This window comes from Cynocephalus volans, chromosome 10, assembly GCF_027409185.1.
Source record: "Cynocephalus volans isolate mCynVol1 chromosome 10, mCynVol1.pri, whole genome shotgun sequence".
In the NCBI taxonomy this organism is placed as follows: domain Eukaryota; kingdom Metazoa; phylum Chordata; class Mammalia; order Dermoptera; family Cynocephalidae; genus Cynocephalus; species Cynocephalus volans.
The window spans coordinates 93,211,576-93,323,910 of NC_084469.1; the positions used below are offsets into that span (position 1 = coordinate 93,211,576).

The 112,335-nt window shown below is 60.2% G+C and overlaps 5 protein-coding genes across 10 annotated transcripts; 2 read left to right on the forward strand and 3 right to left on the reverse strand.

Annotated features, from left to right (window-relative positions):
• Nucleotides 1-2,463: 2,463 nt before the first annotated feature.
• SBNO2 (strawberry notch homolog 2) lies at nt 2,464-59,407 on the forward strand. Of its 3 annotated transcripts, none has more exons than XM_063110488.1 (31): nt 2,464-2,531; nt 23,131-23,304; nt 27,523-27,596; nt 29,022-29,133; nt 43,106-43,267; nt 45,685-45,768; nt 46,024-46,129; nt 46,493-46,647; nt 46,751-46,884; nt 46,962-47,052; nt 47,181-47,324; nt 49,573-49,690; nt 49,920-50,025; nt 50,354-50,507; nt 51,360-51,536; nt 51,815-51,912; nt 52,781-52,863; nt 53,755-53,946; nt 54,102-54,271; nt 54,579-54,710; nt 55,011-55,146; nt 55,243-55,355; nt 55,462-55,533; nt 55,622-55,730; nt 56,058-56,132; nt 56,245-56,388; nt 57,086-57,180; nt 57,264-57,356; nt 57,512-57,643; nt 57,895-57,971; nt 58,083-59,407. In XM_063110488.1, the coding sequence occupies exons 2-31, from the start codon at nt 23,212-23,214 to the stop codon at nt 58,762-58,764; spliced, it is 4,113 nt and encodes a 1,370-aa protein (XP_062966558.1). In that variant the 5' UTR covers nt 2,464-2,531; nt 23,131-23,211; the 3' UTR covers nt 58,765-59,407. The 3 variants fall into 3 exon arrangements, with proteins under 3 accessions (XP_062966558.1, XP_062966557.1, XP_062966559.1); XM_063110487.1 differs by lacking the exon at nt 2,464-2,531 and adding an exon at nt 6,239-6,331; XM_063110489.1 differs by lacking the exon at nt 2,464-2,531 and adding an exon at nt 6,239-6,331 and having other exon boundaries at nt 55,670-55,730.
• A 1,164-nt stretch (nt 59,408-60,571) lies between these two features.
• On the reverse strand, nt 60,572-62,940 carry GPX4 (glutathione peroxidase 4). 2 transcript variants are annotated; one of them, XM_063110839.1, is made up of 7 exons: nt 62,809-62,940; nt 61,753-61,847; nt 61,519-61,663; nt 61,217-61,368; nt 61,084-61,108; nt 60,911-60,970; nt 60,572-60,836 (listed from the first exon to the last, which is right to left on the reverse strand). In XM_063110839.1, the coding sequence occupies exons 1-7, from the start codon at nt 62,899-62,901 to the stop codon at nt 60,804-60,806; spliced, it is 603 nt and encodes a 200-aa protein (XP_062966909.1). In that variant the 5' UTR covers nt 62,902-62,940; the 3' UTR covers nt 60,572-60,803. The 2 variants fall into 2 exon arrangements, with proteins under 2 accessions (XP_062966909.1, XP_062966910.1); XM_063110840.1 differs by lacking the exon at nt 62,809-62,940 and adding an exon at nt 62,100-62,318.
• A 5,203-nt stretch (nt 62,941-68,143) lies between these two features.
• Nucleotides 68,144-74,284, forward strand: POLR2E (RNA polymerase II, I and III subunit E). Its single transcript, XM_063110275.1, has 8 exons — nt 68,144-68,250; nt 69,208-69,382; nt 71,300-71,415; nt 72,030-72,110; nt 72,717-72,775; nt 72,890-72,968; nt 73,192-73,272; nt 73,747-74,284. Exons 1-7 carry the CDS (start codon nt 68,194-68,196, stop codon nt 73,255-73,257), a joined length of 633 nt encoding a protein of 210 aa, XP_062966345.1. The 5' UTR covers nt 68,144-68,193; the 3' UTR covers nt 73,258-73,272; nt 73,747-74,284.
• A 4,643-nt stretch (nt 74,285-78,927) lies between these two features.
• Nucleotides 78,928-91,976, reverse strand: ARHGAP45 (Rho GTPase activating protein 45). 3 transcript variants are annotated; one of them, XM_063111436.1, is made up of 23 exons: nt 91,887-91,976; nt 90,594-90,924; nt 87,688-87,831; nt 87,388-87,472; nt 87,234-87,306; nt 86,974-87,040; nt 86,715-86,852; nt 86,551-86,615; nt 86,227-86,337; nt 86,072-86,152; nt 84,116-84,304; nt 83,753-83,890; nt 83,474-83,664; nt 83,253-83,377; nt 83,085-83,168; nt 82,826-82,930; nt 82,545-82,717; nt 81,910-82,098; nt 81,684-81,821; nt 80,968-81,194; nt 80,678-80,888; nt 79,822-79,930; nt 78,928-79,425 (listed from the first exon to the last, which is right to left on the reverse strand). In XM_063111436.1, the coding sequence occupies exons 1-23, from the start codon at nt 91,974-91,976 to the stop codon at nt 79,067-79,069; spliced, it is 3,423 nt and encodes a 1,140-aa protein (XP_062967506.1). In that variant the 3' UTR covers nt 78,928-79,066. The 3 variants fall into 3 exon arrangements, with proteins under 3 accessions (XP_062967506.1, XP_062967505.1, XP_062967507.1); XM_063111435.1 differs by lacking the exon at nt 91,887-91,976 and adding an exon at nt 91,667-91,768; XM_063111437.1 differs by lacking the exons at nt 90,594-90,924; nt 91,887-91,976 and adding an exon at nt 89,001-89,070.
• A 1,531-nt stretch (nt 91,977-93,507) lies between these two features.
• On the reverse strand, nt 93,508-110,445 carry ABCA7 (ATP binding cassette subfamily A member 7). The gene is made up of 46 exons (XM_063111228.1): nt 110,380-110,445; nt 110,202-110,295; nt 109,836-109,977; nt 109,629-109,741; nt 109,416-109,492; nt 108,954-109,034; nt 108,515-108,725; nt 108,293-108,432; nt 107,972-108,088; nt 107,649-107,816; nt 107,084-107,313; nt 106,667-106,843; nt 106,065-106,287; nt 105,715-105,936; nt 105,437-105,638; nt 105,073-105,183; nt 104,711-104,882; nt 104,301-104,432; nt 104,058-104,197; nt 103,722-103,859; nt 103,375-103,559; nt 103,216-103,288; nt 102,634-102,836; nt 102,328-102,376; nt 102,012-102,116; nt 101,784-101,938; nt 101,423-101,547; nt 101,240-101,338; nt 100,794-101,048; nt 100,543-100,575; nt 100,232-100,409; nt 99,975-100,144; nt 99,422-99,599; nt 99,075-99,190; nt 98,643-98,787; nt 98,434-98,557; nt 97,750-97,879; nt 97,557-97,677; nt 97,407-97,469; nt 96,389-96,495; nt 96,005-96,146; nt 95,015-95,149; nt 94,834-94,937; nt 94,426-94,518; nt 93,757-93,997; nt 93,508-93,657 (listed from the first exon to the last, which is right to left on the reverse strand). The coding sequence occupies exons 1-46, from the start codon at nt 110,443-110,445 to the stop codon at nt 93,511-93,513; spliced, it is 6,432 nt and encodes a 2,143-aa protein (XP_062967298.1). The 3' UTR covers nt 93,508-93,510.
• Nucleotides 110,446-112,335: the final 1,890 nt, after the last annotated feature.

Consider the following 112,335-nt stretch of genomic DNA (forward strand, 5'->3'; position numbering starts at 1 on the left):
TGCTGTCCCCACATGGCACAGAGCGGTGCATCTGTCCCATCTCATGAGTCAATATTGATACGTTGTTATTAGCCAAAGTCTGTACTTCATTCAGGCTTCTTCGGATTTCTCCTAACGCCCCTTTTCTGCCCCGGGATCTCACAGGACACTTAGTCATCACGTCTCCTCAGTCTCCTCGCAGCTGTGACCGTTTCTTGGACTTTCCTTCATTTTGAAGCCCGGACAGTTTTTTGTCTGTCTGCTTGTATTTTGGGCAGCTGGTCTGTACCCAGTAAGGGGATCAGAACCCATGACCTTGGCGTTACAAGGCTGTGTTCTCACCCACTGAGCTAACCGGCCAGGCCTGGGCAGCTGCGAGGAGGACTGGGCAGGTGTTTCGTAGACGGCTCCTCAGTTGGGACTTGCCTGGTGTTTTTCTCACGGTGGTGGGTTTTGGGAGGAGGATCTCAGAGGTGCAGAGCCCTCCCACTGCGTGCTGTCAGGTGTCTGTGTGCGCCACGTGACTATCACGGGCGGTGGCCGTGGAACGACCCCAGCGAGGAGCTTTTCCATTAGGGCCGGACTCCAACCTGACCTCAGCAGCGTGCTGGCCGCTTGAGTCTGGAACCGTCACCCTGTGACCACCAGGCTGCATTCTCTTTCTGTCCTTTTTTTACTGAGGTGAAATTCACTTCACAATTAACCCTTTCAAAGTGTACAATTCAGAGGTATTTAGTACATGCACAGTGTACAACCACCACTCTACCTAATTCCAGGACATTCCATCACCCCAAAAGGAGCCCCGAACCCCATTCACCGTCACTCCCCCACCCTCTCCCCCAGCCCCCGGCCGCCACGACTCCACTTTCTGTCTCTGTGGATTGGCCTGTTCTGGACATTTCATATAAATGGAGTCATACTCTACTGGTCATCCTTGCAGCCCTGGGGACATGGGATGACCAGCAGGCGATGAAAAACACACCAGAGCAGCTCAAATCCCCCTCCCCTGGATTTTCACCTGTTGAACCAAGATTCCCACCCTGCTTTGTAGATTCTGATGGGGGTGCCCCACCTGGGGCTGGGGCTGGGGAGTCCGGGTTCTTCCCAAGCCCCTGTGGGATACAGCAGGACCAGGGCTGAGAGCAGGGTAGTTGAGTTTCCATAAAGTTCTCCAAATGACCTCAATGCCCCTCGGGAGCCCCAAAATGAGTCAGCCATGACCAGCCCCTGTCTGCTCTGGAATTTCCCTTGGGGCTGGGCATTGGATCCAAGGTAAAGGTTCAGAAAGTCCCAGAACAGGTGACATCAGCACTCTGGGTTGGCTGCTGCACCCACACCTAGGAGGACAGCTGGGCGTGGGGCCCCTTGCAGGGACAGCCCCTGAAGGTCCAATGCATCGGTGCCATGTGTGGCACAATGACCTGCTTCTTTGCAACCTGGGAGCATCCTTGGGGCATGCTCTGTTCTCTGTCGTGGCCTTGACACCTGCAAACAGCATGGAGGGCATTTAATAAATGCTTCTTGAATAAATATGTGGCCCCAAACCTATGGCTGGCCTAGTCCCTCCTCTCCCCTCCCTTTCTGCAGCCCTCCCCACGTACTCTCCCCTGGCCTCTGCATCCCCCTCACTTTGCCCCGCCTTAGCTGTGTCTCCTCTGGTGTTCTAAATCCTCCCATGGCTCCCCATGGCTCCAGGGACAAAGCCAAACTACCTGGCTTGGCCTTTGAGGTTTCTCCAGCCAGTAACCTTGCGATGTGGGGCTGGGTGCAGAGTATGGGGTGAGGGGGCCTCCTGAGGGTCCTCACTTCCTCCCCCAACTCTTCACCAGCTCCAGCATGGCTCACAGTCAGCCTTTGATAGAAAGAAAGTTCAAAGTTTGGCTCCTTTTGCCATCTTTGGGGCAGCAGCTCAGCCTCCAGCCTCGGTCTCACCACCAGATGAGCCTTCTGATCCCAAATGTGGCCCCTCTGCCCCACCCTGTCCAATAAATGATAGCAGATAGTGATCTCTAGCCCACCCTGACTGTACCTCTCCATTGCTCTATAACTTTCAATGGCTCCCTACTATCCCTGGGATAAAGGCCTCCACTGTCCCGCCCCGCTTTCCCAGTCCATCGGCCCCCACATCCCCAGCCCCTGCACACGGTCCCTCGATGTTCTCCCCCCTCTGTGCCTGTGCACATGTCCTGCCTTCTCCTTGATAATCCTTCCCCTCAGGGTGACAGCTGAACTGCTGATCTCTCTTCACCATCCAGTCTGCCCTGGATCCCTGACTTCAGGATGCAGCCCTGACCTGGACTGGGCTGCTGGGCCAGGTGTGTCTTTGGCTCCTTCAGCCCAGGTGCCCCAGTCTCAGTGCAGAGGCGGGAAGGCCCGTCCCGGGCAGATCGCAAACCCGTTGGACAGGTTTGCTGTTCCCTGAAGTTGTCCTGACACAGAGGCAGTCCCAGCCGGGCCTGGCAGGATCTTGCTCTGGGCCCAGGGTGGGCCGAGGAGGGCCCTGGAACACGCCGGCCAGCGCCCGCCTGAGGACACCTCAGAACAGGTGGCAGGTAGGTCTGGCCGCAGGGAGGGGCCTGTTGGCTGGAAGGGGCGGGGTCGGCTCACGGGAGGGCTGGTGGGAAAGGAGGGAGAGAGACAGAGACACAGAGTCAGAAAGAGGGAGACAGGGAGTCGGAAAGAGAGACAGAGAGGTCCAGGAGGGACAGACGTAGCCTGCTTTGGCCTGGGCAGACCCTGCAGCTTCTGCCTCAGTTTCCCCTCCTGCACATGGGGAGGGACCTGATTGGGGCTTGAGAGGAAGAAAGGAGGGAAAGGGCAGGAGGGAGGGAAGGAGGTGGGTCCTCGGGCTGGGGGGTTGAGGGGAAGTGGGTGTGGAAAGGGGAAGTGGTAGGGACCCGGACCCAGTGGGCTGGGAGGGAGGGGTGCTCCCACTGCCCGGGAATGCCGGGACTTTCCAGAATGCCGAGAAACAGGAAGTGGCTCTGTCCCCATCCCCACGCACCCCCAATCGGGCTGGGCCAGGCCAGGCCCACCTGCCCAGGTCTGAGACTCTGTTCCAGGAACCCCCCAAACGTCCCCTCCCTGGCACAGCCTTCTCCTGCCTCAGTCTCCTGGACTGCAAAATGGACATAGCCCCAGAGTCCTTCCTGCTGCCCAGGAGGGAAACTGAGGCTGGGCAGGGACACTCCAGCATGGCACCTCCCAGGCAGAGAAACAGTGTGGTACCCAAGGATGTCCTTAGGGGCAACCTTCAGGCTCATGTGAAGTCTTCTGCTGTTTGAAATAATTAAGATATGATCTGTACTGTGGCCTCACTCCGGCACATCCCCAAGACCAGGCCCCCTGAGCAGGCAAGGACACTGAGGGTCAGGAGAGGGGTTGCTCAGCCCAGGCCTCCTCCTGCTGGCCGGGGAGGATCTGTGGCCCGGCTCTGGGACCCTGTTTCTCTCTGTGGCCTTCCCATATTGGCTTGTCCGATTTTGCTGATAAAAGTACAGGACTCCTGTTTAAATCTGAATTTCAGATACATGGAAGAGACCTCTTAGTTTACGTCAAATATTGCCTTAGATATACTTACACTTAAAAAAGATTCGTCATGTAGCTGAAATTAAACTTTAACAGCGTGTCCTGTATTTTACCTGTCAAGCCTACTTCCACAAGCCTGTCATAGGACCTGGGGATGGGGGACGTTTGGGAGGACACTGCATGAGATGGAGACAGAAGAAGGGCTTGGGGAATGAGGGCCTTGTCCTTGGACACAAAAGACATCTGGCTTGACACAACTTCTTTTGCCAGGAGCCCTCTCCATCCTTTGCAGTGCACCGAGGACTTGGGCCTGGGCCAGAGCTAGGAGGCTGGGAGCCCTAGAGGGTGGTGGGTCTGCTGGAAGAGGGGGCCATGAGCACATCTGACCAGGTGGGTGTCCCCTTGCGGGGTTCCTTCTGCAGCCTGAGACAGGAGAGCTAGGGCCACCCAGGACCCCCGGCCTAGCCCTGCGCATTTGCATTGCCCCAAACCTCTCCTCTCTAGACGTCCAACCTCAGCCTTCATTTGCTTAATGACCCCGTGGACTTGGCTGAGGAAAGATTTGGAATTTCACCTGGAAATATTCATATAAATAGTAGACACTATCCATCCAGTTGTCTGAACAACCTAGGAGGTTAGCTGCTATTATATCATCATCCCCGTTTTACAGGTGGGGAAATGGAGGCACAGAGGGGTTAAGTACCTATCCTGTGCTCACACGGCAAGCTGTGCCACGAGCTCCAGAGCTGTTACTCTACTGCTATCCAAGTCCGCCTCTTGTGATTCCCTGGAAATCCCCGAATCTGACTAATTCCCTAGACATCCCCCAACTTGGCAGATTCCTGTATGCTGAGATGGCTGGACCCACCCCAGCCTGGGCAAACCGCCCCTGTTTCAGGCAAAATTACCCGTAGAGACCTTGTGGTTTCCCAAGGTGGATGTGGCAGAGGTCGAGTCCACACCTTTCCCCAGCTCGCTCAGTGACCTCGGGCCAGCTACCGAACAGTTCTGAACCTCGGTTTCCTCACCCGTGAAATGCAGGTAATACTAGTCCCTACCTCTTAGAGCCATTGTGGGAACAGAACTGGCTTTGTGCATGTGTGACTCTCATTCAGAGGGTCCCTGCACTTGGTTTACCGCTTTGCTGTTGCCCTCCTGAATCCTTAATAGTTTGTGTGTGAGGGTCCCCACGTTTTTGTTTTTCATTGGGCCTTGAAAACTGTGTGGCTGATCCTGTGTGGGAGGAAATGGACAAACACAACTGGACACCGTCCATCTCCCAAATTGGGTCATTCACCCTTCAGAATCTTGAATGCTTGTTGCTCAATTTAATTGCTTTTCATTAGCTACAGAAAATAGTTTCAAAGTCAAAAGCACAACCCACATTGCCAAAAAACTAAGCTTACCAAACTGAAGCTCACTCTGGATAAATTACTTCTCCTCTCTTGCATCTCAGTTTCCCCATCTACTCCTTTGTACTTTTGGGTTTGGTTACAGGGGTAACCATGGCCTGAATTTTGTAGGGAAAACAGGTTTTAAACATACTCTCTCTCTTACCAGACTAAGCCTTTGACCAGCTTTTACTTTGCCTAGACTGCCCTTCCTTCTCTTGTCCGTCTGTCAGACTCCTATTTGAACTTCAAAACCCCAGCTCCAACATCCCCTCCACCCCTCCATGATGCCCTAGGAAAAGACTCCACCCCTCCCTGGGCCTCAGGTCCGATCACGCATGTGGAAGCGTGTGGTCCTGGCTCTCTGTCCGCTAGACTAGGGGCTGCCTGTGGGCAGGGCAGAGAACTGAGTCCTCTCTGGGGCCCCAGCTTTGCCCAGCTCATGGCCAGGCACAGAGCAGCATCCATAAGAGTTCGTCGAAGGAATAAACAACCTCATGGACAAGTAAGCTCACATTTCAGGCAGTTGGAATGGGTACAGGACGCTTGTGGCTGCTGACGAGTTGGGTCCAGAGAGCTGCTGCAAACATTGTCATATCCACACTCGATCTGCCTGAACTGGCCTGGCCCACCCCAGGGTGGGTCCAAGTTACAGGGAAACTGCCCCTGGGCTCCAAGCCACCTGTGTCAGGGCTGAGTCCCATTCCTCCTTGCAATAAGGCAAATCCCCACAGTTTGCATCAGGCCCCTGGAAGCCTTTGTGGGGAGAAGCCCCCCAGACCCCTGTGGCCCTGCCGCAAAGGTTCCTGCTCTCTTGGGGTGACCCCTGGGACTTACCGGACCCCCCACCCGGTGTGCCAGTCTTCCTGTTGTGGCGGGGGTGGGGTCCCAGAACAGTTATTTGGGTGGGGAGACAGAATGAGTAGAGGATTGGTGGGAGGCGGTAAAGGGACGGACACAACAGGGGGCCAGGGTCCATTTTAGACGGCTGGGTGTCAGAGAAGGGGGCTTTAGAGCCGAGGTCGGAGCCGTGCAAGGGTGCCTGCAGTGGGACGGTCTGGAGGGAGGGCTGCGGATAGCACAGCAGGCTCGACTGCATCCGCACGTTACACAGGGGGAAACTGAGGCTCAGGGTGAGTAAGCCGCGTGCCAACATCTCACCAGTACGCTGCAGGGCTGGATTCGAACCCAGAGCCCTGAGAGTCCGGCCTCGGGGACCGGGCCTCCTGGGATCTGCCTCGGAGGCGGACCCGCCCCCGCGCCCAGGACCCGCCCACAAACACGCCCCTCGGAGGCCCCGCCCCCACGGCGTGACCGGAAGTGCGCGGGGCCCCAAGATGGCGCCCGAAACCCGGAAGTGAGCGGCGGCCGCCGAGACGCTCGGGGAAACTGAGGCGCCGCGGGCTCCGCGCCCGGCCAGACCAGGGTCCGAGGTGAGCGCGCCCGGCTGCGAGTCCCGCCCGACTCCGCCGCGACCCCCGCCCGGGCCGACCCCGCTCCAGGCCCCGCGCGGCCCGTCGCCCCCAACGGCCTCCCGCGCCCCGGGCCGGCCGTTCCGGGGGTCTCGGCAACCCCCGCGCGACCCGCTCTGCGCATGGGCCTTGACCGCGCGCCGCTCGCCGACACCCGCCGTGACCCTTGGCTCCGCCCTTCTGGGCGACCCTCGCCCTCCGCCGTGAACCTTGACCCCATTCTCCACGGCGACCCCCCAACCTTTCCTTCTCGCTGTCTTCGGTGACTTACTGTTCCGCGCTCCTTGGTGAACCCTGACTTTTCCTTTTCTAGTGACCCTTGACCTCACACTCCTCGGTGACCCCGGAGCCCCATTGGTGACCCCCGAACCCTCTCTTCCCTGATATCCAGACCCCTTCATATTTGTGACCCTCAGCCCTGTGCATCTCCTGACCCCAGCTACTTCCTCTGGGTGACCTCTGACCCCAGGGCCCTTGGGCATTCGTGCTCCTTCCTCCTCAGTGTGCCCCTTTTTGGAACCCCTCTTCTGGCTCCTCAGCTTTGGGGATCCCTCCAGGAGGAGCTGACAGGCCTGTCCCCAGGTTTCTGCGGTGGGTCCCCCGGTTTGGGGTGGGGATTAGCTCACCCCAGGCCCATCAGCACCGGGTCTGCAGAGCGTGTTGGGGCGGGAGTGTGGTGTCTGAGCTGGCGTTCGAACCCCAGGGACGGGCGGGAGGCAGGATAGTGGACAGAGGTGACCCGTGGCTGATGGCGGGGGGGGGGGGGGGGGGAGCCTGCTAGGTGGGCCCTGCCCACAAGGGGCTTTCTTCCTGGTGGGGCCTGGAGGGACCAGCTGAGACTGGCCTGGAGGTGGGGGGAGCAGAGGAGGCGGAGAGCCCACCAAGCCCCTCAGGGACGCTGGGGCAGGGGGGTGGGGCTGTGTCCGTGGATGGACTGATTAACACCCTGAAAAGTTTTAAAAAATCAAGTCTATAAAGTCTGTAGCTGGGGCATCCCCTGGTCTCTGATTCCCGGAATGCCTGTTGGTCCCGCCTGCTCTAGAACGTCCTTCCTGCCTGTGGGCCGCCTGGACAGGCTGGGTTTAGTGCCACCAGTTTGCTCCCTGTTAACTGGGGAGCCGGGCTGCCTTGATGCCTGCTGGCAGTCTGGGGGGTGGGTGTTTTCCAGCATGGCAAGGGGAGGCCGTGTTGGGCTGACCTAACTGGGAGCCTGCTTTACCTGGCACCTGCCAGCTCACTGTGGGTGCTTCTTAGAAGCTCAAGGCAAGAGCAGGTGAGGAACAGAGGGCCTAGGAAGCCTGCCTGTTACAGCCATTGAAACTCGGGAGAAATTCCTAGGGGACAGCACCTTCTGGTTGGGAAAGCAGATGTGAGCTTTACTCCAGGCCCAGCCCCTTCCTCCAGGCCAGGGCAGCTGAGACCCCACAGTGGCTCTTCCCTGCCCCTTGCTTGTCAGCCTGACAGAGAGGGGTACCGTGCTGCCATGGACACCGTCCCCGGCTGGCTTCCCTGACATGACCCTGGGAACAGAGTGGCAGGACCTAGAGGATGGTTCAGAGAAAGGCTCGCACTGTCCACACCCTTTCTTCCCAAGCACCCTCTTGCTCACAGCCTTCCTGGTTGCCCTTGACCTGGATTTTCCCACGGGAGGCCCCCCGAGGTGGGGTGGTGGCTTCTGAGAGTCGTCTGCTCTGGGCTGCCTTTTCAGTCCTTGCGGAGAATGCCCAAATGAGAGATCTGGGCCTCTCGGTGGTGGGGTGGTCCCAAGCAGGGAGTCTCATTGCAGGGAAATGCAGGCAGACTCTTGTGCCTGTCAGGTGCTTGCCAGGCCCCCAGGATGCGATTCCAGACGACAGGGAGGGCACTTTTGTTTAACTGTGAGGATCTCAGTGGGATGGGATGTTTGCTCACACCTGCCCCAGGAGGACCCCAGCTGGGGAGAGGGGCTTTGCAGACAGAGGGATGTGGAGAGCCCCGGGGCCCAGACAAGGGGCCGGATTTCCAGGGAGTCTGTAGTCAGGGCACAGAAAGGCAGCATTCCTTGTTCATTCATTCGCAGTTGGCTTTGAAGTCAGGCGGGGCCCCAGGTGTGCAGGTGAGGAGGGGAGGGCCCTGTGCTCTTCAGCACTGTGATCATGGGCCAGTTGCTGCCCTCGAGCCTGGCAGGGAAACCAAGGCCCAGAGAGACTGCGCTGGGCTGGGGTCAGCAGCCAGAGCCGTCCCAAACTTTCCCACAGCCCACAGGTCCCCACCCCTGCCCGGAGGTGTGACCAGCTCAGTTCTAGCAAAGTCCCAGACGCCCCTCCAGCCGGGCCTGGACCGGAAACGCTGACACAGCGGGAGTGAGCTTGGCCAGAATAAAGAGGCAACTGTGTCAGCCCAGAGTCCAGTCCCTGGAGGCGGAGGCCACCTCCCTGCCAGGGGGGCCCCCCATGAAGGGGTGGGGCGGGATCAGCTTGTTCCCCGCCTAGCCTAGCACAGTCTGAAAGTGTAAACACACCAGAAGGTTGACACTGGGGAGTGTTTGGAGGCCCCCATGGTCCCAGGGTCTGTGCGTCTGTGTGTGCATATGTATGTGTGTGCACATGTGTGTTATATGTTTTGTATGTGTGTGTTTCATGTGTGGGCATGTGTGTACATGAGTGTGTACGTGTGCCTGCGTTGTGTGTGTGTGGGCGTGTGATTTGTCGTGGGCAGGCTTGGAGTGTCTCCAGTCACTTTTTCCACAGCCAAGGGCTGTGTGGCCAGACAGCACACAGAGAGGGCTGGGTGTAGCCTGACAGCGAGGTCACCCAGACCAGGTTCCCGTCCTGGCTTGCCCCCTCCTCGCCTGTGCACCCTCCCGCCTGCCCAGCAGTGTGGGTGGACCCTCCCAGCCCTGTTCTCGGACCTGCTCCCTCCACACCCCCACCTACTGCATGGAGGTTGATCCCAGATTTGCAACCTGACGGGGCTGGGACCAAGAGCAGACCTCAGGGACACTGCCTGGGTCACTTTTTTCCCTGGCTGGGAGGTGTGGGCACCTATCACAGGGGCTGTGACTCAGGTGAGGGCCCAGCCCAGCTCCAGGTGATAAAGGCAGAGCTGGGGTTCTGGTTGAGGCAGGGCTTCGGATGCTGGAGCTCCAGCACCTGCTCCCTCTGGGCTTGCTGGGCCCTCTGAGGAGACGAGACCAGACTTGCCATCCACACATTATGTATCACAGTGTGCGTGGACCTTGACAACACGCTCAGTGACAGACGCCAGACACAAAAGACCACACAGTGTGTGATTCCATTTATATGAAATGTCCAGAACAGGCTAATCCACAGAGACAGAAAATGGATTTGTGGTTGCCGGGGGAGGAAATGGGGACTGACTGCTGATGGGGATGGGCTTCTTTTTGGGGTCATGGAATGTTCTGGAACTAGATAGAGGTGGTGGTTGCACAACTCTGTGAAGAGGTTAAAAACCACTGAGTTGCATACTCTTTAAGTGGGTGAATTTCACGGTATGTGAGTTGTATCTCCAAAAAAAGAGTGTTTAAAGAAAAGCAAGGCCTGTGCTCACCCTTCAGAAGCCTGTATGCTGTGACCTCAAGACTGAGCCTGGACCCCTAGTGCAGGGTGTGCCTTGGGCCATGTTCTGATGGTGAGCAGGGGCTGGGTGGTCCTGGGGTGGGAGGTCCACATGAGAGCTTAGCAGGGCAACTTCTCCCTGAAGCTTGGTCCCTGCAGGAGGCAGCAGCCTGTGGGTTGGGCATGCACCCTGGCTCTCCCACAATTACCCTGGGCTTCTTGCTCCCTGATGGCACCATGTGAGGCCAGGCCCTCAACTCCAGTGACAGCAGGGAGAGAAGTGACCTGTCAGCACTGAGTCAGTGCAGCTGGCCCGCCCCTGGCGCTGCTGCTGTCATAGGTGGCTTTCATTAGGACCCTGCCATGTCCTATGTAGGGGATGGGACAGCGGATCTGACCAGCTCTGCCCAAGGCTGGCAGGGGTATTTCTGATGCCTCCTCTGTGCCAAACGCCTCGCTGCCTCATGTTTCCCAGACCCAGACCCTGCACTGAGAAACCCGGTGCCCTAGTGAGGAGAGGGCCTGGCCAGGGCCTGGGGCAGCGCCTGGCAGAACGCATTTGTGTCTGTGTGGAGGGCAGCCATCTGAGGGAAGATGGCAGGGTTCCTCCCTGAAGTTGGCCTGCATCCCCAAGCAGGAGCAGGTCCGCAAGTGAAACTGAAAAAGGTGGCTTTGGCCTTCGCTCCAAGACCTGTGGCATTTCGAAAGTGATAGTGCCACTCCCACTGGGGTCAAAGGCCATGGATGCAGGTCACATGAGCATCCAGGAGGGAGGAGTGGTGGCCATGGGTCTGCAGTGGGCAATAAGCTTTTGTGGAACTGACTCACAGTTGCTGGGGTGCGGCCTCCAGGGGAGGCGATAGTCAGAAGGTCCCTGCCCTGTGGGACGCCCTGGGTGCTGCCCACCATGCCTGCAATGAGAAGTAATCTTCCTCTGCACGTCGGATAAACTAAGGAAAGGCTCGCCTCCCTGGGTAGCCACACTCACTGCCTGGCCTTGGGCACGTGGCCTGACCCCAGGCCCTAGTGACCATGATAGCTCTGGGGTCCAGGTGGGAGTGCTCAGCACACAATCTTTCCAGTCTGTCTGTCACTTAAGGACCAGCTGGTGGGAACAGTCATCCGTCAAGTTGTCAGACTAGCTGGGTGTGAACTGGATTCTGTCACATCACAGCTCGGCAGGGCATCAGGAGAGCAGAGGCATACTCTTCGGGGCTGCTTCAGATTTGCTGGAATGTTCTTGGCAGGCCTGGGGAGAGGCTTGCCCTGAAGCTGTGGAGTGGGGGGTACGACCCCTTCCCAGCCTGGCCTGGGGTAGGTCTTAGCTTAGCACAGGTGGCATGGGGTGGGGGACTTCTTTTGCTGTTGCCTGGGTGTAGGCAAACTGGCCGAGGCATTTCTGGGGGTTTCGCAAGATTCTAGAATTACTCGGGCCCACTGCTCTGGTGGTGGGGCTCAGGGAAGGTGTGAGTCCCCAGGTGGATGTTGGGGGCTCTCAGGGATGGAGTCAAGGGATATCCTGGTTCATAACGGGGAACCAGGGGCCCCACCCTGGCATGGTGGGAACCTGGAGGAACCTGAACCACCAACTTTGAAAAACCAGGGACTGCCACCCCAAATCCAGACATGTGGCTTCTCTTGACAAATCAGATGATCCAGAAACCCTAGGCCACGCTCCTGTGCTGTGGAGGCTCTCCAGCCCCTTCCTGTGGGTGTGGGCTTGCCCCAGCTCAGCCCCTATGCACCTGGCCCAGGCCAGCTCAGGCCCCTCGGGAGGATGGTGGCCAGGTGGGGATGGTTACCCTGAGAAGAGGATACTGGGGGCTTTGCTGCCTCCAGGTGTCTAGGAGAGCAGGAACACACCCCCCAGAGCCTGTTATGTACCCACAGGGCCAGGCCAGCCTTGCCGTGGGGGTGGTGGGACTGTGAGGCTGTGCAGCATAATGCTGTGTCCGTGCTTGGGTTCAGGGTTGGTCTGAGAGACATCCCTGTCCTCATCCCAGTGCAGAGGGGCTCTGCAGATGGGACTGGGTGGAGGGTCCTCAGGTGGGAGGCTCCCCTGGAATATCTGGGTGGGCCTGCCTTGTCACAGGGTCCCTACAACAGAGAACATTCTCCGGCTGGAGACAGAAGAGACTTGACAGAGGGGTGATCAGAGGTTTGAGGCACGGGAGGGATGCATGGCCCTGCCAGCCTGACAATGGAGGGGCAGCGTGGCCTGGAGTACACGGCCCTTGGAGGCCAAGCACCACCCCGGCTGCCAGCCAGTGTGGACGTGGGGCTGCAGTCCCGTAGCTGCAAGGACTGGGATTCTGCTGACTGGCTGAGCTCAGAAGCACATTCTTTCCCAGAGTCCAGACAGGAGCTCTGGGCAGCCGGCACCCTCATTTCCACCTCACGAAGCCCATGGCCAAGGAGGCAGCAAGCTCAGCCAGACTTGGGTGACCTGCAGAACTGGGAGAGGGCACATGTGTGTCATTTTAAAGTTCCTGGTCAGGCCGGCTCATGGCTCACTTGGTAGGGTGCGGTGCTGATAACACCAAGGCCACAGGTTCGGACCCTATATAGGGATGGCCGGTTTGCTCACTGGCTGAGCGTGGTGCTGACAACACCAAGCCAAGGGTTGAGATCCCCTTACCGGTCATCTTTTTTATTAAAAAATAAAAAAAAATAAAAATAAAAATAAAGTTCCTGGTCACTCATCATGGCAGAAAGAGAAAATGGATCCAGGCTCCGGTGGCCAGTCCCGGGGTTCCTGCTGCCCTCTACCCTCTTCCCCAGAGAGGGGCCCATGGTCCATTTCAGAGGGTGTTTGCTGGGACAAAGCAAGTGAGTCTCCTGAGCGGACAGCACAGGCAGGTCTTGGTACTGCCCATCCCACAAGCCCGGCCTGAAGTTTCCTCCTCCCAGACCTGATGCCCTTCAGCCTTGGGCGAAGGTCACTTGAGATGTTTGTGGCACCAAGGCTGGACTGAAGAGCCTGAGGACAGTGGTGAGGTCGGGCCACTCATCTAGGGCCTGCATAACCCGGCTGTGGACAGCACCAGCCAATGTTCCAATTAGGGCTCCCCAGGGGGCTGGCTGGCCTGAGACGCACCCAGCATCTAGCAGGGACAGCCCCAAGCATGGGGCGGGCAGACCCCTCTCCGCCCGGACCTCAGACACACAAGGGCCCGCCAGTTTCAAAGGACCAGGAAATCAAGGGTGAATGGGATTTGGCCTAACGTCTGCTCAGAAGAAGACCTGCAGGTCAGAGGAGACCACAAGCTCAGTGTGTCAGAAGCCTCTTAAAGACCATGAATAAACACAAGCCCTGAGCAGGCACTTCACAGAAGAGGTGGCCTGTGAGGATGGTACTGGAATGCTGTGGGAAGCTATAACATGGTGCAAGTGGGCAGAGGCTTAAAAATCAGGTAACAGCGGGAGTTGCTGAGCAGATGCATTAGCCGGGCAGGTGGACAGGGGCCATCACCTCGAGATACCTTTCAGCTCTCTCCTGGGAAGGCCGAAGCATACCTGGGAGTAGACAGGTCAGGGGGCTGGAGCCCCTGAGACCCAGGCTCTGTGTCCCCAGCCATGTCCTGGGAGTCTCTCACTCCCCACTGGGCCTTTAGGGCAGGTGAGTGGGTCGGGGGATGCTGACTGGCCTCCTGAGGGCTACACCACTCACTGGCCTGTCTTTACTAAGTGCCTGCCTCAACCTGCGTCTGTGAGAGAGTGCTGTTCTGCCAGGACTGGTCTGTCCTGGATGAGCGCAAGGGTCTAGAGTCCGTGGCTGGCTGGTGCATTGAGCAGAGAGCCAGTGGCAGGGTCCACCAAGTCATTGCCTCTGGAAGCCATCTTGGAGGCTTTCCTTTCCTGCATAAATGTGTGTTTCACCAAATGTTGCCCCCCAGCCTCCATGACATCCATTTGGGGTCTGGGTCTGGTTCTTACTCCCCAGGTGCAGTTTTCTTCTCATGGGGTGAGCCTCTCTCTCCATGCGAGGTGTGTGGGCCAGGTGCCGGTGCACAGGGTCTTCATCCTCGGCGGCCTGCTGGCTCTGCTCCTTGTGCTCCTGAGAATCAGGTGATGGGCCATGAGGTCCCCCCACCAAGGGCACCTCCATTCACTGTCCACTTCCTGGGCCGTCATTCAGCCCCATGATGACTGTGCCAGGCCTGGGCCTTGGAGCCAGCTGAGCAGCCCTGACCTGGTCCCTGCCCATGGAGCCCCCAGGCAGCGTTGGTCAGACACTGGGGCCTGGGGCATCGACTCCCACAGCCTGGTGCAGCAGCCTCAGGGACACTGGGCCCCGCCCACAGAGGCTCCTGGCTCCATCTCCAGCTTGGGTGCCCTGGTTTGCTTCAGGGCAATATAGGGTCTCGTTGAGGTGCCGGCAGCCCTGCTGAAGAGCTGAGGGTCTCTACTCTGCAAGCCAACCCCACCCCTCCTGGAGTGTCTGAGATGATCTCCTGCATCTTGGTGGACCACTCAGGTTCCTCCCTGTCCTCAGCCATCTTTCTGCTTGGGAACGTTCCCTCCTGCCCTCCCCGGCCCCTTTGTCCCTGCAGAAGGCTCCAGAAGCCACAGGTAGGGGATGCTGCTGGAAATCAGGGGTGTGGTGTGGAGCCCCACAATTGTGACCCCCTGAGTCCTCCCCAGGAAAGGGACTGTGATGGCCATATGGCCGTCATTCCCAAGGGCCCACCAGAATGAGGCCCAATGGTGCAGTGGGGAGGGCAGGGGTCTTCCTGGGGAGCTGGGATTCAGAACCCTTTCCATAGGCCCGAGTGCAGACCATGTGCCTTTCCTTTTCTGAGAAGTATGTGAGCTTGGCCAGGTGCAGGGCACATGGGGCTCTGGGGTCCTACAGACCAGTGCACCACCTTCCACTATAGAGGTGGGACCAGCTGCTGAATTTCCTCCAGCTGCCGAGCAGAACTGGACATTCAAGGAACAAGCACACGCCTGGACCCCAGCCTCCTGCGCTTCCGGGTAGCCCACCTTGTCCTTGCCCTAGACGAAGGGGCCCTTCCTGCCCAACCCACATGTGACATCGCAGGCCATGCTGGCTGAGGGCACTGGCTCTGGAGGCTTTCCCAGCCCCGCTGCTCAGCATGTGCATGCACAGAGGGCCTGGGGCTCAGGAGCAGCAGCCTCTGCCTGCTGTTGGCATCCCTGAGCTGCTGTGGTCCAGATGCCTCCTGGGGACTCTGTAGAAATCCAAGGTTGCAGCACTTGGCGCTAGTGTCACCCCAGAGTCGGGCCAAGGGTCTGGGCTGTAGCCTGCCTTATTCCCTCCCTCTTTGTGAGCTTCCCGGGACAACCGCAGCAGAGCACCACAAACCAGGCTGCCCAAAACAGCAGGTCTGTCCTCTCCCAGTCCTGGAGCCTGGACCTCTGAGATCCAGGTGTGATAGGGCCGCGCTCTCACCAGAGGCTCCAGGGGCTCTGGGGTAGGGTCCTCCCTGCCCCTTTTAGCTTCTGGAGCTCCAGGCGTCCCTTGGCGTGGCCACATCCCTCCAGTCCCTGCCTCTGTCACCACACAGCTATCTCCCAAAGGTCAAATTTCCAAATATGGAAATTTGTGTCCTAATTTCCCTTTTCATAGGACACCAGTCATTAGATTTAGGGCCCACCCTTATTACCTCATCTTAACTAATTCCATCTGCAAAGACCCTGTTTCTGAATACTGTCACATTCACAGGTACTGGGTGGATATGAGTTTTGGGGCCACTGGTCACCCCAGCACTACTCTCTGTCCCCTGCATTCCCTCCTACACATGGGCAGCCCCCAGATCCTCCCTCACTCGTCAGTCTCCTGCTACGGCCTGGCCAAACCCTTGGCGCTGGGGGGTCTGATCCTGGCCTTGTGCGCCCTTGGGGCTGGGACACCCTGAGGATTGGCTCTGTGCCCTGTCCACATAGTGACCCTCAGCCCAAGCATCCCCTCCCTGGACCTCACACCCTGGCCAGGCGCCCAGTGTGTCTGTTAGTATGTGTTTGCAGATGGCGTCTTGTCCCCTTTCAGGACCTGCTGCTGTTTTGATTCTAGAACAGGGTGGACAGTGGTGGCCGCTCTTGCCACACCGAGCACTGCAGGGCACATGGCCCAGGAGTGTGCCTGAGGTCAGCTGGTCTGTGGGGTACAAGGGTTGGAAGAAACCATTGTCGGGTTCTGGGCCTCAGTTTTCCTGCATGTTGCGTGAAGGGTTGGCCTAGCTGTGGGGAGCTGGGGTGGGGTCAAGGGTCAGAGTGGCTGCTCTTTCTTGTCCTCCTGGTTGGGTAATGGGGTTCCAGGTCTGGAGAAGTTTGGCCCCTCAGGACAGGCAGGGCCGTGGGGCTCCCTGGGGGCTCCAGGGTCTGAGATGGGGCTCCATTCTCAGTTGGCATGGGGTGCCTGGGTTTCCCTGTCTGTGAAGTGGGAAGAAAAACCAGGTGGGGGCTCCTCAACACCTCCATGGGGCACCCCGGCTCTGCCCAAGGAGAGCAGAGGTCTCCACAGCTTTGCTTGTGGGTGGGCAACTAGGCGGCAGGGAGGCCCAGCGGGATCTGGAGGCAGGAATGTACACACAGCTCTCAGGCTCCTGGGGCAGGCGTCAGGCATGTCCGTCAGTGTGTGCCGGCCTGGGGTGCCCTTGGGACCGCCTGGCCTAGGCCTCTTGGTTCATGGGGCCCGTGTTCCCTGGGCACCAAGCCTGGGCCATGTCCCTGAGGATGCAGTTCTTTCTGGTGCATGCTAGGCCTCTGGGAGCCCAAGGAGGTCGAGAATGAAGGACTTGGTGCCCAGTTGTGCGGGGGGGGTTGGCGGTCCCCGGGCCTCACTGGTGATGGGTTTCAGGCCACACCTGGGCTGGAGGGTCAGAGACACCCACGTGCATGGCCTTCCTTGCCAGGGTAAAGGTTTCCGTGGTTGAGGGGGCAGCGTCTCCCACAGCCAACAGAGGGGCGAGAGGCACGTGTGTCCCCTGAATCCTGCCTGGCAGGCAACAGTGCTAACACATTTGCCTGAGTTCACTCCATGAATTAAACTGCTTATTTTTGAGACAGTCATGGGTTCACGTGCTGTCTTAAGAAATAATTCAGAGAGATTCCACATACCCATTTCCCCAAATGGTAACATCTTGTAAAACGATGGAACCGATTCACCAACAGGACGTCGACGCTGATGTGGTGCCTTCGCCAGTGTTTCCTTTGCGCCTGTGTATCTGTGCATGTGTACATGTGTGTATCTGTGGTTATGTTTTGGTTAAACCCGTGATTGGTGTTTGTGTCATCAGGATCATGGCCTTTCCCAGCCTAGCCACTTAGTGTACTATAATTCTGTGTTTCTGGGTTTTTTAAGTTTTTATCATGTGTATCTGCTGATTTTGTTATTTTAAAAAGAAAACGTAACTAAAAAAGTGCTATCTCTCTCATATCTGGGATGTGGGGTGGTCTGTGATCACTGTGTCCTGGGAAAGACCCCTCGGTCTCAGGGCCCAGGGGCTGGTGACATGGCAATGGGGAGGCTGCACGGCTCGTCTGGGTGGGGACAGTGCCCTGGCCAGCTGCTGGCAAGGCCATGAGTCCAGCCTCGACCCACCGCTCCGGTGGTCCTGTGGTTGACAACCTTGGCAGCAAACTTGAGAACTTAAAAAAAAAAATTCCACATAGGGAAGTACAGAGGGCAATGTGACAATGCCATTCTTAAAGTGAAGCCCTGGGACCTTGAGGGTCCTGAGACCCTCTGGGGGGTCCAAGAGTTCGAACCACTTTTATAATACAAGGGTGTCCTTCTGCTCGCAGTGGTCAGGTCCTTGCTGCCCGGCCATCCTGGCCTTGTGGGTGGGGCCCAGGTGGATCGGCAGGTGAGGACCGTGCTCCTGAGCTTTCTGGGAGGACCCTTGGCACAGGCTGCTTTTTCCTTTCCATCCTTGGGGCCTGCCCACCCGTGCAGGGGCTGTCCAGGGTCACGTGCCCTGTGGGGGTCCTGGGAGCACTCCTCCAGGCTCTGCTGGCTGGCCCAGTGTGTTGCAATACATATTATTATAAAAGTGGTTTCAGTCACTCAAGCCCTTGGAAGGATCTCAGGGACAGAGTCCTGGTGGGTCTAGCCACCCATCCCCGCCCTGCAGCGGGGCCATGTAGCCCCCAGGTCTCCCTCTTGCCCTTGGGGGTTGTTTGTCAGCTGCAGGCCAGACAGCTGCCCTGGAGAGCCTGCCCCTGGGGAGGCGGGCAGGCCCCTAGCAGGCCCCAGAGGCCTGGATAGGGGCAGAGGCGGACGGGGGTCTCCGCACATAATGTTGGGTGTGGCCAGTGGATGGGGAAGGGACTGCCAGCATGGGGGCTACACTGTGAGTTTGGGGACTATGAGCAGCCTGGTGGGGCCCAGGGGATTTGCAGGTACACAGGTGAGTAGCTGGCCATGCTGGGGCTCAGCCCTTCTTCCCTGATCCACTATGGGTCTTGGCTGGCTGCATGGCCTCCCTGCTGGGGTTGTCTTTCATAGCCACCAACATATGCCTGGCGTGGCTGGCTGTGGGTATTAAGGGCAGAAAAGGTGGACAAGGCCCCTTGGGGCAGACCCTCCAGGATGGGGATCCTGGGGTCAATCAGGAGGCAGGGCGGTCTGAAGGCTGAAGGCTGCAGGGGACACAGTGCCCAGCTCAGGACGATTGAGTGCTGAGGGCACTTATGTATCCTGGATGCCCCGTCCCTTCCTCTGCTCTGCCAGCTTCAGCCCTTCCCCTCCCACCTGCATGGGGTTGAGGCTGTCTTGGCTGGGACACCTTGGTCTGGCAGCAAAGGAGCCTCTTGGGGATGTCCCTGGCTTGAGTCTCCTCCTGAGCCAGTCCCCAGCTGGGATTAGACCTCTGCGGTTGGTTCCGACCCTTGAGCCCTCCCCAAAGCCCTCCACCCTACAGAGGAGGGGGCTTCCCCACCCTGGCTCTGTGTGTAGGACAACAACATCCTGTGTCCATGGTCAGGATCCTGAGGCCCTGAGAGGAACTGAGACATCCAGACAGCACTGGCTGGCTGAGCTAGGGCCTGGCCAGGCGGGCAGATGCCATGGGGTTCTCTGCCCTACATCAGGTGAGACTTGTGAAATCGCCAGCCCCTCGCACTCCACTGGTGCTGGGGTCCCAGGCTGCTGCTCGGTGGCTTCTGTAACCCAAGAACCCGGTGGAGGGTTGCCTCCCATTATGAGCTCCATGGCTGCAAGGTAGGTCACCGGGGGCCTTGCACAGCTGGATTTGTCTCTTGACTCACTCCTCGGACTGCTGTGGGTGTCACATCTGTGACCCCAGGATGCCCTCAGGCCTGTTCCTCGGGCAGCAGATCCCGGGAAGCAGGGGCCATAGACAGGGTCACACAGCGTCCGCGAGGACTGGATGGTGGCCTCCACATGCACTGGCAACTGTGGCTGTGACTGCTCGCCTGGGGCAGGCAGCCCCTACCTGGGCCTCAGTTTCCTTATGTGCTGGCACAAGCCTCGAGGCACTGTGTCCTCATCAGAAAGCATGTGTGGTGACAAGACTGCTAAGCACATGGGCACTGGTCTCTGCCTCCCCGTCTGCAAAAGGGCCCCGGCTCATGATGATGGCAGCCCCCCCCAGCACTGTGGCTACTGCCTGTTGGAGCCTCAGCCGGGCTGGGGGTCCAGGGGGCCAGTGGGGTCCAGGCAGTGCTGGTCAGTGGATCTGGGTGGCATTGGCAGAGGTTCTGGTGGTGGCCAGTTGAGAGTGTTTGGGAGGGTGAGCCGATAGCACCGGGTGGGGGTGAGGCCCCACGGCCTGTCAGGGGTGTCCAGCTTGTGCTGCAGACCCAGCAGGGCAGGGCTCGGAAGAGAGAGGTGGGGGGTTGGGATGGCTGCAGTTACCTGCCAGCCATGGCATGTTCTGGGACAGATTCTCCCAGACCTTAGTCTCTTCTGGCTTTCCACCTTCCCAGTTATTGTCCCATCTGGGGCACTAATTCCTTAATCTTTCCCATTCACAATGACTCATTTGAGAACTGGATTTCAGAAGGAAGCCACAGCAGTCCTTCAGAGTGAGCCGTGACAGTGAAGGCCCCTCCCCTACATGGGAGCTGAGGGACCAGCTGCCCACCTCCTGCCTGAGACACACACAGGTCACTTTGCCAGCACAAGGCTCTGAGGCCGAGGCCGGGTCCTTGTTACCAAAGCCACTGGCTGAGGAGGCAGTCCCTGAGAACCATCCCCTGGTGCCCCACTGGGGTCTATTCTGGGAGTCTGGGGGTAGCTGGATACCTAGGGTGGTGGTGTGTTCACAGGCTGCCACAGGAAGAGGTGACCGAAGGGCTTTGGAGCAGGGTCCAGAGGGCACAGGACCCCGGGTCAAGAGCAGAGAGATCAGGGATGTGGAGGGCATTTGGATGGGTCTGAGCCTGTCTGGGTGGGGTGGGGGGTCAGGACAGCGGGGGTTGCAAGCAATGACTGGGACTCAGTGTGGGTGACAGAGGCGTGGTCAGCTGGGCAGGGGCCAGGGGGGTCCTGAGGGTCCAGGATTATCCTGAGTGTGCAGAGGACGGCTGTGTTTGGGGGCCCTGACCAGCGCCTCCAGAGGGAACAAGGAGAGGGGTGAGGTGGGATCTAAGGGAAGGAGGGGCATTCCTAGGGGGTGGGGGGGGCAGACATAGTGTCACCCCAGCCCCCAGCAACCACTAATCCACTTTCTGTCTCTGTGGATCAGCCTGTTCTGGACATTTCATGTAAATGGGGTCACACAGTTTGTGGACTTTTGTGTCTGGTGTCTTTAACTGAATGTGATGTGTTCAAGGTCCATCCACGTGATAGTGTGTGTCAGAGCCTCGTTCCTTTTTTGTAACATTCCCGTGTGTGGAGGACTACACTGTGTTTGTCCATTCATCTGTTCATGGGCACTGGCTGTGTCCACCTTCTGGCTGCTGTGTGTGGTGCTGTTGTGGACATGTGTGCACTGATTTTGTGTGGCCACATTTCTCTTGGGTACATACCTTGGGGCGGAATTGCCAGCTCCTGGGGTCACTGTAGATTTAAGCTTTTGAGCAGCCACCAGACCATTTCCCCGCAGCTGCCCTATTTCACATCCCATCTGCCGTGTGTGAGGGTCCAGCTTCCGACTCTTGGTGTGTGGCTCTAATCCGTGCCTACCTTGCCACGTGGCCACGTGGCTCCCCCCCCCTTCCATGGGTCCAGGTATGGACACCCTGCTTCGTCAGCGAAGCCTGCTGGTGTCCCCAAGGCATGGCCAGGCTCTCTGCTCCCATGTCTGTGGAGGGAGAAGATGCACAGACCCCAGGTCACAATCCTCCATCCCACAGCCGCGTCTGGAGCACCCCCTGCAGGCGACTCTTTCTCTTAGAGATCCTGATCCCCCAGACCTCAGCTGAGGATGTGGTGCCTGAGCCTTCCTTGTCTGCCGCTTGGAATGGGTCCACCGGGGGCTTGGTGGATGGGGGCCTGGGCTCAGAGACCCAGGGAGGGAGGAGCCAGGCACTGGGGAGAACCCTTCCAGCCAGAGGGGCTGGGCGAGGTGAGTGTGGGTCAGGCCTGCTGCTGGTGGAGTCTCTCAGCACAGTGTACCCCGAGGATGGCCCAGTGTCGCTCAGGAGCTGCCCCAGACCCTGCGGCTGCAGGAGATGCACCCAGGCGTGGGAAGGGCCAGTTTGCTCTGGCAATGTGGCAGCGCAAGGCCCAGGCTGTGGCAGTGACTGAGGGGCATCTCTGCAATTGTCTCTGCAGGGAAAGGGCCGTGGTCAAATCCTGGGGGAGGGAGTCAGAGCCAGCACTGCCACGTCAGCTCTGGAAACATTTCTCCACCGCTACCTACCAGCAGGGGCTGTCCCAATCCCAGGTGCTGGGCAAGCCCCTTCAAGGGGGGTCCCAGCATCTCAGTCGAGGAACGCGTCACTGTTCTCAGTCGCCAGTGTGCAGGGGGTCCCGGCCTCTGCTGAGCACCTGGCCTGCCCTGTTCACTTTGTCTCCACATAGCCTATTTCCCTGATGAATAGACTAAGGCTCAGAGGAACATAGGTTATCCAGCTATTAGAAGGCGAAGCCGGCCTTTGGTCCTGGCCTTCCTGACCCCCAGGTCTTTATGAGGAATGTCCAAGACCCCAAATCACAAAGCGTCTGCATGTTCACGTGGGAGGCCCTGTCTCCCATTCGGTTCTGACGAGGTTGTCCCCAGGTCCCGCACCCACCAGAGACTGGAAGGGGCAGGAAAGGAGGAGACTGGGGGCTCCAAGGGGGCCAGGCCTTTGGGGGCAAGGGAGGGGAGGTGACGTCCTGAGGATAGAGAGGCAGGTGGGGAGCCTGCATCTGAGCCAGGGCCACACCTGCTGTTGTGACAGCTGCCCTCCCTGTTGCAGCCCTGGGGCAGGAGCCCCGGCCCCTGTGGGCCCCTTTTCCTCCAGCCACTGTCCTGGAGCACAAGGCAAGGGCAGTACCCCCCACCCCCACCCACAGTATTGCACAAGCTGCCTGCCTGCGTGTGGCTGGACGGCAATTACTGGAAGTCCCTGGGATTTCTTCACTCCAGGGCTTGGCGGGGAGTGGTGACTGCTGCCTTCCCTTCCTGCCTCCGTCAGTGATTAACATTCTGGGCTGCCTGCCCACAGAACACGCCCACCACCACCCTGGGCCAGCCTGGGGTCCCTGCTCTCGCTGGAGGGACCTCGGTGGGCTCCTGGCCATGTGCCAGAGGCTACGGGCAGCAGGAAGTTGTTCTCGGGCTCGGGATTGGCCTTGCCTCCAGACAGGGACATGCTCATGTGGGCATTGGTGTGTCCTTACCCCTGAGCAAGGTGTGGGACTACCTGGCTCTGCCTGGCCCCTGACTGCCCCTGGAGACGCTCTTGCCCAGCCTCGTGTGGCTACTGGGGGACAGGGCTGGTGGATACCCCCAGCTCAGGGTGCCAGGCCCAGGTTGGATTCTTCCCTCTACAGCCTCACATGGGCTGGTCACAGAGCCAGCTTGTGGCTCTGATGCTCAGGGCCAGGGTCCCTGGACACAGGGCTCATTTCTGTGGGTGGTGGGAACAGCCCCATGGGACCCACATGATGTAGTCAGGACCTGGGGACAAGGGTGGATGGGGGGAAGGTGTCGTGCTGGGGCAGCGGCTCCTGCAACCCCACAGCCAGAACCAAAATAGGCTTCCTGGCTGCGGCCCCAGGAGGGAGAGAAGGTGACAGTCACGGTCAGAGAACAACCTCAGGATGTGCACATCTCTCCACAGGTCATGACGCCACCACCACCACCACGGAGCAAGAAGCCCAGATAGACAGCCCCGGGTCGTGGAGCCCCTGCCTGCCACCTGATGCTTGCAGTGGGGCCCGCCATGGACGGGGAGTACCCTCAGCATGAACCCCCACCGGCAGGCAGCGTCCTGTACAGCCCACCGCCCCTGCAGGTGAGTCCCAGCCCAGCCCCAGTGGGGTCTGTTGAGCAGGACCGGGTGGGTGCTCTGACATGGATTCACACAGTGGCCTTTATGTGGGATGCTGCCCTCCAGACCATGGCCATGACCTTGACCTTGACCTTTGTTCAGCCAGCTCCCCCTGTGGCACCTGGAGAGGGTGAATAGAGGGTTAATCGAAGGCCCTGGTTTTTCCGGGAAGAATCCTCGAGGGAGTTCCCACCTCCCCCGAGCTTCCAGTTACTTAAACATTAACCGTTGAGTTTCTTTCAAAAAAGTTACTGTCCCTTAGGGAGAGACACTGTGCTGTCCCTCCTGTGGGGGCTTGAGTTTGCCTGTAGGAGCCAGGCAAGGAATGGATTGTTTTTTAAACATTTTTTTCTATGTAATTTAATAGATGTTATTTTTTAAGCAGTTTTTGGTTTATAAGAAAATCACTCAGAAAGCAGAGAGTTCCCATATAACTCTGTCCGCTGTTTTCCTCTTGTTGACATCTTGCATCAGCGTAGTGCCTTTTACGATTGATGAACTGGTACTGACACATTATCATTACCTAAAGTCCAAAGTTCTCATTAAGGTTCACACTTCGTGTTGAATATTCTGTGGACACCGTCAGAATGTCCTACAGAGTAGTTTCATGGCCCTAAAAATTCTCTGTGCTCCGCCTATTCATCCCTCCCTCCCCCCAACCCCTGGCAATCACTGAACTTTTTGCCTCTATAGTTTTGCGTTTTCCAGAATGCCATATACAGTCTTGAGCCACAGAACGATGTGTCGGCCCCATAAGATTATAATGGCTGTACCATACAGCCTAGGTATGTCATAGGCTGTACCATCTAGCTTTGTATGAGTGTACTCTGTGATGTCCGCATGACAAAGTCACCTAATGATGTGTTTCTCAGAATGTGTCCCGTCGTTAAGCAGCGTATGACTACAGTTGGAATCATACAGCGTTTGGCCTTTTCAGACTGGCTTCTTTCACTTAGCAATGTGCATTTAAGACACCGCCATGTCTTTTCATGGCCTGACAGCTGCTTTCCTCTCCGCGTTGGACAGCACCCCATTGCGTGGAGGACCACAGTTTCTTTGTCCATTCACCTACTGAAAGGCGTCTTGGTTGCTTCCAAGTTTTCCCTCCTGTGCTCAGAGTATCACAAGGGACACAGCAGCCATCAGTAACGGCTGATCTCCTCCTATCGCAGATGGTGAAGAGAAGGGTCCAGAATCCTCCTGCGAGTCAGGCCTTCCTTTCCCGGGTGAAATTGGGGCTCTTGACACTTCAGGAAAGACAACAAACCGCGTTACCGGTGGGGAGACTTGAGCTGCCTGAGGCCAGGACGGGAGCAGGGGAGTGCCGGCGTCAGTGGCTGCTTGGGCTGACAGTGCAGACTGTGGGACCCACTCCTTACCACAGCTGCTGTTGCCGCCACTGGCCTGGGGCAGGTTTTGCCTGTTGATCCAGAGCGAGTATATGACACAGAAGGGGACCCTGGACACAGTCATGGTGGGGGAGATTGTGGGAGGTGGGGAGATGGAGCAGGAACAAGCTTGGGTTTCAGAGAGCTGGGAAATAGGCCACCTGAGTCACACAGAATCATTGGAAGCGCCTTAGACCCATCATCCCAGGGCTGGGAAGGACGTGTGCTGGTCCAGAGTTCACCCTTGGCCCACAGGTGCCCACATCCCAGGCTGATGTGATAGAACACGGAGTATGAAGTCACGGAAGCGAGCCTCACAAACTGTGGGGCATGGGAGCAAACACTAGTTAGGACTGAAGGTGTCACCTGCAGCTCAGAAACCTTGGCTGACGTCCAGCAGCTCAGGCCAGGGCTCAGCCTCCTCTCACGCTACCATGTGCAGCCTCCACCCTGTCCTCCCCTCCTGTTGAAGTTGTGTCCAGTGTCCCCCGCCACCCTCCTCGTCCCCCTCGCCTCCCTCCGAGCTTCTACCCACCAGCTGTCTCTGCCAACACCTCCCTGTTCCTCCTCTGATCTTCAAGAGTGGTTCCTTCGTCTCCACCCCCCATAATTTGCTTAATTGTTTCCCTGTCATTGGGCCTTTGGGGAGAGTCCAATTTTCTTCTGCTATAAATAGTGCTTCTGTGTCTTCATCCCCCCTTGTGGATTAAGTCCCCTGCAGCGTGTTTCTGAAATAGAATTCCTGGGTCAGAATGAGCTCAGGTTTGCAGAGGATGGAGCTGTTCCCACAGGAACGTGCCCCCACCTCGTCCCCTTTACAATGACCAGGAAGCCTACCAGTGGCCAGGGCCCTGCCTGCACAGCTGAGGACTTGTACTGAGGGGCTCACAAACTAGAGTCTGGGGGAACATTCGGTCCGCAGTAGGGACCTGCTGCAAGAGAGGTGCTGGGTGAATCCTGACTTTGGCTCCGAGGCCCCATCTTGGCAGTCAGAGCATGTGGAGAAGTCCCCCCCTCTGGTGCTCCCTGAGGTTGGGCTGCCTCACGGTGTCAGTGATGGTTGCCTCACAGGCCACACCTGGAACTGGGCTGCTTGACAGGAGAGGGCAGCCCCTCTGTCTCCAAGTAGAAAATCCTCAGGCAGGCTCTGATTGGCTGGCTGGGGTTAGGTGCCCATCTCTGGACCAGTCATGTACTAGGACCTGCCCTCTAAAGATGGAGCCACCCCCTCTGGCTGCCAGTGGAAAATCCTGAGGAAGCCTCTGATTGGCCTGCCATGCTGTGCCACCCCTGTGGGGCAGGTTTAGGGTGTCCCTGATTGGCAGCCCCCTGCAGAGCCACAATCTGGGGGAGGATGGGGTCCTGGGTAGATCAAAAGCCATGACTGTCCCCCACTGTCACACCACCCAGCCTGAGGCCTCCAGCCTGCACTGCCTGGGGGTCCCTTGCTGGGCACAGGTAGAATGTGTTGGATGACCAAGATTCCCTTGGTCCTACCATCCTGGTCCCACTCTGGAGCCACAGTTCACTGACCCAAGGCGCCGCCTGTGCACCCTGAGGCAGTTCACTGTAGTTCATTTAGGGAGGCTGCATGGCGTCTGGAGTCAGAGTTCTGCTCTGGAATGTTCCAGATGTGCCACATGGTCTTGGGAAGTTCATGTTCCTCTCTAGGGCTGGATTTCTCTCCCCGACAAGTGCTCAGGGTGGGGGTGTGTGTGGAACATGAGACCAGGGCTCTGGGGAGACGTGGGGTTGCCAGGAGACCCTACCCAGGCTATGGTGGCCCTAATTCCTTCCAGAGGCTTCCCCAGAGCATTTCTCGTGAGTGTGTTGGAGCACAGGAGGCCTGGAAGCCCCTGGCCTTTGTGCTGGGGAGAGGCCCTGTGGCTCCCCCAGCCTCCCCAGCACTTTATTTTGATAAACTTCTTTTGTAACTTATGCCAGAACTGGAAGGGCAGGGCGGCGACCCCTCAGGCTTCTCCTTCCTCTCGGCTGGCAAGCCCCTCCAGAGGTCAGTGATGAGTGGCCAGGCTGATTCCTCCCCATGCGGTTCCGGCCATCTGGGCTGGGTCCGGGCCAGCTCTCAGTTAATGAGTCTAGGGGAGGGCGGAAGTGGCTGAGCCTTGGGGAGTTGCATTGTGGCTTCACAGAAGAGCAGGACTTGCATGGGCCTGGGGGCCTGGGGGAGGTTGTCCAGGGGCCTCAAGGGGCAGTGAGCGGCCCCCTCCACTCCAGAAGCCGGCGTGACTCCCGAAGCTGACCGAGATGAGCAGCACAGTGCCCCTAGCCGGCAGCTGCTCCTCAGTGATGGCGGTGGCAGGGGGTGGGGAGAGCCTTCCCTGATGGCAAGTCTGGAGGAGAAGCGGGGGTCCCAGGTGGCCCCACTGTGGGTGGGCTGGCTCCGGGACAGGGAGGGGTCCTTATTCCACAGGGGGTATGAGGTTTCCATGGCCCACACCCTGAAGTCCAAGGCCTTGACCCTAGACCCAGGCTCACACCTCCACTCCACCTGTCCCTCAGTCCTCAGGTTTTTGGGGCCCATTGTGTGCCAGCACTGTTCCAGTTCGGGGGGACCAGGGAGCTTTTCCCCAGAAAATTAGTGGGTGGGGGATATCTGGTGCAGGCGAGGTTGTTCTCGGTGGGAGGTGGTCAGCTGGGAAGCCCCAGGGCAGGGGCCAGACTCTCAGCAGAGCCCTCGCCCCCTCTAACACTGGCCCTGCACGAGAGGGGCTTGGCGGGGCTGGGGGTCCCAGGTCCCCTCCCGCGAGCCTGACACCTGCTCTCTGTGTTTCAGAACGCCATGCTGCATTACCCCTGGTGGAACACCTTCTCTCCGGTGCCCTACCCAGCCTTCTCCAGCGAGAGCCAGTAAGTGTCTTGGACGGGTCCTGCCTCCAGCAGAGTGAGCTCCATCTCAGCCTGCCTCCCCCTGGGGGCTTCACCTAGCTCTGAAGTCACAGTTACAGACAGAGCTCGCCTCTGTGAGGGCTCGAGAGGCCTGCCAGGGGCTATGGGCTCAGTGGGAGGTCCTGGCTTGGTTCCATGCCCCCAACCCCATGGGACGGGCCCTGGTCCTGGTCCCACCCCCACCCTCATGGCTCGGCTTTGGGTACACAGAGGCTGCTGAGACTGTTGTGGACCCTGCCTTGTGACCAGCTGGGATCTGTCTTAGCCAGAAGCCAGCAAAGGAATGGGCAGAGTAGTGGGGGTGAGGGAGCTGGAGAGGGCTCCCCTGCAGAGGTGACAGTGGGTGGGAGAGGGTTAGAAACTTCCTGGGGCAAAAGAAGCCAAGAGGGCTTCTCACAGAGGACAATGACTGAGCTGGGTTTTGAAGGGTCAGTAGGAGTTTGCCAGGGGGAGCAGGCCTGGCAGGGACCAGGGACATTCCAGGCCGAAGAAGTAGCCTGTGGGAAGGGCTGTGTTGTGGGAGCCTCAAGAGGAGCCTAGAAGATTCTGGAGTGGCTGTTCAGGGGCCAGCGGCAGGGGTAGGTTAGGAAGCTTGGGGATTTATTCACAAGCCATAATAAGGGTGGATGCCTCCCCATCCCCTCCTGCTCCCAGGCTCGCACAGGCCACCCTGGGCACAACCCTCTGCAGATGGCAGGATTCTACTCCTAGGGTCTGGAGAGAGGTGGCCACCGATGGGATGGCCATGTTGGCCCTGTCCCTGCCACATACCTCTCCTCAGTATGTCCTCGGTTGTCCTCTGGGTGACAGAGGGCCGGGCACAGGTAGACTGTGACATAGTCCCTTCCTGGGTTTCTGAGGGTGGTGCTGTCGTCTACCCCATCCTGGCCATGATGGGTGTGGAGGCTGAGGGGCTTGTGTGTGGGCAGGGACTGCCCAAGTGGGGTGGTAGTCAGCTCCCAGGGTGTGTGCCCTGGACCGTTGGCACTATGGGGCCCTTCTCTGAGCTGAGTTTCGGAGACACCAGAGTTCTTCCTGTGAGCAGGTGAACCCCCACCCCTGTCCTGTTGAGGGATTAGGGAGGACAGGGTGCAGCTCTGATGCCCTCTGCAGCACGGTGGCCGTTTCCAAGGAGCAAGCGGGCTCTGTGTCCAGTGGGGTGGGGATGGCAGCCTGGGACTTGGCCATTGGACACTGGAGGCCCTCTCTGTTTATGGGGACAGGCCTGAGACCATGCAGCGGCTGCCCCTCCTGATCCTAACAGGGCTGGCTGGGCTCCACCATACTGGTTAGAGCCAGAACACGGGGAGGGAAGGAGAGCCCCATCAGAGGGTCTGGCATCCCCTGCCACACCCGACGGTCACTTTACTTCTTCTCTCCTCCCAGCCCGTTCCTGAGCTCTGCCTCCTTCCTCGGCGGCCAGCCCTGCCCAGACACCAGCTACGCCCCTGTGGCCACTGCCTCCAGCTTCCCGCCAAAGAGCTACGACTTTCCTCAGGTAGGAGACCCGCAAGCTTGCTGAGCTGTCATGGGAGCCTGGGTGGTGTCCGAGTGCCCCTCCTGCCTGCCCCCATGGCCATGCGCCACCCAGGGGGCCCGATAACCTCGGCTGAGCCCTGGCCCCAGGGGTCCGTCAAGGGTGCTGTTTGGAGCTGGAAATCATGGATCGTCCTTTGGGAGCAGCTGATGACCAGGCCACCTTGGCCTGCAGGCCTCGGGAAATGAGCCTGCCGCACAGCCTGCGGGGCTCCTGGGAAAATCTGTCCAGAGGCGGCTTCTGCATATTGGTAGAGCAGAGGTCACATAAGGAAAGTTGGGGGTGGGCGTGGAGAGTCAGCCCACGGCAGCCTTCTCAGAGCACCCAACCCTCTTCCCCAAATGGCCGCATCTCCCACCTGGCAGCTACAACACCATGACTGTTTACTTCCTGATAATGCCGCGGCCCTCTGAAAAAAATGGCCCACACCTTGAAGGAGGAGTGAGCATTTGATCTTTCTCTCATAGGGGATGCTGGGAGCCGCCCAGCGTCCCCACTATGGAACCAGGTGGGCCCCACCTTGCCCTGGTGGCCTCACGTGGGATTTGCTCGGTACCTAAATTTCCCCATGGAGGCCCTGGAGAGCCCAGCGCAGCACGGATTGGATCCACTGGAAGGGATAAAGTGCCTTTGGATATTGTAACTGTGAATGGCCTGGGGCTGGCAGACAGTGGGGGGCCAGCAGGCGTTTCCCTCAGAAACTTAAATGCTCAGCGCAGGCTCCAGGGCTGACTTGGCACAGAGTTTGGGAACCAAAGCTACTGTTGGCGGCCAGAGCTGACCAGCTTGAGTCGGATGACACTCAGGGCCAGCCAGGGATGAAGTAGCTCAGAATCCAGTGACAAGTGTCCTAAGAAGAGAGGAGACACAGGGAGACACTGTGTGGTGACAGAGGCAGAGATTGGAGTGATGCAGCCACAGGCCAAGGGACGCCTGAGGCCCCAGCAGCTGGGAGAGGCAGGAAGGATCCTCCTGTGGGGCTTCTGGAGGGAGCACGGCCCTGCCACAGCTGGCTCTCAGCCCCTGGCCTCCAGAACCAGGAGAGGATAAACTCGGCTGTTGGTGGTGCTCTGTCTCGACCACCCCAGGAAATGAACGCACTGAGTGTCCGAGCCGGACGAGAGCTTCCCCGCAGGGACTCAAGCAGAGGGCGCTCGCCTGGTCTCCTTCCTTTTCCAGGGCTTGTCCCAGTCTCCTCCTTTTTGGGGCCTGAGTCCCCCTTCCAGAAGCCACAGGGTGAGGACGGACATCCTGGACAAGAGACAGGGCTGCCCCGTGGACACTGCCTTGCGGCACTGCTGTCCTCCGTGGCCTCAGATGCCCAGGACTCTGGCATCCATTGCCCTGGGCCCAGGAGGCATCTGTGTGCTTTGAATGAGGGGGCCAGCAGGAGTCCACACCAGGCTCCAGGCTCCTCCAGCCCACATTCAATCCCGTTCCACCCGCTCGCCTCCCTGGAGCCGGCCAGACCCGACTCCCACATCACATCAGACCAAGGACTAGCGTTTTACTGTCCCAGGAAACTGCTTTCTCCTGGGTAGACCTGTCACAGCCTAGAGAAGATGCTGCACTTGCCTCCTAGAGGTGTCTGTGCAGGGGGCTGGCCCCTCCCTGCCCGCGGCTGGGTTCTTCCCAGCAGAAGCATATGCTGTGGCTTTGACCAGAAGTGAAGAACCCAAGGCCTATGGTGGCTACTTGGCCCAGGACTCTGAGGACGTGCCCATGACACTGTGGCTGTGCGAGTGGGGACATGGCGGCAGTGGCAGTGGCGGTGCACATGTGTGCCCTGGCCATGGCCTGGCCGGTGTCTCTGGATACCACCCGAGTGTTCCAGTTCAGGCCGAGGCGTGCTGAGCTGGCGCATGTCCCTGCTGGACACGTGAGGAAACCGAGGCATGGGAGCTGCTACGCCCAAGGCCAGTGTCTGCACTGCGACCTTCACAGGGACAGAGGGAAGCCTGGGGCAGGCTTCCCCACAACCCCCACCCTCGCCTTAGGTAGGGTTGACATTTGTCACGGCTCATTCCTCACAGCCACTGCCACCCACCAGCCATGCCCCTTGGCTTCCCTCACTCGCTGCCCATCTCTCTGCCTCGGTCCCTCTGTACCTCTGTTCCTCTGTTTCTCAGTTTCTCTTTGTCTCTATCTCTCTTTCTGTCTCTCTGTCTTTGTCTCTCCATCTCTGTCTTCCTCCATCTGTCTCTCTGTTTGTCTCTGTCTGTCTCTCTCTGTCTCTATCTCCCTCTCTCTGTCTCTGTCTCCCTGTCCCTTTCTGTTTCTGTCTCTCTCTATCTCTGTCTCTTTCTTTGTCTTTGTCTCTGTCTCTCTGTTTCTTTCTCTCTTTGTCTGTTTCTCTGTCTCTCTTTGTCTCTGTCTGTCACTCTCTGTCTCTGTCTCTCTGTTTCTGTCTCTGTCTCTCTAATTTATTCAACCAACATCCGCCTCCCTCCAGGCCCTGCCAAGAATTTACGGGGCTTCTAAGCCAAGAGCCCCTCTGGGGCTGCCACGCTCTTAATCTGCTCCGTGTCTAAACCTCACTTGTCCCTACATGTTTGGCGATGCACAGGCCAGTCATTATGCCTCATTAGAGGTGGCCACATCCATCCAACAGATACTTATTGAGCGCCTGCCAAACACGTGACCAAGAGCACCGCCCCCAAGGCTGCCCTCCCTGGGCTCACCTCCTCACCCCACACTTCAGCCGCCCCAGGTCAGGGTCTGCCTTTTAAAGCAGCAGAACCTTCTTCAGACGGAACCCTAGCCCAGTGCCGAGTGTGGGATAGGACAGGTGCAAGTGGGGTCAAGCCAGGGCAAGAGGTCCTCAGCCCTTCTCTCAGCCACCTCCCTCTGTCCTGTAAGCCCCAGACCTATGGGCCCAGCCTCATCGTTCTGCAGAGCCAGGAAAGAGCCCAGACCAAGCCTGGCACTTGAAGCCCGTCACAGCAGTGCCACGTCTGGCCAGACCCACCACAGAAGCCCCGCAGACAGCGTGGTGTCCACACAGTAACATCCCTGTCCCAGTCCCGGGACCTGTGGATACGTCATCTTCCATGGCAGGAAAGACTGCATGTGGGATGGAGTTAAGGATCTTGAGATGGAACATCATCCTGGGTTACCTGGGGTCCCAGTGTCCTCACAGTGTTCTCATAAGAGGCGGCAGGAGGGTCAGAGGCAGAGAGAGGCTGGAAGACGCTGCGCAGCTGGCTTTGCAGATGGAGGAAGGGGCCACGCGCTGAGGGCTACAGGCGCCTCTAGAAGCTGGGAAAGGAGGACATGGGTCCTCCCCTGGTGAGAACCGTGTCAGACTCTGACCTCTAGAGTGTGAGAGGTCAAACGTGTGGCATTAAGCCATGACGTTTGGTAGTTCTTGCAGCAGCAAGAAAAAACTGATGCGCTGCTGAAAGCCTTCATGTGGCCCATGGTGTATTGTACTGTCTCTAGAAATGTTGCCTACTGTCATATCAGTCAGAAGGAACTGGAATGGGAAATCCAGAGCTGGTTGTGGGTGAGTAGTGAGTGTGAACCTGCAGGCCTGAACGTGCCTGCTGGTAACTAAACTTGAGCCCTGAGTTTCCTGGCAGCCAAAGCAAAAAGAGAAAGGAGGTGAGCTGTGTGGCACTTGCTGCCTCTTTGTTGTGGCCAACTCTTCCCATTTCTCTTTGGAGCGGTTCCCTGGGGCCAGCATGCCTCTCTCGTGACCTCCAGGACTGCACATGGACAGAGGTGCCCAGGCCTGTGGCTGGTCATGGCTTCAGCCCCCTCTCTCGTCACCTGACTGAATCATGGAGCTGTTGGCCTCACATCCTGGGTCCCTCCCCTTGATTCTGCACATGAGCCCACTGAGGCCCAGGGACCAGGGAGGGCAGGATGGTCACCCTTCCATTCGGGTGTCCTCATTTCACAGATAGCATGGGGGACTCTGTGCTCTTAGGAATGCAGGCGGTCAAATTAGCAGCTTTACTGGGTGTGGCCTCAGGCAGCTCCCGCCCCTGTGGCCCTCCAGCCATCATCCTCCCCTGCTCATGTTCAGACCAGGTGCCCACTGCCCAGAGTCTGGAGACACAGGTTCAGCACAAAGGGATTATCCGCACAAAAGGGCTCTCTGAAGAATGAGGCTGACACTCATCGAGCTGTCCCGTGTGCTTGAGAGTTTTCATGAGGTCACGTATCTTAAAACATTTTAGAGAGCTTCCTGGTGAGCTCAGTTTCTTAGAGCGTGGTGTTACAACACCAGGTTGCAGGGTTTAGACCCCCATACCAACCAACTGCCAAAAAAATAATGATAATAATAAAATATTTTAGATTTACAGAAAAGTTGCTTTGTACAGGACAATTGCAAAAACTGAGTTCCCAGGCCTCCCCCACCAGCCTCCCCAAGCGTTACCAAGTTGTGGAAGCACGGCCATGGTGCGGGTGTTACCCTGTGTATTAGTCCGTTTTTGTTGCTTATACCAAAGTACACTGAACTGGGTGATTTATAAGAAAATGAAATTTATTGCTTACAGTTTCTGAGGCTGGAAAGTCCAAAGTTCATCTGGTGGTGGTGACAGTGACCCAGGGGTCTCACATTGCAAGATGGTGGAAGCAGAGCAGAGACAGCAAAAGGCAGACTCTCCTCTCCTTTTAAAGCCCTCAGAACCACGCCCCTTGACCACCATTTTTAATCCATTCGCTACTGCAGGTCCTACAATCCAATCACCTCTTCAAGGCTCCAGCTTTCAATGACCATAATAGGATTTCCCACCCTCTTAACAGTCACAGTGGGGGCTAAGTTTCTAATACATAAAACTTGAGGGACACAATTCAAGCTTCAGTAAATCTGGGGGGACATAATTCAATCCACTACACCCTGGTATTGTGCTGGCAACTGGGGTAGGCCCAGGTGGACGCCACCTGCCCCCCACAGCGCCCTCTGCAGAGAGTGGCTCAGCCATCCTGCAGCGTGGCCCTCGGTCTTTGTGGCATTGTCTCAGGACTGGACTGAGGAACACCATAGCTGCCGCGTGCATCTTCCGCGGGGCCATATCAGGAGACCCGTGATGTCCACATGTCTCACTCGATGCTTCCGCAGCGTCGAGTGGCCGTTCTCCCTCTTAGCGCAGGAGAGGTGCGCTGAGCTGTGCAGATGCCCTCACCCTCCAGGTTGGAGACAGGCATGGACTGTGGCATCCCTCGGGGGTCTTGCCACTGCCGAATCAGTCCGCTTTCCTCATGCCTTCCCCAGCGATCACTTGGGATTCTTCTGCAGGGAGAGCCATCCCTTCTCCCCACTCACTCGGTCACTCAGCATCGTCTGTGTCAGTGGAGCCACAGTGCTGACTTTGCCGTGTGGATGGCAGTCAGGCGCAGTCTGCGTTTACTGTGTTGCGGTCCCTGCCTTGGCTGTGGGGCCTCCTTCTGGGCATCTCCCGTGTGCCCTGATGCCTCTGTTTGGAGCCTGCCTTCCTCTCCCACCTGTCAGTTTGGTCCCAGCTCTCTGTTCTCCCAGTCCCGGCCCTCGAATCGCCCACTTCCTCAAGAAAGGGCCTCTTCTCGTTCCTGTCTCCAGGTTGGCTTGAAGACCCTTGGGCTCAAGGTCCCTGTGGGTGACCTGGAACAACTCCACAGGCCCAGGAGGGGTCAGTCCCCCCGCGGCAGCTTGTGGGCGTGTGGCTCAGCTCTCGCTCTTCATTGTTCACCAGAACAGTCACCATCTCAGCACGCACAGCTCTGTGGTTCTTAATAGATTCGTGTGTAGTTCCAGAACATTCTCATCACATCAGAAAGAAGCCCCAATAAAGTTAAGAACAAAAGAAAGAAAAACAAAAAGCCCGGTCCCGTCAGCAGTGACGCCCATCCCCCCCCAGTCCCTGGCACCCACCGTTCCACCTTCTGTCTCTGTGGACCAGCCTGTTCTGGACATTTCATGTAAATGGAGTCACACGCTGTATGGCCTTTTGTGTCTGGCGTCTGTCACTGAGCATGATGTGTTCAAGGCCCATCCACATGGCAGCGTGTGTCAGAGCCTCATTCCTTTTCGTGGCTGAGGAATGTTCCAGTGTGTGGATGGACCATGCTGTGTGTGTCCATTCATCCTTGGATGGACACGTGGGTCGCTTCCACCTTTGGCTGTTGAGAATCGTGTACAAGTGTCCATGTGGATTCATTTTTTGCTTATCATGGGCACAGACCCAGGAGTGGAGTGGGGGTGTGGGACCCTGTTGTGCACGGTGCCGTTAGTGACATTCGTGTGCAGGATTTTGTGGGAGCGTGTGTTCCAGACGTGGCTGACTGCAAGGGGCACGGTGGGGATATGGTGAAGTCAGGGTCGGGGCGAGGATCTCTCTCAAGTCAGATGCAGATGGCATAGCCCCTGCCCTCTTCCACCCAGTGTGCTCCGCCTGTCCCTGCCCTGTGGTCAAGGGGCTCCGTCCAAGGGCAGCCCTGGGTGCCTCCTCTGGGTTGTCCCCATTCTGTGTCCCCACCCCTGGGCATAGGACATCTCTGAGGGTCCAGGCTACAGGACCTGTCCGACGCCTCACCGCCTGTTCCCAGGACTGGGTGCTGCCTTGATCCCTGCTCTAAAGTCACCCAGGTCCCTTGTGTCTCAGCCCAGCTCTTGGGGGAGTGTCCCCCTCCTTCCCATGCACTGCACCCTTGCCCCGCCCATCCCACGACAGCTGCCCGTGAGCCGTCAGCAGGGCCGGGCATCCAGCAGGTCCACTCCAGGGCCGCAGGGCCATCGGGGAGGGCGTCTGTCCGGTAAGAGCGCTCTCTGCCCGCCAGCCCAGGGGCTTCTGAGAAGCCCAGATGAGCTCACAGCTCAGAAAAGTGCTTTGCAAACTATCTGGCTGCTCCCGCATAGTGAGGGGCGGGCGGCATTGACTGTCTGCAAATGCATTTCAGCGGGATCAGAGGTCTCAGCCCACCCCGCACCACTGTACTCCCCAGTTACTGGCACTGCACAAAAAAAGAGAGAGAGAGAATTTCTTCTTACAGGAAGCCCTTTGGTTAACACCGACCAAGGCTGAGAAAAACCACTTCTACCCCTTGGAGGGAGCAGGGGCCCCTCGGGAAGTCAGGGCACCTGGGCAGCAAGGGGATGGGGTCAGTGAGGACTGGGGAGGGGCTGCCCCAACAGGGAATTCTTAGCGGGATTCTGCAGAAAGCTGTGGGTTAGAAAGTGCCAGGCAAAGGGGTGGCCCTCACTGGGCACAAGGCCATGACCCTGAGCAGGCAGAGCAGGTTTCTGGGGAGCCGTATGGGCTTCCCAGGGCTGCCTTACTGAGTGCCACCATGCTGCTTCTCTCCATGATTCCTGCCAACTGTCCCGGCTCCCCCCTGAGCCCCTTCTCCCCAACATCCAGAGCCACCCTAGTGCCAGCCAGGCCCTGTTCCAGGTGCTAAGGGCCAGCGGGTCCCAAAACAAAACAGCAGGATAGACCTTGTCCATGTGCCTCATGGTGGGAGGGCCTGGGGCGGCTCTGATGGCTGAGGGTGGGTGAGGTGACCGGGTGTCACATGGTTGACACTTCCCCAGGCAGGGGGACTCCTCCAGCTGTCTGCCCCAGGCAGAGGCCCCCAGCACACCCGAGCATTCCTGTCTCCCCAGGACCCCCCTCACTCTGGTTCTGGGCAAGTCATCTGACGACAGGGTGGCTGGGGGGGGGACTAAGGGTCAGAGTTCAGGCACTTTGCTGGCAACTCAGCTGAAAGTCTGTGCCGGTTAAATCTAATTTTAGGCTGGTCAGTTAGCTCACTCAGTTAGAGTGAGTTGACAACACCAAGGTCCGGGGTTCGATCCTGTGCCGGCTGCCGCCAAACAAAGTCTGTGCTTGCATGTGGCATGTTTTCTTTCCATTGCAGCCGAGCACTGGTTTTCTCAAAATTGACACAGAATTTACATCCCATAAAATCCACTCTTCTAAAGTATATTCATAGATTTCTGCAACCATATCCCTATCTAGTTCCAGAACATTCTCTGCAAAACAACCCCATTCCCATCAGCTGTCACCCCCCATCCCTTCCCCCCGGCAACCACAAATCCACTTTCTGTCTCTATGGATGGGCCTGTTCTGGACATTTCATGTAAATGGAGTCACACACTGTGTGGCCTTTTGTGTCTTTCTGTCGCTGAGCGTGATGTGTTCAGGGTCCATCACGTGGTAGCGAGTGTCAGTTCTGTTCACGGCTGAGTGATGTTCCACCGTGTGGAAGGGGCCACACTGTGTGTCCATTCATCCGTAGATAGGCACTGGGCTGTGTGCACATTTTGGCTGTCAGGCACCATGCTGCTGTGCATGTGCATGCACAGGTTTCTGTGTGGACGTGTGTTTTCAGTTCTCTTGGGTGTGTACCTAGGAGTGGAACTGCTGGGTTGAATGTGAATCCTACGTTTAGCCTTTTGAGGAACCACTGGCTGTTCCCCTGGCTCCAGCAGTTCTGCGTTCCTGGCCACCTGTGCGAGGCTCGCCATCCCCACGTACTCACCAGCACTTGTTGACTTTCTGCATCTGGCTGTCCCAGTGGGTGTGAAGTGGCATCTCTTTCGTGGTTTCGATTTGCATATCTCTGAGTTGAGTGTCTGTCCATCTCCCACCCCCTGTGGCTGTGGCCCAGGGGGTGCTTAGCAGGCGACTTGCCCCTGTTAGGGCTCCTATTGCCCCCTCTGGCTTCCATCTGGTGGCCAAGTGGTGGGGACAGCAGCCTGGGCCGTGCCTGCCACTGCCTGTGGCTCATTGTGGGGCCCTGGCAGGGATGGCAAAGGGCGTTAGAGTCCAGGACAGCGAGAGCCCGAAGGGGGCTGGGTGTGCAAGCAGCATGGGACCCTCCCATCCCACCTGCCCAACCTCAGGCTCCCCAGGCATCTGTGGTGTAGTTTCCTTTCCCCATCTGTCCTTAACGCTGCCAGGCCCCCCTCGGCCTCCCCTTGGCAGGACAGTGCCCACTCGCGCTCTCAGAGAGGAGCTGCCACAGCCCCCCAGGTGCAGTCTTGGCACAGCCACAGGGAAATGCAGTCTGCTACTTTAGTGGTAGATGGGGGAAGGTTCCCTCTTGTCTACAGGCTGGGCCATTCTCCCATCCCCTCTGGCCCTGGGCTCTCCCTGGCACCCCCAGCTCAGGGGGGCGTTGTGGGTATGACCACCTGTGGCCTTGAGGGCAGCGTCCCAGCAGATTTTCTGCTGATCACTCCAGCAAGCGTGTCCTTTCACATCGGTTTTCTACCAAAGCAAAAAACTCTTTCCCAGGACTCTGCCATGGTTCCTATGCTATGTACTGAGGGCCTGGGGGCCTGCCCTGCCTGTGCCCACCCTGTCTGTGCCGGGCCAAGGGGTGTGGGGAAACAACGCAGACTTCGGGGACAGCCAGAGCCCCCTCTGAAGGAGGGGAAGGAGCTGGGTGGCCTGTGGGGGCACCTTGGCTGGGCAGAGGGTTCCCCTGGAAGGAGGTGCCCCAAGTGGGGGCACAGCACAAAGGCCCAGAGATGAGCTCAGGAGGGCTGGAGGGGACGCTACTAGGGAGCATTTGGTGAAGGGCTGGGGAGCTTCAGGCCTGGCCTAAGGGGCCGGGGGGGGGGGTATGGAGATCCGGCCCTCAGTTTCCCTGCCTGTGCTCAGGCCATGCCTCTCCTAGTCACTGCCCTGGGGACACCGAGAGCAGCAGCTGGTCCCTGGCAGGGCCCGGGGAGGGCGGGGGAACAGAACTCAGCGCCTTAGTAGTCTGGGGAAATGGAGGCATATGCCCACTATGGAGGGCAGAGGTCCTGGCCCTGCCAGGGTGGTGCTCGGAGCGGCCGGGTGCATTGTTGACAGCCATCTGCGGCCAGATTCCGCCCCGTGCGGTAATTCTCCTCGCTCTGCCGGTAATCGCCCTGACTTACCAGGCAGGCATCATTTCCTGAAAGTCAGCCCAGCCCGAGAGGAAGTCAGCGTGCGCGGCCGGTGACTAAACTGACATGCAAATGCCGCCTGGCTCTGCCCCGACGGACCCCATGCCAGGGCTGCCGCCGCGGTCATGAGCAACCCGCTCCCAGGCAGCTCTTCCAGGGGCACCCGTGCGGCAGCCCCCGCAAGCTGCCACCATGTCCCAGCTGCGGTTCTGGCTGCAGTTTGCAGCTCTCAACAAGGTAACACCCCACTCCTGGGGGGCCAGGGGGCCGGGCTGGCCGGGGCTGGGAAGGCAAGACCCCCACCCCCACCCCCACAAGAGTGGCAGGACAGGGAGGACAGGTCGGGCCACCTGTGGGACCAGGCAGGAGCTCCCGCTGTGCTCTCTCACTTCCTCACTCTCTCTTGGACCCCAGCCTACTCTGTCCGTTTTTGGCAGCGAGAGTGAATCTGCCGGAATTTTCTGAGGCAGAGATTTGAGGACTTGGGGTGGTGGGCAGGACGGGAGTGGAGTGTGAGAGGGGGCTCAGACCCAGTCATGCCGGGGAGGGGGCCTCAAAGTGAAAGTAGATATGGGGGTGGGAGGGGCTGGGCTCCTCTCTGCCGCCTGCTGCCCATGACTTTCACCTGGAGAAGCTCCGGGAGCCAACCCTGGGGGTCTGGTGAGGTTCCTTGTGGGCCAGGGTGGGGCACGGTTTGAGGTGGGCTCTGACTGGACAGATAGGGCCGGGACCCCTGTTCCCAAGCCCTGGAAAGAACATGGCAGGGGGGCACAGCTCCAAACGTCCCTACTGCAGCCCAGGGTACTCAGAGCCAGGTTCTGCCAGCTCCCTGCCCCTGTCCAGGGCTCCCTGAATTGCTGTAGAGATAAGAACCATGCCGGGTAGCCCTGGGCCCCCACTGTCCCCCAGAACTGAGTGTGGCTGGCTCTGCCCGGTCCCTCCTTTATTGGGGGCTGGAGAGGTGGGTGCCTTGGGGGTCCTTGCTTCAGCCTACAGAGGAGGCCCAGGGTTCCTGGGGAGGAGGTGCCTGGGGGGGGGGCACAGTGCAGGCAAAGGCTCAGGAGCTCGGGAGAGCTGGAATGGTGCTCTTGGAGGTCGGCTGGTGGCCGCTGGAGTCCAGTCCTGACACTGGCTGGGGCTTGGGGCCCTCTGGGGAGTGCTCTGCTCTCACCCCCAAGTCATCCACCCACATGGAGCAGGGCCAGATGGGCTGGAGCCTGGGGGCCTGGAGCCCACTGCCCTCTGCCTTGAGAATCGAGGGCTCTGCCTAGGTCACATGGCAGTCAGAGGATCCGTGGCCTCAAGCACCTGCTGGGTCTCCAGGGGGTGGGTCAGGCAGGTGAGGGGTGCGTCATGTGGGGCTTCATATGAACACCCGCTTGTTTATGATAGACTACTTTTCAGAACAGTCTTAGATTCACAGAAAAGTTTCAAAGATGGTGCAGAGAGAGCTCCCCCATACCCCATACCTGGCAACCACGCCGTTCACACCTTATAGCAAGTCGTGCCTTTGGCACAGCTGATGAACAAGGGTTACTATGTTGTTATTAACTAAAGCCCATATTTTGTTCAGACCTTCTCAGTCTCCCCTAGTATCCTTTACTGGCCCAGTCCAGGATCCCGAGGAGCCCTGGGCTGGGTTGTGAGGGGGCTGGGTGGGGGCTGTGTAGGATGCCCTGCAGCTGGGCTGCCTAGCATCTTCCTCACCACGGAAAGGCAGGCATTGCTCCTCACCTCCGTCACCGTGACATGTCCCTGCCAACACTGGCCTTGGTCACCTGGCCAGACATGCTGGCCGGGGGTCTCCACCCTTCCCACACTGTGCTCTTGGTGGGGGGGGGGTCACCTGCGGGGCCCATGCTGGGGCTGGGTGCTCTGCCCTGGACTGTGGCTGCCACCTGCCCTTGTGGTGCTGGCAGTGCCTTGTGAGCACCCCCTGCCTGGCTCCCTGCCCTCGTTGTGCCAGCCGGACCCCAGCTCTGGGAGCAGAGCCTCCGGTGGTGGCTCTCAGGCCCAGCCCATGGTCTAGGACCTGGGGGACAAGAGCTGTTGTCTCTCCAACCCCGACCCCGCTCATGCCGGCTCTTCGTGGTGAGGTGAGGTCTCTGCTCTGTGTCTTCCCACCACATTTGTTCCTTGGCACAGCCCTCCCTGGCACCATCCCCCGATGTGGGCTGAGGCCATGGTGCAAGCCAGGGAGGCCTTGTCCACAGCCCCGGTCCCGCCTTTGACCTCAGCTGCCTGTCCTTCAAGGCCCAGGGCAGGGGCTTGGGAAGCTGGCTCACGCACAGCCCTCCTGCTGGCAGCTGCCTGCCCTCTTGCTAGGGTCCAGGTCTCCTCGAGGAACTTTCCTGCCAGTGGCTGGAGCGGCCGCAAGTCTCAGTTCTCCCCCACTCCGTGAGCGTTCTGACTGGCTTTAGGGACAGGGTGGGCCAAGGCATGTGGCTGCACAATGGTGCTGTCCTATTGTTCAGCACAGGGGCCCCCCAGGGTGGGCAGGAGGCATCCAGTCAAGCCCCCGAGCCTCATGCCAGCTGAACCAGCCCCTCTGTGACCTCCAAGGAGGGCCTGGCACACTTAGGATAACCTCATCCCTTGGAGAAATGAGAATGGGCCCAGCCTGCCTCGTCCTGGGGCTTGTGCGGGGGTGGGGGCAATGGCGGTGGCTGTCCTCCACTGACTGCCCCCATCCCCTGGCTCACCCCAGGGAGCAGGAAGCCGATTTCAATGCAATCGCTGGGAGGCAAGCTCAGAAACACAGCCTCGGTGCAGGTCTGGAGAGATCGAGAATCTCCTGCTCCCAAAGACCTCAGGGCTGCATGGACGCTGTCCCAGCCGAGGAGCTGGCCAGCTGTTCCCTCTCAGCCCACAGTGTCCTGTGTCAGGCTCGTAGCAGCCAGTGCTCCCACAGCTGAGATGCGGGGTGAGTGCATGCATCCTGGGCAGCCATGACACCAGCCAGACCCCAGGAGCAATTCCCGGAGAACCGTGGCCAACCTTCCCCAGTAACAGGGCGTGATTCTCTGTGCCTACAAGAGTACAAGCCCTGCCTCGCACACCCAGGTGTCTGGGGCTCCTGGACAGCAGTTCAGCCTTGCTCCTGGTTGCAGCCTCAGATGGCCTGTGGGGGGCTTGACTGGGGGCTGCTAAGGGGGGTGAGCTGCCCCGGCCCTGCCAGGGTGGGGGCCGCACCTTCCCAGCTCCAGACCCTTGGGGACGAGGCTCTGGTCCCTTGTCTGTAAAACAGGCAGGCAGCGTGGGCCCCAGCCTGTGGCAGCTGAGGGGGTCTCTGGAAGCAGGCAGGTCCCACGTATCCTGGGGGTGGGTGGCAGGAGTGCAGATGGCAGAAAAGAAGAGTCTCAGTCCCCGTCAGTCTTGATAGAGAGATGCAGCAACACCCCCCCCATCACTGTGCCTCATTTTTTAAAATTTAGATTTATAATGATAGAGAATGAGAAAGAGCCTCCATACCAGACTCCAACCTTTCAGGTGCAGGAAGGGTAGAGCTGAGCTGAGCTGAGCTTCTCAGTGTCTCTGTGGCTTCTCTGCTCCAGGGTGTCGCCGAAGAGGGACATCCAGCACGGAGCCTTGGGGTCTGGCGTCTCACTCGTCCACTTGTCTCCTTTCTTTTTTTTTAAACACATAATCGAGATGTAATCCACGTGTTGTACAGTTCACTCATCAAAGTGTGCAGTTCAGTGGTTTTACTGTATTTAGTTGTGCATCCATCAGTTCTAGAACATTCTGTCACCCCAAAAGGAAACTCCATTCCCATGAGCAGTCATCCCATCCCCCTCCCCCAGCCCAGTAACCAGGAATCCACTTTCTGTCTCTGTGAATCAGCCTGTTCTGGACATTTCATGTAAATGGAGTCATACACTGTGTGGCCTTTTGTGTCTGGCGTCTGTCACTGAGCGTGATGCGTTCAAAATCCATCCACGTGGTAGCGTGTGTCAGAGCCTCGTTCCTGTTCATGGCTGAGGAATGTTCAAGCGTGTGCATGGGCTACACTGTTTAGTGTCTGTCCTGCTGTGGACACCTGCCTCACCTGGGCCTGTCTTCCAGGACTCCTCATACCTCGAGGACCTCTCCAACACCTCCATCTTCTCTTCATCCGTGGACTCCCTGTCGGACATCGCAGACACACCCGACTTCCTGTCGGCTGACAGCCTCAGCCAGGTGCCCACCATCTGGGATGTGAACACCCCCTCCTCTGCCCACGACAAGGTTAGTGCGCCCAGCTTCTCAGCTTCTCCAGCTCCGCATGCTAATGGGGGCAGGGGGCTGGGGTTTAGGCCAGTTATTGCCAGGGCTGCTCACCTTATGGATGACATTGTGGGTCTAGGGTCCTCACATGTCCTGTACAGCCCTCGAGGGCTGCGGTCCGCTGGTCATACCCCTTCTGCACTACCGCCCCCCCTTTTGTTTTGGTTTTATTTTTTATTTTTTTGAGTATTCTATGATGTTGTTGGGGGGGGGGGGTTGGCCCACGGCTGGCTCCGTCGCTGGACTGGTCGTGGTCAGTGGTGGGCGGGGCCAAGGCCATGGACCCTAGGGGCTCCTCCTACTGCCCCTTTTGACAAGGATCTGGTGGCACCTTCTCCTCGCCTGCCCTGTGCCAGGTCACAGCAGTCCCTGACCCTGGTGGAGACAGGTTTCACACAGGAGATGTGAAAAGCCATTTGGGACACCAGTTCTCACCCCAGGCAACTCTGCCCCTGGATGACACTGGACAATGTTGGGACATTTGTGGTTGTCATGACTGGGGCGGGGGGCACTCCTGACATGGAGTGGTGGAGGCCAGGGACACTGCTCAGCACCTGCAGTGCCCAGGACGGCCCACCACAGAGAAGGATCTGGGCCCAGTGTCCACAGTGCCGAGGGGAGACCCTGCTGTAGAGAAACATACAGGCACATATGGGATAGGGGGAAGGTGCAGGGAGGGTCACTCTGGGGAGGCAGTACTGGGGCCAAGAGCTGGAGGAGATGCCAGCCCAGTGGACTCCTGAGTCAGTGTGGCCATTGACTGGCCAGGTGGGAGCCAGCAGGGTGAGGTGAGCAGAATCCTGTTCAGGGATGGGGTGGAATGGTTCAGACATTACCCTTAGTTCTCCTGGCTGGCTTTCCTAGGGGGCTGGGTTTGTCTCTGTGTACTCCCCCATGCAGGACACGGACGAGCAAGACCGGCCCTGGAGGGAGGGGTCATGGAGGGCAGGATCCCAAGTGCTCCAGGCACTACCTCCAGCCCATTCCCAGGACTGGGCAGTGGGGGCGTCCTCCCAGTGTCCACCTGCCCTCCCCAGTGGACCAGTGGATGCTGGTGGGTACAGGCCTGCTGGCAGCTCTCAGGCCCCATGCCCTCAGCAGGGGTCTGACCTGGATGGCAGAGCAGACAGGCCTGTGGTGTGTGGCCAACGGGGACAGAATGCCCAGAGCACACAGCACCGGCCTGCCGTGGGCGACTCAGCCTGTTCCTGTTAGGCACTGGGGCCCACCCCTCCTGCAGAGCCTGCGGCCTCCTGGCCTGCCCACAAGTCCTCAGCTGGACACGAGGGAGGAGGCCTGGGGCCCGGTGGCCTGCAGCGGACGGCATGAGGGCATCTGACACCCAGTGCCCCCCAGTTCCCCAGCCCTGCGGGAACCATGACTCAGCCTTCCAGGAACCCACGTGCCTGTTTATTTGTGTTTTTGTAAATTTAAAAAAAGGAGTGGGGGATTGAGTATAGGTTTCTAACCTTACTATACATCGCGTCTGTTTTCATTTTTAAAAAGCTTCAGCCGTGTTCCTAATCCTTGGAAAAACAATTGTCCTGAGCGTCAAGTTAATCACCCCTTGACCGACTCCCAGGGAGATGTTGCAAAGGGGTCTCCGTGCCCTGAAGCGCATGTGCTCTGGGCAGTCTCGGGAATGAACAACCCACACTGTCCAGGGATGTTGGGGGTCCAAGTGGGGGATGTGGTCTGGAAGTGGTCTTCCCCTTTCTGGTTTTTTCTGCTTTTATGATGGGCTGACATGACTGTTAGGATTTTTTTTTTTATGAGTGAGTATGTTTTGTCTTTTTTTTTTTTTTTTTGATGACCGGTAAGGGGATCTTAACCCTTGACTTGGTGTTGTCAGCACCACGCTCACCCAGTGAGCTAACCGGCCATCCCTATATAGGGATCCGAACCCGTGGCCTTGGTGTTATCAGCACCGCACTCTCCCAAGTGAGCCACAGGCCGGCCCCCAGTGAGTGTGTTTTGAAATCACACAGACCATGGTCTGGACCCTGCCCTCTCCTGGGTGTGTGTCCTGGCCCAGCCCGGCTCAGTGTATGATCTGGACAGTGGGCGTGACCAGCCACACTGCTCCCTGGGGGTGGGCAGAGTGAAGGCAGGGCCCTGACTTGGCCCCAGTGGGTTTGGGTCTCCTGTCCTGACCCATCTGCAGGCTCTGGCCACCCAGTCAGTTCTGAAACCCCAGGGTGGGCCAGGTCCCCCCGATGGCCACAGACTCATCCCAGAGGCCTGGCCATGCCTGGTCCCTCTGGAAACAGCGGGAGTGCAGGGCCCTGGGGTGCGGAGAGTGAGGACGATGGGGTCTCCTGTGGTGGCTGGGCCTATGGGCTCTCCAGCCTGTGGTCTGAGGTTCTGCTCTCCCTCAGCTGTTCCTGCCCAGCGGGTCATTCCCAGGCCTCGAGGACCCTCTGTCTTCCCTCTCTAGCACTCCGCTTCTTGGCAGCTACCAGGTGAGCCACCTGCCCAGGGGCTCCCTCCCTCCCTAGCCCGTCTCCTGGTCCCTGGGGAGGGTCACACACACAGGCACCCTCCTGGCTGGCCCAGATGCAGGGAGTACCCTGTTTTACAAAGGAGGAAACAAACGTCCTGGGGAGGCACTGTGCTGGGTGGACTCTGGGTCACTGGCAGCCATGGTCAACCAAGCCCCTATCCCCCATGGGAGGCTGGGCCATGTGGGACAGGACCTGCCCCTGCCCCTCACCCAGGACATTCAGGCACAGACTCAGCCTGAGGAGGAGGAGGAGGCAGAGGAGGAGGAGGCGGAGGAGCTGGGCCACACGGAGACCTATGCCGACTACGTGCCATCCAAGTGTGAGTGCCACCAGGACCCTCAGACACGGCCCCCTCCTGCAGGACCTAGACCCCAGCGGGTGACCACTGCTTGGCTAGCCCCTTCAAGGACGGTGGGAGGACCCTCGGGGCCGGTTCTAGAGTCCACACCTGTGCAAACCTGGAGGCTCACAGAGGCAATGAAATGGGAACGGAGCCTGGCTTCCCACCCTGCTCCTCCCCAGTGCCCAAAAACATCCCTGCTTCCGGACCTGACCCACCCAGTGATCCTGGCCACGCCCCAGCCCGCCCAGTGACCCTGACCATGCCCCAGGCCCTCCCAGTGATCCTGGCCACGCCCCAGGCCCGCTCTCACAGCGCTTCCAACCACGCCCCCTGCTCCAGCCAAGATCGGGAAGCAGCACCCGGACCGCGTGGTGGAGACCAGCACCCTGTCCAGTGTCCCACCGCCAGACATCACCTATACCCTCGCCCTGCCTGCCTCGGACAACGGGGCCCTGTCTGCCCTGCAGCTGGAGGCCATCACCTATGCCTGCCAGGTGACCCGAGCCCCCGCCCCGGCCCACCCTCGTGGCACCCCTGAGGAGGGGGCGCAGGGCCAGGCAGCCCCACCTGGCCCTGACTGCCGCCCTCTGGCCGCAGCAACACGAGGTCCTGCTCCCCAGTGGGCAACGGGCGGGCTTCCTCATCGGTGATGGGGCCGGTGTGGGCAAGGGCCGCACCGTGGCCGGAATCATCCTGGAGAACCACGTGCGCGGCAGGAAGAAGGCTCTGTGGTGAGCGCCTGCCTGGACCCTGGCGGGGCGGGGGGACCAGGAGCGCCTGACCTGACACCCACCGTCCCGGGCCCCAGGTTCAGCGTCTCCAATGACCTCAAGTACGACGCAGAGCGTGACCTGCGGGACATCGACGCCCCTGGCATCGCGGTGCACGCACTGAGCAAGGTGGGGGGGATGGGGTCGCCCCTGGAGCAGAGGGCTCAGCCCACCTCCTTCACAAATGGGGAAACTGAGGCCCAGGGAGGGGCGGGGCCTGGCCTGCACTTGTCCCCACATTGCTCCCGTGTCCCCAGATCAAGTATGGAGACAGCACTACCTCAGAGGGTGTCCTCTTCGCCACCTACTCCGCCCTGATCGGGGAGAGCCAGGCGGGCGGGCAGCACCGCACACGCCTCCGGCAGATCCTCGAGTGGTGCGGTGAGGCCTTCGATGGTGTTGTATCCTGCTGGGGATGGATGGGAGGGGCAGGAGGCCACTGCTAACCACTCTGGGGGTGTCCCTGCCGAGTCCCTCGATTTCACCTGGTGCAGGAGTCCAGTTGACGCCCGTGGGGGTTCCAGGAGACTGCGCAATGTGTCATCCACCCCTCGTGGTTGGGCTCAGCCTCCTGGCTCTGGTGATCCTGCCCGTGATGCCCGGGGGAGGCAGTGGTGGCCGCTGTGCCCCCAGAGGTGGAAGGTGCTGACCTACCTAACGTGGGGCACAGAGTACTCCCCCCACTTCCCAGGGCTCCATGATGTGGGCAGGCCGAGGCCCGGAGGGGCCTCCACCCAACCCAGGAGGTAATGGGGCCAGTCAGCACCAACATCAGGGAGCCCCAGTGGCCAGGCCCAGCACGGGCCCCAGCCCTGCTCTGCGGGAGGCTCCCCTACAGCTTTGGGGTGTCAGGGACACAAGATCTCCCCACTGGCAGAAAGCTCCCAAACAGAGGGCTTTTCCTACCTTCCCATCGCTGTTTCTTAAAACCTTTCGATAATCTTGTGCCCTGTGGGGAGCGCAGTGAGGTGTAAGCAGTAGCAGGACTGTCACCTCTCGGGGTGGACCCTGCCAGCTCAGACAGCTGGACGCACCTTCCCACCGCCACCCCGTCCCCAACTTGGGCTCTCTTCTTGCTTCATTGCTCACATACTGCAGAGTATGTTCTTCCTGCCAGCAGTACCCAAAAGCAGACCCGCCTTGGTCTCCCCCAAGCCTCTCCCCCCGAGAGCAGCCACCACAAGGGAGTGGCCAGAGCTTGTCCTGGGGTCCCCACACAGGTACCTGTAGAGGGCTGCATGCAGGGTACCGTCCTGGGTACTCTGAGTTGCTCACTCTCCACCGGCAGCAGGGTCTGGGGTCTCTGCCCCTTGGAGCTTGCAGGCCCCCTGGAGCTCCCCGGGATGGGGTGTGGGGCCAGCCCGGCTAGCAGTGGGGGAGCAGGGCCTCTGCAGCTTGCTCTTCAATGCCTGTCCCCCTGAGGCCGTCCTGAGCACCCAACCCTACGTCCTCTTTTCTTCCTGTCCCTGCGTGTCATGCCCGATTCAGCGGTTTCCCTATTGTGGGGACATTCCGATGGTTTCCAGCCTCTCAGTGATATAAACAGCCCTGTCGTCAGCGCTTGCTGTTCTCTTGGGGCTGTGCTCCGAAGTGGGGTGACCGACCCCTGAGGCTGGATCCAAGCTGGATGTCTGGTCCTGGCACTGTCCCAGAAATTTCCTCACACCCTGTCCGCGGAACAGATGAGGGCCACTGGCCTGCTGTGTCTGTGCACATGAGGACGTGGTCATGGCTTGGCTTGTTCAGTGAAACACTTAAGTACAGGACAATCCAGGCCTGCCAGAGGAAGAAACCGCAGGATACAGGTGCACCCAGGGTGCCCAGATGGCACCTCCCTATGTCCACCTCGTGCAGGAAGTAATGTCAGTGTCATACTCTCGACAAGCTGTGTGCTGGGCACCTAACACAGGGGCTTACCTTGTGTGTGCCTGTTTTTCCTCTGTCGACCCTTTATCTGGTATTCTTTTCTGTTTTCTTTTTTGGCAGCTGGCAGTACAGGGATCTGAAACCCATGACCTTGGTTTTATGACATCTCACTCCTACCAGCTGAGCCAACCGGCCAGCCCTGCTTTTCTTTAACTTGCTTTTTTCTCCTTAATGTTTTTCTTTTGGTGGCTGGCTGGTATGGGGATCCGAACCCATGACCTTGGTGTTGTAAGGCTGTGCTCTAACCAGCTAACTGGCCAGTCCTCTCCTTAACATATTGAAAGCATCTTCACATCTTTTCTTCAGTATTATTTTCTACACAGGATCACTGTACACTCACATGTAACTTGTACGAAACAGAAGAGAGGCGCCCAGTACCCTTGACCCACCTCCCCGATGGCAACGTCCTGCAAACTCTAGGGCAGTCAGAGCACCCCTGAGTGGATGCAGCCCACCCCCCATGAATGGCCCCCTTTTCTCTGTATACTCTTGCACCTGTGTATTGACACAGTCTATATGAGCTGTCCTGGGCATAGTACATCCAGCCATAGTATGGGGATCTCATACCCTGAGTGCACCACCCCCATGGCTTTTGGAGTTTGAGTACTTAAATTAAGGGCATTTGCCCTGAGCCAGGTAAGTGTGGATTTGGGAGGTCAGGGCCTGGGACCCTGGGGTTGCCTGCCATCCTTCCAGAACACTCCTTAATCCTGGCTGCCCCAGATCGTGTTTGACGAGTGCCACAAAGCCAAGAACGCCAGCTCCACCAAGATGGGCAAGGCCGTGCTGGACCTGCAGAACAAGCTGCCCCGAGCCCGGGTGGTCTACGCCAGCGCCACAGGTGGGGGCTGCGGCCGGGGGCAGGGGCTTAATGGTGCCTGCTCTAGTCTCTTGCAGCCCAGCCCAGGGGTGGAGCTCACCTCTGCCATCTGGCCTGGGGACATTGCAGAGTTTCAGGCCCTCTTACCTGGCCCTTGGCCCATTCCTGGGGCCCCACCTGGCCTCACAGGCACAGCTGCCGCCTCCTGGCTGGCCAGGGGAGTTGACGATGCCTCCCACACCTGCCCCAGGTGCCTCTGAGCCTCGGAACATGATCTACATGAGCCGTCTGGGCATCTGGGGCGAGGGCACGCCCTTCCGGACCTTCGATGAGTTCCTGCACGCCATTGAGAAGAGGTGAGCGCCCTTCCCTGCCCGCTGCACCCAAGGCCTGGCATCAGGTGTGACCGCTCCACCTGCACCCATAGGGATCTTAAAACACAGATCACATCCTTTCCTTGCCTATCACTTTCTGTGGTTCTTAAGGGAACAAGCTCCCTCCCCACCAGGCCCCCAGGCTCTGGGCGACCATTCCTGCCTCCCGCTCAAGCCTGCCTGCAGTTTGTTCCTTGTGGGTGGCCACGGAGCATTTGCACATGCCGTCTTTGCAGTCCACGTGCCTGGCTCTGACTCACCTTCCGGGGTCAGCCCCTCGGTGGTGTTCAGGTGGCCTGTGTCCTTGCAGGGGAGTGGGTGCCATGGAGATTGTAGCCATGGACATGAAGGTCAGTGGTATGTACATTGCACGCCAGCTCAGCTTTTCTGGTGTCACCTTCCGCATCGAGGAGATCCCGCTGACCCCGGCCTTTGAGTGTGTCTACAACCGTGCAGCCCTGCTGGTGAGCAGGGGCGTCTGGGGGCGGGAATGGCAGGGACAGAGTGGCCAGGAGCTCCAACTGCGTGAACCCCTTGTACATGCCCCCCACAATTGTGCCACTGTTGCCAGCCAGTGTTCTGTCCTTAAAGACACCACAGGCATGTGTCAAATTACAGAATGCTCCCTCCCCTGTGATTTTAGGCAGGGGCCCAGCATCTTGATTCTGTCCTAATTGGGGGGTTTTACGTGACTGTGATAACATGGGCCCATGGCCAGAGCCCTGCCTGCCCTCCCCTGGGTTCCTGGAGCTCATGGCCATGTTCAGCGTCCATATGGCTGTGTGTGTCCCTTCCATGTGTGGACAGGTTCCTGTGTTCTCACCTTGCACCTGACAAGCCCTTGAGCACCAGCCTGGCTTGCATGCCAGATGGTCTCTTTAGGTTAAACTAAACCAGGTTCTTCTCTCGGCACTGTGGACACTGGGGCTGGATCCTTCTCTGTGGTGGGGCCGTCTTGGGCACTGCAGGTGCTGAGTAGTATCCCTGGCCTCCACCCACTCCTTGTCAGGAGCACCCCCAGTCATGCCGAGTGTCCCCTGGGCGTGAGACCCTGGTCTAAAGCGTTGAGAGTGGATGGCCATTCATGCAGGGCTCACGCTGCACCCAGGTGTCGCCTGAGCCACCGTCACCCCAGCTTTGCCACCACTGCCTGTTTCGGCTTTTTAGCATTTTTACCATTTAGGTGCAGCCAGTGACTCTTACCACCCTGCCCCCAATTCCACCTGGCTTAGGGAAGCTCTTTGGCTGGGAGGTAGCTGGGCCAGCCAGGCCAGCCTCGCGAGCCTCGCGCTCACCACCAGGGCTATGTCTTGCAGTGGGCCGAGGCCCTGGGCGTGTTCCAGCAGGCAGCCGACTGGATTGGCCTGGAGTCACGCAAGTCCCTGTGGGGCCAGTTCTGGTCGGCTCACCAGCGCTTCTTCAAGTACCTGTGCATTGCTGCCAAGGTACACCGGCTGGTGGAGCTGGCCCGCGAGGAGCTGGCCCGTGGCAAGGTGAGGCCTGGGTGGGGGCAACCACTGTCTTTCCTGGTCACCCCGCCATGGAGGCACCATTCTGCCCACATCTTCCTGGGACCCAGCACCCCTGGGATGCTGCCTGGTCAGGTCAGACCCCACTGGGCTGAGGATCCTTCTTGGGGAGATGAGAACAGAGGTTGGGGAACAGCCATCACCCCCGTGGCCCAGAAGGTTCATTTCCCCGGGGCCCTGGTGCAGGGCTGGTGGGTGGGGGGTCCCAGAGCCGCTTACAGCCCCCTGCCCCATCCCCGCAGTGCGTGGTCATCGGGCTGCAGTCCACAGGTGAGGCACGGACACGGGAGGTGCTGGGCGAGAACGACGGGCACCTGGACTGCTTTGTCTCGGCCGCTGAGTGAGTTGGGGGCAGCAGTGGCTCCCTGTGGCCTGGCCCTGCCCCTGGGTCCCCAGCACATGGGGCGGGACGAGCTGGGCAGGCTTGGCTCACACCCCAACCCCAGGCCTGGCCTGGTCTAGTGAAGAGAAGCCAGTGGGTGGTTTCCCAGGGTCTCAGAGAGAAGCTTTGTCCGCCTGTCCCCGCGTGGTGCCACGCCCTTTCTACGAGGACTTTGCAGATTTTAGAGACTGGCCCTCGTGGTTACCTGGTGGCCCTGGTCTCTTCCTATGGTTGAGAGTGCCCCCAGCCCACCCTGGGGAGGGTCCCAGAAGCCCTCCTGCCTCTGGCTTCACAGCCCCTTCCTGGTTCCTCCTCACATTCCAGGGGACAGGTCTCCCCCAGTGTTGGGCATCTGATGTGTCCCTTGCTTTTGCCAGGAAGCCCCCCAGCACCTCCTTCACCCCATTTCACCCACCCCAATCCTGGGAGCGTCTGGCCACCGTCATCCCTTAGAGGCAGTCAGCATGCAGGCAGACCCACCCACGGCCCTTTGACAGCGGGACCCCTCCCCTGTCCCCTGCTCCCCTCTGCCCACTGCATCAAAGCTGCATGCCCCATGGGCCACAAGCTACCTCCTGCCGGGCAGGACCAGCCCTCTGTCCTGGCTCTCACCACCCCCCTTGGGATCTGCCTCCCTGAGTCCCCGACACAAGGCCCAGCCCTGTCCTGGAGAAGCCGAGGGGTCCCTCAGACCCACGCAAGGCCCCAGTGCTGTGGTTCCTGCTTCCCCTGAGAGCAAACCTGCACACAGGCCGCCCCCACAAGTCCCAACCGGCCAGTGGCACAGCCTTCCTCGCAGGAGAATGAACTCTGCTCTTACTTTCAGAGGCGTCTTTCTGTCACTAATTCAGAAGCACTTTCCTTCAACCAAAAGGAAGCGGGACAGAGGAGTGAGCAGTAAGAGAAAACGTAAGCGCCCCCGCTCACTGCTGCCGCCGCCTGCTCCCACTCCTGCTGCCCCCCCAGCTCCTCCCTCCAGAGCCAGGCCCCCGGCTCCGCTGCCAGTGGGAGGTTCTACACACGGACTCTACCCCACCCCACCCAGGATCCACCTGCAGAGGAGCGGGTGCTCAGGGAGAGTAGCACCCCAGACAGCCTGCAGGCAGGGGCACCTGCAGGACCACAGGCGCGTCTGGCACAGGCTCCCAAGCAGGCAGGGAGACATCCCACCAGGCAGGGCCCAGAAACCCCTCCTCAGCTGCTGAAAAAAGCAAAAAAAGCCTGGTGTTGCCAGGTTGTTGAGGCTCAGAGAGGCCAAGTACCTCAATCAAAGTCACACAGTCAGATGTGAGGGGCAGAGCCAGGACCCACCCTCCTTCAGGGTGGCCTGGACAGCAGCAGTGTCATGTGGCCCCTGGACCACTGGCTCCTATAGGGGGCCTGGGCACATCCTCAGGCCGAGCCAGCCATCAGCATCCCCCCTAGGCCAATGGTGTCAGGAAGGCCCCTAGTGCAGTCTCCCAGGAGACCCCCCAGCGTATACTGCCCCATTAGGCATGGGAGGATGTCAGGTGTAGGTGTTAGAACCGGCCTGTACACCTACCTCGCCCTCGTGCGCAGTGGGAGCATAGGGATTCCAAGAGGAAAACCCAGATCACAGCCAAAAGCTGCTGGCCCAGAGGCACCCGCCACACAAGCAGAGGGCGCCAGGTGAGGGACAGGGTCTCCCCAGAGACTCTTTCTCAGTCAGGGAGTTGTCATGAGCTTAGGGCCCATCGGCTTCTCTCTCTGTCCAAGCACCTCAGCTTGGCCTGCTCCTCCCGTGGTCCGGCCTGTGGTGACCCCTGACCCCCCCAACAGGGCGGCCACGGGGCCGCGGGGGCAAAGTCCCCAGGCTGGTGTGCGAGGCAGCAGGTGTGATCCGCATCAGTGACGACAGCAGCACTGAGTCAGATGCTGGTCTGGACAGTGACTTCAACTCCTCTCCTGAGTCCCTGGTGGACGATGACGTGGTTATTGTGGACACCATCGGGCTCCCCCCAGATGACCGAGGTGAGGGTGTGCCTGGGTGACCCTGAAGTGTAGATGCTGCCGTTACACCCACTTTACAAGTGGGGAGACTGAGGCTGGGAAAAGGGAGGTCAGAGTTACACCACTGGTCAGAGACAGAGCTAGACAGTCCCAGCCTGACCTTCCACCCCCCGCAGGTCCCCTGTTCCCCCCGCAGAGGGACCTGCAGGGTCCCGGTGTCCTGGAGCGGGTTGAGCGACTGAAGCAGGACTTGCTGACCAAGGTGCGGGCACTGGGCCAGGAACTGCCAGTCAACACCCTGGATGAGCTCATTGACCAGCTTGGGGGTCCTGAGCGGGTGGCCGAGGTGAGCACACCCCTGCCAGTCACCTGTGTACATGCTTGGGGTGTCCAGGGCATGGCCCACCCAGCCACCCCCTCCCCGCCCCTTTGGATCCATTTTGGCACCAAAAGTATTAAAAGACCATGAAGGTAACACAGATCCCTGTGGGGCAGCCCAAGACTGAGCCAGAGTTGAGTCCTGGCCCCGGGTTTCGCAAGCTCCCTGTCCTTCCCCTACTCATGGGGAGATGGGGAAACTGAGGCCCACAGGCCAGGCCCCTAGGCAGCTGCTCCACTGACATATGTACCCTGGTTCTCTGCTCTGGCCACAGATGACTGGCAGGAAAGGCCGGGTTGTGTCCAGGCCTGATGGGACGGTGGCCTTTGAGTCACGGGCGGAGCAGGGCCTGTCCATCGACAACGTGAACCTCAGGGAGAAGCAGCGCTTCATGAGCGGCGAGAAGGTGGGGAGCGGCAGGCACGTGCTGTACGTGTGCAGGGGGAGAAGACCCCAGGCCCCCGCTTGTCTGTGTGCCTGTGTGTACAGGCGTGTGTGTGCGTAGACACGTATGTGCACAAGTGCATCACATCTGCGTGTTGTGCAGTCACGTGCACATGCGTGGCTGCCACTGTGGGGCTCTCAGGCCTCTCTGGCCTCCTCGTCGCCCCTGGAAGTCCTTGGGTGGAAGTGGTCCTGCTGACTGGAGCTTGGGGCTGGGCCGGGTGAGTGGTGGGCAGCACAACAACCTGCCCGCATCCCCCAGCTCGTAGCCATCATCTCGGAGGCCTCCAGCTCGGGCGTCTCCCTCCAAGCTGACCGACGGGTGCAGAACCAGCGGCGCCGCGTGCACATGACGCTGGAGCTGCCCTGGAGTGCCGACCGCGCCATCCAGCAGTTCGGTGAGAGCCGCCCCCGCCCCACCCCGGCCACGCCCCCGCGGTCGCCCCAGCCACGTCCCGCAGCCGTCCCTGAGAGCAGCTTCTGCCTTCGTCCAGGACGCACTCACCGCTCCAACCAGGTATCGGCACCCGAGTATGTCTTCCTTATCTCGGAGCTGGCCGGGGAGCGGCGCTTCGCCTCCATCGTGGCCAAGCGCCTGGAGAGCCTGGTGAGCGGCCGGGGCCGGGGCCGGGGCCGGGGCCGGGGCCGGGGCTGGGGCTGGGAAGGCTCCCCACCCGGGGCCCACGCGCTGACAGCCTGCTCCGCCCCGGCAGGGCGCCCTGACCCATGGAGACCGCCGCGCCACTGAATCCCGTGACCTGAGCAAGTACAACTTCGAGAACAAGGTACCGTGGGGAGGCCAGGGACGGGGGAGGCCGGCCTCCTCCCCACACCTCCTCCACCCTCACCCCCGTCGCTCGCCTCGCCCCCCAGTACGGCATCCGGGCCCTGCACTGCGTCCTCACCACCATCCTGAGCCAGACGGAGAACAAGATGCCCCCGCCGCAGGGCTACCCAGGAGGGGTCACCGCCTTCTTCCGGGGTGAGCTGGGGTTCCCGTGGGGGTCTTTCTGGGAGGGCAGGGTGGCAGATCAGCAGGTTCCAGAGCAGTTTGGGGGCCCAGGATTTGTAGACTGGTTTGTGTGGAAAGACCCCTCTCCACATGCTCACAGATGAGGCCTTGAGGGCACAGGGAAGTGGAGAGAGCCCCCCAAAGACAGAAGAAAGGAGAAAAAGGAAGAGTGAGCCCCACATGTGGAGGTTCCTGCTACCGGGCAGTCAGGGCTGCTGGGGCAGGAGCCAGGGGCCCGGTGGAAGGGGTGGGGAGTCTGAGGAACCACCTGCGAGGCCCCCACTTCCCCCACTTCAGACATGAAGCACGGCCTGCTGTCGGTCGGCATCGGCGGGCGGGAGTCCCGGTCTGGCTGCCTGGACGTGGACAAGGGTGAGTCCTCCGTGCAGTGCTTGGCACAGATCCCTCTGGCGGGGCCATGCAGGCCCTGGGCAGGGGCGGCTTGGGGCTCCCACACAGCCTGAGCACCACCCCATCCACACAGACTGCTCCATCAGCAAGTTCCTGAACCGCATCCTGGGGCTGGAGGTGCAGAAGCAGAACGCGCTGTTCCAGTACTTCTCGGACACCTTCGACCACCTCATTGAGGTGGACAAAAAGGAGGGGAAATACGACATGGGCATCCTGGGTGAGCCCGCAGGCCACTTACAGGGAGGGGCCTGGGGCTGTGGATCAGATGGAAGCGCTTAGGCAGTGCCCGCAGATACACATTGAGCCCAGCGTGATCTCGATGTTCATCCTAAAGGAACCCAGTGAATGATGTCCCCCCACGCACCCAGGCCCTCATGAAGTACATGTTACATTGTCAACCAGTGGTGGGCAGGCCTTTCTGACAAGGGCCAGAGTGTCTTTCTCGTGACCACTGCACAAAGGCACCAAGATCAAGGTCCAGGGTTTGGATCCCTGTACCGTCAACTGGCCCCCCTAAAAAAACAGAGTACAAACAAGCAGTCTGTATGTCAACAAAACTTTATTTATAAAAACAGGGGCGCTGGTGGGTGTAGTTTGCCAATCCCCTGCTTGCATGATCCCCATAACAGCCATTCAGGGCACTGAGGTGCACATTGTCTGTGACTCACTCAGGGTCACTCATGACATGAGCAGCTCCCAGACTAAAGGGGTCACTCTCTGTCCTCGGTGCTGGGTCCGGTCAAGCTTGGGCCATGCCACCATGGGATCAGCAGCCCCCAAAGCTCAGAAATGGAACTGGCCAAGCTATATCCAGGCCAGCAGGCCTCTGGTGCCTCTGTTAGACTCATGGGGCAAGGAGCCAGCTCCTCGAGGTTCCCAGACCCGACACTGCTCACCACTCCGCATCTCCCCAGACCTGGCTCCAGGAATTGACGAGATCTATGAGGAGAGCCAGCAGGTGTTCCTGGCCCCCGGACACCCACAGGATGGGCAGGTGATCTTCTACAAGGTAAGCAAGAAGGCCCCCAGCCACTGCCCCTGGCCCACAACCCACCCCACCCCACCCTGCTAATGCCCCCCATGCCCTGGCAGATCAGTGTGGATCGTGGCCTGAAGTGGGAGAAGGCGTTTGCCAAGTCACTGGAGCTGACAGGCCCCTACGATGGCTTCTACTTGTCCTACAAGGTGGGCAGCTGCCTGCACCCCATACCTGCCCAGCTCCCAGGACCAGAGGGAGTGGGGAAGGCGCTGGTTACCATTGGCTTGTCCTGTCCCTGGGTCACCCACTCTCCACGAGGGGCCCATGGTGGGTGCCTGGCCTCACTCTCTCCCATCCCCAGGTACGGGGCAACAAGCCAAGCTGCCTTTTGGCGGAACAGAACCGTGGCAAGCACTTCACTGTGTGCAAGCCCAACATTGGCCGGCAGAGCCAACTGGAGACCTTGGACACTCTACGCCGCAAGTTCCACCGGGTAGGGACAGGGATGGGGCTGGTCTCCCAGGACGGGAGGCCCCAGGTTCTGTGCCTCAGCCTCCCCTCCCTGTGGGACTCCTGCAGTCCCCAGTCCTGTCCTTAGTGCCTAGGTCACCTGGCAGGGGCGAGGGGCGACGGGCCTCAGGCCTTGGGGTGCTCCTGCCTTGGTTTCTCGCCTGTGCACTGTCCAGGCTGGATGGCAGCTGCAGGCTCTGGTGCCCCGGCTGAGGCTCACATGCATGTCCTCAGGTCACTGCAGAGGAGGCCAAGGAGCACTGGGAGAGCAGCTACGCCTTCTCACTGACACATTGCAGCCACACGGCGTGGTGAGGGCAGGTGGAGGGCGGGTCCCCTTGGGCATCCGGGACCGGGAGCATGGGGGCGGCAGCCAGCGAGGCGCTTCCTGAGCCACCCGTCTGGTGCCTGTTGTCCCACAGGAACCGGCACTGCCGGCTGGTGCAGGAGGGCAAAGACTGCGTGCAGGGCCTGCGGCTGCGGCACCACTACGTGCTGTGCGGTGCACTGCTGCGCGTGTGGGGCCGCGTAGCCGCTGTCGTGGCCGACGTCAGCAGCAGCAGCTACCTGCAGATCGTGCGCCTCAAGACCAAGGACCAGAAGAAGCAAGTGGGCATCAAGATTCCCGAGGGCTGCGTGCGGCGTGTGCTGCAGGAGCTGCAGCTCATGGATGCGGACGTCAAGCGGAGGAAGGCACTTGGCTCGAGCTGCGGCCCGGGCTGCCCTGCGCCCACCCCGCGTGCGCTCGCGCTGCCTTGCGGCCCCAGCGAGGTCCTGGACCTCACCTACAGCCCACCCGCTGAGGCCTTCCCGCTGCCCATGCGCTTTACCTTCCCCCCGCCGCCGCCCCCGCCCCTGGACCCTGTCCCCGGTGGGCTGCTGCTGGGCGCCCCGGACGCCCCCACCGACCCCGTGGCACTCGCGCATCAGGGCTGCGACATCAACTTCAAGGAGGTGCTGGAGGACATGCTGCGCTCGCTGCACGCAGGGTCCGCCGAGCCCACCCTGGGGGGCGTCGCGGGGGCAGGGGCCGGTGCAGCGGGAGGCGGGGGTCCTGAGCGGCAGAGCGTCATCCAGTTCAGCCCACCCTTCCCCAACTCCTAGGTCCCCTGCACCCGGGTGCCGGCCATGCGCCCTTGGTACAGTTTCTCTCCTAGGAAGTGGGTGGCGAACAGGGCGAGGTCCCCTGCCGACTACTGAGAGGCGCCCCCAGGCCTCGACTGCAGTGCCTTGCCCAAGCCACCTCGTGGCTGCTGTTGGCCCGGGGGGCCTCAACGATACCCGGCCTGGGGGAGCAGTGCCGCGTGCAGGCTCTGCTCAGGAGAACTCGGGGCCAGGGGGCTGGGGTGGGCCTCCTCTGGCCTCTCTCCTCTTCCTCCCCCTCCAGGCATGGACAGGGGCTCTGGGCTGAGGGGTCCCCAGCTCTACCCCACCCACCTCACAAGGGCTTCCCAGGCCCCAACCCCTGAAATCCGTGAAACTGGGTGGTCCCAAGAGCTGGAAACTCAGGAAACCCCAGGTGCTCAGGGCCCCCCCACACCTTCTCGGGGGCTCTGTGGGGCAAACCCCCCGTTAATATATGCAATTTTTCCTCCCCTGCTCCCTCCCTAAATTATTGCCTCCCCCCCCACCAGTCTTGCTGCTGAGCTGGCAGCCTCCTGGTTTCTATGTATTTATAATGAGTTTTAATGTATATATGTAAAGAGATCTTTTTTAAAATATATGTGCCTTTTGCCTACTTCCCAAACTGTCTGCTCTTGTGACCTGTGGGGACGGGGGAAGAAGGGCAGGGCTGCATGCTGTGACCCTTCAGGAGGGGCATTTAGGGGGCAGCTGCCCAAGGCCACATGGGGTACGTGAGGGTAGTAGAGGTGGTGGCTGCCACCTGTTGAGCAGCTGGGGGCAGAAAGCTGCACACTCCAGTGTCCATTCCCACTCCTGTGCTGGTGACTGCCCACCCCAGCATCTAGGGACAGCTGCCTCTGGATGGTCTGTGCCAGGACCTAGGACCCAGAACCAGGACTTTCATGGTGGCACTCTGGAACCCGATCTGTGGAGCCTCTGCTTCAGGACCGGGCCTCTGTGCCTCAGTTTCCTCCCAGGGTTTCCTGAGGGGTGTTGGTTCCTGCAGGAGGGACAGCCCAGGACCTCGAGGGCTAGGTCTGGAAGGCCAAGGCCAGCCACTTTCTCCCGGAAGCAGTGGGGAGCACCAGGCCTCAGGCAGAACTTGCGGGGGACACTTCAGTCCAAGGCCACAAGGTGGGAAGCCTGGGAGGGGGAAAGTGGGCAGGAATCCCCAGCAAAGCAGCTGAAGGCCACTGGGGTGGGCTCTCAGGACCCATTACCTGGATGTTGCCAGTTGGGGAGGGCCATAGGCCTCCCAAGCCCCTTCCCTCTACCCTGCAGTACCCCCACCTCCAGCTTCTGGAACACCCTGGGGGTACTGGCAATCTGAGGGGGGCCTCTGCCATATGGGCACCCTGATCTGTGTCCACCCCGCCAGACCAGACTGGCTGGTGAGCCCGCCCCAGCCCCTCCCACTCATGTGCCTCTGCAGGCTTGCAAGAGCTGCTTGCTCAGTTATGGCCCTGGGCCAGGAAGAACACTGACTTAGGAGAATTATCTTCTCTAGGAAAAGCCCTGCCCATGGCCAGGCTCTGTCCAAACCCAGCAGGCGGGGATGAGAGGGTAGGAGCTAGGCCCCGTGCCCAGCTGACCCAGATTGGAGCTGCAGCCCAGCACACAGGGGCAGGCACAGTTCTCTGAACCCCAAGTGGAGTGAGTTCCACCCCCCCATCCTACCCCAGCCTGGGTAGCTAACACCACACATGTACGGGCCCTGAACCAGCAGTGACCAGGACAAACAGCCCCCAGCCCGCCTCGCCACCCCTGCAGGCAGGCGAACGCAGCAGACCAATCTGTATGTTTTATTCCCACAAGGTAGCCAGGGGTTGGGGGAGCACCGAGCCCCAGTGAGCTGGGCCGCGGGACCTTCCTCCGGCAGGGGGTGCACGCCAGGTTCTCGGGTCTGCCCCACCAGCAGGCTGGTTTGCAGACAGACTGTCATTGTGCCGGGTGGAAGGTTCCAGGGGGAGAGGGGGCCACAGACGGGAAGCTCGGGCAGGGGGCACACGCTTGTGGAGCTAGAAATAGCAGGGCAGGTCCTTCTCTATTACCTGTGGGGCAAGAGGTGGGTCAGGAGTGGCCTCTTCCCCTGTCCCCACCCCACCCCCACCCAAGAGGTACCTACCAGGGGCTCCTCCATGGGGCCGTACCGCTTCACCACGCAGCCGTTCTTGTCAATGAGGAACTGCCAGGGAGAGAAGAGCAGGCCACCATGAGGAACGGGGGGCAGCAGGAGGGGCGCTGCCCTGGACGTGGCCCTGGCCCCAGCTCTTCTCCCACCTCCCCACGGCCCCTTACCTTGGTGAAGTTCCACTTGATGGCACTGTAAAACAAGCACAAGGGCATGAGGAAACCCGCGGCAGCCCCCCCCCCCCCCCCCCGGGCCCGGAGACCCCCCGGCCGGCGACCCCCCGCCCCCAGGGCCACGCACTTTCCCAGCATGCCCTTCCCCTTGGGCTGGATCTTCATCCACTTCCACAGTGGGTGCGCGTCATCCCCGTTCACGCAGATCTTGCTGTACATATCGAACTTGACATTGTAGCCGGCGGCGAAGTCTTTGATCTCAGCGTTACTCCCTGGCTCCTGCGGCAACCCGAAGCGTCCTGGTGAGCGGGCAGGGGGCCTGGACACCGCCCAGTCCCGGTGCCCCCCCCAACACGCTGTCTCCCCTTGCCTCGTCTCCATCCCAGCCTCTGCGGGGTCGGGGCCCGGGGACACGGGGCGGCCACGCACCTGCTTCCCGAACTGGTTGCAGGGGAAGGCCAGGATCCGTAAACCGCACTCAGCGTATCGGGCGTGCAGGTCGACAAGCTGAGTATAGTTTACATCGGTTTTGCCTCATTGTGAGGCTACGTTGGTGACGATGCACACGAAACCCCTGGAAAGGGGTCGGCGGTGGTCAGGCAGGCCAGGGCCTCCCCTCCCATGGCTCAGACCCCGCACCGGGCAGGCCGGGCAGGTACCCACCGGTACTTGTCCAGGGAAACCATGTGCCCGTCGATGTCCTTGGCTGAGAACTCGTGCATGGAGCGCGCACAGCGCCAGTCATCGCGGGCCGCGCACTGCAAGGCAACGGGGGCTGAGCGCGGCGGAGCTGGAACGCAGCCCGCCGCCACCCGGCCCCCTCGACAGCCCGGGGTCCGCAGGGGAGAAAGAAGTCCCAGGCGGACCGGGGCGAGGAAACCACGGCCCTGGGGCCCGGAAAACCATGCAAGGTGACGGCTCCTCCTCAAATGCGCACACCTCCCTGCGCCGCTGGGCCATTTTAGGGGACCCCGCAAAGTCCCATGGGGGGAGGGGAGCCCCGCGCGCACCGGGTCCTTCCATTCAGGGAATCCGACTGTCTCCGGCGCCGCCTGCCCCCGGGTGTCGCAACAAGGCGCCTTCCGACGGGGGCGCGCCTTCCTGCGCGGGCACGCTCGAGTCTTGCGCGGCCGGGGAGCTCGGCGCCGCTGCCCGCCCAGGTTCCGGTACCGCGGCCGGCGACGCCGCGGGGAGCCAGCGCCTGCGCGGCCCATGCCCGCCCGTCCTCGGCCGCGTCCGTGCCCTCCAGGAGGCGCGACCGGGAACAAAGGGCCCGTAGCCAGAGCGCCCGGGCCGCCGGACTGTGACGCACCGCGCGCGCAGGGGGGGGGGCGCAGCGCGGGTCGCGTGACCCGGGATTTCCAGCCCTCGGCCGCCCCCGCTCAGCCGGCCACGCCAGGGCGCCAGCGCGCGACGTCCCCACCCCCTAGGCGCCCACCGGCTGACCCGGCGCAGCAGTCCCTGCCCGGCCGGAGGTCGCGACCCCAACGGCCCAGCCCTGCCCCACTCGTCCCGGACACCGCCCCCCGACCCAGGTCCCGGCTCGCGCGCGCAGTAACCCAGCGCGGTCACCCGCGTCCGGGCCCCTTCCCGGGGGAGATGTTGGGGGAGGGGTCGACGCCGACCGGACGCCCCCCGCCCAAGCTCGCCGCGCCCTGAGGGTCCCGCGCGCCTGCCCCAACGGTCCCCGGCCTGGCGCCAAGCGCGGCGCCCGCTCACCATGGTGCCGGCCAGGCCAGGCGCGGCCAGGGCCCCGCAGAGAAGCGCCGGCTTCAGCAGGCGGCTCAGGCGGCTCAGGCGGCCGAAGCTCATCTCGGCGGCGGCAGCGGCGCGGGCTGGAGCCTACGGCTCCTCCCCTCGTTGAGCCGACCAATGGCCGCGCGCGAGCCCGCCTCTCCTCCCCGCCCTCGGCCACGCCCATCCTTGCCCTCATTGGTTGACCTCGTCGGCGCTGCGGGCGCGTGGCCGCTCTAGCCAATGGGAGGCCGGGGGGAGGGGCGGGCTGGGCTGGGCTTGCGGGTTTGTTGCCGTCGGTGACTGCGCATGCTCGCCGACGGGCGGGCGGGGGCCGTGTCCACGCGGGCGGCGTGTTGCGAGGCTGCGCGCAGTTTATCCCGGCGGCTGACCCCTGGAGAAAACTGTCTCAAACCCGTCTTCGCCGCGATCCTTGCAGAGGATCGGCCGCAGCTGCTTGTACGAGGAGCACGTGGCACTGGACGGGGTGGGGAGGGGGTTAACTCGGCCCCGGGGTCGCACCTCCCGGGGACAGCGCGACGCCGGCGGGCGCGCAGGTGTGTGCCTGAAAGATAAACGCCTGGAGGGTGTTCCTCCCACTTCTCACGCTGCAACAGTGTCTTTCAGTTTTGGCAGAAACCTCTTGGGAACTGAGTCAGGACGTTCCACAGCCCCCCTCCCCCTCCCCGTCCCCAAGCAGAATCGGGTGTTGACCTTTGCATGGGCGGGACCTTTGACTTTGGGCGTCGCTGTCAACCTCTGGCCACGTCTCTGACCCTCCAAGGAGCATTTCTGCAGAGGCAGGCGGGGGCCAGGACTCTTGGGGCTGGAGTCATACTGGGGAACCCACGAGCCCCAGACCCAGACCTGCTGCAGTCCCTGTCTTGCATGAGCGTGTTCACGCGGCTTTGCTCCAGGCCGGACACCAGAGGCGAGTCCTCAGCGTCCCCTCCCCCACCCCCATTTTCTCCCGCCCTGGCAGTGCTGGGTGACACAGTCACACACTGGCGGCTCTGTTCATGCCCTTGGGAAGGCTCACCTGATTCCACTTTTTCTTGAGTTGTTTTCCATAATGTCGTTAACATGTGACTGAAAGTGATTTATTTCAGGGTTGCCAAAAAACAGCTAAGGGCGCCACCCTGCTGGGGCACACCTGGGGGAGAGATGACCTCGCTCCTGACTTCGTGCCAGTGGTGATCAGAGCAGAATGGGGCTGGAGCTGCCGGTCGCAGGACTGGGGAATGGTGTCCCAGGCTCTGGGAGGGATTTGTGCTTGGGGTTTCACAGCTTTTCCCAGAGTGATCCCATTTTACAAATGGTGAAATGGAGTCCTGGGGTACTCCTAAAGCTCCAGAGAGGATACCCTGTCTGTCCCCCGGCAAAGGAGCAGTGTTGCCAGAGGCCTTTCCTAAGCGGCCACTGCCTCCAGGAAGGAGTAGGACAGGGCCTAATTTCTTGTTTAAAAAGTTTTGGGGGAGGCCGGCCCGTGGCTCACTCAGTAGAGTGCGGTGCTGCTAACACCAAGGCCACGGGTTCGGATCCTATATAGGGATGGCCGGTTTGCTCACTGGCTGAGCGTGGTGCTGACAACACCAAGCCAAGGGTTGAGATCCCCTTACCGGTCATCTTTAAAAAAAAAAAAAAAGTTTTGGGGGGCTGACTAGTGGCTCACTTGGAAGAATGTCGTGCTGACAACACCACCCCTCGTACAAACAAGCTGCCAAAAAAAAGAAAAAAGTGTTTCAAATTGAGATAAAATACACTTTGTAGCGTGTGTCAAAGCCTCATTCCTTTTGTGGGTTTTTTTGGTTGTTTTTTTTTTTTAAAGATGACCAGTAAGGGGATCTTAACCCTTGACTTGGTGTTGTCAGCACCACGCTCAGCCAGTGAGCGAACCGGCCATCCCTATATGGGATCCGAACCCGTGGCCTTGGTGTTGTCAGCACCACACTCTCCTGAGTGAGCCACGGGCTGGCCCTCTCACTCCTTGTGAATATGTAAAGAATATTCCAGTACGTGGAGGGACCACACTGTGTTTATCCGTCAGTAGCTGGATGCTTGGCTTGTTTGCACATTTTGGCTTTGCAGTGCTGTACAAGTTTTCACGTGGGCGTGTGTTTTTATTTCTCTGTGTGTATACCCAGGAGTGGAATTGCTGGGTCCCAGGACAATACTTTGTTTTTTTTTGGCGGCTGGCCGGGACTGGATCTGGATTATTTGTCACTGAGCAACCACCCGCCTGTTTTCCATGGCGGCTGCCCCGTCGTACCTTCCCACCCGCCCTGGGTGTGGATCGTGGCTTGATTTCTGGGCCTCGGGCTCTGCCGGGCAATGCAGCATAGTGGGGTTGTGAGCAGCAGGTGCCACTCCTGTGTCCTGGCGCTGAGGGCTGCTGGCGAGGAAACCCTGAGGCCACACAGTCACTGGCAGGACTCCCCAGAGCCCACACACCCCCAGGAGTGCTCGTCCTTCCCCTTTCCCACACCCCCTTTCCTGCCTCCTACTGCCCAGAGCAAGATAACCCCAACATCCACCCACAACCACTGCTGTGTCCACCTGCCGCACACCCCTGGGACACACCTGGGCTCTCCTGCCTGTTACCAGCCCAGCCTGTCTCCATGTGCCCCCTCCCCTCCGTGGTCATTACTCCAGCAACACAGATGCCCTTTCTCCCATCTGAAAACCCACTCCTGGCCCCTGTCCCTCCCCAACATCGGCCTCTGCTCCCCTTGGCATCTGTACCACATATCCAATTCCTGTCCTCCCGTGAAACTGCCCCAGCCAGGCACTGGCCCCTGCCCTGAATGTGCCCTCTTCTTGGCCACAAGCAACTCCACTTGGCTAACCCCCACTCAATCCTCAGGCCTTGTCCCACTTGGCAGTTTGGTGACATTGGACAGTCGCACCCTCCCTTGGCCTCGAGACACCTTGTTCCCAGGACTCCTGGCAACCTCCCTCCTGTTTTGCTGCTTCAGGAACACTTATGTCACGCTGCCAGTGCCAGGTGCCACTCTAAACACCTGTTGTTATTATCCAGTTTCACTAGAAAGTGGCTGCTCTTTTTGTCTCTGTTTTACCAGGCAGTGGGGGGGAGGGGACCCTGAAGCACAGAGAGGTTAAGCAATGTGACTGAGGTCACACAGCCAGGATTGGAGCCCGGGCGGGCAGCCGCTCCAGGGTCTGTGCTGAGCCTTCCATCCTTTTGCTGCCTTCTCCCTTTTCCCAGCCTCTGACTCCACTGTGCTCCGGGGACTTTGTTCAGGCTCCCGGCTGTAATCTCCATCATGTGCCTGCAATACCTGCACGTCCATCTCCACCTGCACCTCACCCCGAACTCAAGACTCACATCCCACTGCCACCTCCGCGTCTCCCCTTGGGGTCCCACGGGAATTCCACACTCCATGCCAAGACCCCACTCCCGATCTGACCCCTACATCTGTCCCCCTGGGTCTGTCCCACCCCACTCAGGGGCAGCCCTGTCCCTCTTCTGCCTCTCTCCTCTGTTTCATCTCCCCCATCCTCAGATCTGCAAATCCTGTGGGCTTGGCCTTCAGAGCCACCGCCACGACGGGCAGGACATCTCCCCAGCCCCCTCTTGGTCTCTGTTTCTGCTCTGGCTCCCAGCAGTCTGTTTCCAGCACAGCCGCCCCAAACATTGCGACGGCTGCAAAGAAAACCCAAACTTTTTATCCCAATCAACCTCCAGCCCCATCTCACCCTCTGACCTCCATCCCCCAAACAGCCTGGGTGCTGCCAGCACATGAGGCAGGTGCAGCTGTTGGAGTGAGCAGGACTGAAGCCATGTTGGGACCTAAAGCTGCCTGGGCTGCAGGGGGGGTAGGATTTTTAAAAGGACAGTTTTCTTCTCTCCCTTCTTGCTTCCGATCCCCTGACTTTCTTATCTCACTTGCTAAATAGGAAAACAAGGCCAAGAAGCTAATTAGTACTTTGCAAAGCTAACAGTTCTTTCTTTGAGACTTGTAGAGTTTTGAGAAATGATCAAGCCCAAAGGACTGGAAGCTGACCTTGGGCATTAGTCAAGTGTACTGGCGCAAATCAAAATCTTGCAGGGTCCTGAGATGACAGCGAAGATGAGAACAGAAACCAGCCGAGGCCTTGGCAAGACCTTGTACCTGACCCACTGACACGAACCCCTCGAGGTTCACATCTCCTGCTCTCCTGCTTTTCACCTCCCACATTCCATTCCCTCAAGCCTTCCTTTAAAAACCCCTCAGTAAGTGTAAATCTTTGAGATGGGACAGCCTGCCGTCTCCTTCAGCTGAAAACGTCTGCTTTTCTAACACCAACCATTTGACATCTGAGTTTTTTTTCTTTCCTTTTCAAAGGGGCGGGCAGCTGGACCTGGGTCCGGTAACAGCCTCAGGAGCTCTCCCAACAGACCTCCCAGGCCCTCCCACCCGCCTGGGGGTTTCTGCTTGAATCTGTCCTAGTGGTGTCCCCTGACCTTATTTGACAGTGCACCCCCCCTCAGCCTGCTCTATATTTCTTTCTCCAAAGCGTTGTCCCCTCTGACATACTTCGTCATGTATTTCCTACATTCACTGTTTTTTATCCCGTCTCTTCCTGGAATGAAAGGGGCGCCTGCCCTGAGGTTGCACAGTAAGTGTCGAATTCACTGAGTGAATGTACCATTGAATGAGAAGTTACTGATCGCCTCCCAGGCACTGGGCGCTGGGCTGGGCGACCCTCCTTCCCGGATTAGGGGAGAAAGTGCCAGGTTTGGAAAGACATGGAGAGCCCAGGGGAGGCGGGGGAACCCAGGCCAGACAGGGCTGGGGCTCAGGGCGCCTGGAGCTGTGCCAATCCCTTCCAAAGAGTCTCACTCAGCCCTCTAAAATAGAAACACTTTATTCTTTCCATTGCACAGACGGGGAAACTGAGGCTCAGCGGCGATAACTTGGACGTGGCCAAGAGCCAACTGCGAAAACCTACAGTTCGATGCACACATGTTTATAGAGTGCCCTAACCCTAACCCCTACCGTCTCTAGAAGCCGATCCCACCCTTGATCCCGCCCGGGCCTCAGTTTCCCCGCCCACACCTCGCCTTTGCCTCGTGGGATTCTAAACCGCCACCAGAAGGTAGGAGTGGAGCGGAAACTACAAGTCCCGAGAGTCTGTGCGGCGAAAGCCTCGCGAGAGCCGTGGAGTGGAGGTCCTCGCACAGCCAACGGCCGTTCTCGGAAATGCCGAGCTGTCCGTGGCGCTGCCGGTGCCGGACGTTGCTGCATTCAGGCGTTCGCCGATGACAGCCATGCGTGGGCGAGATGAGTCCTGAGCGGGATTCTGCGCAGGCGTTATCCGCGCGGATCCTCACGGGCGCATGCGTCGTGGGTGCGAGCGGCGGCGGCCATGGACGACGAGGAGGAGACCTACCGGCTCTGGAAGATTCGCAAGACCATAATGCAGGTGAGGAGCGCGGGGCGCCCCTGTGTAGCGGCCGCGCCGTACGGGAGCGTCGAGCCCGGCCTCTCCCCCGACCGCCGCCTGTGCGGCCTCCCGAGGCCTCGGTGTTGGGTCCGCCCAGGCCTGCCCTGCGCGGCGTCGGGAGGGCGCTCGGTGGCCGAGCCGAGGGTCCGAGGGTTCCGGGTGCGACGGCCGATGTTGGCGGGGGGCTGGGCCCGGTGCGGAGGCCAGAGGAGAAGGACGGGGGCGCGCTCGGGGACAGCCTCTGCTCCGCCCTGCCGTCCCGCCGCGCCTTCTGTCGCTGCCTGGACCTGGGGCGTCCGGTGCCATCCCTGGGGCTGGAGATGGGGACTTTGAGCTCCGAGCCGGTGCCCGGGGGTCTGCGGCAGGTGGAGCCTGTGGTTTTGGAAGCGTGGCAAACGCCTGCGTGAGGACCGGTAGCGCTGGGCTGGGAAAGGACTCCGTGGAGAAGGGCGGGTCAGAGCCTGTCGTCCAGCCGCTCTCCTCCGCGGAGAAGAGGCCGCAGCCTGAGTCCCCCTCCTGAGGGACTGTCAGCCCGAGGTCACAGCTCTTCCTCTCTGTCTTTGGGGTAGCTTTGCAGAGCGGTCAGGGGAGCTGCGTGCGGCTGCTGGGCTGTACTTGCATCCAGATTCCTGCGAGGCTGGGTGGCCGCAGTCACGGGTGGACACCCCTGAGCCTCTGAGTATCACCGTGGTCCCATCCTGTGGGGTGGCTGTGCTGACTTGAGGGTGACAGGAGCCTAGTCACGTGGCCCATGGCAGTGTTCGGCCACCGCGCTGTAATTACTCCCCCATCCTGTCGCCCCGAGCAGCCTCAGTAAATCCAGCTCGCATCCCCCCTAAGGCAGCCACTGCTGGGCTGCAGGGTTTGAACGCTGAGTGGTGAGCTCTTGCCGCATTCCCTTCTGCCCTGGGATGCACTGGCTCTTTGTCTCCGCAGCTGTGCCACGACCGTGGCTATCTGGTGACTCAGGACGAGCTGGACCAGACGCTGGAGGAGTTCAAAGCCCAGTTTGGGGACAAGCCGAGTGAAGGGCGGCCACGGCGCACAGATCTCACTGTGCTGGTAGCCCACAACGACGACCCCACTGACCAGATGTTCGTCTTCTTCCCAGGTGAGAGCCCTTGGGGTCACGGTTCTGATAGGGTCACCTGAGCGTCCACTCCAGTGCCAGCTGTAGCACCCCCCTTCTTCTGTCCAGCCCAGGAGGAAAGCTCCCCTCCCCCTCCTCGCTGTGGTCGGTGCTGTTGATCTCCCAGCCCTCCGCTGGCTGGCGTCTTTTCCAGTTTCCTTCTCCTTGGTCTCCTTCTCTCTTCATTGGCCGTGTTGTCTGACCTGGAGGAAGATGCGTAGCTTCCCACTAGACCCCCAGCCCCTCAGGGCCTCAGTTCTACCGATGTTTTCCTCGCTCCCCCAGCTTGGCCCGCGGGTGCAGGTCCAGTTTCTGGGCCCTGGCCATCAGCCCAGCTTCACCACTCTCCTTCCCCGTGACTCCCTCCTCAGCTGGACCACGGCCCCTGCCCTGTTCCTGCGATCCCACACCACACCTCCCACCTCATCATTCCTCGAGACCCAGCAGGGCTGCCTCCCCAGCCACACTCTCTCAAGTCCTTCAAAGTGGGGGGCTGTGTCGGGAGCACTGTAGGGACCCCACCCAGGGCCTAGAATCAAGGGCTGGGCAGGAAAGTTTGCTGGGCGGACCCAAGTAGGACTTTGTAAAGAAAGCGTCTCCTGTGTATGGAGAGTTTGGTGCCTAATCATCCACCACCCCATGGAACCATCTCGTGACCCCCCCCCCCCAGGACCTGCCTGGGGGTCGAAGGTTGGGTACCTCCCCAGAGTTCTAGGTCTCGGCTTCACTTCCTGGGCTCTGGATGACTAGGTGTGTCACTCCTCTGGGATGTGACACAGGACAGGATTGAGGTTTCTGTCTGTATTTATCAGTTCAAGCTGCTATAAGAATGGGCAGCTTAAACAGCAGATTTATTTCTTAGTTGTGGAAGTCTGACATCGAGGTGCCGGCACAGCTGGTTCCTCCTGAGTCCTCTCATTGGCATGTAGACACTGTCTTCTCTCTTTATTCTCACGTGGCCATTCTTGTATGTGTGTGTTTCTGTCCTAATTTTCTTTTTTTATGGTGACACCAGTCCTATGGGCTAGGGTCCAACCTAGTGAGTTTATTTTATCTGAATTACCTTTAAGACTGCACAGTCACATTCTTTTTTTTTTTTTTTAAAGATGACTGGTAAGGGGATCTTAACCCTTGACTTGGTGTTGTCAGCACCACGCTCAGCCAGTGAGCAAACCGTTCGTCCCTATATGGGATCCGAACCCGGGGCCTTGGTGTTATCAGCACCACACTCTCCCGAGTGAGCCACGGGCCGGCCCTGCACAGTCACATTCTGACGTGGTGACAGTTATGACTTTAGCATGTATGGGGTATGGGGACAACATCCAGCCCAGACCCTGCCCATGGGTGGGCAGAGGCTCTGAGGGGAGCGTGGTCACTGAGCAGATGTGCTGCGTACACAGCGCAGCCTGGAGTCTCGCGGCAGTGCCTGGTTCCTCACCTCCTAGGTTGCTGGGTCTAGGCCCCCTGCCCTGTGTGCTGCCCAATATGTGAGGATTCTCAGCCCCAGCAGTGTAGGAGGGGGTAGGCTATCTCCCTGGTGGGATGGTATTTCCCCGGGTCCACCACTTTCATCTCGCCATGTTGAGCACCTCGGCCTCTCAAGACTAAATGTACCAATTGATCTGGTGTCTCCCAGACCTCAGAACTGCCTGGGGCCCCCGGCCATACCCAGATTCCCAGACCCACTTCCAGAAGCGACACACTAAGCCAGGTGGGCTTAGGGTGCCCTTCAGCTCCCCAATCCTGGGAAGCCCCTTCTCAGGTCCTGTTCTGCAGATAGGGAAACTGAGGCCCCAGAGAGGGAAGCGGCCAGGATCCAGGTGCCCGGGGGAGGGGCGTGGCATGTGTGGGGACAAGCAGGGCCCCAGGCACACAGGCCACCGTTTGCTCTGTCTGCAGAGGAGCCCAAGGTGGGCATCAAGACCATCAAGGTGTACTGCCAGCGGATGCAGGAGGAGAACATCACGCGGGCGCTTATCGTGGTGCAGCAGGGCATGACGCCTTCCGCCAAGCAGGTAGTGCCCAGCCCGGCACCTGGCCCGGGCCCAGCTCCCATGCAGGAAGCGGCGTGATCTGCAGCGAGCCTGACCGCTTCCCATCCTGCCTCTGCCTGCACACCCCACTTCCCCCTGCTGCCGCCTCCCCTGCGGCCCCAGCCAGGTGGTTTTCACCTGGGCAACCCTAGTCCCCAGTGGGCACTGCACCCCTCAGCTCTGAGGTGGCTTCGGGGACTTGGAGGCTCTGAGGAGGTGCCTGCTGGCCCCTGAGCTGTCATCCTGCCTGGACAGGGATGTGCATGTCACTCCTTGTGCTTGGTGGGGGGGACGAGCTGTGATATGGGGACCCCTTGGGGACCTGTTGTACAGAACCAAGCCCAGGGTTGCCGGTTGGGAGGGAGAGCAGGTAAGTACTTTCCCCTGCCCACCTGGGTTGGGGACCTGGCCAGCTCTGGCTTAGTCTCTGGGAGCAGGCTGGCAGATCAGAACATGCTGGGCCCTTAGTGGAGCAGACCTTTCAATGTGGAGAAACATGGCAGGCAGGGGTAAGGTTTTCTCTGGTTTATGACATAGGATTCTAACTGGGGCACAAGAATAGAGTACATTTAGCATCAGCCTGGCTTTTCTTCCAGTCTCTGATTGACATGGCTCCCAAGTACATCCTGGAGCAGTTTCTGCAGCAGGAGCTGCTCATCAACATCACTGAGCACGAGGTGGGTGCCTGGGCTGTGGGGGCCATGCACAGGGGCACTGGGCTGGGCCAGTGAGAGTCATGGGAGTACCTGCCTGTTTGGGGCCCCAGAGGTGCAGGGTTTGCAGGTCCTGAGGCTGGTGCTCCCATCCCTGCGGTGGGGAGCTTTGGTGAGGAAAGTGGAGTGGGGGTTCTCAAAGTGGGGCCCCCAGGCCTGTAGCAGCAGCAGCGTCACCCAGGAACTTGCTAGCAGTGCAGATTTCCAGGTTCCATCCTGGCCTGCAGACTAAGGGAGGGGGAGGGACCTGTGTTTTCCGACAGCCCCAGTACTGCCAACGGGGCAGAAAACGCTGATGAGGCATGTCTGGTTTGTGTCTCCAGGCTGGTGACTGTGGGCACCAGGCTCCCCACCCAAGGTGGAGTCAGGGTGGGGTGGGTTCAACCAAGGAGTTGTGCAAACACTCTCTAGCACCTGGGTTGATGCTTCACGCTGCAGCCACCCTGTTCTGCCAGCCCGCTCTTTCTCCATCTTGAGGCATGGTAGGGGTCTGTGGTAGCCACCCTGAGAGCACTGGGGCTGGGGTCTGTCACGGCTCCTGGCAGCAACTGGCAGGTTCCTCTTTTTCAGCTGGTCCCAGAGCACGTGGTCATGACCAAGGAGGAGGTGACGGAGCTGTTGGCCCGATAGTATCCTTCCCGGTTCCTCCTCACCCGTCCCTCCCCCTGGCCCTTTGAGCTTCTTGTACTCTGTCCCCAGCCCCCAGACAGCCCAGCCTGGCGTTTTCCCTGACTGCTTCCCAGTAAACTCCGGGAGAACCAGCTGCCCAGAATCCAGGCGGGAGACCCTGTGGCGCGCTACTTTGGGATCAAGCGAGGGCAGGTATGGGAGCCTCCTCCCCAGAGAAGGGTGGTTCTGCAGCTGCTCTGCGCAGCCTCCCTCAGGCGGGGGCCTGGAATGACCCTTGGGACCACACCCCAAGCCAGGGCCACCAAGGCCCGGAGAAAAGTGTGACCCGCAGGATTCTTGGGGCATTGGTATTCTGGGGTTGCCTGCCCTGCTGGGCCTCTGCTAGCCCGCAGCTCGTGCTTTCCTGTGTCTGCAGGTGGTCAAGATCATCCGGCCCAGCGAGACAGCAGGCAGGTACATCACCTACCGGCTGGTGCAATAGCTGCTGCACCCACAGGTAAGACAGCAGGAGGGCCGTGCCCACCGCCGGGGTGGGTGTCAGAACTGAGGTGTCCGCCTCTTCCTGTCGGTGTTCGGGAAGACTCTAGCTCTGTCCTGGGATGAGCCCTGAGTGGGCATCTCGGGAGGGGCTGGCCCCAGTCCTGGGAGCTGGGAGGACAACATCTGTGCTGGTGAGACCCTCTTGGCTTCCCTGTGTCCCCCCACATCGACGCCCTGATGTGCTGGCCCATCAGGCTGTCCCCGTGCTTAGACTAGGCCTGTCACTGGTTCTGCCTGATGGTTCTGGCCTAGTTCTGCAAGGTCAGGGCCACTGCCTATGCCTGTGTGACTCCCAGGCAAGAGTGAGCAGCCAGTGCCACTCCCCCGCCCCCCCTTGCCCCCTGCCATCCTCCACACTAGGTGGGCATGGGTCTCCTGTCCAGCCCGGGTCTGCCCAGCCCATGTGACTGCCCTCCTTCCTCTTGCCCAGTCCCTGGAGACAGACAGATAGACAGTGGCCACCATCTGCATCCTGCCCTGCGGGAGTACAGTCCTCTCCTGAAGCTTCCTGTGCTGGCCCTGGTACTCCCCAGGGCAGGCAGCTGCTGTCGCGGTCCACCTTCCCTGCAGTGAGAGTTCACCTGTGGATTCACAAGGGATGGGTCCTCAGGAAGGACAAGACCCCGGACAGAGGGCCTGGCTGAGGGCAGCAAGCGTCACATGCTGAGCCATTGCTCAGCCCAGCACTGGCTCCACCATAGGTGGGGGCTTAGGGGCCGCACCTCCCACCAGCCGCTGCCTCCTCCTCCTGGAGTCTCAGCCCCCCAGCACCTCATCCTCCCTTGAGGCGTCGCGACGCGCAGCCCACGTCACCCGCCTCCACATCGCCCCTGCCTCTGCACCATGAGCACTCTGCAGGCAGCCAGGTGCCAGGTCATGGCTCCTGTGGGGTTTTCAGGTGCCACAGAATCTTGGATGTTCTCAAAGACTAAAGATATTTTGAGTAAATAAATTTGTCTCAAAAACCATGGGTGAGTAACAAGGTTTTGGGTGGGTGGCTTTGCTCTGAGAACGCAGGGTCAGCTCAGCGACACCCATGTCACCCTGTCTGGTTTACACCCATGTGGGACTCCACTTGTATGTCTACACGTGCCCTCAAGTGTGAGCATGGGTCACCCTCCCCTTGCACACAGTGCCTGTGTGCAGGAGTAATTCCCACGCACATGCAGCAGAGAAGCAGCTTCAGATCACACTGTTTTTCCCCCTTTGTGTCTGATTTCAGAAGGCCTAGCTGACCCAGGTTAAAAGCAGTTGTATTTTTCTCTCCTTTAATTAGTTTTATTTTTTAATTCACATACCGTACAATTCATCCTTGTACAGCTCAGTGTTTTTAGTACTTTCACAGTGTTGTGCAACCATCTCCTCTAATTCCAGAACATTCTCATCACCCCAAGAGGAAACCACATCCCCATCAGCAGTCACTCCCTGCCCCCTCCCCAGCTCCTGGCAACCACGAATCCAACTGTCTCTGTGGATTGGCCTGTTCTGGACATTTCATATAAATGGAGTCACACACTGTGTGGCCTTTTCTGTCTGGCATCATTCACTGTGTGTGATGTGTTCTAGTTTCGTCCCCGTTGTAGCATTTGTCAAAGCCTTGTTCCTTTTCATGGCTGAGTTATGTTCCACTGTGTGGATGGGCCACATTGTGTTTGTCCATTCATCTGTGGATGGAAACTTGGGTTGTTCCACCTTTTGGCTGTTGTGAATCACACTGCTGTGGACACACGTGTACACTTCTCTTGGGTGTACACCCAGGAGTGGAATTCCTGGGCTATGAGATTAGTCGATTTTTAACATTTTTAGGAACTGCCAGACTGTCCCATGGTGTCTGCCCCGTCATACCTCCCCACCTCCCTACACAAAGGTTTCGATTTCTGCACATCCTCACCAGCACTGTCCTACGTCTTTTCTGTTGTAGCAGTCCTTGTAGGTGTGAAGTGGTGTCTCATGGCTTTGATTTACTTTTCCGTGATGGCTAATGATGTCGAACATCTTTTTATGTGCTTGTTGGCCAGTTTAATATCATCTTTGGAGAAATGTCTGTGCAGATGCTTGGCCCATTATTTAATTGGGTTATTTGTCTTTTTAGGGGCTGACCAGTTAGCTCAGTTGATTAGAGCGTGGTGTTGATAGATAACACCAAGGTCAAATGTTCAGATCCCTCTACCAGGCAGCCTCCAAATAAAAAGAAGGTTTAAAGGGCTGTCTTTATTATTGAATTGTAGGAATTCTTTGTATATTCTAGATACAAGTCCCTTACCACACACGATTTGCAAAAACTTTCTTCACTTTTTTTATGTTTCCTAAATATCCATTAATAGTTTCAGTATTTGCAAGTAGGTCTTCAATCCATCTGGAATTTATTTCCGGACATCATACAGCATAGGGATGTAGCCTTTTCTTCCCCAAACAGACAGTGGTCTGGATGCTGTATTGGAGGCAGATCCTTTCCAGGCCACCCTGAAGTGCCATTCACATGTAACTCAGACACACAGAGAACTGTTTCAGGATTCCCTCTGCCTTTCCAGTGACCCGTTGAAGTTTTGTGTGTGTGTGTGTGACCGGTAAGGGGATCGTAACCCTTGGCTTGGTGTTGCCTGCACCGCGCACAGCCAGTGAGCGCCCAGGCCATCCCTATATAGGATACGAACCTGCGGCCACGGCTCTCCCAGTGCCGCACCTCTCCCAAGTGAGCCACGGGGTTGGCCCTCCAGTTGAAGTTTTTTGAATTATAGTTGTATAGTATGTCTAATAGGTAAAACAAGTCTCCCCTTTTTCTCTAGATATACTTACATAGATTCTTAAAATTGTCTTGACAAAGGGCCAGCCTGTGGCTCACTTGGGAGAGCGTGGTGCTAACAACACCAGGTCAAGGGTTAAGATCCCCTTACCGGTCATCTTTAAAAAAAAAAAAAAAAATTTGACCAAAATAATCCAGCCTTCACAGAAGAACAAACACTGTGAGTCTACTCATAGGAGGTCCCTAGAGTCGTCAGATCTGGACAGAAAGTAGAATGGGAGGTGCTAGGGGCTGGGGAGCGGGCTGGGAAGTGAGTGTTTAATGGGTACAGAGTTTCAGTTTGGGACAGTGAGAAAGTTCTGGAGGTGGTGGTGATGTTTGCACAACAGTGTGAATGTGCTTAATGCCACTGAGCTGTGCACTTACACGTGGTTAAGATGTAAGTATGTATATTTTACCACAGTGAAAAAATCATCTTGGCTATTGTTGAGTATTGGTCCTTGGGAAGGAATTCTAGAGTCAGTGCTGGTGATGTCTGTGAAAATCCCATTTGCAATTTGCCTGGGTTTGCTTTACTCTGATGCTGGGGCAGATGTGCTGTGTCCCATCTGGGTGGCCTCACGTGTCATTTAGAAGGTGTGGAGAAGTTTGTGTCACTGCCCAGCTTCCAGCCCTCCTCCCAGAAGCACCTGGCTGTCTTCTGGGAGTTGACACCCTCATTCCTTTGGGACCAGATCCTACGTGTGCCTGTTCCCCAAGGTTGGTCCAGGAGTGGGCCATTGCCTGAGCAGGGCAGATGAGCCCCTGGCCATGCACATCAGGGTGGGTGGGGTGAAGGAGGAGAGGGGCCGGGCCTTCATGCAGCTTCCTGGTCACCAGGATGTCCTGTGAGCCTGGGTCAAACCTTACCTGAAGGTGGATACCCTGTGAACTCCTGTAAATCAGAAAGTCACGTGTGGACCAGGCACTGGCTCCCTGGTCTCTAAGAGCATTAGGAGAATCTGTTCACAGGCCAGGCTCGAGGGATGTTCTGGCACCTGAGAACGGGGTGTTTCCGTGCCACGTGCTGTTTCCGTGCCACGTGCTGTTTCCGTAGTGCTGACACGCAGGGAAGCTGCTGCCCAGCTGAAGACCCAGCGCAAACAGCTCTTTTCCCTTTTTTGTGGCAGCTGGCCAGTGTGGAGGTCCAAACCCTTGACCTTGGTGTTGTGGCACTGCTTTAACTGAATGAGCTCGCCAGCCAGCCCACAGGTAGTTCTGCCTGTTCATTCTTCGGGCCTTCTAAAAATGTAGATAGAAAAATAAAAACGTAGGTTGAGGGGCTGGCTGGCTGGCTCAGTTGGTTGGAGCATGGTGCTGATAACAGGAGGCCCAGGGTTTGATCCCTGCACCAGCCAGCCGCAAAAAAAGGGGGGTCAGACAGCACTTTTCGGCTTTGTGGGCCAGACGTCCCGTTGCAGTTCCTCAAGTCTGCCGTGGTGGCATGCCACACATAAAGGATGGGCCTGGCTGGGGGCTAGGAGACTTTTGTTTACTAAAACCAGCACTGAGCTGTAAGTAGCTGCAAATGTCTCCTTTTGATTCTTTTTTAGAAAGCTCCTGCAGATGAGAGTGAGGGGAGGAGAGGGCCTGCGTGTGGTGGCTGTGTATCTGGGCCTGGGGTCTGCTGCAGGTTTTGGTGGCTGCTTTTCAACAGGAAGGGAAGGGCCCTCTTCCCCTAGTTGCTTTTATCATGAGAGGCTGTGAATTCCGGCTAATTCTCCTGCACGGAAGGAAAAGCTGGCCTCTTTTCTGCTGAGTAGGCCTGTGGGATTCCTTAGGATCTTTGCCTCTGGGTTAGGCGTGGGCAGGGCCCCCAGGGGCCACCCTGTCCAAGTGAGGGACGGGAGCAGACTCACCTTTTCCACACTGAGGATTAAGACGTGGCCACTACCCTCCTGAGGCTTTTCCGTTTAAATAAATTAAAACTAAATACATTTCAAATGTAGTTGTGGGGCTGGCCGGGGAGCTCAGTTAGAGCATGGAACTCGAAACACCAAGGTCCAGGGTTAGGGTCCCAGTACCGATCAGCAACCAAAATAACTATAAAATAAAATGCAGGTCTGCAGGCACAGTGGCCACATTTCCAGAGCTTGGTGGCCACGTACGGGACCTCACAGATGGAGAACGTGCCCATCATCTGAACAGTTCTGGACAACCCTGAGCTGTGAGCTTATGTGAAATGGTCATTTGACGTGGAATGTCTGCACTGCCTGGGCTCAGGCTCCTCACTGGGCCCTTTGGCAGTGGAACCAAGTGAGGAAGCCCAGGAGACGCTGAAGGGGCCTCTGTCCCCCGCCCCAACCCCTTCCAGGGCTGCCACCGCCACAAAGCACAAACATAATAAAAACTTTATTGTAAGCAAAATAAATGTGCATGTCACAAAACTATATCATGATCCATGAGAGACTTCACCATGTACCTAAACTCCAGGTGTCTAAACCTGGTTTTCTGGAGAAGGGAGTGTCCTGAAGCTGGTGTCCTATAGCCCAGGAGGCTGCGCCAAAGTCCAGCCACCACCCCCACCTCCGCCGCTTCCAGAATGGCCTTTCACCCTGATACTGTGTCCACTCCAAGCAGCATGGGGACCAGAAAGCAGGGCAGGGCTTGCCACCAAATGGTGAGTGGGGACAAAGTCACCCCATTCACACGGCCCTGTGGACACCAACAGGAAGGCCAGGGTGACTTCACAAGAGAGCAGAGTTCCTCCAGCTCAGCAGAGCTGGGTGTGGGAGTGCAGGCAGACCCCATAGCCCTGCCGTCCCCACGCTCCAGGAAGCTTCCAGGAGGAGGCACCAGCGTTGCCCTCCCAGCTGGGTGGTGTGGAAGAGGGATCCCCTGCAAACAGGACCATCCAAGTCCAGGCTCTCTTGCAATGACCCCAGAACAGACAACACAGCTGGTCTATGCCGCTGACTCCGGGACAGCCTAGGGGGGCAAAAGCCAGTAATGGTTCCCGATCACCGCCTCAGACGAACGCCGGCCGCCTCTCCCGGCGAGTGCCCACCGCAATACTCCCGCCGCGGAGCCTCATAGTGGGCAGCCAGACCTGCGCCACGTTGTTGGACTGGTTGGTGTTATACACCGAGAGCTGCTGGGCGGGGACGGGGCCCTCCCCATCCTCGTCCTCGTCCTCGTCCTCCCCAGCTGCGGCCCCCAGGTGCTCCTCACTGCCACTGCAGCTGCGGGGACCCTCCTCCAGGCTGGCCTCGCTCTCCTGCTTCTCCAGGAAGCTGAGGTGCTGCAGGGCGCTGGCCCCTGACAAAGACAGCAGGTCAGAGGCCTCCTCCAGCTCTGAGTCAGAATCATTGGAAGCAACTTGGGATTCTGGGAAAGACAGAAACAGAGAAACACAAGAGAGATGGACAGAGGTGTCCCGTGACCAGAAGGGAGACCCGGGGTTGGCCGCCTTAGCCACTGTGAGTCCAACCCCACCTGACCCAAGCTCCATCTCTTGGAAACCATGCACCCACGGTGAAGCATTTAGCCTGGCTTGGCGCCTGGCACCAACAGCCACCACACACGCAGGCGTCACGTCCACATTCAAGTTGCCCACTTCTCAACAGATTAAAGGAAAACAAATGGACAGTTGACAAATATGGTCTCCGTGGCAGACAAAATCCACAGGACATGCAGCTTCCGGGCCCCGCTGCTGTGTATGCACAGCGCTACGTGGCCAGCCCTGGCCGGCGTGACCCAGCGGTGGTGGCCACCCATGCTCACCTCGACCCTCGTCCTCCGCCTCCTCCTGCAGGGGGTAGGCAGCCCCCTCGCCTGCCTCTAGGTACGGCACCTGGACGACCACCTCTGCCCGCTGGTTGGACGACCCATCCTGCACGGCAGAACAGAGGTCAGGGAGGGGCGGGGGCTCTGTTTTCTGTCTTGTAAATTAACAAATACACAAAACCGGAGAAATGACGAACACCCACTACTGCTGAGGTTGTGACTACACCAGCTCTCCCGAAGGTCAGCTCTTAACAGGAGCCACAGCTGTTCCTACCCTGGAACCCGCCCTGGGAATTCTGAGAGCTCTTCCCGCAGAACACTCTGTCCAAAGAGGCCAAGCCCCAGGTGGACACCAACGTTGGAGCTGCAGCAGCCACTATCCTGAGTTGCACCCCAGGCTGCCAACCTCCAGGTCTGGCCTCCTGGGCTCCCACGTGGGCAGGAGGGAACCCAGGAACCTGCTGCCCCTAAACAAGGGGTGACAGAGAGAGGAGACGGATAAAGAAACACAACAAGAACTTGAAAACAGGAGAAAGGAGCAAGATACTGTTAGGAAAGGAAACGAACACAACTTGAAGAAATGAAAGCGGGAGGCAATGAAGTTAGAACCCAGCGGCTGGGTAAAGTGGCAGAGTGGGCCAGGCTCAGCCAGCGCAGATGGTGCTGCAAGCATGGGGATGGGCACAGGAAAGGGGCAGGGGGTGGCTGCAGGGCTTTTGCAGGGACTGGGACTCTGCCCCAAACTCTACAATAAAAGACGAGTCACAGGCCTCCCCTAACTGCCCTGTCCAAACCCCATGCATGTTCATCCCTGCCCCGAGTGCACAGCCCTGTGTGGGACCGACGCCCTCACCTGGCCCCCAGGTGCCTCATCAGGATCCTCCTCAAAGACCAGGCCATAGTGGACGATGAGGGTCTCAATGACGCGGGCCTGGTGGGGGTAGTCCACTAGGGAGGAGAGGGACACGGTGGCCTCGGTGGGCCGCGGCCGCAGCAGCGTGGGCCCGAACACGATGCCCAGGTTCCCGGGGGTCATCTTGTTGTCCTGCTCCACCTCCACGATCCTGGGGGGTAGGGAGGCGGCAGCGTGGTGTGAATGGCCCGGGGACGTCCGCCACCCTCGCCCCGCCCGCCGGCTCTCACCTGCGCAGGTGCCGCAGCAGGTACTGCAGCGTGGCTCGGTTCTCGGGCGGCAGGTCGCGCAGGAGCTCCCGCAGCCGGCCAGCCATGGCCGCGGCTGCCACCTCGCTCTCGGAGCCGTCCTGCCGGCCTCGGCTCAGCGCCTTGGCCTCAGCCTCCGCCTTCAGGCTGTCCTTGGCCAGCCCCACGAGCGCGTGGTACAGGCGGAAGGAGATGAGCGGCTCGGGCAGCTGCAGACATTGGGACGGGGAGGGTCAGTGGGCCTGGCTGCCACGGCCACGTGCCAGCCACGCCCACCCGGCTTGATTCAGGCCCGCCCCCATTGCAGCCTCAGCCCCTCCTGCCAAAGCGCTGGCCACGCCCCATCACGTTCAGACCCCCTGCAGTGTAGCGCCTGTTCCTGCCCCAACCCAGCATCAGACCAGCTCCTGCCATGGCCACGCCCCAGCCTCAGCCCCACCCCTACCGAGCACGGGCCACGCCCCTCCTGTACGGCCACGCCCAGTCAAGCTCCGCCCGCACCCAGAGCAGAGTGGTTCCCAACGGCCCCAGCCCAGCATTACACCTGCACCTGCTATAGCCACGCGCCTGGCCTAGCACCGCCACTCTTGCCTACTGCTGGTCCCGCTCATCGCGTTCTGGCCACGCCCCACCCAGCATCACACATGCCCGCGCCACCCCGCCCCCCAAGTGCTAGCTCTGGGCTCAGCCCTTCTCACTTGACGCAGGTAGAGCTTGAGGACATTGCTGATGTCGTGGGGCGGGGCCTGCGACAGCTCCACCAGCTCCTTGCCGTTCTCAAAGGCCTGGCACAGCTTCTCCACACGCGTCTTCACCCCGTTGACCCGGTAGATGCCCTGCGGAGGCAGTGGTCAGCCTTAGCCAGGGCCCGCCAACCCTCCAGTACCTGCCCCATGACTGACTGAAGCCCCTCCACGTCCCCACCTTGGTGCGCAGTGCCCGTCGCTCGATCTCGCAGACGCACTTCTTGACAATGAAGGGTACCCCGTCGGGGGTGTCTTGGGCAGCCTGGCCGAAGTCCTGGCCAAAGAGCTGCAGACGGCCCTGCAGCTTCTTGTGGCCACACTGAATGGCCAGGGTCTCCAGACACTTCTTGTGGCAGGCCAGGCAGCACTGGGGGTGGGCACAGAGTGAGCCTCGGACCCCTCCCTGTCGCCCAGGCTCCACTTCCAGCCCTCCTCACTGAAGCCCCTCATAAGCCCCCCCACAGCAGCTTCCGAAAACAGCCAGGCTGTGGTTCCCACTTGCTTTCGCCTCTCGTGGACGGCAGGTGCTGCTTCGGCCTACCACTCTGGCCTCTCCTTCCAGCCCCGGCGTTTTCCTGCCCCAGCCCCAGGGCCTCTGCACTGGCTGTGCACTCTCTCCCTCTGATGCCCTTGGGGTGCTTTTCACCCTCCAGGTCTCCGTCCAGCCAGAGAGCCCTCCCCACCCCCTCTTCACTGCCAAACGCTCCGGTTTGCTCCCCACATTTGCTCCCCACTCTGGGCTGGGACCTCTCTGAGTGCGCACAGGCCGGCAGGTGCGCAGCCCCGGGCAGGTGCGCAGCCATCCCCCCTCACCTCCTCACACTCGGCACCCTGGAAGTAGACGTAGCTGTTACACTCGCGACACTTGGCGGGCGTGCGGAGCTTCCGGAGCCGGTGGGTGCGCGCTGCCTTGGACAGCCCCACGTGGCGGAAGGGCCCACTGGGCATGGCCACCGGCAGCTCAGGGGCCATGCTGTTGAGGTCAGCTGGAGGCAGAACAGGCGGCCAGTATCACTGAGACAGGTCGGGGCCAGGCCAATGAGACCGTGTCCAAACCCTCTACTCTCCCCACACCTGGGTCAGCGGACCCTCACCCTGCTCAAAGGCTGAAGCCTCCGCGCCAACCGCCTGGTCCACCAGCTCCTCGCTGGATGACATGGTGCCACTCGACGATGTCCGCTCGAACTTCTTGAAGTCCCCTGAGCAGGAAACAGAGCTGTCAGACACTCCGGGCCGGGAGGGACCAGGCTGCAGGCCCAGCTGTACACTCCATCACTCCAGCGCAGGAGTGCCACTGAGACCTGGGAGGAGTGACAGCTCCCTGGTCCCAGCCAGCCGGGGGGGCCCCTTCACCTGAGCCAGCGCCAGGGTCCAGACTGCTGTCGGAGTCTGCGATTGAGATTGGCCACGACTTGTGCACCTGGTGTCCTCGCCCACCTGCAGAAGGAGGCATCTCTGGTGAAGGGCTGAGGCAGACTACAGGGAGCTAGCGCCCACCCCTGGCCGCTGTCAGGCACTCACCCCTGCGCTCCTTGGCAGGCGCCCCCTCATTGGGCCCCCCTTCCTTTGGGGGACTGCTGGCGACATCTGCCCCCGCCGCATCGCCAACATTAAAGCTGCCCTTCCGGGCGCGCATGACCGGGGACCTGGTGGGAGGAAGAGCAAGGAGGTGGGGTGGTGACGGGGGGGGGGGGCACGGAGGCACCCTTACGCCCCCCCGGCCCTTGCACAGCTGTGTGTACCAGGCATTGGTGGAGATGTGCGGCTCGAAGTCGTAGTGCACGTCAGGTTCCTCCCCGCGCTGCAGCTGGCGCACGTGGGAGGCGTACTGCTGGCCTGGGTCGTAGAGCTTGCTGCTCTCACACAGCATCTGGAAGTGCACAGGCAGTGGCGCTGTCTGCATGTGCATCATCTGGTAGTAAGAGATGGTGGCCTGTGCGCAGGCGGGCACAGATGACGGCAGGGTCAGCAGGTCGCAGGGGCTGCTGCCCCGCCCCCGTAGCCGCAGCCCCGGCACGCACCGACTTGATGGTCTGGTCACTCTGCCGGATGACCTCCTGGATCTGCCGCAGCGCTGTCACCTTGGTGTCCTCCAGCTCCTGCTTCTGCGTCTTGGCATCCGCCACACATGTGCGATACGTGGCCATGGCTTCCTCTGCCTTGGGGGATCGGGGGGACACAAGGAGGCCTCAGCCCTCAGGGCCTTACCAGGCCTCACACACAGAAACCTCAGGGGGGAGCCAGGCAGGGACGGCGGGAGGCGCGTTCGTGGCAGGAGGCGCGGTCCCGGCAAAGGCCTGGAGGTGGGAAATCGCGCGGCGCATCAGGAGAGGCCGGCCCTGGCCTCATCCCCGGGGACCCTCCGCCGCCGCCACCGCCCTCACCTTGCTCTTGGCCTCCTCCTCCAGCCGCCGCCGCTTGTCCAGGGTCCTGGAGGCTGCGCCGCCTGCCCCCGGCCCGATACCCGCCTGCTCCTCCTCAGCCTTGGCCACCAGGAAGCGGGCCTTGTCATGGTCCTCGCAGCGCTGGACGTAGCCCTGCTTGGCCTTGCGCAGATTGGACTCTGCCTCTTGCTGAGGGCGTGGGAGCGAGACCGGTTCCAAACCCGCCCAGACTTGGCCTCCCTGGCTCCTCACTTGCTTCCCTGCCCCATCAGCACCCACATGTCTGGTGCCCAGATCCCACAGCCCAGCCGTGCAAGCAACCAACCTGCCCAGGGACTGACAGCAGAAGAGTGGGAGGCGACACTCGCAGCGGTTCATTCGAGGAATGGGCATCTGGTGTGCCCATTTTACAGCTTGGGAAACTGAGGCACAGCTAAGTTCCAAGCAGAGGCCCAAACGGCCTCGTCCACTGACACCCACACTGACCAGCAGGAGCAGGCTGCAGTCTTGAGCCTGTCTCCTTCATTTCCACTCTCACAGATGAGAACAGAGAGGCTAGTCTGTCCAGGCAGGATGCCAGGCACCTTCAGAGTTGGCAGGAAGGGCACTTAGTCAAAAATCAGTAGGCCTGGGCCGGCCCGTGGCTCACTCGGGAGAGTGTGGTGCTGATAACACCAAGGTCACGGGTTCGGACCCTATATAGGGATGGCCGGTTGCTCACTGGGTGAGCGTGGTGCTGACAACACCAAGTCAAGGGTTAAGATCCCCTTACCGGTCATCTTTTTAAAAAAAAAAAAAAAAAATCAGTAGGCCTTCGTGGGGGCGGGGGCACACCTCACTGCATACGTCGTCAGTGACTTAAAGAACCAATACAAATACTAGGAGAGACCATGGGAGAATTTTTTAAAATAACCCCAGTGTGGCGAAGGCCTTTCAATGTATGACACAAAACTCAGAAACTATAAAAGACTGCTACTAACAATCACGGGGTTTCTACCTGGCAAAGCAGGTTATAGGTAAAATCAAAATTCAAACAATAAACTGGGAGGGGGGACCTGTAATTTACATCATTGAAAGCTAGATTCTCTTATATGTAAAGAGCTCTGACAAATCAATAATAAGCCACTGTTCAATCCAAAGTGAACAAAGGAGAGTTCACAGAAGAGGAAGAGCACAGCTGTGGCGTGGGAGGACGGTTCCTACACTCACACCCCTTGACTCAGCCATTCCCTTTTGGGTACTGATCCCAGATAAACCCTCACAAGTTCTCGAGATGGGGCACAAGCTCGTCATAGCAATGGTATTTGTAACAGCAACAGCTCAGCAATGATCATCCATACAGATTTAGGGACATAAGCTACACAGCTGCTACAGCTGAGCGTTGTGTAGTCAAAAAAAAAAAAAAAACGAGGTGGCTTCAATGTGGACTGATATGAGGTAAGCCTGTCCACACGGAGATGAGTGTTAAAAGCCAGGAGCAGAACAGGGCATTCAGTGAGCTGTCATAAAGCGTACAAAAGTGGGGAGACGTGTTGTATTTGGTGGTATTTGTCAGTATACGCTGGACGGAGGGAGACAGGAGAGGGCTTGTCATCAAAGACTCTGCTAACATAGCTAAACGGCAAACAAAAAGACACTAGTGCCTTTTAAACAACCCGAAAGAGAGGCAAGAAAAGAATGATGGGGAGGAACTTGGAGCATGCACCAGGCCTAACAGACCGAGCCTCAGCCTCCCGCCAACCCGGGGACCCGCTCCTTGCAAGCACAGGAGACACCATTCCCCCGCTTTTCTGACATGTACTGGTGGAGGCCTGGGTGCTCCCTTGCACAGCTGGGGGCGGTGGGGCTGGTGCATGTTTGAGCGAGGCCCCCCAGACCCACGAATGCGCAGGAGGCTGCAGTGCCTGCGCCGAGGCCAGCTGTCCCACCCCTGCCCACCCCACCCACCGGCCCTACCAGCTTCCTCTGCGCGCGGTGCCAGGATTCCTTGATCTCCTTCCTGCGCTTCTCATGCTCAAGCCTCCGCAGGGTTAGGGGCTGGGGCGAGACAGGCTGTGAGTGGGGACCCCAGCGACACCCCTGCCCAGCCCACTCTCCCGGGCACTGCCCACCTGCATAAAGGTCTGGGTCTGCAGTGTGCCCACTGCCTGTACCATGCTGTGGCCAAACTCCAGGTCCTGTTCCAGGGCCAGCGAGTAGATCGACAGGAGGGCCATGTGTGGCTGTTGGGGCAGGGCAGGTGGTCACCACGGTGGAGAGGCATCGGGATAGGGGGCGGCCCCAGCAGCCCGAGCCCAGCACCTCCTTCAGTCCCTGCAGCCACTGTTAGCGCCCATGGTATAGAGGGGCAGCCCCTGCCCTTGGGCCACTCCCGCAGGGGCTGAGACCCACACCCAGGCCGAGGGACCCCCCACACATGCCTGCCCGGCCCCCACCTCCTGCATGACGCTCTGTCTGCAGTTGTGGACGATCTTCTGCAGGCCTTTGGCAAACTCCATCTCTGCAAGCCGGGAGGGCTGTGAGGTGTGGGGGCAAGGCCTTCCCCACCCACACAGACCCCCAGCCGCCAGATCCCACCTGCTGGGATCCCAGCCCTCACCCAGTGTGGTCCGCTTCTCCAGGTAGCCAATGAGGTCCTTCATGTACTTGGCCATGTTCTTGGCGTACTGCAGTGCAGCATCAACTCCGCCCTCGCAGCGCTGCAGCAGCTTGTCCACCTCCTCGGGGGGCGGGCAGCCTGTGGGGTGCATGCTCAGCCCCAGCCCTCCACCACCCACCCAGCATTCGGCCTCGCCACCCAGCTCCGCCCCAGCCTCCGCCACGCACCCACCATTCACAGGCTGCCCCTGGAGACTCACCTGCATCGCTGTCCTCAGTGCTGGGTGGGGTGCCCTCACTGCCCTGGGTATATAGGTTCTCCATGGACTGTACAGGAAGGAGACACAGGTGAGACCCTGCTGGATTCGCACCCCGCAGGAGACAGTCACTGTGCCCCTGGACAGAGAGGGACATCGAAGTCCACAGAGGAAGCAGAGTGACTCGCCATGTTCTGCAGACCTGACCCCATGCAGCATCCAGGACATGAATGCAAGGCTGCACCTGTCCCACCCCTACTCACCTGGCTAGGATCCCCAGGAGGAACTGCCAGGAGGGTGCTGCTGTCCACTTCACCCATGAGGAACTCGGACACACTGCAGGGCCAGGAGTCAGCACCAAGAGGCACACGGGCACCCACCTTCTCCCACCCCCGCCCCGCAGGCTCCCACGCTCACGTGCTGCTGAAGGACACCGCGATCGTCTCCAGGGCCTTCTCAAACTCCCTCTTGTCTGACTCATTGTTGCACTCGTAATGGAAGGCTGGGGGTCAGAGACAAAGACAAGGCAGTTGGCCCACTCTGGGAGGTGACTGTCCCTGCAACTAGCCGATGGAGCCCTTAGCCCAGAGGGAGCATCGGGAAGCAATTGCGTCCATCAAACTCCTATGCATCCTTCAAAACCCACTTCAAACATCCTCTCCTCCAGGAAGCCCTCCCACGCAGAGAGCCCTTGTTGCCTTGTACCAAGTGGCTGACCTTTGACCTTGGCAATGAGGGTGCCTGCAGCCGTGAGTGTCTCCACAGTGTTGAGCAGTGGGTACTTGGAGATGACCTGGCGCATTATACGGAGGGCCTCACCCAGGCACTCGTGGGCCAGTGGTCGGCGGGCCTCGAGGAAGTCTGCTGGGCAGAGCCAGTGTGAGCTCCTCCTCAGAGCTCCTGTCCCCAGATGGGGAAATTAAGGCAGAGATGGGACAGGGCAGCTGCTGGAGGCTCACTGTGAGACCTCAGTAGTACACAGTCCTTCTCTGGACTTCTGGTCAGGACAGCAAAGTGAACTCCCACTTGTCCTTTATGCTGCGGTCCTGGGACCCTTCCTCCACGTAGCCCACCTGGCCCCTTCCTGCCCAAATTCCTCAGGATTGCTCAAGGCCCTGTCCAGCTCTCTCCCTGCCCTGCCTGCTTGGGAACTGGGCTCTGAGCAAACCCCATTAGCTCACTTTCTCCTGGCAGCCACCCCAAGACGTAGGCACTGTCATCACCCCCATTTTGCAGATGAGAAAACCAAGGCACAGAGAGGGGAAGTCATCTCTCAACAATCACACAGCTTTTCCAGCTACATTAGCTCTGTGGGGGGTGTGGGAATGTCAGGCAGAAGGAACCTGCTTGACTTTATCTTCAGGGCAATGGGGAGCCGTAGAAGGTGTTAGAGCAAAGGAGGGTAATGGTCAGATCTGCCCGTTGGAATGTGGCTTTATATACCCTCTTCGAACGTTCTTAATTGGAGGAAACAGAAAATAAAGCGGTGTGTGGGCAAAGCACACACCATCTACCAAAACCACAGCATTGCATAGAAGAGGAGTGTCCAGAGACAGTGAGACCTGGGAGCGGGCGGACAACTGCGACACCTTCTTACCCTCTGTGCCGCATGGAGGATGCTCAAAAAGCTAAGGAAACCTAAAAACAGGTGGCCTGTCCCTTTTTGCAGCCCCCCACCAAGCCCACCTGAGCACGCATTTGCAGCCTGAATCCGTGGCCTCCGCAAGAGGGCGGGAAGGGGCTTCAGGAATCCAGAGAAGCCGGCTGGGGAAGGGCAGGGCCACGCCCCCCCCCCCCCCCCCCCGGACATTGCTTCTGAGCACCCTGCCCCTCATGTCTCCCAGGTCCGGGTCATCAAGGTCCCTGAAACACCGCCACCCGGGAGGCTGATGGCAGGTGGGACACCTAGGAAGCCCGGCGATACCCGGCTTGGCACGGCCAAGGCAGACGTGCGGCCACCTCTGAAGGGGCTGAGAGCCACGTGCTCCCGGCCGGACTGAGGGACCCCGTGCCCCTCACTGTTCCCTCACCTTGGGGCCCCGCGCGGCTTCGCACTGGGACCTCGTCCAGCGCTGGGTGCACTGTCCCGCAGATACACATGGCGTGGCCGTCGGGGCGCGGGGACCATGAATGTGTGGGAGGAGGTGGGTTTCTAGTGTCTGGATAGCGGCCAAACCGGCTCAGGCTGGTCTGGAGACCCCGCCCCCGCTGAAGGAGACCCCGCCCCGGTGTCCCCTTCGCCCTGGCCGGGGTCCTCGGCTCCCCCAGTCAGAGCGCAAGATTCCTAGACCTGAGGTGGCGCCACTCAAGGTGGGAGGGGTCGAAAGCAGGAGGGGAAACTGAGGCCTGGAGCCGAAACCCAGGGCGGTAGGCAGCCCTGAGCATGGACCCCGGTGTCCGTGTGCTCCTGTGCCGACTGCATTGGGGGTCCCACAACAATCACAACCAGCCGAGGACATCAGGACAGTTAGAGCAGCCCTGCGGGCCGGGTCATCCTCGCCCCATTCTATAGACACACACCTGAGGCCTAGAGAGCAGGGCGGCCAGCCCAGGCCCTCACAGCGGGGCTGCGGTGGCACTGGGACCAAACCGGGCCCTTCCCCCGACCCCCTGCAAGATGCCTAAGGAATGAGCCCGCTCAGACCGAGCCTCCAAGGAAGCCCAGGGATCGGAAAGGAACCGAGATTAGAGTTTCCCCAGGAAACCTGCTCCGGCCCCCGCCCCAGGGACCAGATAACCCCGGAGCTCCCATCTCTGCAAGCAGAAGCTGGGCCTCTGCCGAGTCCCCCATGAGCGCCCGGAGGCACAGAGGCTGCCTCGAAGGCCGAGGTCGGGTCCCCGCTCCAGCCTCTCCCCGGCTGGAGAGCTCGCTGGGGCCTCGGTTTTGTCATCTGCAAAACGGGCTGCTGGGGGGAGCAGGTCACAGCGCCAGGCCGGGCCCTGGCACAGTGGGGGCTGAAGGCGGCACACGAGGTGCTGTGCCCGCCCCTGCTGGAGGTGCCCGCCTGGCTGCCAGGGACAAACAGGAAGCGGATGAAAATAACTCGGCAGGAAGCGGGGCTGTCAGCGGCCGCGTGGAGGAGAAAACGGAACTGCCAGCCGGCAGGCTGCCCACTGCCAGCACCCAGGCACCTTCCACTGCCCTCCCTCGTCTGTCCTCTCTCCACCCGGACCTCAGCCTCCCTCCAGTCCGTGCTGTTCCAAAACGCACATCCGACTCCATCCAGCCTCTGCTCTAACACCTTCTATGGCTCCCCATTGCCCTCAGGATAACGTCCCGGATCCTTCTGCCTGGCGTTCTCATCTCTTAGTCATCATCATCCAGCTCAGATGCCAGCGGCACCCCACAGCCCTTCCCTCCACTGCACGCTCCATGTCCATGTTTCTGAACCTGTGCACACAGCACTCCCTGTGCTTCAATGTCTTTCCCTCCTGGTTGCCACCAAACTCCTACACATCTCTCAGAACCTTAGCTGCCATAGCCCCTTCCACACAGCCCTCCCGCAATCCCCTCCTGAGCCTGCCAAGTCCCTCTCTCCATCCTTCCTTGACCCCTCAGGGCTGGGGATACTGTGCCCGGCTCTGCCTTCCATGCCGACCCGGGTGTCCCCATTGGCTCTCACCCTCACGCAACACACACTCCTTGAGTTTCTCGAGGCCCTCGGCAAAGCGGGCCACGTCAGCCAGCAGGTGGGAGATGTCCTCGACGGCATCGAGGCTGGGCCCCTCGGTAGGCAGCTCGGCAGGGCTGGCTGCGGTCAGCGGGCTCCGGTGGCCCCGGCCTAGTGTCCAGGAGGCAGCACCGGACAGCGGGAAGCCGGCCGCACTGGCGTGGCGGCTCAGGCTGGTGGGCCGCTTGAGTGTGCCAGTGGCCTTGGCACCCAAGGATGTGGCTGGTGGCTCCATGCCGGGTCCAGGGAATACTGCATCAGGCCCCTCTTTCCTGGGCAGCTCCTGGGAGGATGGGCGGAGCTTGTAAAGGGGGTGCTCCAGCCCGGACACTGCCTCAGTTTCTCCAGAAACAAAGTGGAGCTCTGGAGGGTCTACAGCGTGATCCCACAGGGGTCAAAGGCCAGAGGTCATAGGGCTGAGATTTGGTACCGTGCTCCCCCTCCACCTGTTACCCAACATCCTCTTCCCTAGAGCTTTCACAAACAACCGTCCCTGCCCAAACCACAGCCAGGGGCGGGGCCTGCGGCGAGTGCGGAGGAGGGGGCACCCCACTTCCTGGTGGGGGTTGGGAGGGCCAAGAGAGGGTCTTCCGCCCTTGTATCACCCCTCAGGCTCCTGCAGAAACACTGCTTTCCGGTGGACATCTCTGATGATTCCTGTACCCTAGGGCCCCGTACACCCTTGAGTCTCATGGACACTCCAGGCCTTGTAGGCAGATACCTCCAAGCTGTGTGGACTCCCCCAAGTGTAATAGACACCCCTAAGCTTCATAGACGTCCCCAGTCGCCCATACCCCATGGGTCCCATTAGAGGACCTACTGCCCTATAAGCCTTCAACCCAAAAGCCATCCTACAACCCTACCATCTTCTCAACGGCTCCCAGAGCCCCCAAACTGCCTGAGCCTCCATCCTGTAAGTCCCAAGCCAGACGTTCTCCCCACCCCAACCCCCTTCCTACCCAGTGCCTGGGCCCTGGCCCTTGATGAAATGCAGGGACATGGTGGCCACTCAGAAGGATCCCTACCATGAGCCGAACGCCAAGGTCCCGGCCTCTCCTCTGTGGCCCCTGCAGTCCAGCTCGGTAGGGGCTGTAGCTGGTGCGGGCCCCCCGCCGGCGGCCCAGCATGGTGCGGCCGGGCCTCTGCCCCGCTGGCCCCGAGCACAGGATGCGCCCCTGTCCCCCTGTGGCTAGGTGTCGGTCCCACGACCCCGCCCGCTCTGCGCTCCCTGCAGGGCTCACTCACCCCCGAGGGCTGCGGGCTGGGGCTTCCCGCCCGGTTCTTTTTCGATATAGAAGGGGTTTTCATGAGCTCCCGTTTCTTCCTGGAGAACATGGTGGGCCTGGGGCCCGGTGACCCGAGAGGCACGGGCTGGGGTCGAGCAGGTTGGAGGGTCTCAGCAGCGCAGCTCCCGGCGCTGGCCGCCTCAGGACCACATTGGCGCCGGCCACCCCCTCCCCAGCTGTCAGGCCCACGTGACAAGCCCGGCCCTCATTGGCGGCCCTCCCCCCACAGGAAAAGGCGTCCGGAGGCAGCGACGCAGACCCGGCCCCCGCCCGCGGCCTCAGCCTGCCGCTCCGCAGAGTGGGCGCCAAGGGGAGGCAGCGGGCCCCGCCCCGGGAGTCCAGCGCCCGCGCCGGTGGTGGACACGGCGGGCACACAGCGGCGACTGCAGGGGCGCCGGCCCGCACTCGGACACACCCAGGCGCGACCAGGAGTACGCAGACACGCGTGCACGATGACACACAGGCCACGGACTTTCACCGATGAAACGGAGGACCCGGATCCTCCAACTCGGACCCCGGACACACGCCCGCCCAGTGCCGCCCACTGTGCCTCCCCTGGCCTCCTCCCCTGCAGACCTCGGCAGGGCCCAGGCTGGGCAGGTGGGCGGCGAGGCGACCCTGCTCTGTCCTGCAGCCCCGTGCCTGCTCGGGCTGCGGCTCGGCTTCACCCCCACCTCCCATCCTACCCTCCAGGGACACACGCGCTGACCACCGGACGTGCTTGGCAGCAGGACGCAGACACGGCGGCGCTGATAACACGCCTACGGCCACGTCGGATCTGTGGGCTGTACAGATGCCAGCCTCCCTCGACCCTCCACGAACCCCCTCCCGCCCTGAGCCCTCTTTCCTCCCAATCCCAAAACCCAACCCCTTTATCCTCCACAATGACCCCCCTCCACTGACCCCGGGCGGGAGGGCCGGATCTCCGAGGCACAGGGAACGCAGGCGGCAAGCCCCTGTGCCAAGTCCCGCTCTCCAGTCCCGGGCCCAGCTGCAAACCCGGCCCAGCTGCAATCCCAGCCCAGCAGCCCCTCGAAGACTTTCTCCCCCCACTCTTGGCTCTGAGAGCCGGATCAGGGGGTGAGGGCGGGCGGGCTGGTGGGTGAGCTTCTGTGCTCCAGGACACAGAGCTCCTCTAAGATGCTCGGGACATTTCCGAGCCAGGCAATCACAGGCACCGCCCTTAGGCACCAGACCCGTGTGGGCACGCAGGGGCGGGGGTAGGGGTGACCAGGCTCTCCTGAAGCCTCACACTAGCACGCCCACTCTCGGGCTCACCACAGAGGCGTCTAGAGCTGGGGGTGCAGACGGCTGTGCACGTGTCCTCACCTAAGCCTTACAAACACTGTGCGCGAACCCGCGCGCGCACATTCTGCGTGCAAAGGGCTGTATCCAGACACGTGTGCACACAGCCTGGCGCATGGACACACGCACACGCTCCCACCATCGCGGCTTCTCTGCAGCCTTCTCTTTATTTCCTTTGGGGCAGCGGCGCTTCTGGGAGCCTGAGTCCCGGCTCCCGCACTCTCTACCCACCCTTTGCCACCTCCAGGGCTCCCACCGGCCCCGCAGGGGAGGAAGTCTCAGAGCACAGTCTCCGCAGTGCTGGGGTCATCCAGGAACCTGCTGATGCGTTTGGGGCGCTGCGGACCCGGCGCGGGGTCCACTCCCATTCCTGCCACCTCCTCGTCCTCGTCCTCCCCCTGGTCCTTGGAGAAGTACAGGAACACCTGGCGGGTGGGCGGCCCACAGGCAACAGGAGGGGCGGTCAGCTCACGGGCCGGGCCCGCAGCTCCTGTCCCCCGGCCCCGCCCCGGTGCCGCGGTCACCTCCTCCAGCGTGGTCTGACTCACGGAGAAGTCCTCCACGCCGAGCTCCGCCCCGTGTGCCGCCAGCTCTCCAAAGACGCGCGCCAGAGCGCAGCGCCCTCCCGGAGGCAGCTGGAAGCGCAGGCGGCCGCCGTGCGCCTCGCGCAGCTCGGCCCCCGGGAACGCCGCCGCCACGAAGGCCGCTGCTGGCTCTGGCCGTCGAGCGGGCACCCGCAGCGTCAGCGTGTGGCCGGCCCCGAATCTGCAGTGGACGGGTCCGGGGCTGCCGGTCACGCCCACGCCACTCTCCGGCTCGCTGGTCCCGCCCCGGCTTGTCCTCGCCCCTCCACGCCCACTCACCTAGCCCTGCCCACCTGTGTCCAGGGACCCCCCTCACCTCTCCTGGCCCTACAGGACACCCCAATCCCACGCATACCTACTGTGGCCACCACCCCATGGAGCCCGCTCTTAACCCACGTGTCTCTGCCCGTGCGTCCCCCTAGACCCGGTCACACTCTTGACCCCGCCCCCCACGTTCCTGGAGCTGCCGCAGGCGCAGGCGCCGCCCACTCACCCGACCGTCCTTCAGCTGCGCGATCGGCCCGTCCCGCCCTTGTCCTGCCCGCAGCTAACCCCAGCGGCCACCCCGTCGCCCATCCGCGCCCCGTCCGCCTAGTCGTGTCCCCGCACCTGCTCTTGAGGTGCCGCGCGCTGCCCAGGCAGCGGAACCGTCCGTTCGCCATGATGGCCAGGCGCGTGCACAGCGCCTCACACTCCTCCATGCTGCCGGGAGGCCAGCGACACGGGCTGCTGCGAGGCCTGGCCCACCCGTGCCCCGCGCTGCGCCACGGCGCCCGAGGACCCTCGCTCTCCGGGCGTGGGCCGCCCTTCTGCTCTGGACATTTCCCGCCGGACACGGGCCCCTCTGTTGCCGGGGCTGGGCAGCACCGCCGTGTCCTCACACCCTAGGGCCTGGGAGCCACGTCCCCCCAGGGTCAGGAGCGCCCCATTGGGTATGGCCCTGTGCACTGGGCAGCCTCTCGCTGGGGCCCGCGCCACCTCTCTGCCCAGTGCCCGGGCTTCCGGCGACGGGCTCACCTGTGCGACGTGAGCACCACGGAGCGGCCCCGCCGCACCACGGCCAGGAGGCTGTTCCAGAGGAAGCGCCGCGCACCGGGGTCCATGCCTGTGGTGGGCTCGTCCTGGGAAGAGGGGCTATGCCACGAGCCTGGCCCGCCTCCTGCCAGGCCCCACCCCACCCCAGCCTGCCCCAGCTTACCAGAAAGACCACGGCAGGGTCCCCGACTAGCGCCACGGCTGTTGCCAGCTTCCGCTTGTTGCCTCCGCTGTAGGTGCCTGCGGGCCTGTCCGCGAACCGTGGGAGCCCCAGGCGCGCCAGGCCCACGCTCGCGGTCTGCGGGGCGGGGCCGAATGCGCGGGGGCGGGGCCAGTGAGGTATGGGCAGGGCCGAGCAAACGGGGCGGGGTCAGAATGAGCGGGGGTGGGGCCAGAGTGAGCAGGGGTGGGGCCAGAGTGAGCAAGGGGTGGGGCCAGAGTGAGCAGGGGACAGGTCCAGAGTGGAGGGAGGGGCCAGAGCAGACAGGGGCGGGGCCAGAGTGAGCAAGGGGTGGGGCCAGAGCAGGCAGGGGTGGGGCCAGAGCAGGCAGGGGTGGGGCCAGAGTGAGCAGGGGACAGGGCCAGAGTGAGCAGAGGGAGGGGCCAGAGCAGACAGGGGGCGGGGCCAGAGTGAGCAGGGGGCAGGGCCAGAGTGAATGGAGGGAGGGGCCAGAGTGAGCAAGGGGTGAGGCCAGAGTGAGCAAAGGGTGGGGCCAGAGTGCGTGGGGGGGGCAGAGCGAGCAGGGGGCGGGGTCAGTGAGGGATGGGAGAGTCAGAAATGTGGGTGGGTCCAGGGTGGGCATGGGGAGGGGTCAGAGTAAAGGATGGGCGGGGTCAGAGTAAAGGATGGGCGGGGCCAGAGTGAGGGAAAAGGTAGGACAAGGATGCAGGTGGAAGGTGAAGTGAAAGGGGCGGGCTGCAACCTAGGGGTGGCCAGAATGAGTGAGAAGTGGACCGTTGGACAGGGGTGTGAAAGGTGGGAAGCCCTAAGCCAGAGGTGGAATCAGGGCAAGAGCGGGCGGGGCCACACCCCAAAGCAGGATCTGGGTGGGAATAGGGGCGGAGCCAAGAGCGAGAGAGCGTGAGGCGGGACCGGGAAAGCCGGGGGTGGGGCAGCTTGGGGAGGGAGAGTGTGGGGGTGGGGTGGGCTCACCTGGGCCACCTGGGCCTCGGGGACTCCACGCAGGCGCGCGAACAGCTCCAGGTGCTCGCGGCCCGTCAGGAGCTCGAAGATAGCTTCCGATTGGGGACAGTAGCCCATGCAGCGGTGCGCGGAGGCCGGTTCCCGAGCCACGCTGGGGGAGGGAACAGGGGGCTCAGAGCACTGGCTAGTCCCAGGCCATATTGCAAACACAGGGGATTCAAGACCAACCCATCCAGGACCACTCTGGTAAGGGACAGGGGTGTCTCAGAGGCTGGTCCACAGGGGTCTCACGCTGGTGAGGGGGGCAGCGGGCCCAGTCCATGTGCTGGACAGCGGGGGATGGGGAAGAACAAGACTTCAGGTCTCACCCGCCCCCACCCAAAGCCCCCTCACCTGTGGCCTGCCAGCACGGCCTCGCCCCAGCTGGGTAGCGTGTCCCCGGTCACCATGCGGAAAGTGGACGTTTTCCCTGCTCCGTTTATGCCCAGCAGCCCGAAACACTGCGGTAATGTCCCCAAACGGTGTTCAATGAGGTCCCAGGCCCTTGTGCCAGTGCCTCTGATTCCCAGTGGGGCTGGGTTTCTGACTTTTGGTATGGAGGGCTGGGGGCAAGGGGAAGCCCTGGGACAGATGGTGAGGTATGTGGGGAGGCTTAAAGCTGTCGCTTAGCAGGGAATGGCTTTGGGCACACAGGATGTATTTAATAAATCCTAGTACACATTAGGTAGCGTATAAAAGTCATACACAACAGGTGCTCAAAAAATATCAGGGCATGAGATTTCCAAATGTGTCCTGGCACTCAGTGGATATCTAATGAACAAAGACACCCAGTACTCACTCAGGCTGGGTGCACAGTCAGCCCAAAGTGGAGAGCTTGGCTAGCACACAGTAGTTGCTTGGTAAAGAAGGACTGCAATTACACTAACACATAACATGTTTGCATGAGTGGACTGGTCCCTGGTAGGTGGCCAGTAAGTGGCACACAACAAATAAGTATGTACATAGTGGGTGCTTGAATGTGAACTGGTGCAAAGCAGGTACCTAATAAATATTGGTTGGGAGCAAGCGCTTGATACAGATGTGTATACAATAGGGGCTTGATAAATGCTGTTGGTGCTTGACAAAAGCTGATTGGCACAAAGGTGGTATTCAGTACACCTTTGGTGAGCACAGTGGGTGCTCAGTAAATGTAAGTGAGCCATAAGTAAACAAGCGTTCGTTGGCTCAAAATAGGAGCTCAAATATTGGCACCCAGTAGGTACTCAATAAAAGGTGATGGGTGCTCTATAAAGGGCAGTAGGTACTCAGTAAAGGGCAGAGGGCATGCAGAAGGTGCTCAGTAAATGGCAGTAGGCACACAGTAGGGCAGCCTCTCATTGCCCCTACACCAGGGCCTCCACCCTGGACTCACCTCACCAGGGGGAATCCCCAGGCACAAGCGATCAACTGCTGGCATCCTCTGCCCACGGTACACCTGGGAGGGGTGCAAATCCCTGAGAACAGTGGGTTAGCCAGTGGGACTCCCCCCACACACACCTACGCTCTGCCAGGTCACACCTACCTTGGTCAAATCACTCAGCACCAACACGTCCCCATGGGTGTCCCCTCGGACCACCCGCTCCCGCTCATGGGCCACGTCGTCATCTTCCTCCCTGAGGGGTGGCAGTGGTCTCAGCTTGAGTCTGGGGACAGACACATGAGTGGGCCCAAAGTAGGTCCATGGCCCTGCCATCCTCCCCCTGGTCTCCACTAACTGTGGCAGAAGGTGGTTGCGATGCTGCAGCAGGAGTGTGAAGAGGAGGAAGAGGGGCCCCTGTACCATCATGGCCAAGAGGTTCTTGCCGACCACCTCCCAGCGCAGGGGTGACTGGAACTGCCTGCTTCCTGTGAGGATAGGAAGAAGGGACTGAGGGCTTGGTTTCTAGCCCCCTCTCCATCCAGGTCACCCTGGATTTTTAAGAGAAATGACCAGTAACTGAATAGACCACTCAGCAGGTGTCTGATCGGCATAGAAAACAGAGGTAACACCATTTCCATTATGTAGGGCCTTAGAGCTCTTGTGATGTAATCCAAGATAAAATTAGTCTTTTTTTTTTTTTAAAGATGACTGGTAAGGGGATCTTAACCCTTGGCTTGGTGTTGTCAACTCCACGCTCAACCAGTGAGCTAACCAGCCATCCCTATATGGGATCTGAACTGGGGGCCTTGGTGTTCTCAGCACCACACTCTCCTGAGTGAGCCACGGGCTGGCCCTTAAAATTAGTCTTTATGGCTGTTTTTTTTGTACCTCTAACTCCTTCCAAACTTGGAGCCACCTAAAGCCTCTGGTTCTCTCTCTGAAGGCTGTTTTTCCCCACTCTATATAACTGACTCTAGGGTAGCACTTCAAGGGTGCTGGTTGTCTGTAGCCATGGCCCCACTAAGCTAAAAATTCTCACCCAAGCGCTCAAAGGCATCAGCCATGGCCTGATTCCGCACCATGTCAATGAGCCCCCGGCCCAGGCAGAAGTGAGGGAAGATAAGGAAAACCTGTTTCAGGATCCGGCTCACCTCCTGCAACTTCTGCTCAAGGTCAAGAAAAGAGGTGGGTCAGGGGCTAAAGCTGATGCCCCAACCCAGCTCAAGCCCGGGTCTCACCACATCCCACCTTATCAGAGAAGAGCTCAAGCACGAAGGTGGCCATGCTACAATTGATGCCAATAAAGAGGTTGATACAGGTGAGCACCACATAGGCTGTGCTGGGCACGGAGAAGAAGAAGGAGGCTGGGTACATGAGCGGTGTGATCGACCAGCTGAGGGGGCAATAGAAGTTACTGGGGTAACTACTCAGACCAAGCAGCCCGGAGAGGAATTCAGACCTCCCTTCCCATTTTCTATGCCTTAGGCCTCTATTAATGTCAATCAGGATAAGATGAGCTTTTAAGGCCACCTTGGCACACCACTGAATTACATCGCATTTGGGGTCCCCTCAAATCACCATATCCTCTCCTCAGGAGCTGCTTCAGAGTCCCACCTCCCTCAACAGCAGTAAGTGAGTAGGGGGAATTAAGAATAGGCCCTGAGGGACTGGGGGTCTCACCCATACAGTAGTAGCAACAGCAGGAGGGCAGGCAGGTTGGCAGGGGCCACATACGCTCTTTGCTGAAAGGCCAGAAAGATGAGAACCACGATGCATGCTGGCACCAAGTAGTTACACTGCATTGGAGATGGTAGTTATTTTTATCGGTGTGAAGAGGCAGGGACTGCCACCCTCAGCCCTTATACCCCACCCTTGACCCCCCTGCTTTTTGGGTAGGAGGTCATGAGGTCTCCCACATCCCCAAGACCTCACCCAGGTCATCTTGGACAAGCGCCTACCCAGAAGGAGCCAGAAGGGATAGTAGCAAGCAGCAGTTGGGCCCCCACCCTTCCAGGCAGCCCCTGTACCAAGTCCCACAGAAAGTTGCCAAGCCAGTAGAGGGTGGGCGACAGGCCCCCCACGAGCTGCAGGTGCTTGGCTCGGGTGACACGCTCCTCAATGAGGACAAGAGTGAAGCTGGCTGGGACGAATGACATGGCAAAGACCACACAGATGGAGACGAGGACATCCACTGAGGAGGCCATCCTGGGGGTGAGGGTATGAAGGCTGCTCAGAGCAGAGCTGAGCATGCCATTGATGGGACAAAGGTCTACCGGGGTGGTCACTGGTGGGAGAGATGGTGTGGGCCATTTAGGGATGAGGGTGGCTGAATTGTTATACAGGAGAGGTTGTACAGGTCTCTGGTAAGATAAAGGTTGGTAGGATGAGAATGTGGAGGCTGTTGGGGGAGCCTGGAGCTCATTGAGCCTGATGATGTCTCATTACCTTGTGCAGTGAGCAGAGGGGGGCAGTTCCTATTCCCCATTTACACAAGAGAGGGGCAGACATAAAATCTAGCTCCCATCACCCAAAACAACAGAGACTGAGGCAGGGGAGGACACGCAGGGCAGAGGAACTCACAGTGTGGCCTCGGACAACTGCTCCTTGGTGAGGTTGAGTGGGTGGTTGAGCGTGGTGATGCTGTAGGCATGGCCGTCAGAACCAGGGGGCAGGTGAGCACGTAGGAGTGCATTGTTGGCTCGGTTGACAAAGGCCACCATGGCGTGCCAGCCCTTGTTGTTGAACCAGATCTGGGGTGGAGTCAGGGTCACAGGGTCAGGGCGATGGGGTCAGACCTGGCCCTGACTGGCCACCTTCCTGCCACCCCCAGTTCCCACCTTGAGGCTGTCCTGAGCATCCAGGCCATGAGCCCACACTGTGAGGTTGTTTAGGACACGGTCAAGGGCCTCCCCAGGCTGGGGGCTCAGCAGTGCCCGCAGCTCCTCCACTGATTGGGCCACCTCATGTCCCGAGGGCAGGCCTGGGTCTCGGCCCCCCAGCGAGAAGCCCCCATACCTGTGGGGTGGTGAGGGCAGGCAGAGGGCATCTGAGGGCTGGGGAGGGTGGGATGGAGAGAGGTCCCAGTGGGCAGGCAGAGGGCGTGGGAACGAACCCAGGGCAGGAGACCCCAAGCTGGGCCCCTCCTCACCTGACCTCATTTACCCACTTCTTAGTCTTCAGGCTGTGGGAGAGACAGAAAGACAGAGACACAGGCAGAGACAGAGAGAGACAGGGAGAGATGTTGGGACTGTCAAGGGTGAGTAACAGAAAGACATGAGGCATGGAGGGCAGCAGGCTGGGCATCCGCTCCCTCCCCCACCTCCTTTGGGACCAGACACCCACCCACAATCCAAGGACCCATGCTATAGCCGGGCAAACAGTCCTGGGGCAGCGGCTCACCCCTGGCGCACCAGGCTCGGGTAGGTCTTAACGAGGAAATCAGACAGGTTCCGCCCAGTCAGGTTCTGAACCACTTCCCCCGAGCTGGTCACTGTCTGGGGTGGTGGAAGGCCACCAGCCCCAGCAGGGCAGTCAGGAAGCAGGCGGCGGGCACCGGGCTGGCTGCACTGGCAGGCGGGGGATGGAGATGCTGGTGTCCAGTTGCCACTGGCCAAGACCTTGGCCATGTCTTCAGGAACCTCAGGCACTGAGAACTGGCGTACAGCAGGCTGCTCCTGCTCAGGAGCCCTGCAGGGTCAAGGTGCAGGGCTGTGGGGACCCAGCTTCTGGAGGCTTCCAGCTAGGCACAGGGGATGTTCCAGGTGCCCCCGGAGGCCCATGGCCAGATCCCAGATGGGGAAACTGAGGCCAGAGCGGGGCAAGGTCCAGGCTTGGTGATCCCTCACCTGTTGGAGCTGTTTGGCAGGTAGGGCTCCTCCAGTCCTGCCTCCTCCAGCAGCGCCTCCAGCAGGCGGGCACGTTCAGGGTCCCCCGGGGCGTCCTCACTGTGTGGGGGGGAGGGTCATGATCAGGCTGTGCCCACAGGTCCCTAGACATCCCGCCACCAGCCTCCTCTTCTGTGCACCCACCTGAAGAAGGACACCTGGGCACCATACATGGTGGGACTGAGTCGCAGAGCTGGGTAGTGCCCGAACGGAGGCACGATGAGGCTGAACACCAGAGCCAGGCCAACAAAGAGGGCAGGCAGCACGATCTGGAAAACCAGGCCATCAGCTGCAGCCTCTACCCAGCCACCAACCTTGCTTGTACCCTTCCTTGCTCCTGCTCTAGAACCATCCATGGCTCCCCAGTGCCCTCAATAAATGTGTTCAGGCTTGGGGATACGCATGGAGTTAAGCAGTTAAATTAGGCCACTGAGTGGATGGCCAGGGTGGAGAACAGGCACCTTGGGACTCCCATGTGCCCTCCCTGGTGCTGGGCCCTCCTCACCTGCACGAACAGACCACGGCGGCTGCGACGGGCAAGCAGAAAGCGCTTGAGAAGCAGGGCCCGGAGCTGCTGATGCGTCAGTGCCCAGCCCTGCACCCGGCCTGCGGTGTCTGGTCCAGAGCCCTGCAGGGCTGGGGTCTCTGGGGTTGACCCAGCTGCGGGGGACGACAGAGTCAGCACTCACACTGTTGGGGACCATCAGGGGCCATGGCAGGGAGGGTGACTCACCCAGCTCCCCATCCTCCAGGGCTGACGCCTCTGGCAGGATCTTGAACCTCATGGTCCCATCTTGGCCATCAATACTTGTGCACAGGGGCTGCCCACGACTACCATCTGCAGGGACATCAGTAGTCAGAGTCAGGGGTTAGTGTTTGGCCTGGGGTCAGGGTCAAGATCAAGGGTCACAGGTGGGAGGTCAGGAATCGGGGATGGGGGTCAAGACTATGCCTTGGGCCAGACTCGGCTAGTGATCGGGACTTGGCCCAAGGTCAGGTCCAACTCTGGACTAGTGTCCGGGTCAGGGGTCAGGGAGCTGCAGCCGCACCTTCCAGGTTTGTGTCTGTGGCACAGTCCTCTACCACCTTCAGAAAGATCTGGAGAGACAAAGCAGGGGCTCAGAGCCTGGACACCCACAGGAGGGAGCTGGGGGCTCAGAGCCACCCACCTCCCACACACCATGTGTCTCCCAGACCTCCTCACAAGGGACTCCTGTGCCTCCCAACCTCCTCACGTGCCAGCATCCTCCCTGGAATGCCAAGCTGTCAATAAACAAACTCCTATTCATCCTTCAAAACTACCCCCTCCAGGCAGCCCTCCCTGGCCCCACCTAACCACCCCCCAGCTCCCACACCTCCTCAAGGCTGGTGTCCGAGATCCCGTAGCCGGTGAGCTTCAGCTCCCCCAGCTGCTTGTCCAGCTCTCGGAAGAGCTCTGCAAAGCTGCCGTCAAGGGCACCCATGTAGGGCAGCACAAGCACCACTTGGTGCGGCAACTCCTCCACCAGCTGCGCCCCAGGCACCCAGCGCTGCACCAGGGCCAGCAGCTGGGATGTACCTGGGTGAATGGGGGATGCCTCAGAGGCCCTGGAAGATACAGGAACTCCAGATCCTGCCTGCCCCTCCCAGCCCTGTATCCCTGGGAAAGAGGCTTGGGTGACCCATGAGGAGACTGTCCCTCTGGACAGAGGTCAGGGTTAAGAACTTAAGGGCAGATCTTGCACCAGGGTCAGAGATCAGGGGTGGGTGGATATCTGGGCTCAGCCCAGGTTGGGTTAAAGGTAGGAGCCCCAGTTCAAGCTCAACTCAGGGTCAGGGTTATGGTTTAGGCTCAGCCCACGGTTGGGGGTCAGGGGTTCTGAAACCCTGTAGCCCTGAATTAAGCCACCAGCCGCCCCACTGCCCCTTCCTTCTGGGTCTTCCACCCCATCCCTCACCAACTGTGCTGCCCTGACTGCCAGGCTCCCTTTCCTGCCTGGTGTCCACACTGTCCTCCAAGTTGGTGTCATCCTGCAGGCAGAGGGATGCCAATTAGCATGGCCATTGGGCTGGAGAGAGCTGTGGGGGTCAGGGATCAGGAGAAGGCCAGCCCTAACCTTATCACTGGTGGTCAGAGGTGGGGGACCCTTCACCAGCGTCAGGTAGTAGCCAGAGCCCAAGTGGCGACGCAGGAAGAGTGGGGAGCCACAGCAGCACAAGCGGCCACCTGCCACCACAGCCACACGGTCTCCCAGTAGCTCTGCCTCATCCAGGTGGTGGGTGGAGAGGATCAGTGTGCGACCTGGTCATGAGGACCCAACCCGCAAGTGCGATCAGGTATTTGTCTAAGCTTTGGTTTCTGCTGGGAATTGCCTGCCCCACGCAGCAAACTCCTCTGCATCCCTCAAAACCCCATCCCCAGCACCTCCTTCCAAGAGAACCTGAGGCCACCTCCAACTCTTACCTTCTCGATATTTGAGCAGCAGCTCCCAAATGCCACGGCGAGAAGCAGGGTCCACACCAGCCGTGGGCTCATCCAGAATGACAACCTGGGAGCCACCCACAAAGGCAATAGCCACTGACAGCTTCCGCTGCATCCCGCCTGGGTGAGGACAGGGATTGGGGTCTCAGCATGACCCGCCCAGCCTTGGGCAGGGCTGCCCACCTCTCCAGGGGCTGCCCTTCCTTACCAATGAGAACCTCAGTGCCTGGCAGATCTGTCCCCTGGCTTCCTACAACCCTTGGGATAAAGTCCCAGCCCCCCTGTCCTGTGAAGGTGGCCTCCCCAGGCTGGGCTCACCAGAGAGGTGGCGGGTCTGCACATGTCGCTTGGGGAGGAGCCCCACGTCCTGCAGCAGACGGTCCTGCTCTGGGCCCACAGCCGCTGCACTCAAACCCTTCAAGCGCCCATAGAACCAGATGTGCTCATCCACAGTCAGCCTGTGGCCGCAGGTGAAAAACAGAGTGGCGAACATAGCGGGCAGGGTCCCAGAGGACACCCAGCCCCTTCCTGCCACTACACTCCAGCCCCGCCAAGACGCACATGTCAAACAGCACGTTGTACTGGGGGCAGACGCCCAGGTGAGGTCGGATGGCTTCCATGCTTGTGCAGACATTATGGCCCAGGACGAAGGCAGAGCCCCCACTGGGTGGGAAGAGGCCGCTCAGGATGGACCTGGGGGTGCAGGGTTCTCAGAGCAGCCCTCCTCCGTAGAGAAGGGGCAACAGCACTTATAGGGCACCTATGTGTACCCAGCCCAAAAAGATGTCATGTCCCCATTTCACAGGAGAGAAACTGAGGCTCAAAGGAATACTTATCTGCCTACTGTGCACCCAAAGTGCACTTGGGGTCTCCCCCTCACTACGATGGGAACCTTCTGACCCCAGATGCCGCAATGAACAGATGGCGAAGCTGAGGCCCCAGGGAAGGAAGGGGAGTGGTCGGCCGCTCACAGTGTGGTCGTCTTGCCGGCTCCATTGTGGCCCAGGAAGGCGGTGATGTGGCCCTGGTAGAAGTCCAGGCTGAGCCCGCGCAAGGCTGGCTGCGGGCTGCCGGGAAAGCGCTTCTCCAGGCCGCGAATGGAGACCCCGGGACTCAGGCTGGGGGGCGCCTCTTCCACCAGCACTGCGGAGAGAGCGCAGACTCAGTGTGGGAGCACTTGGGGGTCCACGGAGACCGTCAGAACTGGTCTGTGGAATCGGGACCTGGGGGGTCTGGGGAACTGGGGGGTCCAGGGGATTGGGATCTGCAGAACCTGGGTTTTTTTGTGGGGGTTTGGGGGCGTTCCAAATGAGGAAGGCTTGCCCGGCCTCACCCTTTGGGTCCTGAGCGGCAGGGGGCGGGGCGGGACCCTTGGGGAGCCGAGGCCCGCACCAGTAGCTCCTCCGGAAGGGAAAATTCCACGGCTCGGGGATTCCGTACTGGCCTGCGGGGGCAGCGCTCAGTTATCCTGGAGCCCATTCCCCTGGAATCAGGGTACGGAGGTGGCCAGAAAACCCCACCTGCCTGTCTCAGGCCCCGCCCCCCATGCTGCCACCTGTGCGCGTGTGCCAAAGAGCCCCACCCTCTCCGCGGCGGAACCGGCCTCCAGGTGCCACGTGGCCCCGAGGCCCTGCCCTCAGCCCAGCTTTCCGTGCCCGGGTGCGTTCGGGCCCGGAGACCCTCCCCCTAAGGCCCACCTGGGCACACGGCCTCCAGGTACCAGGTGGCGAGGCCGTAGAGCGCAGCGTCCAGCAGCAGAAGGCCTGAGACCTGGGCCAGGTTGAAAACGTCGGCCGCGGGCCCGGTGCCCACATTGTGCCACTGCGCGCCCTGGCCCTGCTCCTCCAGCAGCGCCAGGCTCTCGCAGCCGAAGCCGAAGGCCACGGGCGACAGCAGGCTCTGCGGGCAGGGGCGGGCGAGTCAGCGAGCTGCCATGGCTGGTGACGTCCCCCGCCGGGCCCCACCCGGCTCTCACCGCGGCTATGCGGCCGCCCGCGGGCAGCCGGTCCCGCCAGGCCACGCACAGCACGTAGGGCAGGTAGAGCGCGAAGTAAGCGAGACCCCCGCAGGCGGCTGCCAGGTTGGCACGGGAGAAGAAGGCGCTTAGAAGGAAGCACTGGACCACCGTGGCCACCGCGAAGGCCGCCAGGAACAGGAAGACCACGGCCGGGTGGCTGTAGGGGAGGATGTCTCCGAGCTGTGGGAGGCGAAGGGAGCTCAGAGACGGACGCCTGGATGTGTCCGGGGGCGCGCACCGACGCTGGGCGCCTCCTATTACCCTCCCGCGCGCCCATTCCGCAGCCGGGAAGGCCGAGGCGCGCCCACCTTGAGCACCAGCACCAGGAGCGCGGCGCTGAGAAGTAAGGGCCCGAGGCAGCTGAGGAACCAGCCGAGCCACAGCACCGCGCGGCTGAGCCCCATGGCGCGCATCGTGTCGCGCAAGCGCGTCTCCTTCTCGCGCACCACGGCCTTCACCGTCAGCGCCACCGAGTAGATCCAGGCCAGCGTCAGGAAGAGCGGCAGCGACCGGCTCAGCACGCGCAGGAACCTGGGCCGGGGGACAGCTGGGGTGGAGCCAGATGCCCTGCACAGCCCCCCAGACCCCCCTTCCCGCCATCTGGCACCACGGCTGGTGCCCCGGAATCTCAAGGCTCAGCCTGCCGTGGCGATTCCCTTATCCTCGGAACCCTGATCCAGCCTCGGGGTCCCAGATGTCAGAACAGGGACACCTGCGCCTGGAGACCCTAGACCCTCCGGGACCCCTGCTTCTGCTTCTCCCGCTACGGGTCACATGGAATGGTCCCTCTAACTGAACCAGCGGTTGGCAGCCTTGACTGCATGAATGTTCCAGACCGAGCCAGGGCCCCACCCTAAGACCCAGGGCCTGGCGGCTGGGGGAGCGAGCGGGGAGGGAGCGCGGCGCTCACGCGTCGTCCACGTAGCACGGGTAGGGCATCTGCTGCAGGTAGAGGCCCGCGCGGGGGACGGCGCCGCTGAGCACGCGCACCGCTGCACGCTCCAGCAGGTCCTGCAGGTACACGAAGCCGCCCCACACGTAGCGCAGGTCGGTCAGGGGATCCGCGGCTGGGCCCGGGTCCCAAAACCTACGAGAGGGGCGTGGTGGTCGGCTGGAGAGGGCCCTGCCCATCACTCCGCGGGCTCAATCGCGCGCCTGGCCCCGTCCCCACGTGCACAGACCCCGCCCACCGCAGGCCCCATTGGCAGAAAGGGCCTCGGGCTCCGCCCACCACGCCTTCGTCGGTACCGCCCAGTTCCGTCTATCTCGGCTTCCGACGGGCTGGTGCTCCTGGGCCCGCCCCCCATGCTCTGGGCCCCGCCCCCACCTGTCTCTGATCTTATTGGTGCGCGTGACGTCGTCAATGTCCATGCGGATCTTCACACGCACGTGGCCGGGCCCCACGCCTGGGGCTGGGCGCTCTGCGGGGTCCGGGGGCTCCTCGGGCCCCAGGAACACAACGCCGGCCCAAAAGCGGCGCTCAGAGAGCAGTTGTAGGGCCCGCGACACCAGGGCCACCTCCGAGGGCGCTGCTTCCAGCTTGTCCAGGGACACGCACTAGGGAGGGAGGTGAGGGGGCCGAGTCCGAGTCCGAGGGGCTGGGGTCTGTCTGCCCCTTGAGACCCGTGGGCTCCTCTTCCTGGACCTAGGGGCTGGGCTGTGGTTCCCCCCTTGCCACCCCCAGAGCGGGACTGGCTCCCCTGTCAGACCTCTACAAAGTGGGCCATGTCCCCCTTATGACCCCTGAACAGCAGGCCAGCTCCCCGCTCAGACCTCTACAAGGCCCAGAATGTCTCCCTTTTGCGTCCCCAGGGGAGGTCTCACCTCCCCCTCGGATCACCAGGTTGAGTCCTGCCTCCGCCCTCAGAGAACCCAAGTGGACAGTCCCTCACCTGCATCACACGGCCCAGCACACCCACCAGACGTTCCACATCAGCATAGGCTTCCTGCCAGCTGTAGCCGCCCTCGCTGGGGTCCAGAAAAGATCGAAGGGCCTTGGCCCGGTCCTGGCTTCCAGGTCCTGGCCGCCTCCTCCCTTCATCGTGCATTTGCAGGAGCTTCTGAGGGGTGGCATGTGAAGGAGGGGGTCTGCCTCTGGCCCCGCTTCCCAGCCTTGGTGGCCTGTCTGCCCTCCCCACCATGGATCCCAACTCCTACCTGCATACCCTCGCCCGGAATGGGACCCCCCCATGCCCAGCCTCCATCCTGGCCCCACCTGCAGCATGGCCACATTCACACTGTCGTTCATGAAGGTGAAGATATGGGGTCCCAGCACCTCCCAGACCTCCTGGACATCCCTGAGCAGAGCCAGCTCCTCGAAGGTCCGGTTCACCTGCAGGGAGGCAGGTGACGAACTCAATCCTGGCTCTCCGCTCCTGAGGCCCCTGCCGCTCCACCTTGCTCCCATCTGTGCCTCTGAGCCTTTGCACATGCTGTTCCCTCTGCCGTCTGACAAACTCCTTCTTCAAAACCCTCCAGCCCGGCCTGACCCTGGGCTGATGGAATTGGGGGCTGCCCTCACCTGGGTGCCTCTCACCTGAGCCATGACCTGCCGGGTGAAAGGTGTGTTGGGTGCGAACAGCAGTTTCCCGAGGATCAGGGGTTTCAGGCGCCTCCAGAGCAGGCTGGACAGCGGGTGGTCTTCCAGGGCCCCCATCAGCTCAGAGCAGGCGGGGTCTGGGGTAGGGGTGCTATGAGGCCCCACCCTCATGCCCACCGCCCCACTTCCCAGATGGGGAAACCGAGGTCAGTCACTCACTCAGACCGCTGTCTGGCAGGACTGGCGCTGGCTCGTGCCCCAGCAACTCCCTCAGGTCACTGGCCTCGTACCAGTTGAGAGAGGGGCCCCCTGGGCTGCTAGGCCCCCTGGCACTGCAGAGGGCTTCTGACACTAACTCCAGGGAGCCACCTGTCCCCCGGAGTCTCTGCAGCAGTGACCGAAGCTGTGCCAGGCTGGGCAGCGCCAGGAGCTATGAAGGATGGCCAGAGGGCACTACGGTCTCCCTTCTGCAGGATGCCACCTCCAAACCTCAACCAGGGCAGGGAACCCCACCAGGCACAACTTCTCCCTCTCTTTCTGTCCAATGCCCCTGATTTCCTACTAAAGTGAAGTGCCCGGACCTGTCCGGTGGCCTCCACATCCAGGCAGTCTGCCCTTCTTACTTCCTGGCTGGGGTCGAGGATGGGTGGCTTCTTACCTCCTGGGCCAGGTCCTCAGCTGCCTCCACAAAGCTGCCCACAGACTCTCGGGCTTGACCCAGCACAGACCCCAGGGATTCCTGGGGAGAAAGCAACAGGATGACAATGACCTAGACTGAGCACTCACGAGGGGTCTGTCAGGTTCTCATGTGGTCCCTACTATCATAGCCCCCATTTTACAGAAAGGAAAATGAGGCTCTGAGAGGCGTATGGACTTGTTCAAGGTCTCATGGACCAGAGTCTTCACCATCATGCCAGACACAACCTGTCTGGGCATAGACAGGATAAGAAACATCACTCCCAGGCAAAGGCCTGGTGACTGCAATCAGAGGCCTCTGGCTGGCGGGCAGCTGGTCTAGAATGGGGCACTGCCCAGACTTCCCAACAATAGTGTCCCATAATAGTGAGAGTAGTAGTGTCACAGCAGGGAGAGTCAGCCTAGTACCTCCCCACCACCTCACCCCTCGCAGCAGCGTCCCCAGCCACTCAGTGGTTAGTGAGCGTTGTTCCTGTGGCTGTTCGCTCAGTTGATGCCACGCTGGGTGAGAAATGCAGAGCCACAAGGTTAGGGAAACCTTGGCCCGAAACACCTCACCCCCACCCTGTGCCCATTTCAAAGCTGGGCAAGTTGAGGCTCAGAGCTCAGCCCTGCCAGGGGACCCCAGCCTCCTCACCTGTGCTATGTGCAGCTCTCAGCGTGGGCATCAGCTTCCTCAGGCCAGCCAGTGTCCTGCGGGCACTGGGTCCCCCCAGCACAGAGCGGGCATCAGCTAGGAGCCGGGAGACCCTGGGGACAGAGAGAGGGCAGGAGGCAGAGGCTCTGGTGGGCACTGCCACAGCCCGAGTCCACTGGCTGGTGGCACCCATTGTGCTTTGCTCACAGGGAGTCGTTGAAGTTGTTTAGGAGCCCGGCCTCTTCCCCAGGCATCGGCTGCGGGAAGCAGGTGTTGTTCACATTGCAGATGAGGCCCTGGAGCCAGGGCAAGGTACCCGCCGATGGCAGTGGCTTGTTGGGAAAGTGGCCTGTTGGGAGACACCTGGCATTGGAGGCTCTACTGGCCCTGCCTGGGTCCCCACCATCCGATCACCCCCCACCAAACACAGGCCTTTTGGGACGGAGCTCACTCTCAGTACCAGCACTAGGTGCCCGATCCAGGCTCCCTGCCACTCACTGGGAGCCTCTATGGACAGGGCGACCCATTTACCAGCCATTGCCCCCCCAAAGTGCCTGGTCCTGGAGGGCTTACATTCGTGGTGCTCTAATGGGGGGTGGGAGTGCCGCACAGCCACCAGGATGAAGAAGAGGAAGAGGGGCCACAGCAACTCGACCAGGAGCTGGATCTGGGGGTAGGGTAGGTGGGCTATAGTGGGGGACAGCTGGGGGCACAGGCCCGTCCCACCCTGGCCTGCACGCCCAGGCATTACCGGCTGTCTCCGACGATACATGAAATTCTTCCAAAGCAGCAACATGAGCTGTGTCCAGAAGGCCATCGTGGGACTGGACAGAGGGGTCAGGACACGGGTCAGGCTGAGGACATGCTGTGCAGCTGCGGGCAACTCCCTGCCCCTCTCTGAACCTCATTCCTCTCTCCCACCGCGCAGGGTTCCTGGAAGCTCTGTTTAGAGCGAGGTAAACAGTAGGCACTTGATAGAGGTACTCTCCTCTACCCGTGGAGTAAGCCAATGGGAGCCCGGCCCGAAGCCGTCCTCGCATCCGATTGGCTGCCAGGGCTGTCCCTCCCTGCAGGCTGACGGCTGGGGTGTTACGGACCATCCTCGAATCCTTAGGGTGGGAGCCTCGGCTCAGCGCTTCATCACGGGCTCCACCCCAGCCCCACCGGGGGCCTCTTCCAGGCGCTGGCCCCAGCCACGCCCGCCGCTGTTCCCCAACGATAATAACAACGAAATTGACTGAGCTGAATAATTTACACGCCTGGCTGGCGGTACTAGACTATCACTGCACTTTACAGAAGTGGAAACTGAGGCCCGAGAAGGGGCGAATCCAGGCTCCCAGAGAGACTGGTCCCGTATTGGGACTGTCCAGCTCTGGCTTTATTGTACAGATGGGGAAACTGAGGCAGCCAGAGGGGCAGGAAGTTGCCAAAGGTCACCCATTCGGTGAACTAGGACCCCAGCTCCCACTCCATCCAGGGCTCCTTCCTTTATATCAATGGGGTTTAGGATCAGGGGCACGGCCTCAGTTTCTCCATTTGTAAAATGGGGGTGGGGGCTTGGAGGAGTCCTAAGGGGAAGAGGGGCTGCAGGCGTATGCTGCCACAGGCCCTCTCAAGTGACTTAGACGCGCAGCCTCCTCCTTGGGAATTAGCGGTCGATTCAGCCGCCTCCCGAAACCCACGGGAAGGAAAGGAAGGGTGGGTCACGGTCTGGACCCCCTAGCTCCCAGGACACTTGCCTCCCTCGTTCTCGAACCTCGGGCCTTCCCGCCTCTCCGGGTTCCTCTCACCATTCCGAGGGCGCCCCCCAGCTCTTGCCGCCTTCCCTCCGCCCGACGGCGTCCGGTGAGCGCGGCCCCTTTAAGAGAAGCCCCCCGCGGGCGCGATGTCCCTGCAGCCGACAGCCCCCAGTATCCTGGTGCCGAAAGCCGCGCCCGGCCCCGCCCCCACCAGCTGCTATTGGCTTCTGTACCCGCCACTCACGGGTCGGCCCCTTCGGAGCTGCGCGCGTCGAAGGGGGAGGCGGGATCAAAGCCGGGCCGGGTTTCTTAAAGGGACCGCGCACCTCTTGCTGTATCACCGTGGGATGGCGAAGTGCCCAGTTCTCCCTCGGGACACACCCGCCAGGCTGTCTTGGGAGGCAGGCAGTCTTCCCCCGTTGCACATCCGCCTGCAATCCCGCAGCTGCGGGTTGCAGGAGGCCCCCCCCCCCAGTCTACCAGGGCGGGACCCGGCCCTAGAGCCAGATGCGTTCTAAGACTCTAGGACTCTACTTGTCTATCCGTAAAATGGGGGCTCGACGAGAGGCGTCATTCATTCATTCCACGAACGTTCCTTGGTTCCTACACTGGGCCGGTGGTGGCAGAAGGCGGAGGAGCCCCCAACATTCTAAGACTAGCGTCTAGTTACCCCGATTTGGAGGAAAACCTCCAGATCTGCTCCCCGCTCTGCAAAATGCGTGTCTCACAAGATCGTGGTAAGGACGGAACCAGCGTGTGCGGACCCACGGCTCTGGAGGCGCTGGGAATGGCGAGAGGCGTGCGGGGTCGGGGAGTGGGGGGTCCGTGGAGGAACGAGGTGGCTTCCATATCGGGGCTTGGAGGATGGACAGGAGCTGGCCATGGAGGGTGCTCCAGACCTGCAGGCCTGAGGCTGGAGCGTCGGGCGGAACCAGGAGGGCTGGGTGGGAATGGGTGTCAGGCTCCCA

What these genes read in the sequence shown, in the direction of transcription:
- SBNO2 (XM_063110488.1), top strand. Translation starts at nt 23,212, where the DNA reads ATGCTTGCAGTGGGGCCCGCCATGGACGGGGAGTACCCTCAGCATGAA. An exon ending in GTGAGGCCTTCGATGGTGTT is followed by an intron (nt 47,325 to 49,572) that starts GTATCCTGCTGG and finishes TGGCTGCCCCAG; the next exon opens with ATCGTGTTTGACGAGTGCCA. An exon ending in CTGCACGCCATTGAGAAGAG is followed by an intron (nt 50,026 to 50,353) that starts GTGAGCGCCCTT and finishes GTGTCCTTGCAG; the next exon opens with GGGAGTGGGTGCCATGGAGA.
- POLR2E (XM_063110275.1), top strand. Translation starts at nt 68,194, where the DNA reads ATGGACGACGAGGAGGAGACCTACCGGCTCTGGAAGATTCGCAAGACC. An exon ending in TTCGCAAGACCATAATGCAG is followed by an intron (nt 68,251 to 69,207) that starts GTGAGGAGCGCG and finishes TTGTCTCCGCAG; the next exon opens with CTGTGCCACGACCGTGGCTA. An exon ending in GATGTTCGTCTTCTTCCCAG is followed by an intron (nt 69,383 to 71,299) that starts GTGAGAGCCCTT and finishes CTCTGTCTGCAG; the next exon opens with AGGAGCCCAAGGTGGGCATC.
- ARHGAP45 (XM_063111435.1), bottom strand. Translation starts at nt 91,768, where the DNA reads ATGCTGGGCCGCCGGCGGGGGGCCCGCACCAGCTACAGCCCCTACCGA. An exon ending in GTGACCAGACCATCAAGTCG is followed by an intron (nt 83,665 to 83,752) that starts GTGCGTGCCGGG and finishes GCCTGCGCACAG; the next exon opens with GCCACCATCTCTTACTACCA. An exon ending in GACGGGCACTGCGCACCAAG is followed by an intron (nt 81,822 to 81,909) that starts GTGGGGACGTGG and finishes CTGCCTCCGCAG; the next exon opens with GGCATCTACCGGGTCAACGG.
- ABCA7 (XM_063111228.1), bottom strand. Translation starts at nt 110,445, where the DNA reads ATGGCCTTCTGGACACAGCTCATGTTGCTGCTTTGGAAGAATTTCATG. An exon ending in TACAACGTGCTGTTTGACAT is followed by an intron (nt 104,198 to 104,300) that starts GTGCGTCTTGGC and finishes CTGCGGCCACAG; the next exon opens with GCTGACTGTGGATGAGCACA. An exon ending in ACCCTGCCGTGGTCTTTCTG is followed by an intron (nt 94,938 to 95,014) that starts GTAAGCTGGGGC and finishes CCCTCTTCCCAG; the next exon opens with GACGAGCCCACCACAGGCAT.